The 107,785-nt window shown below is 44.2% G+C and overlaps 4 protein-coding genes and 2 non-coding genes across 15 annotated transcripts; 2 read left to right on the top strand and 4 right to left on the bottom strand.

Annotated features, from left to right (window-relative positions):
• Nucleotides 1-4,580: 4,580 nt before the first annotated feature.
• Nucleotides 4,581-9,158, bottom strand: snx15 (sorting nexin 15). 2 transcript variants are annotated; one of them, XM_076724337.1, is made up of 7 exons: nucleotides 8,946-9,158; nucleotides 8,025-8,181; nucleotides 7,714-7,829; nucleotides 7,272-7,548; nucleotides 6,999-7,151; nucleotides 6,115-6,312; nucleotides 4,581-5,260 (listed from the first exon to the last, which is right to left on the bottom strand). In XM_076724337.1, the coding sequence occupies exons 1-7, from the start codon at nucleotides 9,042-9,044 to the stop codon at nucleotides 5,121-5,123; spliced, it is 1,140 nt and encodes a 379-aa protein (XP_076580452.1). In that variant the 5' UTR covers nucleotides 9,045-9,158; the 3' UTR covers nucleotides 4,581-5,120. The 2 variants fall into 2 exon arrangements, with proteins under 2 accessions (XP_076580452.1, XP_076580453.1); XM_076724338.1 differs by having other exon boundaries at nucleotides 6,999-7,148; nucleotides 8,946-9,142.
• On the bottom strand, nucleotides 5,507-5,588 carry trnal-aag (transfer RNA leucine (anticodon AAG)). Its single transcript has one exon. It is a non-coding gene; the product is annotated as a tRNA-Leu (tRNA).
• On the bottom strand, nucleotides 6,722-6,803 carry trnal-aag (transfer RNA leucine (anticodon AAG)). Its single transcript has one exon. It is a non-coding gene; the product is annotated as a tRNA-Leu (tRNA).
• A 1,004-nt stretch (nucleotides 9,159-10,162) lies between the features above and the next one.
• On the bottom strand, nucleotides 10,163-15,147 carry plaa (phospholipase A2-activating protein). The gene is made up of 14 exons (XM_076725668.1): nucleotides 14,903-15,147; nucleotides 14,284-14,477; nucleotides 14,064-14,164; nucleotides 13,806-13,926; nucleotides 13,432-13,599; nucleotides 13,112-13,247; nucleotides 12,732-12,901; nucleotides 12,490-12,641; nucleotides 12,188-12,407; nucleotides 11,960-12,025; nucleotides 11,806-11,877; nucleotides 11,547-11,654; nucleotides 10,951-11,121; nucleotides 10,163-10,843 (listed from the first exon to the last, which is right to left on the bottom strand). Exons 1-14 carry the CDS (start codon nucleotides 15,049-15,051, stop codon nucleotides 10,275-10,277), a joined length of 2,397 nt encoding a protein of 798 aa, XP_076581783.1. The 5' UTR covers nucleotides 15,052-15,147; the 3' UTR covers nucleotides 10,163-10,274.
• A 1,411-nt stretch (nucleotides 15,148-16,558) lies between these two features.
• On the top strand, nucleotides 16,559-23,553 carry zdhhc21 (zDHHC palmitoyltransferase 21). 3 transcript variants are annotated; one of them, XM_076725596.1, is made up of 9 exons: nucleotides 16,660-17,215; nucleotides 17,344-17,521; nucleotides 17,679-17,777; nucleotides 18,133-18,244; nucleotides 18,694-18,832; nucleotides 19,155-19,271; nucleotides 19,900-19,943; nucleotides 20,544-20,713; nucleotides 20,883-23,553. In XM_076725596.1, exons 1-8 carry the CDS (start codon nucleotides 17,168-17,170, stop codon nucleotides 20,674-20,676), a joined length of 870 nt encoding a protein of 289 aa, XP_076581711.1. In that variant the 5' UTR covers nucleotides 16,660-17,167; the 3' UTR covers nucleotides 20,677-20,713; nucleotides 20,883-23,553. The 3 variants fall into 3 exon arrangements, with proteins under 3 accessions (XP_076581712.1, XP_076581710.1, XP_076581711.1); XM_076725597.1 differs by lacking the exon at nucleotides 16,660-17,215 and adding an exon at nucleotides 16,559-16,621 and having other exon boundaries at nucleotides 20,544-23,553; XM_076725595.1 differs by having other exon boundaries at nucleotides 16,659-17,215; nucleotides 20,544-23,553.
• An 8,748-nt stretch (nucleotides 23,554-32,301) lies between these two features.
• LOC143317008 (nuclear factor 1 B-type-like) lies at nucleotides 32,302-95,937 on the top strand. 7 transcript variants are annotated; one of them, XM_076724913.1, is made up of 12 exons: nucleotides 32,302-32,668; nucleotides 36,850-37,381; nucleotides 71,150-71,206; nucleotides 73,244-73,312; nucleotides 76,338-76,458; nucleotides 77,146-77,267; nucleotides 80,457-80,588; nucleotides 80,760-80,944; nucleotides 83,325-83,463; nucleotides 84,541-84,623; nucleotides 88,922-89,010; nucleotides 92,612-94,392. In XM_076724913.1, exons 1-12 carry the CDS (start codon nucleotides 32,651-32,653, stop codon nucleotides 92,742-92,744), a joined length of 1,680 nt encoding a protein of 559 aa, XP_076581028.1. In that variant the 5' UTR covers nucleotides 32,302-32,650; the 3' UTR covers nucleotides 92,745-94,392. The 7 variants fall into 7 exon arrangements, with proteins under 7 accessions (XP_076581028.1, XP_076581032.1, XP_076581027.1 ...); XM_076724912.1 differs by having other exon boundaries at nucleotides 32,306-32,668; nucleotides 80,454-80,588; XM_076724911.1 differs by lacking the exon at nucleotides 32,302-32,668 and adding an exon at nucleotides 33,618-34,246.
• Nucleotides 95,938-107,785: the final 11,848 nt, after the last annotated feature.

The following is a 107,785-nucleotide window of genomic DNA, read 5'->3' as shown; positions in this document are numbered from 1 at the left end:
GCAGTTGTTATGGAAACGAGGCTGGTAACAAAAGCTGGACACGCGGGTGCAGAGGGAGAGGCACGGGGGGAGAGACAGGGAGAAAAAGAGGGAGATGCGTCTGAATAAACATACACATGCAGAGAGGAGGAGAGGGCAGGAAAGAGAGAAAGTGAGAGAGATCTGAATAAATAAAAACATATGCAGAGAGGGAGGATGGTGAGAGACAGCGAGGTCATGAAATGATGGCTCCATCTGCAATAATAAATAACAAAAGATAATGCCGGGTTTTTGTCATTCTAGGAAGGCGGTTGAAAGGTGTGTATGTGTGTGTGTGTCCATGAGTGTGTGTGTATTTGGACAGATTGGCAGAGTGGGAGAATGCAATTGATAGATAATACATGGATCTGCTGCACAAGCTCGAGAATACTAAAAAGCACAAATTGTTCACAGAAAAGCCTACCAAAAAGCCTAAAATTGTGCGTGAGTGCGTGTGTGTGAGTGCGGGAACGTCATCTCTCTGAGGACTCATATTATGTTAACCACTTAGACCAACATCAAACACTCACTCATACACACACACACACACATACACACACTTCAGTACAACCACGAAGGTGCCAGCCATATAAATAGGGTGTCCCAGAGCGAGAGATATAAAGAGAAAGGGACTGACAGAGAGAGAGAGAAATGGAGAGAAAGAGGGAAAAAGAGATTATATATTCAAAGGGGTGAGGAAAAAAAGGATGGGGGAAAGAGTAGAGAGGGAGACAGAGAAATGGAGAGGGCAAAAACAGGAGGGTGTGAGGACAGATAGATATGAAAGGATCAATAGATGGCATAAAGTGTATGTTCATTGATTTACTTACAGGGAGAGAGTGATGGGGAGAGAAAGGGAGGGGGAGGGGGGGAGACAGGATAGAAAAAGCAGAGAGTGGCAGAAATAGGGAGAGGAAGGGAGCGACAGCCATAATAAAGAGGAGACAACAAACAAGTCAGAGCAATCGTGTAAAGGGAGGGAGTGTGTGAGGTGTAAACACCTAATTAAATAAATACCTAATTAACACTGTAGTCATCAATATTTTAACAGTAACAATGGGTAAAGTGAAAGGGATCGCTCATACTGATAATCAAGTGGTAGTGATAGTTTCCCTCAACCCTACGCAGAGTGTTTTAGCCTCATTTAGCTCATTGTTTTCATCTTCCAGCCAAGCTAGCCGTCAAACATCTGGCAGAGAAAGTTAGCGGCTTCAACACACTGGAGCATTCAGCAGCTAAAGAGGCCGATCGTGCACTCAAAAGTCCATGCAGACCAAAACAGGAGAGTGAGTATTGGACCTAGAGTTGGTAGAAACACGACCCCAAATGCGTGCTAATGTGCAGCTTTGTCTGCTGCATGTCTAAACACACTTTCATACTTCATTTTATACTTTTTTAAAAAATGTACAACTCATTGCTGTAATGTTTTGTGCTTTCTAGTTCCTATTTCTTTCTTTGTGGTCCACCTTGGATGACCATAAATTTCTGGTAATCCCCTTTACCATCTTTGAGATCCATCCTGAGATATATTATTATTGGATCAAGTTCTTAGGCTAAGTTTCTGTATGTGTCTGACTTTAAGAGTGGGTCAAGCTCCATGAGCAACATATCCTACATTTCCCATAATGCAACTCAGTAGCATCTATCCTCACACCCTTCTGACCCCCTAAATGCCTTTTATGTTCCAAACCCATCTATTAAAATAGCAATCAATAGCTGCTGATTTGCTCCAGTTGTATTGGGATGCTTTTGGTGTTACTGTTCACCTAGGAGCCAGACACGGAGACAGATAACATATGTCAAGTCCGACAGTAACGGAGAGAGAGAGAGAGAGACAGGCTGGAACAGAGCGCGAGACAGACAGGAAGAGAATGAGTGTGTTTGTATGTGTGTGTGAGAGCGAGAGAGAGGGAGATGGGAGTGCTGGAGAGAGACAGAAGTGTACTCAAATAGCTCAGGGCAAGGTGACAGAGAGAAACGAACGGACAGAGAGGGATAACAAGCTCATAGAGGGGGGATTGTGTCTGTTAGGGAATGAGAGAAAAAGGAAGAGACAGAGGGCGGAAGGGGAGAGGGATAGAGGAAGTTGAGGGAACAAAAACAAAAACAGTGAGAGTGTATATGTGTGTGTGTGTGTGTGTGTGTGTGTGTGTGTGTGTGTGTGTGTGGACAGCCGAAGGTGTCAGAGTGTGCTGTTTGGCTTAATGATGACCCACTGGGCATGTAGGTCATAACGGTTTGTGTCTCAAAGCCGTGACTGTATGCCTGTGTGCATCCATTAGCGTGAGCGCGTGTGTGTAAATAGGAACTCACTAGTCACACACATGTAAAGTGGGTCTCTCAGCGTGCGCTCAAGAGTGAGTTTGGTCAGAGGTTGGAGAAGCAGTTTTTCTAGCCGGTAGGACTCCAAAGATACTTACACACACACACACACTCATGTGCACCTACACATGCTGCAAATCCAGTTTTTGGCACACACACTCACACACCAACAGCTGCCCTTCATGTCATACATGCACATGTAATGCACCATGTATGGCACTAAATTATGCACAAACACACTCGCACACATCTCTTTCTTTTGATCTCTCATGATAATACACACATGCACACAAACACACGCGCACACACACACACACACACACACAGGGGGAAGCTATTATGCTCTCAGGCTGGAGTGTTTTGATGGTATAATTGCAATGACCAGTGAGGAGAAAGAGACAGAGGGGGGGATGGAAAGAGGGATGGGGATGGAGGGAGAGGAAAAAGAGGAGAGTGCTGACACTCTCAGCATGCTAATGTTGCGAGCCTCTACCCCCCCTCCCCATTTCATCCCTCCCTCCCTCCCTCCATCCACCTCTTTGTCTCTCCATCTTCCTCTCTATCTCACGTCCTCTGCATTTCACAGGTGCAGCACTAGAAAGAGGGAGAGACGAGCAGAAAGGTAGAGAGGTGGAGAGATGAGAGGAGAAGAGGGATATGTAACAGGATGGAGCAATGTTATCTCTTGCTTTCTCTGCCATCCCTCCATCCTCTTCAAGCGCCCCACAATGCTCAAAACAAAGGATGCAAAAAAAGATACAGGGGGATGAAAATAGAGGAAGAGGGAGGGTCAGTTTTTCCATCCCTCTAACAATGGAGGGATGATCTCTGCTTATCCTCTAATCACATCCCTCCTTTTTCCTCTCCTCCGTCCTCTCCGTTATCTCTCGCTCCCCGTAACCCCTCTTTTTCTCATCTGGAGAGAGGAAGGCTAGCCTTTTTCTCTCGCTGGCCTCCTCTTTTTTTGTCGGCTCTCCATCTGTTTGTCCTTCCAGTCCTCCCTCCATCCCTCTCTCCTCTCCAGAGAAGGGATTCTGCTGTATGGCACTGATCTCTTTCCTCTTTTCCCTCTCTTTTGCATCCCACTTCCTCCTGTATTCTCTCTCAATCCACCCTTTTCGTCTTTTGTTTCGATCAAACCCAGACCAGAACTTAACCTTTAAAAGGGGGTTGGTTGGATTCCTTAGATATGATTCAAAACATGCACATTGAAACTCCTGCAGAGGAAATATCCTGTTTTCTCTGCAGATGACTAGTTAATAAGATGCATGAAATATGTGTTTATTAGCATAATGTGGTCTATTATCTGGAATAATGTGTTAATGTAAATATACTGAATACGTTATCAATCAAAAAATGCATTGTATTACCCTTCTAATGCATCTTTTGGGGCACGGGGGAGCGAAGCATACCTTGATATAGGGAATTGTGGGAAGTAAATATTCAGATATAGAGACTGATAGACAATAAATAACGCACACAACAAGCATCACAATTACAAGAAAGCAGAACCTCTGACAGTGATGTCACTTTGCCAGCAAATCAAGTTATGCCTACTATGTACATCACCTCATTCACTGCACTTTCAGTACTTGCTACAGGACATTTACTCTTTTACCATTTTTACAGTACATTTACCACGAGAAAAAAAATTAGCTGCAGTTGTTTTTCATTTGATTACTGCAGCTGATGACAGAAGAGTTTATCCACAGCGCACATTCTAGTAGTTTAGTAGGTATGATGCTATCCTGCTGCTCTGCTGTTGGAATTGCTCAGTTGAGAGTAACAGATATGAGAAATAGCTGATGAGCAGGTGGGTAACACAGGGAATGAGAAGGTTCTGCAGTGGAACATGTGGAATTGATATTATGATAGTTAACAGCGCCTCTCAGAGGTACTGGCTTGCTACTGCAAACCTTCAATCCTAAAAAAATTCCAGAAGCAGCCAAGTGCTACTGACAACATTAGTGATCATTAGTAATAATAACAATTGGCTGAATATATACAATTTTGCATGTACTTGTAACTCCTGCACTATATGCACGTGACCATAAACCCTGTGAATTTATTGCACACGTTCAGTGAGTGATTCTGACTATGATTAATGATGGCAGATCTACAAAAATAACACAAAAGTTCCAGGGAGACTAGCGACCTTTGTGGAAGTTAAACAGGATCCAAACAAAGAATAAAGAATAACTTGCTCCTAAACTTTGAACCAAGGAAACAGATATCTTCTTGACATAAATTAAAATCATATTTATTGACAAAAACATTGTGCAAAATGCAAATTACTGTAATACATATTCATTATCGCAATTAACAAGAAAACATTGTAAAAGGAAGGTAAGAATTAAACAAAGAGGAGATAGAGAGAGATGAAGGATTATTTATCCATTAAGTTTGTGTTTTACCTTCAATTTCCAGACATTATGATCGTATCAATCACTTTTCACACAACAAAGGCAGCTAAAGGAACAGTCTGCAGAGTAGTGTGTTCCACAGGAGTGTGTGTCTATGTGTGTGTGCTGGGGTAGTAGTTTTGCACCTGAACAAGCTTGTATTTCTGAACACTGTGGTCCAAAGGAGCACGTATTCTCATGGTATGTATGTGTGCCACCATACTGTATCCTAACTGTGCATTTGTGCGAGCATGCCCATGAGTATCTTTATCCAGAGAGAGAGTGTACATGTCACAACCCTGAGCTTCTGTGTCTTTGATCTGTCATCATGTGTGAACAATGTATAGAAATACGTACATGTACAACGAGTGTTTGCGTCTAAGGGTCCTGTGTATGTGTGTGTGTAGGCGTGTGAGTGTGTGTGGGCGAAGAGTGCTGGTCAACCAGTATCTCCGCGTGCTTCAGATACTGGGCCGTCCTTCTCATCACGGACTCCCTGCGTACCGGATCTGGATCTCCTGGAGAGACAGACAGGTTTAATGATGAGATCAGATCAGATGCTGCTGTAATAGAAGTGTGGATGAAATCTTTTCAAGAATCTAAAGAAAGCTCTTGTGCTTTAACTGATGGTACCGTGACCTGCATGACTTCTCACAACAATCAACAGCTGCAAATGAGCATGCCTTACCATACTTCAGATCCAGAATGAAAGCACTCTCTACAGTCACAGCTTCCCAGAAGCCACACTAAACATGAAAACTTCCTGGCAGCGGTGGGATTCGAACCCACGCCCCCAAAGAGACTGGAGCCTTAATCCAGCGCCTTAGACCGCTCGGCCACGCTACCCATGTAAATCATTCCCTGAGACGACTAGAGCACGCTGACCTGACAAGTTATCCATTGCTGACACAACCCATGCCCAACATGCTCTGCAGTGCGGTGTCCATTTGCCCGCGTGTGTGTATCAGCTGTGCATAATGCATTTATCAGTGTGGCAGCATGTGAACAGCACAGCAGAATATGTAATGCAGAGTAAATAAGTTAAACACGATATGACAGTCAAAATACACAGTGTCATTTGTGCTGATACACTGGCTTATTTGCATATCAAGCACGGCTGCACAATTAGCAATTTTTGCAACCGAGCGCTCGTTCCCTCACGATAGCCACAAAGCTCATGTTTCATGCAGAAATGAACATGACAAAGTGCATTCAGGTAAGCTGGGATATAGAATTTACTGGGTGCAGCAGACTCAGTCAACTCAGACATGCGAAACTGTGCATAACCAACTGGATACTCTCTCCTCAATCCTTCTTTCTCCCCCTTTTCTACCAACCCATCTTCCTTCAGTCATTTCATGCATCCTCTCACCCTGAACTCCAGTGATCAATATATCCACCGCCGTCCTGTATCCACGAATGGCACAACTAAATTCTCCCTCCTTCTCCCTCTCCATCGCAGCTGTTAGCTCAGTGGCAGCCCGATTCAAGTAATCCGTGTCCCCTCCATCCAGACTGGTTGGCAGCAATGAAAGCAATTCTGAGTGGTCACTGGAGGAGTTGGATCCATCTGAAATAGAGAGACAGTTGATAGAGATGCTAAGGTCCAACAAAACAAGCAATCTGAAGAAATCATTGTGGCTTTAAGAAATTATAATCCACTCTTACCACAATTTCTACCATTTTATAACTACATTAATAATAAGTTAATTTGCATAGGTTCTACAGGTCCTGCTCTTCAGTGAGCACATTTGAAAATCAATAATATATCTAATAATTTGGAGCTTTAGACCATCCACTATACTCCATGAGAGCATATCATCTAGTTCTTCCAAATATACCTGATTTCTTCATTTAGGAGGGGTGTACCAAACGTAAACTTGGAAACAACTTCGAACACAATGACCACCAACAAAGTGCTGTTCAGATGTTAGTATCATTTTTCAGCAGTTCAGCAGACTAGAACTGAAAAACAACCTTGGCAGCGGTGGGATTCGAACCCACGCCCCCGAAGAGACTGGAGCCTTAATCCAGCGCCTTAGACCGCTCGGCCACGCTACCTCCTAAATGTGTACCACTAGACACCAAGACCAGCAGAAGGAGCACCAACCAGAACACACATCACTTTACCCATTCTTGCAGATATGTGCAAGACACAAACTTTTGGACGAAATCCCGAATGATTGGAAGACCAGGCTGTAATAATACTAAGACGGTGGTAATGTTTCACATCTATCCATTCACATTTATTTTCACCTTGTTTATAGCAGGGATCAAACACAGCCATGTCATTATCAGTCAGGGGAGGGGGAACTTCCTCCTTTGGGGATGGGACTTGCTCTTCTGCCACAGAGTCGAACAGGGAGTCAAACTCTTCCTGGGACTCTTGTGATTGGTGGTTTCTGGCTGCTGGTGGGTCAGGGGGCAGGACAGAAAGTGGAAACACGGACCAAAGGAAAAAAAACAAGATTAAATATGAAACAAGAAAAGTACAGGATGCAAATTTTGGCGCATTTTTCTCCACTGTACCTCTGTCATCCAGCTCTGTATCGCTTAACTCCTCTTGTTCTTCTCTTGGAGAGCCTCCCATCTCGCTGTAAGCCTCAGTCGCCACCTCCGGCTCTCCCACCTCTAAGCCCACATTGTTGCCCAGGTCTTGGGGTAAGGTGGGAGCCTCCCTCCCCTCCTCCTCCTCTGCAGGTTCACAGTCTGAGGCCCTCCGTTTGGGGAGAGGGATGAGTGGAGGAGGCAGAGGCCCAGCGGAGGACAGAGGGGTGGGATCCAGAGGCCTTGTGACCTCACCACCCTGAGAGCAGGGAGGAAGAAGTACAGGGATGGAGAAAGGTTGGGCGGAAAGAGGTGTTGTGGATGGAAGGAAAATAAAAACAGAGTCCTGTAACAATGACTCGTGGTCTGGCACATTTTTCTATGTCACTTTCTGTATGTATGTGTGTGTGTGAGTGTCTCTTACTCTGAAGAAGTCCTTGAGCTGTGGGCTATTGTAGAGTGCAGGTATGCTGGTAGTAAATAGAAGCATGGCCTCTGTAGCCTTCCTCCTCTCTTCAATCACAGCTTCCTCAAACCTTCCTGAAACAGAGACAGAACAACCCGTATAAATGACAATTTATATAAATTCATTTTTGGGGAGACTTTTACATGTATTATTATTCAACCAGCCCCTGTAGCACACCAAACAACTCAGTTAGTCAGTAATCTTAACACTTGGTGATCATGCTGGAATTGGCTGTAACTTCAGTGCGTCATAATCTTTGCACATTATACCAAAGACTTGTGCACGTGGAAATGGTGGAAACTCCTCCTGTCGTCTGAACAGGTTCTTGTGTGTGTAGGCCAGCTCCCCATGGAGCTTCTTCAGTTCCGAGAACCTCCTCCACACGACCACCTCCTTCACATCTTCTGGATGACGCTTAGAGACGAACTACAAACCACAGAGAAGAAAGGACAGATTATTTTATTAACTACATGTTGACACTGTGTGTCAGACCAGCTTTTTGGCACTGTGGCACATGAATGTGGTGCAGCAACATGTTTCACACATGTTGGGACAGGAGCAACTAAAGACTGGAAGAGTTGTGGAATGCTCCAAAAACACCTGTTTGGATCATTCCACAGGTAAACAGGTTCATTGGTAACAGGTGAGAGTATCATGATTGGGTAAAAAGAAAATCTAAGCTGTCTAAGACATAATAAATGTTCATATAAGAAGGCCACGCAGCTGTAAGTCTATGAAGCTTAAGACCCACTTTGATTTTGCATGCATGCCTGTCCACACCACGGGGTATTAGTGTGGTCATGGGGGTGCTGGAGCTCCTGAAATGAATCACAAGTTCAGTCTGCTTCACTTGCATGCTCACTGTGCACCACTGTCTCACATAAAGGCCTATTGTGTATGTATCTAGCTAGCTACAGGGGCTTTGTTTTCTACCACCAGCACTGACTTCACTGTGTTAGAGACGAGCAGCCATACAACGTCACTTGGTAACTTATGACTGATGTAACTCACCGAACAGTAACTCACAATGGTGCAACACAGAGTACGAAACAATTGACGTTACGTAAAAAAAATACGTGAACAAAAAAAGTCAAACCAGACGTTAATTAGCTTAACAAAGTTATTAATCATGATGACAGCAGAGGTTTCTATTGCTGCTCTAGAGAGATAACAACATAACATAAACCAACCCTTGCCGTCACTTTGTACTCGGTGTGCCCCTTCTCGTGTGTGCGTGTGTCGGAAACGGTAAAGAAACGGTAATATTCATCTTTGGGTTTTCGTGACATGTCCGGTCTCGGCAACAACAGAAGAACAGCGTGTTTCAGCGGCACAAAACAGCGCTGTCAAAAATTCTCGCGCTCTGTTGTGATCCTTCTGTTACTCCCGTCCGCTCATTTCCTGGATGCTGACGTATACAAATGCGTCATTACGTAATGTCGATGCGCCAAATGGGACTTCTAATTATTTCGTTTTGTCCAATTTTGAAATGTCTGTTTCATTCTTAATCTCATTCTTACAAGTAGTATTAGTTATATATTTGTACATATTCATATGTTTTATGTGTTGTCGTATGTCGTAAAAATATACGGGAACAGTATTTTGAACCTAATTATCCTGCTAAATGTAATAATAATGTAGTGAAGTCCAAAGTCAATCAGTAAGAGCCAAAAAGGCTTTCCTTAGAGGGTCCAAGGCCATATTTAAGTATATATTAAAGTCCAAAATAACTAAGATCTTATGAGAGTGAGGGAAAAAATTGAAAATAAAATAAAATCCTCAAATTCTTCTAAAAATTTGCGGAAGGTGGTCTATAGAGGACCACAAGGTAGAGTTGATGGAGATGGTTTTAACACCAGGGCGTCAAATGAATTCAATGTAAAATTTGGATATTAGGTTGAAAATACACATAAAGATGAAGGCTGTGTTACCACAGGGAGGCGCTGCAGGAGTCTTGGCTCCGCTCCCCCGCTCGCCTCGGCAAAGTGTTTGGGCTATACAGTATGTATGCTTCATATCACTAGCATGGTTTTATGGGAGGACACACAACCTCATGTAGACACAAAACTAATTTTACAGAGTCCCACAAAGACATGGAGAATATTACAGGCACCAGGTTCGTTTTAACATTCAGTAAACTGCTGGAGGATGACTGTTATCAAGCTTACTGAACTGTTACAATGTGCATTTCACTTGATATCATAATAAACTACAGGTGTTCTTTCCCCCAGATTAAGTGTGGCATGGCAGTAGAAAATAATATAAAACATGCTGAAGGCTTTATACAGTGTACTGTTAATATTTCATACTCATTCATAAACCATTATTACAGGCATTTACCCAACAAATCACAGAACTTTGGAAAGGTTTTGCAGTAATAAAAACACAGGCTGAGCACAGGCAGGGATTTCATTTATCCTTTTTTATTGCAGAACATACAATTATTTAAGTCTCCACCACAACCAATTCAGCAGAACAGTTAATAATAAGAAGTGCTCCTTTTTTCCTAATCATTCACATCACTGTAGTTCTTTTAAAACCAGCTGGCAACACTCGCCCACCTTAGGGGGATCAGACACTGATGAGTACTTAGAAATCTGCGAGTTGACCCCCAGGGAGCGAGCCAGGTCCTGGGCAGTCTGGTCTGAGGCCACAGTGGTTCCCAAGGCCACCAGCAGCCTAAACACAGCCTCCCTGTCTTGCACCGTCTCCAGGGCTCTGCTGGCCACAGACAGGCACTGGGCCTTGGCCTCGAGATCGGGTTGGCTATGCAGGCAGCCAGCATAGTTAAGCACCACAGTCGCCAGGGCAATGTGGAGGTTCTTATTGCAGATGGAGGCCAGGTCTGCAGCACGTGACAGCACCGTTTCACGCTGGGCCATAAGGAGGGCTCGGCCGTGCCTGCCACTAAAGCAGTTACACAGAGTCCGCAGCGCGAGCATCTGGTTGGCAGGACGCCCCTCGGGCCTCATCAGGCTCAGCAGGTGGTTGCACAGCTGGACTCCCTCTGCCTCTCCACAGAGGCTCTCGTTAACCAGTGGGTGGCGCACCGCCAGCCTCATAATGTCCAGGACAGGAAATACAATGTCTGGAGTCCAAGGGGATGGAAAGGGGAGTTTGGTTAGTGAACAGTCATAAACTGATGTTCATTTTTCTGTTATGGTAAGGGAAAAAAGGTCGTAAATTGGACCGCACCTTCAGGCCAGTGAGAGGCTTTCCACAGCAGATTGATCTCTTGGATGGTTGGGGGAGGCTTGGAGGAGTTAGGTTCACAGACAGACACCAGCAGCCTCTCGAGGCTTTCCAGGATTTCTTCAGAGAGCTTGTGCTCCTGTGGGGCACCTCCGTTCAGCTCCTTCAGCTTGGCTGGTGAGGAAAGAACAAACCCCGACACAGCAAGGAAACTTTAATGAACCAGGGAAAACAATATCTTCAGGGCAAGAAATAAATGGAAAAAAATAAATAACATCAAAGACAAAAACATATTTCACATATTTGATAAACATGATAACCTGATAGGCACGGCTGTGGGTTTTCTTGAACATTTTTTAAGTCAAAATCAGTGCCTTTTAAGACCTTTGTTTTGCAAAACATCCGTATATGTGTGGTCAGGCCTGACAGACCTGGAGAGAGCTACAGGCAGGGCCGGCAGCCCATTCTTCTTGGGGACGTGATGCCTTCATTTGCTTGCCTTTATTTTCAGACCGTTCCAGACTTTTTAAGGATCTGCAGGTACCCTGTTTATTTAGACTGTTAAGGCACATCATCAAACCGAGGCTTGAAATGCTCACCAATGATCTGCTGGGCATTGGCTTGCTCAAAGCTCACACCATCAGTCTTGGGGAAGTAGATGTTGGTTGACGTCTGTCTGAGGGCTGCTGAGGAGTAAGCACCTCCTCCTGCAGAGAAGGCAAGAGTATAACCCCGTCAGTGTTACAGTCAGTATTGAAGGAATAAAAACAAGAAGACAAAGGCCTTGTATCCTTTTACATACAGGAGAAATGGGTGTGCCACTGAACAGCTGTCACGAATGAATCCTCAGTAACTCACCTGTGAAGGGATCTGCCACACCTACAGGAGCACTTGGGTTTGGACCTGACCCTGGGATATAACGACCGGAGCCTGTAGGAAGGAAAACTGCTGTGAAAAGAACATCTGTGGTGATGCTGAGACTGTTGAAAACCTCGAGGTAAACACACTGTACCTGTGAAAGGATCAGCTCCAAAGCCTGGCCTAACATCGGAAGCCCCGGGGATATACCGAGCTCCTCCTGTCAGATGAAGATACAAAACACTTTCAGGAAAGTGTGGATTCAGTCTATTAACCTTTTAATATTGTAACCAATATATATAAAACATGTGCAGTACACAAGCACACGACATTGGCTGTTTGAGGAGAGAAACGAGCTCAAGTGCCAATCTTTTGGCCTCACCGGTGAATGGGTCGCCACCAGCGGGCTGGGCTGGTCCCACCACATGTCCTTTAGTGTTCTCTATTATAAAATTGGCGACCTGGTCGAGGAACATGGGGCTGAGGTCATTCTTCTGCAAAAAGTTGTGTGCTGTCAGCCAGGGGTCCTCTGACACATTGTAAGGCAGCTTCATGGACGGCCCTCCCTCATTCACATCAATGGTGAAGACGTAGTCGTATTCCTGAGGGGAGATTAGGAATCATCAATCAGTGTTCTCGTGTGTACGTGCATAGCTTGTCCTGTCACTGAGCTTATGGTCCTACCTTTCCTTCGTACATCACACTCTTGGAGGTCTGCTGGTTTGAGCCTCCTACCACATCTCCGATTTTCATCCAGCGGCCATCACTGACACTCCACTGATATGCCTCCACCTTCTGTCCATCTTTAATCAGCCGCGTCTGTCCGTCACGATTCCCTGACGGAAATAAGCAAACAAAACCGTCTTTGAGTGAGCTGCGCAATCTTGGATGTGGAAGAAAAAATAAATGTCAATCTGTCTTCTTACCAGGTTCATTAAGGTGTTCCCTTCCAGGAAGGTCCTCTAGTTTGATGTCTCCAAGATCGCCTGTCTTGGGGTCTATAGTGGCTTTGGAGAGTTCATCCTCAAAGGCCTGCAGGTCCTCCGCACTCGCCATGCGGTCTTCAGCCTCCGTAAAAATGCGGATAATGCCATCACTGTGGGCAGAGGAGCAGTGTCTGGGTTAGTCACAAAACTACTTCCTGTGTCTGTTCATGTGAGAATCTCCATCATGCGTTGCGTGAATGCAAGAGTGATGTCAGAAACGAAAGCCGTGAACAATAGCTTGAATATATATGGTGAGACATTATCAGGGGAATCATTTATGCACTGACCACACATCAGCACGACAAATGCAGCTCTCTCACCTGGCTCCAACTGCTATATCACCATTAGGTAGAATACAGCAGCACCACACGGACTGGGCAGGCAGGCGAATGGTCTGAGAGCACTCTCCCTGCCTCCATATCCTCAAAGACCTGTCCTCTCCTGTGCTTATGAAATCTGAGGGGAAAAGCATCCGTCTGAGGTCAGGGTGAGCCAGTTATCAGCTTACAGCAGGAAAACAAATGGATGCTGCTGAAATTCATGACCAAGCATCAGCGCTTGATTATACACACATAATAAGCTGCCCACTGAACTCATACTCCATAATCCTTTAAATATTAATAGAAATGAAAAAAAAAACCTTGGCAATTGGGGAAGACAGCCATGCTGTAGATGTAGTTGGTGTGGCTGTAATAGACTTGTACACATTCGCCTGTCACCAGCCACCGTCTGATACTTGTGTCATTGCTGCAAGAGAAGAACTCAGTGTTGCTGATCACTGCTAGTCCCCTTACACAGTCCTCGTGACCTAAAATGGAGGAAAATCAAAAAAAAAAAAGGTTGTGTTTCCATCAGGGATTTTAAATACCATTCAGTATCAAAAATGAAAAAGTTAAAAAGGACTGAGGGTGAACTTCTGTCAATAAGCAGATATGCACACAGAGGTGAAGTTTAAACAGTTCAGTTAAAAGACATAGATAGAACGTATTCACTTATGTCTCTGTAACCACTCACCAGTAAATGTTTTCTCACATCGGCCGGCTTTCCAAAGCTTGATGGTCTTATCCGCTGATCCAGACAGCATCAGACCTTGTTCAGGTAAGATGATCACTGCCCACACTGCTGCAGTGTGGCCCTGTAGTAAAATTGTCAAGCAGGGATCTTGCTTTTTACAGTTGGAGAGATGACATCAATGTCCAGGCATATTGTACATGGGCAGTCAGAGAAGGGAAGATCAGAGTAACATGTACCATCACAGAAGCTTTAATTTACCTGCAAAGTCATCATGCACTTCTCATTGAGCCATACTTTGGCTGTGGTGTCCCAGGAGCCGCTCAAAAGTGTCCCAAACTTCCCAGAAGACAGAGTGCAAACTGTGGAGATTAAATGTGAGAACCAGAGATGCTTGATACAATGGCAAATAACAGCAGAGCAAATTGGATGCTTATTAGAAGGTGATTATCCTGGGAGTGCAGAGTAAAACACACCTCACCTGAATTTTTGTGACCCTGGAGAGTGTACAGGGGCTGAGGCTGGTCCATTGTGAAAACACAAATGTTGTTATCATTTCCACCTGTGGCAATAAGTCCTCGGGGATATGCTTCACTGGGCGCAATGATGCATACACAGGATACAAAATTTGAATGGCCAGACATACAATGCATCTCTGTGAAGCCTTTGTCTGGGCTGTCAAGAGGAGGGGAAAGAGAGCAAAGACATCCGAAGTGAACAGACTCGTGTGGGAATAAGTGGTTGACAATTGTGAGAGCAGGGTCGGTAAATTTAACTGAAAGACAAAATATATTAAACCACTCAAAAGCTGGAGAACTTTAGCAAGTACTCGAACATCCACGTTGTGTACACTAAGAGTTGCAGCTGAATGAATGACAAAGCTAATTTGAGTAAACGTTAGCAATGCGCTTGCTAGCTAAGTTAGCTACCAATGTTAACACGACTTTATTACTTGTAAATGGCTTCAGTGGGGGTTGTTAGCTGGCTTGCTACTCTTCTTGGCCTGGGCAACCTTCCTGACCACAGAGTTACTTATAAATTCAAATAAATCGTAGCTAACATCACAATTATTTAGTCAGTAGCAGGCTAATGCTAGCTACCTTGAGTTTGGCACCCAGATCCTTCCGGTTCGGTCTCTGGACACAGACACGAAAGATCCTTCAGGAAAAACAGCAGATGCGAGTCCCCTAACGTCCATTTCGTGGCCCGGGATGGAGCACCTGAGTTTGTATGAGTTCGATGATGCCATTTTGCCCCTAAAACACGACGAAACTACCACAGTAGTGTGATGCTAAGCGGTGTTGCTGTCAACAAACACCGGTAGCTAACGCTATCGGAAGTTGGATTACGTCACTGACCTCGCCATTCAAATGAATATCGTTTAATTAAAATACAGTTAATTTTGTGTGGTGCTAAGTTTAACGCATTGACATTGAAAAAGTATATTCACAAACACTTTTTTTTTAATGACAAGAGTGGATGAAACAGAGTGCCTGCTAATGTATTATTCATGTTTCACCAGAAGGGGGCAGCAGGCAGCTTTCCGACGCGCTCCAACCGCGTCCCTGAAGTCAGCAGCTGAAGCTGCCGCATACAACCAAGAGATATGACATGAAACTGGAATATTGTCGTTCACATAAATGCTAAATTTTGCCAATGGAAAAGGTAAGGGGCGTACACTCAAATCAGCATTCATCAGCTCCCACCCGAAGAGTTAAATTTCTTCTCAAGAATGTGGACATCTAGCGATCACCACCTTGCTGATATGTGAACCTTAAAAAAAAATGATTACCCAATATGTTTACATTTATTAAAATGGAGCAACTTGTATGCTTTTAAGAGTTTCTGCAGGTTGTTCCACTTGAGGGTGCTTAATATACTAGAACAAGTTTCCCAGTCTTAGTACTAATATGGTGATCTTTGAGGATCAGTCTTCAGACCTAGTGCAATGTGAACTTGATTTATAATTGAAATACTTGAGAGATGCTCAGGCAGTTTGCCAAGAAGTGCTGTATAGATAAACAGACTGCTGTGCAGTACTCTTCCGAATACCACCGACCACCAACCTCATATCTCATACAGTAAACATTGATTCATTTCAAAGCCATCCCCATTTATGAACCTAAGGGCAGAATGATAAACGGCATCAAGAGCTGTAAGAGTGGAGCCGGAAGAATGCATATAAATATATGATGTACGCTGGTAGGGCAGATCTTGTGTAAAGTGTATATTGATGTCTCACAGTGATGTGACAGAGTGCTTCACTGGTACTGCATCAGTAAAAACAATAACTATTCAATTCTCATACAGTATAGGTTATCAGAATATTACCATCATGCAGCAAAACAAAACAACAAAAAACAGCAAATCTTCACATTTGGGAAGCTGAAAGCAGTGACTTGTAATCGCAGTTTCTTGAGACGCGGTTACTTGAAAGATGAATCGATTACCATGCTTGTTGCTTATTAATTTTATGTCAGCTGACATCCATTCTCTATTTCAATGTTTGTTTTCATTTTTTTCATATTTTTTATGCAAAATAAGTAAAACACCTTCAAATCACTTAACGCAATAACTAAAATAGTTGCACCAAACAGGCGCTTTCAGGTCGCTTCTTCTCGTGATTGAATACGTGTTTTTGAGTGGCTCGAACAGCCAGAGAGAGTTTTATTTTTTAAACATTAATAAACCGGAAGTGTGTTTTTGTTTTTTCACGCGCAGGTGACAGCGCACAGCTCCTGTCCAGCCCACAGAGGCTCGGATGAGGAAGTGGCTCTCGCCGATACGTGCGCTGAATAGGACAGCAAAAAAAATAAAAAGTATGTATCTTTTCGTTGTTGGGTAGAAAACGAGACCGACGCTAAACACGTTGAATTACTCATTTTATATATGAACGCGTGTGAATGAAATAGCGTTAGCCCGCTGCTGTTAGCTAACCCAGTAAGGCTAGAGAGCCAAGCCCATCGCGGCTGCTGGCAGTGTTAACCGTACTATGAATGATGGAGCAAGCCAGGTTGTGCAATGACAAGGTTTTTGAGTGTAGACAAGCAGCATTATGAAGGCTGTTTAGGATGATTTGGCTTGTGTTAGATTAGCAGATAATGCTAACGTTAAACGTGTGTAAGGCGGGTCTTGGCTTGTTTACAGACACCTGCTTTATAGCATAGTAGTTAGGCCAGGTTTCATCTCATTACCAGTTTGAGAAGACATGGCTCAGTTTGCCTCCTCAGTACATGTCAGATAAGGAATCATACTGTCTCTGTCACTCGCTTATGTATATGTAATAACATTTACGGCAACATGTCATTTTTGTGACAGATAATCTATTTAAAACAGGTAATTTTGAACAGCTGCAAACCAATGTGATGCTGATGATGATGGTATCAACAACCAAAGTACAACATGTACATCAGGTATTTTAAGCTTGTAAGAGAGGAGAGCAGATTAGTCAGATAGTTCCTGTCTGTAATCTTGAAATCGGTTTCCTCACATCTGCTGGAGATTTGTATCTGTGTGTGTGTGTGTGCTTGCGACACTGTAGGTTTCCCCTGGAGTCCCTGCAGCCATGAAGCTTCGACTGCACTTTGTGGTGGACCCCATGGGCTGGCTGTGCATCAGCATGGTGTTTGGGATCTGGCTCTACAACACTTTATTTATTCCCAAGCTGGTTCTGCTTCCACACTACAACGAAGGACACATCCCATGGGCCATAGTTGTTTGTGAGTATCCTAGTTTCCAGTGTAAGAATGTCTTTACTGATGCATGAGAGAATTGTTCGGGAAGCTAACACTGAAAATAATCATTGGAATTTCTGGCATGGCCTCAGTGTATGGCTCACACACTTTAAGCAGAATTAAACATTGTCTGTCCCTTCAGGTTATTACATAGCATCAGCACTATGCCTCGCGGCCCTATTCAGAGCTTCCACAGCGGATCCTGGCCGTCTTCCTGTTGACCCCCACATACCTCACTCAGGTATGGACACAGAACAGCCCATCTCACTTCTTCTAAAGCTGAAATCTGTCATCTATCATTGTTCCAATGTGTCACATCGTGTATGTTTAGCTGTTTATTCATCGAGAAAAAACTGAACACAGTCAATTAATGCAAATTCATTTTCTACCAGTTTTGTTCCTCATGTTGCATAATTGCATCACATTTATTGCAGTAAGGAGTAGCGGTCATGTGAAACTGACAACAGCTTGTACTTCTCATTCTGCCTTTAGAACAAAGTAAATAGGTTTATGCTCCTGTGTCACTATGACATCTACCAACAGCAGCATTACCAGTAATAACCAATGATAAACTGCTGTTTGTGTTTATGTCACAGAGCGAGAGCACTGGGAGTTGTGCAATAAGTGCAACTTAATGAGACCTAAAAGGTCGCACCACTGCAGTCGTTGTGGTCATTGTGTACGCAGAATGGACCACCACTGTCCTTGGTAAGGATACGCATGCGCACACACGCTCATGAGAGTCTTACCATACATAGCAAAATACTTTATACAGCTTTGAAGTGTTGAAAAATTGAAAATAAACTGAAAAATAACAAAATGCAGCATTCAAATCTACCCACACAGAATCTGAGTTTACACAGATGTGATGCTTGTATGAAATAGCGGAGGTACAGTACAGCACAGTACGCAGTATCGCTTATTATGTAATATTACTGCAAAGTCAAGAGACATTTTCCAGAGCCACACACAGACAGATGTTGACTTGCATTCTATTAATTTATTTATTTGCTTCCTATAATGGTATAAATGAAAGATGTTTACTTTGCACATGCCATTATCTCTCTGCAACTTCAGTCCAGATCATGTCAGTCCAGTACTTATAAAAAGAAAAATGATGTAAGATAGCATCCTAAATCCTGCTTGTTTCCTTCCAGGATCAATAACTGTGTGGGAGAAGACAACCACTGGCTCTTCCTGCAGCTCTGTTTCTACACTCAGGTCCTCAGCTTGTTCACCCTGGTGCTGGACTTCTGCCAATACTATTACTTCCAGCCACTGACAGGACTTGACCAGGTACATCCTACAGGAATATATAGGAAGTAAAAGGAAGGAAGTAAACAATATCTTCAATTGACAAAGAAATGCTTTTAGAGCTCACAGACTACATTTCAGACATGCGTGTGTTTGGAGTACAAGTAGTTGCTGTATTCTTTTAGGTATCTTAAAAATGCTGTATGACAACTTGGCACGGTATCTGTACTTAAAGCATCAGCTGCAACACTGTTAATATAAAAAGATACTATTTGTCTGTGTAAAAGTCATCATGTAGAGCTTTAAGATTACAAAATAAGAGTATTTTACACTGAATGGTTGCTGTTGTGTTTGCCTCTGCCAGGAGAAGTTTACAACACGCCATGAACTGGCTCTGCTGCGCGTCTCGGCACTCATGGGCTTGGTCATGTTTGGCGGCATGAGTAGCTTATTTTACACTCAGATGGCAGGCATCCTCTCTGTGAGTACTGAATAATGACTGTAAGACTTGTTTCAAATGACATTTACTGCTGCAATTATGATAATGTGATTATTGTTCTCTTCACAGGGTGCAGGAGATATTTCCAAGCTAATGTAACTATTAAATGTCACTTTGCAGGATCTGTAAAATAAGCGTGATGCTGCTTGTTCTCATCAGTTAGCTTGTTTGTCCTATTGAAAGCAAGCAAGCGCACAAAGCCTCAGATGGAACAACATGACATAGTGCACAAAAATAAAACAGTCAATGCCAGCAAAGCAGTGATCAATAGAAAAGAAACGAGAGAAAGTCTGAGGTCAGGCTTTGTGTGTGTGCAGAGCTGCTCTCTTAATATCTGTGATGACATAACAGAAGCATTTTTATTACAAGCCAAAGTAATTTACGAGCTTTCATCAAGAATTTTGGCAGAGCTGTAACGTTCGAAATGTCTAAACTTAGAGGTGGGAAACAGCAAGCTGGTGTTTGGAGAAAAGTTTTCTATGGATGGAGCCAACGGATACAACATACCTACAACACAGAGAAACAGATTAATGATGCTAATGTTTTTGGCTCAGCATTTGGTACTTAAATCTTGGTCCCAAATCATCTTTTTCCCTCTCCCCCCTTACAGGATACTACCACTATCGAGAAAATGGCTCAGTTCTCAAATGAAATGTGAGTGTGTTCAACTCTGTCTGTCCTCATGCCAGAAATAGTTTGTAGGTTTGTGCTTGCTTTCTACTGCAAGTTAAGATCATTTTAATGGAATAGCTCAATGTTTTTGAAAGTGAACGTCTTGTCTTTTTTGCTGAGAGTTAACTCCTAAGATCGATACCACTGTCATGTCTGTCCATTCACTGTGAAGCTGCAGCCTCAACCACTTAGCTTAGCTTAGCATCAGGGCTGCAAACCAGGGGAAACAGTTAGCCTGGCTCTTTTCAAATGAACTCATCGCAGTGACTTCCTGGAGTTTTGTCGTCAGTGTGTGGACAATCCACACAAGAATATAATGTGCCAGCGGTGTGCTTTTGAGGGGCTTGTAGGCAGATTTTGTTACCTCTGGACAAGGCAGTTTCCAGTCTTTATGCTAATCTAAGCTAACTAGCTGCTGGCTCCAGCTTCACATTGAGCAGAGATACGAAAGTCGTATAAGTTTTTCTGCTCAGCAAGTAAGCGAATAAGGGTGTTTCCCAATATGTTGAGCTATTTCTTGTTAGTGGTCTCATAATACACATTTTCAAATGAATAAAATGTTTTATTTTTTCTTCTTTTCAGATTTGGCTCCAAGAAATCCTGGCAGTGGGCGCTAGCTGAGGTTTGCGGCACTCGCTGGAAACTCCTGTGGTTCATCCCGTTCCGAAACAGGCAGCCACTCCAAGCCAGCTACCACTTCCGCACCCACGTGTAGGCTGGTAGCACTGCCATACCTCAGACCTGCACAGATGGTATGGCTACCACGATGAAACACTGTATACACACTTAAGAATCCATCTGCTCGCCTTCACCATCCTCTTTTGTGCTATGAGAGCTGGGCAGCAGTCTTGGTTTGTCAGTGGATACTTTAATCTTTTTTATTCCTTTTTTTCTTTTTTTGCCTTTCTCTACATGACCCAGACTGGCTGCTAACAGGGTCAAGAAACACCTAAGGGAGTGACGGGAAAATGTTGCTTTTTTTACTCACTGTGACTGCTACTTTCAGCATTTGGAAACCACTTTTAATGGCTAATTGCATCAGAAGGACGGAAGTCTTCGCTTGAAAGCAGCTGGCGAAAGGGACCCCTCTCAGGTTACTTTAATAAAGAGCCTTCACTACTGACCTTTAATCAACTACAGACAGAACTAGGGTAACTCCAGTGTGTCTATTAGAAAGGCAACTTTTTGTATAAAGTTTGTGCCTTGTTTCTTTTAACTGTGTCCTTTTTATTTATCATGCATGAGCAGCGTTTCTGTTCATTTTTTTTCTGGTTGATGATCTTCCAGTTTGGAAATTGCTTGTGAATAGTGAAGGGATCTGGCATCTGTCAACTACATTTCTTCAACTGGTAATCATTTGATGATTCATGAATGTTTTCTTGTATTGTTCTATGAACATTCTATGTATGAAGTTATGTTTTATGAAGCATGGCCACAGAACAAAGGTCATAAATTGACTACTGATAAGGTTTACTTTTATACCACGTGATCAGTCGGACATGAAGATGTGTAATAACAAGCAGACAGTTAACACTTAACCGTGCCATGGCAATCTCCAAAATTAGAAACAACTTTATATGATCAATGTTAGGCTGTAGATGTCGTAGTCAAACCTGCTGTATAATCAGGTAGCTTCTTATTGAAGGGGTCACATGCTATCATCCAAAATCTTGCTGTATATCTTAAAAGATTATTTAGACATTTTTGGAAAATACACTTTTACACTTCAGTTAGACTAGAAGATAGATTCCACTTTCATGTCTGTACGCTAAATATGAGGCTAATGCTAGCAGGGGGGATAGCTTTGCCTAGCATAACCACAGCCTGTCTTTTTTATGCGTCAATCCAGATTGAATTGTCCAGATTATACAGTCAAGGTGTAACATGTTACCTAATGAGCTGTTGGTAGTTGGATTGCTAAACTAAGCCAACCAGCTGCAATGTTACATTTACCATACAGCAATGAGAATGGTATCAATCTTCTCGGCTCACTCTGGGCAAGAGGCCAAACAAGGATATTTCCCAAAACATTGAACTATTGTTTTCATTTTCTGTCTATCTTAAGTCTGCTCTGTCAACCACAGCACTTACAGTGCACTGGCCTTTCAGTTTAGTGCCCCAATATAATTTCATCATTGTAGTGCTGAGCTGTTATACATTATAGTTAGTTAGGTCTGAACAAATGGCTTTATAAATGTGCATCTTTATACAAAAACTAGCAGACTGGTCTGCATGTGGTGACATACAGCTAGTTAACAGTTGACACAACATCGACTATTTATGGTGGTTTTGCTGTAACACTATGGTTCTGTATAGAGATTTTATTTAAGTCCTTAACAGGATACTAAAGGATAAGATGATTCAGTGCATAATAATACTAGCATAGCGTGGTTGTCATTGTCTGTAATACTTGGCAATCCCATAGCTAAACATGTAAGTTAACGAAGCTTGCTGTGTGTAGGAATACAGTATAATATCCAAGTAGTTTTAAGTGCCTTTCAAGGTCTTCTTTTACACTCACAGTACATCACCGTCATGTTGGTCTCCATAAAAGCCAAAGACCTGGGGAAATGTTGCAATAGTCAGCAGGCATTCAGTAAATGCATGTTTCACCAAATTTCTGAAGGTAGCGGTTCAATTTTATGCACTGATTCTCACATTAGCACACACTGTTTTACTGCGTCAGTGGTACTCTTGAAAGAAAGTCTGAACTTGAAGTTGTTGTCTTTGATGTGCATCCTTTTTGTTGTTTTATTCATATCTTAAATCCAATTGTTGGCGTTTGCATGAGTGTGTGTTGATAAATTTGCTTGGTGGTTTTTATAACTCAGATTCAGGTTCTTGGATGTTTGTGTGAATAAGTATTATATATTATATATAATAATATATATATATATATTTGTTGGTGGTGGGATAATGGGTTTGGGAAATGTGTGTGATTAGTATTGAAGAAGGGGGAACTGAAAGATTATGTTCACTTTTTTTTTTTTCCCGAATCATTTTTGAAAGCAATAAGCATTGTATATCCATAAAGCCATTGAAAAAACAGTCATGAAAATCTGATATGTGTTGTGATGCATGTAAACCGGGTGGATGACTTTCGCTAGTTGCTCACAAACCTTTAAACACTGTTTAAATACTTCAGTCATCTCAGCCAGGATTAACACTGCTGTAGCTGCTGTGTATAGTTTTACAGTATATCTTTCATTAACAACATGTCGTCTTCAACAGCTCACTTTGTTTGGAGCAGGATAAGAGAAAGGCTGGAGTTCATTCAATTTGAGTCAAGAGCTGCCAGAGACTAGCGGTGGAAGCCGTTATCTGGCGTCCCCCAGGGCTCTCACTTTGGATCCGTGCAGTTTAGTTCATATTGTTCATTTGCTGTTTTGGACTGTGTTTTCAGGCTTTACTTTGTTCATTCATACCTCAAACAGTGGAACAGTTTTGTGAATAATAGGAATACACCATAAATATCTTCTCCATTTCTTTATGCCTAGGAAGCCTCTGAACAATTGTTAGTTGATCTGTATTAATTGTGATTATAGAAAATATCATAAAGGTATTCATATTCTAATAAATTTGATTCTGGGTACGTTTGAGTTTCTTTTCTCCTTTCTCAACTTGTTGTTTAGCAAGCTAAATTTTGACTGCAGCTATAATGGACATCGCGGAAATTTCAAAGACAGCATTTATCAAATGCAACAGCAGTCTGACTTAAACAAACTTTTGTTATAAAAGTACACCAGTGCAGGTAATGTTAGTCATCCATTTACTGCCCTGGATGCTGCTGTAGCATCTCTGTATACTCTAGTCACAGTAGCTACAGCATTTTAGCCAAAGAGCTAACTCCAATACAGTTAGCTTGCTAAGCTACCACCACCAGCAAGTCTACAGAAAACATACTTCTTTCTTAACATTGTGCTCATTTTCTATGCTTTTTTTCTTTATCAGGGATATCAGTGTTTTGACATGGTTACCTCGTGTCGTCAGCTCATATCCATCACTTATCCAAATGAACAGAACGGCTCTGTTATGCCTTGGAAGCTACATATGGTAACTCGGGGTGAGAAGGACAGTGAAGAGTAATGTCCGAATAGAACTAGATGGAGCGTATTTAAGACTGAACAGAAATTTCTTCCCTTTGTCTATTAATTGACATGATCAGCCTTAAGATGTTGACGCGGGCACCCACCATCAAACATGGCGCGACTGATCCTTACGACCTGTTCAACGCCCCCCCGATCATTTTTACTTTGAGAATACCTTCAGTATCACACAGCTGTTTAAAGTCCACCTTAAACTTATCTAATTTTCAGCCAGTTTTGCAGGAAAAACCTGCCTCTGCAGGATCAGACCGTCTGACTGGTTCAGATGCTGCTTGTTTCTCTCATTCAGTCACTACCTATGTGTCACAACAGTTGTCTCCAGCCAAATGGTCATTGTCCTGAACAGTTAAGTCTCAATGAGGCGTGTGTAATGTGTGCATCATCCGTGAACACAAGCTGTGTGTGTGTTGTCCAAAATGGTTACCTGTTTTAAACATAAATTCAACACGCACTCGTTGTATTACCCTCAGCAGCCCCAACCCACTTCGTCTTGACCGATCAAAACCTTGATTTGTTCACAGTCCCAACAAGGTCGGGAACATCAGTTTTCTCAGATTTACACTATTGGTGAAATTAAAATAACCCGCCTTTTTCAGGGACCTCATTAATTCCCCAGACCATCTGAAAAATACACCATCATGGCTGAATATTTACAAAACATGTCTGTCCTCAGTTAACTAATGTTTTTATGGCGTCTCTCTTATTTGGGCTGATATTTGATCTTGATGGATGGGATTTACAGTATCTTTGAAGAAAAATCTTTGAAGAGAAAGTAAATTAGTACAGATAAATCAAAAAAATCATGCAACAATATAGTCATGGATTAAATTCCGCTTGTCTTTCGAACTGATTTTGAACCAGTTTTTGTAATGAACTATATCAAACGAAATGCAGCAGTGTGTTGTAATGAGCCTGGGGTGAAATTTAATTCAAACGCTTTGGGATAGTAAAAATTGAAGGAGTCCAGCCTAGATAATAGCGGCCTGCAGTGGCCTGGGTTAAATGTACTGTTAATCTCTGGTAATGGTTGGTCAACTGGAGTAATTAAATAAGTGACCACCTGCTGATTTTACAGTCTGTGACATCTGGCTGAACAAAAGAAATAATTAGCCACATGCTTGATAAACATAAACTATGCTTGGAACAGTCATCTCTCCGATTCGAGGCTGTTTACCTGTCTAGGATTGGAGTTAGTGGCTTGGCGTGTTCTGCTGCCATTTTGCCAAGCCGAGACGAGGATTAAGTCTAAGAGATGGAAGATAAATTTTTTTATCCGATCGCTAATTATGGGAAGCATGATCATTTTTAGGTTTCTATCCATATGGGCCGTGCATCCTATAGGACTTTGTAATTAGGATCAACCCCGATATCAGGGTTTGTTTTTTTTTTTTTTAATTAGCTTTTTTTTTTTTTGATGGTTCAGCAAGAATCTGACAGATTTAACAAGCCACCATTTGTATAGTTGTGATTGATGTTTCTTATCATTCAGGAAATGTTTTCTGTATTCATGAAATGACACATAAAACCATCCAATCAGCTTTTTTTTTTAATACAAGTGTTTTTCACAGACTCTCTGATTCCACTTTGACTAAGAAAGAAATAATCATTACTGTGTTTTCTTCACTATGACTGAAGGCATAATTACCTTTTTTAGACCTCAGCGAGTCTTGTGGGCGGGTCGCCAGTGGCAGGTGCCCGCCATGTTCCTCCATTTACTTCCTGAACGTGGAGGTATTGATTGGCCTATTGATTTTCAAATAAGCTCTCATTGTAGAAAGTAGAAATCCAATTAAAAGTTGAACTTGAAACAGTTAATCCAATCAAGGCGATGAAAAAAGTTATCGATTTTACCCTCAAAATCAATAAGGTGCACACGGCTCTCTCGCGTGGGCTCGGCCCTGAACATTTCCCTTTCTCCAGAAGAATGAAGAGCACATCGTAGGTCAGCTGAATAACCTGTCAGAAATGTTGTTTTTCCCTGCTCAACTATTTTTCTATTGATGCGATCAAATTCTTCAAACTATGTTGACCTTTCTGTGCTGTTGACATTGGCTTTACTTCCTCATTGTTTGGACCCCACTGTGAAATAATAGTAATAATTACAAGAACCAACCAATCAAAACAGCCTTGTTATCTCACCATGTAAGAAAAAATTAAATGTTTTAATGCATGTACAATACATATGTATGGGCAAATATTCCACTTGTGCTTCACTGACAAAGACATGTACAGTGTGTTACTTAAGTTTCAATTAGACTCCAGAGGACAAACTCCCTGTTAAACCTTTCATAAAAGTAATTAATTGGCAATAAAAGCAAAGTCAAAATGATTTATTTGGGATTTGGGAGGGAGAATGTGTAAAATGCACTGTCAACGCCGAGTGCAGACATAGAGAGAATATAAAAATCCATCATAATTAACCATGTTTTACAGCTGGCGTCTCCAAACACAAGTAAAACATCATGTTCTGTAGTTCAGAATCATGTTTATAAAGTAAAATTAGAGCAAATCATTGAGTATGAATGTGGTAAAACAATGTTAAGTATGTTTTCAGAGCTGTTAAAATGAACATGGGGATGTAAAACCACCTGTACATATAAAACCAGTGACTTCTTAAATTGATAAAAATGTTAAATTAAAGAATAAACTGTCCAAAACTCTCATAAGATGCTGAAAGTAACATGACAGACTAACAGTGATATTTCCTTGAAGTTTGCTAGTAGAAGCCAAAGTGCTCGATGAGTCCTTCTATTTGTAGCCTTTGATTCCTCGTAGTAATATTCATTTGGCTGACATTTGCCTTTCATGATGGCTGCTGAGTGTCTCATTGTTCTTCATGTTTAAGAACCAATTAAAATGGCCAGCTCCTAATGAGGCTGCTAATTAGCGCTTCATTAAAGTCAGGTGTGCTGAAAAGGTCAGCTGCGAGCAGGTACTTATTAGAGCAGCTATACAGTGCAATCAGCTGGAAGGCGACCAGCAGCGTGTTGTGTACACTGTAGTTGCCTAATTAGAGTGGTTAAATCCTGCTTCTGTTCCTTCACATGGCTCATTTCTAGGGTTTTTACACTGGATTTTAAACTGTGTTTTGGGAGATTGACCCCAAAGTGCTAAAACATAGTGTTCAATAGCTTCTGACTTGAGTGTACAAACAGCATGTAAGACAGTCAAGTGAAATTCTCGACTTCACTCCCAAGCATTAGCCCTGTTGTTCTGTCATCTATTTGTTGAAACTAATGCAAAGTTACTGTTGCTAAGTCCACCCACCATCCCTGTGGGGAAGTCCAGCTGCCACCGAGCGGCCTCAGTGAGGAGGATTGGAATGCGGCAGGAGAGAAAAGGTCTTTTCAACTGACATTCAGATAACATTTACATGGACACGCCAAACGTCTTAATTTGTGGAAAAAACACAGTTGTGTTCCAGTCAAGCCTCTGGTGCTGAGGGGAAATTCAACGCAACAGGTCTCTTGATGACTACTTGAGCTTCATCTCCACAGGTAATACTGAAGATTGGACCTGTCAAGATCCTCAGTATTCTGAATGACCTTTAGCTCACTGCCACACAGTCATATCAAGCTTCCCAGCGCGAGCAGGTTTTCACTCACAAAAACAGGTTTGATGAGGCTGAAACTGAGAGACGACTGCGGGCCAAATGTCAGCACTGACTCACAATCAGCTTCTGCCGATAAACTTTATTCCTGCCGTTTTTTTTTTCATCCTAAAGTCCATCAAATCCATCTAAGTTCGCATTATTGCTTTTATCCGTGTTCATCACTACATCATGTGTAACTTCCAGCACTTTGTAGAACAAGTGTAAGAGAGGGAAGGAGGGGGGAGAAGGGGGAGGAGGTTAGTGTAGGAGGGGGATGGTCGGGGTTGCAGGGTCATGGCTCTTGTAATTACCACAGTCAGGTTCAAGTCACTGGTCAAGTTGTTGCTGATTCTTATTTTTCCCCCACAATGCAACGTTGTCAGGTCTGGCCTCCATGTGGCACAGCATGCCTCCACCGCTGCCCCTCTGATTAGGTGTCTTATCTTCCGCCGGGAGCACAGTGATGGCTGGGAAACTCGCAGAGAGGTCCATTAAATGGCAGCTTTGTTATGACATGTCAGCCAGGACGTGGTGGATGGTAAGTGGAGCTCTTTTTGTCTTGCTCTTAAGTCGGCTTTGTTAAAAACCATCCCTGTCAAGCTGAATCGCTTTAAAAAAGACGATTATTTGATGTAATACTCACAATGCCACAGCTGCAGGCTTCTGTAAGGCGTCTAAAAATCCATGTCTTGCCTCCAACTGCAACACTGTCTGACCCACACAAATATCATATTACCCTCCTTCAGTTCGATTTACCTACAGTACCATCATTTTGCATAGCTTTTGGAAATTGTGGGTTGTGTCTTTGTGTGTCTGTGCACAGGTGAAGACTGGCCACATTTAGAGAAGTGAGGGATATGATGGAAAAGGCAATTTAAGTGCAGCTCTTGCATTGCCACATTTTCTTAACTAGTTGTCCTAACATGTGCCTTCAACAAAGATATCTTTCAGCTCTTATTTAAGACATATTTTTCAGAGCATCCCTTGCATTAACATTTACATGTGAGTGAGTCCTCAAGGCTTGCAGTTGTGAAATTGATCATTGGTCTTCTTTCAGCCAAGCTTTACTCCAATTTGAATGCAAAGAAGAATTTTAAAGGCAATGAGTGAGCTTTGTAAATAACATGACTTCTTTTTGCTGAGATGAATAACTTAAAGAAACTGTTTACCCTCCCTTTGGTGTAAGAGCATTCCTCGAGTGCACCTCTCTGTGCACCCTCTGCAGTGTTAATTTGACAGTGTCGGACAAAGAGCCCTTGTCCAGCCCGCGCCTTTCCCATGCTGAAGAGGCAACGCAGGCTGACATTTCTTTCTGAATATTTATTTACTTGACTGACTACAGGCGATTATTGTGCTCCATCAGCAGAGTTTAAGTTGAGGTTTGTTTGTGTGTCCCAGTGCGTTTCAGAGACCTGACCCTCTCTGCACACGCCACGGTGTGGCTCGCTCTTCTATTTTGTCCTGTTTTCAGTCACGTTCTGTGTTTGTATGTACAGTCAACAATGTGTGAATTGTTTCATAGTGATATTCATTCATTTACAGTCCATAAATCTTAAACATGTTTCCTACAAATGACATTTTTTGCACATCCAAATACAGCATGTTTTCCACTTAAATGACCCTGTTTTAGAGAAATCCTCAGAATGAAAGACAATCAGCTTTATCTCTTATGTCTTCAAGTTCATAGAAAGAATGAGACTTAGTGCATTTAAGAGCCCAGGAGGTATTTAAAGAGCACTTTCAGCAAGTGGGGACAGAACATTATGTGAATTACTGTGGGCAGAAATAGCATTTAATTAAAAGTTCATATTAAAGGTTAACATATTGAAGGATTCAGCAGGGACCGACTGACCTGCTGTCTTATTATGAAAAATTACTTACAGCTGTTATGAAAGGCTCATAGAAAATGGTGCAATTTGTAGGAAATTGGTTTGGTAAAGTGTGATCGTACAGGAAGCACCAGCAGCGCTGCTCTTGAATTAACAACCTAACCTCAGTGGACAAAGGCATCTATATTCACATCACCTTCTGCTGTGGTAGCCTCACAGTGCAACCACATATATGATTATCTTTACATTGCAGCTTATTTGGATGCCACATCATAATGAATTTTGAGAATCAAAATCATATTTTGTGTTCTCTGGTCGGTCTGTACTTCGGTTCATTAAGTTAAATGTCAAGCGTACTGATACAATGAACATTACTGGGTTACATCCAGATGACACAGGTGGTCTCTGTAGTCACAGCTCTGGTATATCGCCACCTAATGGTATAAAGAGGACACTGGCATTGTGCATGAGGGATCACTGTCATGTCTCACTGGGGCACCTGGATACAAAACAGCCATTGTTAATGTTATTAGTGACTCCTGTTCTTTTTGTATGGGTGTTCATGTTTTCATTTTAGGTTTGGAAACACGTGATCAGAGAACTCTTTATTACAAGGACTGATTTGCCATTATTATTACATTAAAAATAAAGACCTTCAAAGGATGAACCTGTCTTTTTCATGCCTAATGGTGACTGTCAGCACTGTAGCTGAGCCAGAGTTCGACATAAATAGGGAAATGTCCTGCAAGCTTGTGTGTAATTAACAAGCAACTAGCAGTCGTGTCTGTGGCCACATGGGGGCGGTAGGTCCACATTAGCAGGGCTGAATCTGAGGAGGCTCTTGCCATGTGCACCAGCAGATTGGCATGACATAATGCTGGATAAATGGACGCAGAGAGAGTATGGAGTCAGGGTATGTGATAATGATCTAGCATTTCATAGTGTCCATTAATCCACCCATTAACAGAAATTAAGAAGCAAAAATAAAATGTTCTGGGGGAAAAATACTTGATAATGAGAGTGTGTTCCAAAATGTATTGAATGTGCTTGTAATTTCCATTTAAAATGTCTCTAAAAGAGTGTTTTTAAAGGCATAATAGAAAGAGGGATAAGATCTATTCAGTCTCAACTGAGCAAGTGGCTTTGCTTCAGGGCTGCCACAGTTTGAACTCAGACACACAGCACCCAAGTGAACTTCGCCTTGAACTGCTCATTGATCAGCAATTTATAGCCGTTTCCACTACAACTGAATGCTCTTAGCTTAATTGCTTTAAGAATCACAACTGATCACTGGATGTGGGTAATGCAAATACTGGACCCACATGACAACACTGAGCACTGTGTTAATGTCATGATAACAGTGATGAGTGAGCAGTAAAATCTCTTGTCAGACTACCCATTCAAGTCCTACAATCACATCACTCGCCGTGATTAGGCTGGTGTACAGTAATGTGCATCCAGTGAATGATTAATCAGTACAAGGTTACCCTTTTTAAACAGCCTGCACTGGCAACATTGCACCATTACTACTTTTCTATGACTGTTCCAACACTGCTTACTTACTGTTATTACTCTACTGCTGTTCTTCTTACCTAATGAGCTCCACAACAGCACTCATGCACTAGAATACTATTCAACTATGATTATACTACTGTACTACTATTACTATATGATAGCGTTCATATCAGTGCTTTCAATGCTTTTTTCTGCTGTTCATATTTTATTGATTGAGGAAATTGTTACTTTATGATAGCCTGAGACTTTAATGGCAAAATTATCAGTATGATATATGGATACTATGGGGATCATGGTATTTAAAAATCACAGTAATTGCCTAATAAATGTCTTTATCACCATACTTAATTGGGTACAATCTTGCAGCTACGTGAACATGAAGGAAATCAGATATTGTAGTGGCTTAGGCTCCCACTCCTCCACTTGCAACTACAAAAAACAAAACAATTATTATTATTGTTGTTGTTATTATTATTATCATCTCATTTCCATTACTGCATGTGGTAAAGAAGTAATTACAGCCGTGCAGTGGTTCCCACCATCAGTCACTGACTGCATCGCTGTACAGGCTGACCGTCCGGCAGCGGCTCTGTCAAGACCCACAGAGCACGTCAGAGGAGCGGAAGTGAGGGGCCCAGGGTAGAGAGTCCCGGGGCCAAAGCTTCTGGCCAATGAGAAGCGAGGATGCATGCACTATTACAACAATAAGCTGCGTCAAGCTACGGAGAAACAGCTGGCTGATCACCGGGCAATTATTTCAAAATAAAATATGTAATTTGTCCCGTTTTGAGGTTAGAAAAATGTGTTTTTTTTGGATATAACGGAGGGTTAACCGGAGTTATTACACGTACAATTTACAGTATTAACATCATTAACATGTCATACATGTAACATTAGAGTTTATAGTAGCCATGCTAAGACAGGACAATTGGGAAAGCCAGGATAACTGGTGAAAATCGCTGGCTAGCTGTATTTTTGTGAATTTCAGGCTTACATAAAAAAAACTGTAAAATGATATCCAGTAAATACAGTGTCACAAAGTTAAAGCAACTGCTGCTGTTATACTGAGTCAGGAAAAAAAAGTAGTAAAAAATGCATCCATCTTCCATCGATTACACATAATTTCCACGTTAACTGGCACTGTATGAACGTTTCATATGAACGGGCCAATATGCCAGAGGAGAAATTGCTCGAGCGCTTTCAGTAAATGAGGCCTTTATTTAGAAAAGTCGTACCGGAAATCGCCCTCTTTACAGTATATCCGACTTGGCAGCTACAGCCGAGAGCCGGAGGGCGGCAGTCAGTCAGACAGTGAAAGTGAAGGCGGAGACCAACCCAGTGCCGAAAACTCAGCCTCTTCTGGATCGCGTTCAACTCCACTGAACAACCCCAAAAAACGATCCAAAAAAGTAAGACTTGAAGAGGAAGGAAGACAGGGAAAAAAACGAAAAAAAAAAAAAACAAAAACCGCGAGGTGCTCCAAACTTCAGTTCACCGCTATCTGCAAAGACTTGTCTTCCGGTGTTGACTTTTTTTTTTTTTCGATCACTGCAAGAGAAAACCCTCCAAAGCACAAAGTTGAACGTGAGAAATGTGAAGCTACCGGCTTGTGTGTTTCAACCAGGCTCCAGGATTCCCCATTAATCCATGCAGTACAGTGCGATGGTACGTGAACGTGGATTATTATTGCTTTCAAATGTTGATGATTCCGTTTGTGATACAGTTTTTTTTCCTAATAGCCAACTGTCCTGTCCTCAGGACGGCTGAGAAATGTGGAGAAGCGGGTTAACTTAACAGGGACCGCAACACTGGCACGGTCGGGCCAAAATTGTTCTAAACTTGGCACAAATTCTCCGGCAGCCTATGCTACCATCCCATTCCCCTTAATTTGGCAAATGAACTCTAAGTGGACTGTTGACAGCTCTGTCGGACACACACACACACACACACACACACACACACACACACACACACTGCAGCAACAAAGTAATGTTTAACTCCTTTCAGCATCTGTGTCACAATGTTATGAAATACTGCTTCTTGGATGTGGAAAAACAATTCAGGCGTTTGGGCACTGATGGCATTTAAAGGGTAAAATATCAAGTAAAATTCTCTAGAAAGTAACAACAACGTGTCAAAGTTTCAAGCTCGGTGTCATTTTTACCTGGCAGGCTAATTGTACAGCAAACAATAAAATTAATCAATTATTCTCTTCAGTCGGGGGTCTCTAAAGGACCCTTTATTTAAAAAAGCGGATATTTTCATAATTTGTGCCTTATCTTCCACCTTATACACATTTCTGCTCTTATGATTTATTTCAGGAACTTTTCAAGATAATTTTAAGGCGACATTGAAATAAGGGATAGAGAGGAGCCAAAGTTTGGTTTAAGTGTGAGGCGCAGATGAGTGATGGGAGCTGGAGAACGAGCGCCGGAGCGCACGTTGTTGACGCGGAGCTCCGGCGGTAAAGAGTGCCAGAGCCGCGGAGGGAAATCTCCCTTCCCCGTGTCTGTGCGACCGAGGCTGTGGTCCAAAGTCCCCGAAGCTGATTAAAGAAAAAAAAAAGAGAAAAAAAAGTTAGGGGCTAAAAGAATTGTACGCTGTGTTTTCAGACAGCCGAGGTGGAGAAGAAGGTGCCGGACGGTGGATAGGGGCTGTGTGTTTGGAGGAGAAGGAGGAGGAGGAGGAGGAGGAGGAGTGTGACTGTGTAATTACGTGGGTGAAAAAAAAAGAAAGAAAAAAAAAAAGTTGTGTCTGATTTGCTGGAATCGCGCAGGACCGAAGGTGCACCGGTCGATTTCATATCAGGTTTGCTTGAAGCAGGGCTGAACATCACGCGCACGGCGCCCTCTGAAGCTCCCCGCGATGCTTTTGTGAACGAGGTGACCGCAGCACCGAGACGCGCACACAGCCCGTGTAGTGGAGGAGGACGCTGCAGCACCGCTCGGCACCGGCTCTCCCGAGTCCCGATCTGCAAGTGCTCACCGTGCATGTCAACTTGAAATTTCACTGCGTTAAATACCTCCTTTTCTCTGCGGAGGCGACAATCTTTGGAGCGCAGATATTCATGGATGTTGTTGGATAATCTCTCGTTTGTTTTTTACGCGGATAGCTGCTCCACGGTCTCGCACGGTGCACATCGGTCCAGGAATGGCGCGATAAAGTGATCAGAGGAATCAGTCCAAGTACAGTCACTTTTTGTGTTGCCGTCTCGTCATGTATTCTCCAATTTGTCTCACTCAGGTATTTGTGTCTTTTTTAAAAATATCCATACATTTAATTGACATGGTTTGCATATTTGTGACAAAAAATGTTCCGGCCAGCGGCCAGGGGATTGAAAGTTGTGTGCATGCGTCAGGACTGTGCAGTCTCTGCTTGAGAAACGCTTCATAATTCATAGCAGCAATGAAGTTTTGCCTTGTAAGTGAAAATAGCGCTTTAGAAAAAAAATCAGCTGACGGTTTAATCCAAAATGCATGTGTTTGGCTCACGTTTTGCTGATTTTCACTTTTCTGAGATTCCAACCGAAGTCCTGACGAAAAAAATAATTTAACAGTCCTGCGAGCACTTCCAAAGTCACCAAAGTGCCAATCTTTACGCGTGCGTAAAGTTATGCGTAAAGATGATTTTTTTTTTTAGATAGCAATCCAAGATTGTCATCTCGTGTAATTAGTGCAGGTATGCCCATTTTCTCTCAGGTTTAATTAGGTTATTTGCGTCCTGCAGTGACCTCACACACACTTCCAAGCCTCGCCTGTGCCGTGTTTGTATTTTTTTCTCCACGTGTATATTTTTATTTACAGTAAAACCCCTATACTTTAGGGAAGTGAAGTTGGACGAAGATAAAGCCACTTTGAATGTAGGAAGATCAAACGCACGATAAGGTTGATTCAGCGGTTGGACAGAGTAGCTGACTGTTTTGGCTGACTCAGTTTTACTGTTTATATTTTACTTGGCATAAGTAAGTGATTGACTGAGATGTGGTTTAGTTTGTACTTAAGAGGATTGTGCTTTTATGGCCCCGGCTGAAGTGCGCTGCACAGGCCCTGGCCAAGTCATTTATCTTTACAGCGTTTGGCTTTAGCCTGGTTGAAAAAAATTAACAGAATATTTCAAGTGTTTTGGAACAGGAAGCCAGAAAGTGAAAAAGGATTTCAGAAACAGTTCGCTGCTGAACACATTTACAACATTTACTGCTTATGTCTTGTCAGTTTAATTGGCAGCGTTATGTAGTGAGGAGGTGACATTTAAGGGAATTCTGAATTTATTGCATTTATTTTTTTACCTCTCTGAAAGACTATGAATAGAAAATCCATAGTGCCCACGTTAAATATAACACATTTCAAAACTAGAATCATCAGAGAGTTAAATGTTTATTCACACTGTATAATAAATGATGATAATTTGACATTGCCGGAGCAGAGTTTTATTGGTCCGAGCGAGATGTGTGGCTTCTCAGAGGAGCACCAGCGGCAGGCACAGATAGGGAGTTGCATTTCTGTGGTTTCCTATTGCCTGCCTGCCTGGCTGCCTACAAAAAGAACAATGTGTGGTTTAACTCTTCAAACGCACACTCAAAAGGGGCTGCTCATACTTATTAAATCTGACATTTTAATGACCTAAAACAAAGATAAGTTGGTGTTTCCACTTGTCACTCGCAGCTCCTGTAATTTCTGATGACTTCTAACTCATCCACACCGTCGTTTACATTCCGTCACCTACAGGGAACAAGCGTGAAGAGATTATTCTTATTTGCCTGTAGGTCACTGAAGTGCTGGCTTGCTGTCGAAATGTTGGTATTTAGCTTTGTTTGCTCGTGAGGATCGAGTAAAGTTTTCTTTTTTTACTTGTAATTGCAGTAATTGTTCGTTGACAGTGTGGTATGGAGTGCAGTACAGCACAAAGCAGAGATAACCCTTATTAAAAAGTAAAATTAGTGTTGCTATTTTCACTAATATTAATCCGAGTCTGTGATAATTTCTCATAAAATTGTGCTTCAGTTTAACATTTTATTTTTAATTAAAAGAGAGATGGGGAATTGTAAAAGCGCAGCACGGCTTTAACATCACAGACTAACCTCAGCTTTTTGGAATGAAGCAGGGCAAGTGTCGCCGTGTGTGTTAACCTCAGCACCTGAAATGATTTGGCACGAACTTCGAATCGAGTCCTAACTCGACCTTTGCAAATACCTTTCGCCCTACTGCTTCGTTTGATACGCCACCTTTCGCCTCTGCTGGCGTTTTTAATGCGTTTTGAACACGCAGCCTGCACACGAGGCTGTCTCTATGTGCCAGGACAACGGGAATCTCCTCAACTTCCTATTTTGTGACTGCGCCCCACATGGCCCTCCAGCCCGTCCTCCATCCTTTGTGAACATGGGATAAGTTCATGTTGGAATGTGGATAGTTTGATAAGAGAAATGCATCTGTGAGGGGCGCATGCTCCTTGCAGCAGCGGCGGCACAGGAGTCCCGCTCAGAGCATGCTTGGGAAGTGAGAGCAGAGGCATTCAGTCACCGGGCTTGGTGCTAATGTAGTGCTGGCAGTTGATATAAACAGTGGAATGTCCTTGTCATACCTGCGCTACGCCCAGACACATCTAGGATGGTAAAACCAGTGCTGCTATGTGATGAGAAACTTCTCGACTGAGAGCTGTTGAAACTGCCAATGAGATATTATGTGACTGCTTATGAGGAATTGTTTATTTGTGGTCAGACTCCCCTTCTGCCTCAGATTAGTAGCTGAGTAAACCCATATTTCTTCTCCACATTTGATGACATGAGTTTCTGATTATATTTCTCTCCCTTTCTCTTCCCTCTCCTCGCCGCGTCCCCTCGGATGCTCCAGGATGAATTTCATCCCTTCATCGAGGCACTTCTTCCTCACGTCCGCGCCATCGCCTACACGTGGTTCAACCTCCAGGCCAGAAAGCGCAAGTACTTCAAGAAGCACGAGAAGCGGATGTCCAAGGACGAGGAGCGCGCGGTGAAGGACGAGCTTCTCAGCGAGAAGCCCGAGGTTAAGCAGAAATGGGCCTCCAGGCTGCTGGCCAAGCTGCGTAAGGACATTCGGCAGGAGTACCGGGAGGACTTTGTCCTCAGCGTGACGGGCAAGAAGCACCCGTGCTGCGTGCTCTCCAACCCGGACCAGAAGGGCAAGATCCGCCGGATCGACTGTTTGCGGCAGGCCGACAAAGTTTGGCGTCTGGACCTGGTGATGGTCATCCTCTTCAAAGGCATCCCTCTGGAAAGTACAGATGGCGAGCGCCTTGTCAAGTCTCCACATTGCACCAACCCAGCACTTTGTGTCCAGCCACACCACATAACAGTATCGGTCAAGGAGCTGGACTTGTTTCTAGCGTACTATGTCCAGGACCAAGGTAGGTTCAAACTCATACTGTGTGTGTTTGTGTCACTGTGCCTGTGTGTGTGTGTGTGTGAGCTAACATGCATGTGTGAGTGATGGCGTTGCAAGGTCAGGGGTCACATGTGTTACTTTTTGGCAGTCTCGGTGAGACCGGCTGAAGTCACGCTACGTTCTCCAGGAAAATAAACAGAGGGAACTCGATCGTCAGGGCTGTGTATGTGCAGCATATATTTTTATGTGGTGCAACACCAAACAGAAAGCTGTGATCAATATTAAATGCAGAACGTGTTTTAAACGTGTCTCTGCTCTGCTGTACTCCAGCAGCAGCTCCGACTCATGTTCAGTCATTTTTCAATTACTGTAATTTGGACGGGGTGTGTAGTATCTCATACACACACAGACTCACAGGCTTATATAATGGCACACACACACACACACACACACACACACACACACTACACCTATTCTGTTTAAGTTGTGACATTTGTGGAAAGTTGTACTATGGGCTGGTTAAATTATGATGAACCCTCAGCTGTAGTGTAATTGTAATACTGAGTCTATGTACCAGGAAAGCCCTTGTTTTCCCTGTTTTATTAACAACCTTTTTTTAAAAACTGAAAAAGAAAAAAAAAAAAGGGCCCTTCAGCTCCACAGTCCTCTTTGTGTAATGTAGAATATAATTTTTAAACGCTTCTGTTGTCAGTCAAAAATCACATTCGAACAATTTTCTTTTAAAATGGGATTTTCCACCATTAAAAAGGACAAAAAAAATGTATTAATAAACATATTACTGAGAATAAGTCACATTACAGCTTAGCATTGAAGATTTTGGAGAACTTTGTAAATGTTTGAGATACGTTTCAGCTGCTGGTTGTAAAGTGTGTGTAAAATATTGTGTTCTTAATGTTAGAGATGGTGTTTGTGCTGAAATGGAAACCTCCGTCTGAAGTCCTGAAAAGCTGGTTTCTCTCAGCCTTTTGCGGATCTGCTCCATGTAAAGACTGAATCCTGCTTTTTTTTTTTTGTCCAGCACTGTATGAAATACAAGGAAAAAAATTTGTTTTTTTAGAATTATTCTAATACATTTTTCCCGTTCATATGCACCCAAGAGAAAGCTGCACACGAGCGAAATACACGCATTTACTGACACATCTCAGAGTGGATCAGTGGAAATTCTTTCTGAAAAGCAGCGTTGAGGCACACATTGTGGACTTTTCACCCACTGCTCGAGGACAGGAACATCACGATCCAATCAGATATTCCAAACTGAATTTAAGGTGAAAGGGAACATTAATTTAGGATGGAATAATATTTAATATATTTAGATCCTTTTATTATTATTATTATTTTTTTTAAGAATTTAACCTTAACCGCTCTTTCAAACTAAAATTCCCTGTCTCCTGCAAAATAGGGTTGTGACACTATATAATTAAAATCCAGGCATTCAGGTTTCTCACAGTGGTGAACTTCCTCCCTTTATCTGTTGACACCATAGGAATGCCTCCTATAGTATTCCCTGTTGAAATTCCCCTGTATTAAATCTACTGCAGCGACACCGAATAACCACCAATACTTTGCTATTGGGGGAGAAATGGTGGTATAGCTAGCTCATTATCATCAAACCCTGAGCGCCATTTTGTGTTTGATAAGTGCCAGGGAAAGCAGAAGGCACAGCACACAGACAATAATGGTTGCCACTGGCACCGGGGTTGGCATCAGACCCTCTTTTGTGTCTTTTGTAGAATGCCACCGCTTCTCTAGTTTGCATCTGCTGCATGTTTAACTGTTCAGTACCAACTTGAGGATGACATAGTGCTGTATTTTTTTTTCAGAATATGCACCATTTAGATGATAAGTTAGTGCTTGTGCAGACAGTATTTCACCAGCTGTTATTTTAGGGAAATGTATCCGCTTCGGAGGAAGAGTGAAACACTGGCAAGAAGATTCATTTTCATGTTTGAAGTAAATGATGAACATAACGTTCTCTTTCGCCGGGGAAATAAATGCACTCGGATTCGACGTCGCATTGCGGATCGGAGCGATTATTTACCGTTGTTCTCAAATTTTCTGAGTTGAAACTTTGGCAAATACAAAATAGAATTCTTTCGCCGGGATCACAGAGACGGGCATGCTTTTTCTCCCCCCCCCCCTCACCGTTTTTCGTTTTTGCAAGCTAAAGCGTCTTTTCCTTTTCTTCAAGTTACCAAGCAGTGCCCATCTCCAGACAATGCAGCCATATTGTGGTAGCGTGTGGTGCGGCGCCATTTTGTTTTTGCACTGTGCCAGGGAGGCAGGCAAATCACCAGTAATGGTTGTTAGAGGTTTGGAGGTTGGCATCAAACCCTCTTTGTCTGCTTGCAGCATGCCTTTGATTCGTTGGTTGGCATCCGCAATGCAGTGGGCACGTTGGAAAGTTTTTTGACAGTGGCAGAATGGAAGCCGCTGCCTTTGTTCTGCTGCAACTGCACGAAACAAACAAACATACAATCAAACACAAAGGAACTAGCAAACGGCTCAGTCTGAAACAGAATCTGGTATTTGTGCGAAGTGCAGGAAGAGAAAACGGGTCTGGACTGTGCTTTTGATGTTGTTCTCTCTGTCCTGCTACCTGGCCGTGGCTCACTTCGACTGTGCGATTGGATAACATGAAATATGTTGCTGGCGTTATTTACCCAACAGTATTTTTTCTTCTTTTTTTATTTGTGTGGCAAAAATCAATAAGTTCACAGCGCATTTGTTTTTGATTCTGGTGGGTGCTGCCTGAGAAAGGTCGGCGGGTTGGCAGTGAGCGCGCTGGGTGAATTTAGAGAGGGCACTCAGCCCCCTTGTTCTGGGGCACAGACGCGTTTAGCCAGGCAGGGCTGTAGCACCCATGTGCATGCCCAGATGAATGCCCGCTGGGAAGTAGGCTGGGGGCTGGGAGTGGGGGTTGTGGCATCCATTGTGCCAACTGGCAGGCCGTGTTCAATGCAGGGCCCTGGCTTCTCACACACACACACACACACACACACGCACACACACACGCACTGCTGTTGTATTCCAATACACTGTTTTATCTTTATCTGATAAAGCAAGAAGTGTGATTCTTTTTGTTTTTTCTTTGACGCATCGTCTCTCCCCACCTGGATCCATATTTTGCATATCCTGCCTGACAGCTTGATGGAATAGTTGTAACAAGGCATGTAGATAATCGTCACGTCGGGACATGTTTGAATACTGCAGCCCTCGTTTTGTATTTAGTTTTGTTACGCTGCTCATCACTGGTTCCTCAACAAATGTAGGACTGAAGTTACTTTCCTCGCCCAAACTGCGTATTTAAATGCTCTGAATACACGCATGCAGTTCATAGAGTAATGTTAAAAAGGTGCATGATTCAGATATACAAGCAATTCATTTGAGTGATTTGTAGGAATCTCGGAAAACGTGACAGAAATTACCTGCCGTACATTTTCCTTAACTGCCTCAATTATAAATGAATTTGACAGGCGGCAGCTTAAGTGCAATAAAGTACGAATGTTAGTACAAATTAGAAATCACTTCAAAGGATTCTGAGCATTTTCAAAGTTGTCAGTGGATTTCCTCACAGCCGGTGACAGAAAAGGATTGCTGAGGTAGGCCAACGGCAGACTAAAGAAGTCAAGGTCAAGCAGCTTCCCCATTACTCTGGCGCTGGAAGTTAACACAGCCATAAAACATCATTACCTTGACTCCCCCCCCACCCCCACCCCTTCAGTAGGTAACTTTTTTTTTCACACTGTCATGATAGTTTGTGGAAGTGGATGGATTACCTCTGGATACAAGCTGCCATGTTAATGGAGACCTTGTTTTACGAGCGACAGACTTAACCTCTGCCCCCGGGGTCGTGACCTTTGTAGAGAGATGTGGCAGGGTGTCCTCTGAAGTTTAATTGAGCAAAACAGATCAGTGAAAACACGCCGTTGCAGGCCCAGGGCACGTGGAGGAGGAAGACTTTTTGTGTGGGGGGTTGCGGGGGTGTTGGTCAGGGGAGGAGGCGGGGGAGCTGCTCATAAGCCCCCCTTGTTGACCTTCTCAATCGGGGTCAAACTGCGGCGGTTGCGGGATCACTGGTGGTCTCTTGGCAAGTGTTTGTCTCCACTCCCCCACCACTGCTTCTGGTCTGGCTGGTGGTCCCTTGGTTCACTGGCCTAAGTGAGGGGGAGTAGGTACCACTGACTCCCCACACCTCCTCACCCCCCCTCACCAGTCCCTCAGGCTGGGTAGTCTGGCTGGTCCCTATCTTCAAGATTGGCCACTGCCTGCTCTCTACACTGTGTGGGGTAGCTGTTTGCATCTTGTTTTCCGCCCGGCTGCCTCGGAGGCTTTGGTCAGGCGGCCAGTGTGGAGGCCTGACCTTCTGGGTCACAGTGGAGGTCTGTGACTAAGCACAACATCTATCCCTCCCTCCCTTCATCCCCTTATCCTCCTCTGCCATCAGGAATCACCCCTGCGGCACGCTGCCCGGCCAAATGACTCTCGCTCCTTCTCTCTCCCAGTCCCTTTTCTTTTCTCGCTCCCTGGCTTTCCCTCAAGACTCCAACCATGACAGCTGTCCCAGGCCCAGGCGCTTGGCCAGAGAAAGGGTGGCTGGGTTCATGCCAGAAGTGTGAAACAAAAGTTGTTGTAAGCAGACAGCGTTAAGGACACTACTGTTTGTCTTCCTTTTTTGGGTTCAGGCGAGTGATTCGGCCCCCTTTAATGTGAAGTTTTCCCGGTGAGATGATATTGGAAAAAAGCGGTTCTTCTGGAAGTTGAGCGGAATTTTATTCTTGGACATGAATTTTAACCGGGAATGTTCAGAGCAAAATCAGCAAGGCCGTGAAATACAAATGCTGGGAAAAATCTTAACCGATGACTCCGGAGCCGTATAGAAAAACTCTTCAGATTGAACTGCACAACCCCGTGCTTAGCTTCCATTCTGGCTTCCTTATTAGTATGCAATAGAGCCTGCGGTGTCTGGCTACCTCTCTCTCAGAGCCATAACCTATCGAACACATTCTCTCAATCTAATCCACTTAGAACTCCCTCCCAGCTTCACCGCTTGCCTTATTGATTTCCGCTTCCCTCTAAATGTCTTCCCGATCCTTTTTCTCTTAACCCGGGAGCTATTTATGTTTTGCAGTGCTCTTGCTTTTCTTCTTTTCTTTCTTACTTTCTTTCTCCCTTAATGTCTTCACTGCCTCTCCAGGATCATTGGTTGTTTGTGATCTCCATCAGACTCTCCTCTGCCTTCTTCCCCCTCCTGCTCTCTCTCAAACACTAACCTGTGTGCAGTGCAGCCAGGTTGCCTGGCTCAGTATGAAGCTTGTGTTATTAGCAGCAGGGTTTTGCTCGAGCAAATACCTCAAGGCTTAAACAGGCCATGTTACCTCCTTAGCCCTCTTTTGTGTGCCATGTGTACATAAATCTCCATGGAAACAAGGCAACTCGGAGCAGAGGCCACCGAGAAATGTGGATGCCTTCTTTCTCAACAAAATTTACAGCTCCCTCTGTTGCTCTGCTACAGTGTGTTTAATTTGCTTGTGTCACAGTTTGCACTGTTGCATCTGTCAAAAAATGGGACCGGGCCTTTCTTCAGCACTCTGAAGCTCAGGCATTGTGGTGAAAAGGCTTTTCTTGTGTGTTTCAGCAGGAGACACAGTTTTGCGTTTGTGGCTACACTTGGTTAAGGACTGCTGTATGTGTCATTAGTCTATGGTTAAGATCTCAGCTTCACCACACTTTCCCAGGCTTTTGGGGAGGACCCCAAATGCATTTCAAATCCCCCCGAGGCCACTTGACTGGAGGACCGGCACCTCCCACTCCTCCCGGATAGATTCCCCACCCCCACCCTGTCTGCCGGTCCTCCCAAATGAAGACAAATGGGTACATTCACCCCCTATCCCAGGCACTACACTGTACCTCACTGTCCTGCCTTACAAAACAGGCCCTCCCTGCCGCCTGAGCTTCTTCATCCAATGGCTGCCCTCTCTTCTTTGCCATCATAGTGGTGTAAACGCTAGAACAACTTCCTGTTGTCCCGTCAGCCTTCTAAACTGGTCATGTTAGACAGCAGAGTGGAGAGGGGTATAAGGAGGTTCAGAGAAGAGAAACAGGGGTCTCGCGTAGAGAATTCATGTGAAGATGCTGTTTGACCTTGCATCTTTTCAAATCAACCAGGAGAAAAGCACCCTCAAGTACCAGACTGAGACTTTCATGCAACAGCCAGTCCCCTTTACCCAGGAAGGAGCCTTGTGAACAACCAATGAAGGGAAGAAAAAAAGGGAAGGGGTAGAAGGTGGGGTGTGATGGGGAACTTTGGGCAGGGACAGACAATCAGAGTGGTTGCCCAGGAGACACTAACTTCTCTGGGCAGCACCCCCCACCCTGCTTTACCCCATCAAAGTCTTTTCAGTCCAGACAGGGCCGATCAGTGGCCCAGAGTGATGGTTGTCTCTTCTTTTGTCTGGCGATACAGTACAGCCCATCACTGTGACGGCTCGACAAGACCTGAGCGGGACAGAAAAAGAAAGGCCCGCCATCGCAGCGCTGTGCAAAATGTACTTTTGGGTGGGCATGTTGCTGTTTGGGGTGGGGGTGGGGGGAATCCCCAGAGGATTTCTTTCTAATGTCAGTGCACCAGGTCAAAGAGGGGATATAGTGTCTGGGGCTTGGGAATGGCCTGCTTGGGACGGATTCATCAGCGCCCCATTGAGTTGTCAAAACTAGCCAAAAGGCTTCCACTCCTCCCTCACATATGTCAGGTTCACTTCTCAAAAAGCTCCCAAATTTAGGAATTAACTCTGGGTCAGCACAAGGTGCGATATATTCAACGTCATAAACAATACAGCCCCCAATACGGTTGTTTATTTTTATTGACCCATATACTAAGAGAAGTTATAGGACAGCAGAGAAGGGAGGAAAATAACTCATTTACATTTTGAGCATGCAAAACAGTCAGTCTTTTATGCTGTATGTGATTAAAGTGAGCCATGTAGATGGAATGGCAGGTGGAGAGGAAATATGGACACCTTGGAACAACATGAAACTCTCATATCTCAGGATCACCAACCCAGCAGATGTTGCAGATTTTCTGCAGAGGTACCTCCACCGTTGTGACAGATAGATCTGTTTTTCACGCTGCCTTTTTGCATCAAGTCATGAAAACAACAGACTGATACAGCAAATTAAAGGAAAAATAGAAAAATGCACTTTTCCCACATATTTTCCACATAAATATTGTACGTGAGAATTAAATTCAGGCATAGCATAAGCACAACAAGCACATACTTAAATCAGGAACTCCAAAACAAGACTCGACAGGGTTTCTGAAAAGGAAAATTTTAGACTGAGCGACAAAGCAAAATTTTAATCAAATTTAAAACAACCATCAAGTACCATAAGTTTTCGCTTCTGCCACAACTTTCATTAGATGTAATTTTAGATATTTGGATAATTTCTTAACCAGTAGGAAACACTGAGTCAGTGGGTTTAGTCATGATAAGAGTGATCAGCCATCATGCAACTCCTCATGGAAGGAGCAAGCTCACCCAGTGCTGTCTGGACCCTGTGGTTAGAGGCCGCTGCAGCGCGAACAGGATGGTTAATGAAGCCCATTATTTTTACTGGGGTAGAACGGGGCTTGTTACCATGGTGTCTTTTGAAAGCCTATATGATCTGACTCCAGATAGCTTGAATTCTTCTCAAATTGGCCTGCTGTCTCCGCTGACACAAGTCTCCAGCTTGTCATTGAGCTGCACCTACTTTGAGAAAACTCTCCCAGAATTTGTCAAATATGCACACATGGGGACACATGTTCACACTTACATGCCCATATATACACGTGCTTGCAGAAAACCATGAACTCATTTACTGCACACACACGCACACGTCAGATTACTGCTCACCTGCACTTCAGCTCCAAAGACTGCATTTAGATTCAATGAGCCGCAACCTCTCAACAGCAACAGTCTGCTAGATCTGTCGGGCAAAAATTGAAAGTGAGAGTGCTTTAAAAGCTTGTTCCGGATTTACCAAGTCAAGATTGTAATTAGGCCTCCAACATGTGTGCAGACCTAGAACCCACAATTACACTGTGGATTCTTACCAAAAAAATAACTCTACTCCACCATCCCTCCCCTAAACCTCATGGCCTACATTACAAGAAAATCTGGCTAACAAGAGGTCATCAGACTATAACAGTCATTAGCCCACATGTTATCTCTGTCGCCTCCCGCTGTTGCCTGTCTAATAAAACACAGACCTTATCTAATTTGAGATTTGCCCAATAGAGCCCTTCCCTTATTATTTTCACAGAATTGTTTGCAACCTGTGGTCTGGGATTTCCACAGACTTAACATACCTTTTTTGAGCAGTTATGATAATGACCCCAGTTGACCTGCGGATGGCTAAATGAGTAATGCTCAAACTCATCATCGCTTATGGGACCCCAGCTGAGTCTGCTCGGTGTTTCCCAGGAACATCTTCATTTGCTTATGCAGGTCTCTTTCACAAACTATTAGACACTCACCAGACATTTTTCTCCCTTTTTCTGTAAAACCTCTGGCTGTAACTTGGGTTGCCATGTGTGTCTTGTTAAGGGCAGTTATGACAAATGGCAGCAGCTGTACAAACTAATCTCTCTGTAGCTTTCACACATGGCGCCCAATTAACAATGGACCACTGTGGGGCCCTAATCCACGGTGCAGCCATCCTCTGGTCCCGCTTGCAGAGCCAACTGCCCCAGGAGACTCTTCTCCTCTGTGCTCCTGTTAGCCAGCCTCTAACTCCATTCAGATGGGAGCCGGCGAAGGCCTGCTTGTGTCGGAGACACGGTAGCCATCTTGTTTGTTTCCATGTTGGGAACAACGCTAAAAGAGCCCTCAGTTTTATTTGACACTGTGGAGTTCTCGGGATTCGGTTGCAGCCCTGAGAGAACATACTGCATCTGCAGGCTATGTGTATAGTACATTACAGTGTTTGGACTCACATGCTGCTCCCAGGCACATATGAACTCACGTGTATTCAGCTTGTGTGCATACATTAAAACACATGCACGCAGCTGCAGTTGATAGATTCAGCAAAGTGGTTTCTGAGCGGGTGGGTGGGAGCACTGCGTTTGAATGTGTGTGTGTGTGTGTGTGTGTATGTGTGATATAGCTTTCCTGTCAGTGGGCATAGTTCCAACAGTTGTATGATGATAAACTGCTGTTTCTTGGGGCCTCAGATAGCTGAATGCACTTTGTAATGCACTTGAAGTGTGGGGTGAGTGCTTTACACAGTGCATTCACTACCTCTGCAATCTTATAGGATAATATACTGTATGAAGGCAGGGGATGTTAGCCCTCACTCTTTACTTAATGGTTCTTTTTAACTTTGGATTCATCCCAACACTGCTACTCACATACACGAGCAATATGCATCCACTTTCCCAGGAAAAGTTTCAGTGTGTGAAGTCTGTGTCTCCATCCAAGAGCATGTCAGCGGTGCTTTACATGGCCTTGCTCAAGTATCTTCGGTTCAGTTTTAGATTACAATTAATAACTTCAAGACTGAAATACTCTAATTTTCAAAAGAAAGTCACTTGGAGGCAAACCAGTGTGAATTGTTGTTTCCACATTTTCTTCACTCTGATGCAAAACAAAGCCACAAACGGGAGTTTGAGGCTCAAAAGAAGGGTGTTGAAGGGTCGACGGCCATCAGGAAAACGACGCAGGGCCCTGCCAAATCTATGACATGAATGAAACAAATGGATGAAGGAAAATGAAAATGGTTGGGGTGTGATCTCTGGCAGGCAGTGCGAAACCAGTGCCAACTATTATGAATGGGAAACTGCTGCTGAGCTAATGAAAAAAAAAAAAAAAAAGAAGAAAGAGCTCACTTTTTTCATCCGCCATCCAAGAATAATTAACCGAGCGCAGGCCTTCTGGTGAGGGTGGAGAAAGCCACAAGACACTTGACTAACGTCTTACCGCAGAGGAGGACGGTGAAACACACAGAGGGGGAAAATAGAAGCAAAAAAGGAAGAAGGAGTTTTGTTGAGGAGGACAAAGTTGAATTTGTAGTTACTGTTAGCTGTGAAAAGAGAGCAGATGAAGCCAACAATGGAGTAAAAACTGAGAACTATGAAGAGGTAGAACTATGATTACGGATCATATATTATACTGTATTTCACTCTCTCCATTGTACAGAAATGCCCGTAATGATGGCTGGCATGCCCCACACATCTCTCTTAAACTAACTTACAGTATGTACTTACGCATGCGCTCACTCACATTGGCATGAACGCAATTTAAACTTAATCCCTGCAAGGGTGTTTGGTGACGGGGCTTAAGGAATCTGCTGGGATCAAGTACTGTACTGTACTATAGTGCTGATGTGTTTAGCTGATAAGTCAATCAGTCAATCGTCAATTTTATATATATATTTATATATTGTTGTTTGTGAAGGAAAAATGTCAAACATTTTCTGTTTCCTGCTTTTCAAACATTCTTTTTTTCCGTTTTTGTATCTTTATAAATGGAGTATATTTGGTTATAAGCCTGTTGGTCAAACAAAATAAGTGATTTGGAGATGTCTCCTCCGGCTCTGGCAAAGTAAGATGGGCATTTTAAGAAAAGACTCTACCAAAACTAATGAACCCATAATGAAAATAAAAAGTTCTTCCAGGCCGTAATGTGCTGCAATGCAGGTATCTCTTACAGCCTTCTCTGTAAGACGGAGAGAGCAGAACGGGGGCCATATGTACGTTTATATATAGGACCTGACAAGGGTACAGGGCATGACACCAGGCAGAGGCGTTGCATATCACATTCACCCTATCACGTACACCACCTCCCATAGTGATAAGAGCTGAATGTACTGTATGCAAAGTAAAGAAATGCACAACTGTTAATGATGGCATGATGGCCTGCTTCGTTATATCAGAGGCTTCAATGCTGAAAGATGGTGCAGAGGCTAATTTCCAGGGCTTAGAAGTTCTAATTAAATAAGTGAATAATAATACCTGCTTCTAATAATAAGTGAAGGCAGGGTTAAACATGCAGTGTGCCAGTCTCTGGGTGAGCTGCATTGCTTGTTGTCACTGAGGGGCCCGCAGACTTTATTTTAATCCACTATCAGCTCGCCCTGTAGCCAAGAACAACAACATTGTTTTTGTTTTACCGTTAAACCTTTTTTTAATCGACATCTTGTATGCCATGAACATCACCCAGGGCTGACAAAGCGTGTACTGTTTAGAGGCAAACGCTCACAACAAAAAGTGGTTTCCCCATTATGGCAATCAAAGCAGCGTTATCAGCGATCAACATATTCTCACCCAGAGACAGCGAGGAGAAGAATGCCCCATTGACTGATACTGCCTGCTACGCCGGTCGCGCTGATCTCCTGAAGAAAAGACCAGTGTCGCTGGTGGACCCCCCTCCCCCCATTCCCCCCCCATCTGCCTCCCCACTCTTTGCCTTCTTCCCTCTATATATGTCTCAATACTTGGAGGATCTTAGAAGGGGGGAGCTGCGTGTGTGCGTGTATTGTTGAGGTGCTGCCGGGCGACTCTATCCCATGCTGGTGGTGTGTGTGGTGTGGGGTGGGGGGGCTGAAAAGACGGAGCCGTCACCTGCCAGACTGCTGGAATGTTAATGCCGTGGCTCTGATAATTGGATTTTGTACACACCGTCTGTGAGGAACGTCCAGCAACTTTCCCCCTCTTATTGTTCGACCCAGCCCTGGACCCTCAATAGGGCTTGGCTGTGTTTATACAAGCACTCACGTCTCAATAAAGACTGTTTACAATGTGTGTGTGCGTGTGCGAGTGTGTGTGGTGTTGGACTTTTGAATCACGGCACAATTGTGTGTGACAGGGAGACTGAAAATGAAAGCAAGAGAGTGTCAGATTATCAAGATTTGGCAAATATTTAAGATATTAAGAGATTTGTCAGGTCTTAAAGTGGGATTTTTCCAGATTTTAGGAGTGTTGCAGTAAGATTTTGTACATACTTGGATTAAAGCTTTATCACAATAGCACATTCAAACCTCATAGATGGATTTTTTTTTTGCCAGCTATTCATCCCACCACACCATCCCTACCTGTTCACGCAGAGTCAAAGGCATTCACGCCCACTCTGAGGTCAGAGGTGAAGAGGAAGCGCTCCCGGTTGGTGGAACACGTCCGAGGCGTACATGATCTGGGATCATTAGGGAAGTTATGGCTCTTGTTTGCGTCGGGGGGAGCCTGGAATCGGGCCGGGAGCTGTGACGCACTGGTTTCCCTCTCTCTGGCCTCCCGTGCTATTTCCACCCAGGCTGCAGCGGCTTGAGCTGGTTAAATGTCTCAGCTGCACTGACCTAAATTCTTCATATTCACCTCAGAAGACCCTTCGCCTCAGCCAGCCAACTGTTTTTTTCCATCCCTATGGTCTTCCTATGCAATGAGCATATGCTTTGTTTGTGTATAAAAGTTCCTTCCTGTACATAAGGAAGCTACATCTGAAAAAAGTCACCCCATTCCCAGCTCTAATGCCTCTGAGCATATCTGCTAGAAACAATGACAGAGATTTTTCTTCTGGCAGAGACTTGCTGTGGTTAGATAAACAGCCTCTAATTGCATTTAATCTGTGTTAAAGTAAGGCATTTGGAACAATTACTTTGGTATGTTTACCAAACAGCTGTTGTGTGGAGCTTTTTTTTTCCACATCTCTCTAAAATGTAATAGATTTGGCTCACCTTGCTAGTTAGTGGGAAAACAAGATAGTCGCTACATTAACTTATGCATGAGTTTGTATTCAGGCTTCAACTGTTGCAGAAACAGCAGTGTAAAAATCTATTATCAAGTTAAATGGCTTTGGTGCCAGATTTCCATTTTGTATCACTGCGACATTGTGCCACTTCTTCTCGAAAGCAAACACAATCTAAAAGCAAAGATCAGTATCTCCAATATGATATTCATTAATAGCATTACTTAATTAAACTGCAGTCATTAGCACTTTACAAAATAATACTTCACATGTGCAAAAAAGCAGGGAGAATAGGTCAATTCCCGATTTTTTTTCGTATCTTGATAAAAATCTCATATACGAGAATGAAAAAAATCTTTGTTTAATAATAAAATGTTCTATTAAGCCGTATTTGTCTGAGGAAGATTACCAGAAAGCACAACTCTGTTACAGGCATATTTATCCACTGTCTTGCTCTTTTCCCTTTAACCTGGCAGTAGTGTGCTGTTGCATAAACAATGGTCTGGGCAGCCACCTTTGGGCTATTGTAGCCTTCCACGTGGGTTGAACTCTGGCCAAGTGGATGTTGTTGCAGGAGACGGCCCCGCAGCCAAACACACGAGCCAACCAGAGGCCTCCGTTCCAGGAGGCGAGCACTCACTGGACAGGCGAGCACTCACTGGACGATACCCGAGGATAGTAGTGTTTGACAGCTCTTGGATCGCGTCAAAGGAGCTTGACTTTGAATTTCAAACAGAGAGGGATAAATTGGCCGCAGCCTGCAAAATGACGCATTCCCTGCAAATGTCACAACTAAGACGAAACTTAAGCCACACTTTGGACCAGGGATAAAGCGCTTGTGTATGTGTGATTTGACATGCTGCATATGTTTAGTATTCATAACGAGGTGTTGCAAAATGCATGCTCTCTGCATATCTTGCCCGACTCACCCACCACCTGTATAAACAGCAGCGCTATTGCGAAACGGTTCCAGGGAAAGGCTCTTCCCGGGCTTGTTGTCAGAATGAGGTCAGCGAACACTACTCTTTTCTCTCTCGTTCTCCCTCCTTCTCTCTGCGTCTCGCTCGCTCTCTCAGTTGTACTTTGTCCTTGTGGAGCACAGGAGGAATAAGGCCACCAGATCAACCTCAAGGCTTCTGCAGCCACACACTTTCTGTGCATGCGCGTCATACCCGTCAGCACCACTGACAGGCAAAAACTTGATAATAAAAATAGTCTCCAAGTCTAACAATCATTTATTTCATGTTTGGATTCAGGAATATTTTGTAACATGTGCTGAAATCCATCTTGAAATTGACATGGAAATTACCTGTGTGTCTCAAGCACTAACAGGCAGAAGGTGCTTGAGCAATAATGCAATTATTATAGCAATCAGAGCACAGACTTTGGGGAATCCTGTAGCACCGTTGGATCCACTTGTATATTTTCTTTGGTTGGTAACAGGGATGGGGGGTGTTGCTATATCTGAATTCTCGCAGCATGACATCATTTGACCCCCCTCGCCGATCATTTTACACCATCACGGCACAAAAGCGGGCTCAGAGACGTAAGAGGAGTGCACATGTATCATATGCTTGAAGTTGAGGAAGCACCTAATCGCGCCGCCCCGCCGAACGCCGCGCTCCCAGAGGCACTGCTGGTGGACCGCGTCGTGTCTGGAACACTGTAACAGGATCTCCAGAGAGGAGCACAAAATGGGCGCTTTGTGTCCAAGATTTGTCCAGACAAACACAGATAAAGAAACTCAACAAGGGCGAGCCAAAGGAGCTGCCTCTGTGACTTGAGCAAATAACCTTTAATCTAGGTCATGCAGCCAGATAGGGCCAGCAGCAGCCTGACTGCCATTAATGGCATTAGTGGTGACGCAAGTGATAAAGACAGGCTTAATATGGTCATTATGACTCGTTAAACAAGTTTTGTTTTTGCTATAAACACTTAAACTGTTTTCTGGTTTGAACTCTGGACATTGTCCGGAGTTGCCCTTTCACACATGCAGCATACAACAGGAGATAGGCCATATCAGATGTGTGTGATATTCTCACCTACTGGAAGTACTGCGTTTGATTTAGGTGAAGGGTGGTGTCTGGGTGGAGCATGCAAGAGGCAGGACATGACTCAAAAAATATGCTACACAAATCGCAGTCTTTTCTTTACAGCATGCGTCCACTTGCTCGGCTTGCAGGACTTGTGTCAAAGGGGGCATTTTTGAAGATAACAGGACTTTGGGTGCTCCATCTCCTGTGCATTTTATTGCTAAAAAGCCAGCACCAAAGAACAAGTACTACTCGGTTGATTCCACATTCTGCGCCAGCACACTGATTGCAGCGGCAGCTCGACGGAGCCCAATTCTTGCGGTAGTCATAATAAAAAGAGCCATACATGCCCCCCCCCCCAATAACTGTGGCTGACCCCTGGGGCTTTGTCTGTCTCCCTCCTCTCCGTGCATGTCCCAGAATGGTCGATGGGGGGCACAGGACCAGATCACTACACGTACCATATGTCGGCAGACCACAAAACACTGAAGCCATTACTTGGCCCACTCTAGTGAAATTGAAAGCAGGAGCCAGTAACAGCAGCAGCAATAGCTAGTTTTGGCTGAGTGTATGGGGGCAGTGTTAGGAAAGCCCAGTCAGATGGTAGTGCTCATGCTGACTTGTTGACGGCGGCAGGCTGCAGACGGCTGATGTCTTGTTGTCATAGCGCCAGCTCCTCCCTCTCATGACCTCCCAGCGATGACGTCTGTCTGCTTCTCTCTGTTTCAAGTTTGCAAATGTGTCTGCATGTGTGTGTGGTTATCGAACCCCTCGTGTGGGCTGCCAGATCCCTGCTCATCCTGCCTCTTTTTTTTTTTAATGCTGTAATATATTTGATTATTTGGAAGCAAAATGTGTAAAATTATATCTTAAATCTCGCATAGAATAAACATCAATCAAACTTAATTTGGATTTTCTGCCAAACCGAGACATGAGCGTACCCAGCCAGTACTTTTCTCCAGTCAGTCCAACCACAAATGGAAGCTTACCAGGTGTAAGATTGCATTACATGTGCTGAAAACGTGCATTTAGGCAACACAGTCTCATGTTCATATTATATTAATGATGAAACATTTGTCCAACCACCGTGTCATTGTAAGCTGCAACACTACTCTTGCTCTTGGCATTTTTAAAAGGCCCGGTAAGAACAGTATCCTCTTGGTGATAGTTAGCTGCCACCAGTATCCAGCCCTCCTTAAATCTTCATGCTGCCGTATGTCTTGAAGGAACCGCATGCATCAAATGCATTAGTTCAGGATATTGTGTTACGCACGGCATCCATCATGCTTTGTGATTGTTGGTAATGACAGGATGGTTTGCGGGACATTTTTGCCAAGTTTGCGTTTTTTAAAATAACTCTCTCACATGTGAAAGATACTGCACTTCAGGCAGCCGCTTGATTTTGTTGGTGATTTATTGTTGGGAGTTGTGTTCGTGCTTGTACGTCAACAGGTTTTTTTGTCCTCCGCGCTGTCTTTGCCTGCTTGTATGTGTTTGACTTGTGCTTGTCTTCTAGTCTCGGCTTAATTCCTTTCAGCTGAGTTATGCATGGTGGCTCACTCACTCAACTTGTCTGGTCGCCGCCGGTTTTGGGTATCACCTCAAGGCGCGTTGCTGTAAAAGGCAACATTTACTGGCAAAGTACACCCTTCACTTCCCCATTGATGCCTTCAAGGTGGTGTTCCATTCTGTTATATTTGGCATTTTGTAATCTATTTATTTATTTCTTTATTTGGTCAGGCGGCGGGTGCTCGTAGGATAAGGGCTCATGGAGGAGACTTATCTTCAAGCGCACGTCTGTCATCTGCTGCTGCAGACAGAGTGCTCTTTCATTCGCTCCAGTGAAAGAGGGTTCACAGAGATTTAAGGGCCAGCATTGTTTGTGCTCTGCGATGCTTAATCACTTTTGATTGGACACCATATTAAAACTTGGGCTCTAGACGGGAGAGATGCTTCTCGTCTAAAACGAGTGCCGGTCCTCCACAAAAAGGAGCGGCGCTGCCTCGTGGGGTGGATGACGGAGACAAAGGCGCGCTGACAGAGTTAAGCCAAGAGACGGAGGAGAAGAGGACAGATGAGCGAGAGGGTCCTCAAGCAGAGTGAAAGTTAACACCTAAGTTATGAATAATGCTGCCTGCGTAAGAGTTGCTGATTTTGTTTGTTTCAAAAAGCCGTCTGTTGATGTTGATTGTCATTCATTCTAACTGCTAAAAAAAAACAACCCTGTTTGCTATAAAAACCCAACATATAGACTCAGAGGTTCTGCCGCTTTGCCTCCAATGTCTTATCTTCCCTTGAGCTCAAGGAGTAAGATGGCGGCTTATTCCTAAAGCACTTCACTTTCCCACACACCCCCTGCACTCCATTTCACTGCAGCACTGATTACACATAGTGTTTACATATTCCATAGAGCACTGTGACAGAGATAAAGCTCTCCTGATGCTTATCCCCCTGGCCACAATGTGGAAACCACTAAGATATAATGTAAACCAAACGACGCAGCTGCCCTTTCATGTCTCAAGTGCCAGTCCTGCGTGCTGAGCGAGAATTTTGAGAGCTCGGCTTTAAGTGGCATCGGTTAAATTGAAGTTAAAACCATCATACTTTTTTTTGCTCTTTTAATGATGCTGGCAGGCTCCTTTCAGAAGTGTGTTTTCAGACTTTTCACACGGTGGCACAGAAACACCACTGTGGTGGCACCTCAGCTAAAAAGTATTAAAACCACCAGATTTGGATGATTTTTCAGGGATACACATTTTATGCACTTTCACCAGCTCCTCTTTCGAGATAATTGATTGTGGAAAGTTTGAATGGGCTGCTCTGGTGAGGAGTATTTGACATAGATAGCTTTGAGTTTGGGGAATGAATACTTGTGACAAGGGATATGCCTTTGATTTGAGATGTGATTAATGATCCTCGCATCAGGGAAAGAGGGGAGCGTTCCCCGTAAAGTAGGTTGTGGGATTATACAGGGGGCTGCACTCGGAGGACGTCTCGGCATTACGGCTCTCCTGTGGCTCCGAGTATCGCTGTCATTCTCCTCGGCACGCTGCGGTTTGTGCACGTTATCGCTCTTGAGGTCCTTCGCAGTAAATGTGTCACCGGGAAATTGCACTGTCCTAAAAATACCCTCGCATGTGCATTTCCCATCAACTCACATTTGGGTTGCTCAGTGTCTCGGGCTGCGCGGGAGGACCCGGTGCTGGATTCGTCCCTGCAGCCTGGAATGAAATTCAACTGCTGAAATCATCAAGGCGTTGAAATGTTTTGAGGATTGTTCCCATCCTCTCCCCGGAGGAGGATGAATTTGCACCCTCCTCCTTTCAGTTTGAACATTTGTAAATCGTCCCTTGTTGACATAAACTCAATGGCATTTACAGTTGGAGCCCGTTCTCCTCTCATAGCACCTGCACCACACCCTTGTTTAATGAAGTGCTGATGAGAGCGAGCGCTTGCTGCAGGGGCTGCTGCTCAGCATAGCTTGCTATCAGGCCGCACAATTGACAGAACAAACTGTACTACGGTTGCCAAGGTTAACTGAGGGAAATGAGGTTACAATCTTCATTAATGAGAAGTGCTGCGATAAGTCGAGCCGGTTTGTAATGTGCCTCAGAGCCTCTTCGCTGGAGCAGCTCCACCGTCAAATAACTTCACAAGTCCTACACGGTGATACATCCTTTAACTTCAGTGGTTTATGAATAAATATGAAAATGTGCTTTCGTGACTGTAACTACGTGGGCGTCTTCACAGCTTTGACAGACTTGTTTTCTCTCTGCTCCGCGCTGCCTCCGAGTTGCCTCCATAAATCTAAAACTAATCCAGCAAGTGCGAGCTCATCCCTCTTAATTTGTTTGCCCGCTTCACGTCCATGAAGATGTTCTCCAGTGACATCTAAGCCATCACGTCGACAACCCCTAGTGGCTTCTAATACTCCGGCTGATGCTCTTCTATAGCTGCTTTGATGCTCTCTTCGTTTTGTTCGACGTGGGGCTATTTCTTGCCCCCCCCCCCCCCCCCCCCCCCTTTATGAAAAAGGGGTCCGATAAGGCCTTCAGTGTGCAAAGCTGAACTTGCAGTCTGCTGCTTGGCCACTTGGGCAAAGCTGAGGCCTACTTTAATCAAGACATGAGAATGACCCACTTCATCTGAGGCTAATTTGTTTTTTTTTTTTGTTTTTGGTGTGTGTGTGTGAGGGGGAATTAGTTAGGATTGACTGTGAAGAAATGTTTTTGGCCCTTTTAATAAGCTTACAGTATATCAAAGTAGTATCTGTGCATTGAAGTAAGCTATGTTGACATAATTCCTCTGTGGCTTTTCACTCTTACATACGCTGGAGCCCTGTTTTCCATACTCTGTGTGATAGCACTGAATCACTTTGCTCTGCAGTTTGTATGAAAGCAGGCCTAATCTGTTGTAAAGCACAGAAGTGGCCCTTTTACGAGGTGCTAATGGCCTGCTAATTCTTGGGGAAAGGCAAAGTGACCAATTCCTTCAGCTGAGTGTTTACTACCTGTTGCCCTTTGACCCCTTTCTGTCAGGGTGAAAGTCAAGTTGTTGTTCTGGCACAAGCTCTGTGTTTACATTCCTCTCTGACATGTTGAATGCTGTGTACCATCACGTATGCAGCTACTGTGCATTGCAGTGATTTATGGTGGTAAAATGATCTTTTTATTTCATGCAGAGGCTGGACACTTTATAATAAGACCTGTGTGATCTTACTGTTACTGTTCAGTCAGACTGAGAGGTTTTACTTTTTGAGGCTATTGTGTGTAGTGTGTATTTGTTTCAGGTGTATAAAATGACCTGAAAGTTGTATGGATGAGTAGTGTTTTAACAGTATTAAACTGGATTCCTTGCAGTGCCCTTGTTGCTTTTACATTCGATTGTACTGTGCAGGTGTTGTGAATGTGTGATTTTCTTTAACTTTTGCTTCGCATCATATCAAAAGCTTGCGTATCCTCAATATTCATATGATTCAGCTAGCTTATAGCCTGTCCTCCCTTCTTTGCAGCGAGCCCCTTCAGATGTATTTACTAGACCTTGTTGTCTTTATGGTTTCCTCTGGCGAAACGTGCGTAAATAGCGGTGAATAAAACGAGAGGTGATTTAGTGGCCTCGTCACAATGCGCCCTGCTCCGGCGGCCGCTTCCTACCTTTGTGTGGTCGAGGGCTCAGGGGTGCGGCAACGGATACATGGCCCGGGTCCCGGCAGGCTCCAAGGAGGGAAGGAAGCCTGGTGTCAAAGGCGATCGCTTGCTGCTTCTGTTATCTGAGCAACAGCCACTCACTGTAAGCCTCAGTGACAGTCAGAGATTAAACGTGTGGTGGGGCACTATTAACTAGATGTTTAAAACGTTATGTTGCAAGTTTTTAATTATTGCATGCTTCAGCATTCATGGGGAGTGGAGGATAAAGCGTTTCTCGCAGTGGAAGCAGTGCGGCGGAGAGCATGTTGCGTGTGGACTGCTGCTGCATGGTTTCTTTCTCCTGCTCCTCTCCGCACAGGCCTCTCCTGTAACCTTGAGAGAAGCCCGCGCAGGCCCCCAAGTTCAACGAGTGCATGAGGCATATTTTCGCTGAGCGTGCTTGCACCGCCCCACTAAACCCCTCGACCCCCCACCCCCCTCCCTCTTCACCATACATACTGCTTTTTTTTCCCCTTCCCCTCCTCCTAAAGAGGACTCCCTGTAGGCCTCGCCTTTCACAGCGCCTGCAAAGGAAATACATTATGTGTAAAAAGAATTCCATATGGTGTCATACGATCTGTGTAATTCTCTCTCAATTGATAAAAAAAAGTCACCTTGTAGGCACAATTCTGTCCTTTGTGAAAGGAAGAGTAGCCTCTGTACTGTACGTACCACCATGAAACATTTGGTCAACTTTTTTCCAACTAGTTACACGCAGCCTTTTTTACAATTCTGACACAGTATACTGTGGATAATATTTGAGGGTTGCAGTTGCACAGTTATATTTGACATTTATGTCTCAGTTAATTAAAAATACTTTCTGAAAACAAGCCATTCAACCAGCTCAACAGGGAGAAGCAGATAAAAGTCAGTTGCAGCCAGTTTTCTGGAGGTGTGTCTGACATCAGCTGTTGCAGCTTACAGTGAGGCCTCCTGCCTTGGCTGAGGGGGGAGAGTCTGTGGCAGTCCTACGGGTAGGCTGTTCCAGGTAAGCCCTGCCAAGTTCAAGTGGCTTGGACCAAGCCCCGCACCGCAAATGGGAAGTGTTTCCACAGGGCTGCCAGCCGTGTGAGAGCTGTGATTGCGGCAAGCCCGTTGTGCCGTCAGTGTCAGCGACGAGTGTGTTCTACATGCACATTCAAGCAGACTCAAGAAAAAAAAAAAGGCAATTGGAGATGTATATATGTTTATGTTGCCAGGAGGGGGGATTATTGAGTCAGCTCCAGTAGCGGCCTTTTGATATTCCTTCCAGTTCCCATGATGCAACACTGTGGCGAGTATCAGGAGATTGTGTTTTAATGGCCTTTGGACAGACTCCACCAAATTCAGTGCAACTATTGTGTGAAATTACATTACAGTTTTCAGGTTGAATAATGTGTATAGGTTTAGGGCATGTTTTTACTTGTTCCTGACGGTGTGAGATGTTCACGGTGCAATACCCATTTCAGGAAATATCACGCTTTGACAGTGCCACGATATGTAGCGATCCAGTTATTATTCTTATTATCAGTTACAGGGACTCTTAAAAGAGTAAAAACAGAAGGTTGAACAATTAGAAATTCACAAAATATTATTTTTTGTAACACTAGCATACTGTAGAATTCAGTTTTTTTTTAATAACACTAGTATGGTGTAAATCAATAAGCAAATGTACATGTTAATATTTGTAGCATTGTGAATATTCCGCGTGGTTGGTCGTCCAACAAAGTCTGAATTTTTTTAGGAGGAAAGAAAGGAAGTCATCACAGTCAAGGATCATTTTAAAGGACAGTTGAGGAGGTTTTTTTTAGGACTTCAGACAATGAAAAACCACCTGGAAGCAAACAGAATCAATGCAAACTAACAGCAGCGTTATGTATCTGCTGACTTTTGACTGCACCACTGAGACTTTGCGAGAGGTAAAATGGGAAAGATGGGCGTGATGAGTGTGTGAGGGTATTGTCTGTGAGTATGTCTGCTGGTATATTTTCGCAGCTTGAACCAGTGCCTGCGGGCGTGCGCGTGAGCAGTCGTGATGAACGAGGGAATCGAGTCGCAGTCAGGCAAACGGGGGCCACTCTGTCTGAAGTCTGTTGCTCGCAGCGCAAAGACGACCCTGCCAGAAACATTAAACATAAACAGAACTTGCCGTGCTCGTCTTCTTGAGCCGAACCAGGGCAGAACAGGAACTGCCTCCCTCCTCATCCTCCTGCGGCTTTTACCCCAACCCTATTCGCCCTCCCGCCCACCCCTGATCTCAGTGAATGAACTTTTGGCATCCCAGATAAAGTGAAAACAACATGCTTGGGTGAGTGGAAAGCAAGGGCTGCGGGAGCCGGCTGTGTGGCGGGTGTAAAGGCCCCTGTAGTGTGGCCCTGAGTGGACAAATCCTAACAGGCTGAGGAAGTGGAGGAAGGAGTGCTGGGAGGGTTATATGGGTTGGTGGGAGGCGTGCGGGCGGGTGGGTAACAGGGAAAAGCGGGAAAAGGGGAATTCCTGTTCCTGAACTGAAAAGTGATGGAAAAAGTGATCTCGCTCATGCCGCTCCATGTCAAAACAGCCGAGCGCTGCCGTCATCTGTGCAAATATTTCAAGAGATTATGGTTTGAGAGCCTCGTGGGAAAGGCTGAAGCAGCGCCGAAAGGAAAGGACAGCAAGACTTCAACTCGCTTTAACAGAAAGCCTTCCCTTCTTGACTTTATCACTGCAAGAATGTGATCGCAAAACCGCAAAATTTAACCTGCAAACAAACAGAAACCTGCTAGGTGAGGCCTGATGACATATGTCTTTGTTCTGCGTATCGTTACGCATTTTGGCAACAACCCAGAAATAATCTGAAAACAAAGGCCCTTTACATTCTCGTCCTAAATAGCGAGGGAGGACCAGTCTTGCCATGCCTGAGGACACAGCATGTGTGCGTGCTCCACACACACCTTCGTTTCATACAGCGTGCTCAATATGAACACAGTTCGCTTGTTAGATTTCTTTTGCGATATCTCAATACTTGCAGTGCATAATGACATATTGCCACAACCCGAGAAGCAACTGATATAATGTGTTGGAACCATGTGACCAAACACTGTGGCCACCTCTCTGGATGTCATGCTTTGCTGGAACGATGTTTAAACAACAGAATATGAAATTCATTTAGCGCCTCTCCTCTTCCCACTGTAAACTGGCGCTGTGCAGCCAAACCACATGTTGTTATTGTTGCAGTGGCAGAGGGGGCTGCCCCAGCAGGCCTTAGTAGCACAGAACAGATTTGTTCTGTGTTTTTTTGCCAGGAATGTGGAATAGAGCTCTCTCTCACTCTCTGGCTATGAATACTTGCTTAGCGTGCACTTAAGTATGATTTATCAATCATACGCTTGTGGTATGACAAGCTCTGTTGAACCTGAGACATTAGATATGCATTTTGATCTCCTGTAAGACCGAGATGTTTTGTCATGATTTTATGGTGCTTTGTTGTGGTAAGTGACGGGCTGTTGACTGTATTGACTCTCTGGATGTTTGTGTTTAAATGGTGCATCTGGGACCGACAACCACAAAGAGCAAAGATGGTTTGCACCTTAACTGCTGTTAGCTGGATTTCTCCAGACAGTTGGAGGGTCCATGAGGAGCAGAGGAGCTCCACTGTCTCTGGATGGCTGCCAACGCTCTGACCTTGTGGCGGGCACAGCCGCTGTCACTCCCTCTTGAGTTATGTGAGAACCTGTTTTATGATGCTGTTTTTTTTAAACCGCTGCTCTGCATCCGACTGCAGCTCACCAAATGAGCCTTTACCTGGTGCTGTGATTCCGCGAGAACCGCCAACACTGTTCTTAATAAAAGCAGCGTTTTTTGTTTTTTTTTTGTGAAATTACTCCCATAATTTCCCTCGCTGCCCTAAAACCTTCACTCCATGATCTTGTGCCAGTAGAGACACCCGAGCCCCGCTCCCTCGACCAACCCTCTTGCCCCCACGGATGCTTTGATTCAGGCCAGCTCTGACCGGGGGCCTCCGAAAGCTCCGTCTCCAGGCTCATTAATGGGAAAGGAGGGGTTTTACTGGCCATGCAGCAGGCAGCCGGCATTTAAACCACCAACCAGTTCCTCAATCAGCCTGCTGCATCTGAACAGCATTCTCCCTGAAGAGTTAAAACATCTTTCCATCATTACTGCGCTATTGGGAGTAGGAAGTTTGGAAAGGTGTGGGCATTATTAGAACTTGCTGATTGGTCTACACTTTGCCAGAAGGTACCCTCCTTACACATGGGGCACACAAGTAATATCTAATCCACATGTAGGATTAGCGATGTACAGCTTTTAATAGCAGGCCTGATACAATATAGATACGAAAATTAAAACCATGATTACAAACCTGAGCAGACATTCACCGCCAGTTTTTGACCCTTTACAGGTTGCAGTCCTGGTTAGTACCACAGCAGGTTTGAGGTTTGATAAGCGGTCCTATCTCCATGATGCCTGTCTGAATAACAGATCAGGAGAAATGATGATGCAGCAGCAGCACAGTAGCCTGGATAGTAAAGAAGAAAGCTGCAAGACTGTGTTCATTTGCACCTGCAGCTTCATTCCCTACTGGAGTTGTAATGGCAAAAATAAACTGGCTCGACATCTGTTGGCAATGTCAGTAGTCTGTTTTTATGCTTGTAATGACACATTAAACTCTGTGGTTGATTCTCCCCCCTTCTCCACCCTATGTCCCGTTCCAGGGGAGCAGTGCCAGCAAAATCGTCTGAATGAGTGCACGCTTTGTTTTCTTTGTCTGTTTTGGGCCAAGATCTGGTCTTAGATGTGGTGGCATTCTATGATCGGATAATTCCTTCCACGTCCCCAGTTTAAGGTGTGTGTGTGTGCGCTCGTGTGTGTTTGTGTGCGTTTTACCGCTGCTCGCTTGGCAGAGCTCAGGGAGTGCAAACAGTGGCAATGGGTGGCAGGGATCCTCAGTGGCCTCTCGCCCAGCTGGAGGGGAGCCATTTGCCCTGTGAGGGAGCACCCAGTCGCCCTGGCTCGGCCTGCTGCTCTCGCCAGTGGGAACTCCTCTTGGCTGAGGCCTGACGCCGTCGTAAGCGCTGACAATCACTGACACATCACTGGCAGAGGCCTCGCAGACGCACATTACACAGGCCTGAGTCAAAATGACATGACTTTGCCTCTGAACTTGTAATGAAAAGAAAAAGCTTTTCATCCACCAAAACTGTAAATTTTTGGCATTAGAAAATAAGAGCTTGTTTTTTTTTTTTTTTTTTGGCTTGTACTTCTGCTTGTTCTTTTTCTTTTTTTGTATTTGCACAGAATTCTGAATTGTTTTCCCATAAATCACTTTAACTTTCGCGTGTTTGTCAGAAAGGTGCGTTTGAGAACCAAACAGTGGATTAGTCCTCCACTCGATCTGTGTGTCTGTGTGGAAAGTTGAAAGAAAGTCGGCGGCTAAAACCAGTTAAGCCTCGCTAGTATCACAACCAGGCTGTCCCTGAACTATGATCTGTGGGCCAACTTGTCTCTCTTGGGAGAGTGGGGAATTTCCCAGACCCCTAAACACCCCCACCATCTCTCATTCCCTGTGTCCCCCCCTCCCTCCAGACCAGTCGAGACGTGCAGGTTTGAACCCTCTCTCTGTGTTTCTGGCCTCCCATGCCCATTGCCACTCAAGCAGCAGGGGTCCAGTGCATTTGTCTCATAATTATCCGACTGGATAGGGGGGTTCTGAAGATGAAAGAGGCGAATCACAGAGCTCCTCTGTCAAAGGTCTGTCTGCCTGACTGGGGGGTTTTGGATCTATCTCCCTTGTCCTCTCTCTCTCTCTCTCGCGGCATCCACCACCCACCCCACCACCACTGCTCCATCACACACACACAGTCTTACTTTTCCTCAAGAGCTGCGTCCACAGAGCATAATCGCCGACAGTGAACGCTCGTGCACAGCCCCCCCCCACCAGCCGCCCCGCTGATTCATTCACAACTACAAAACTGCAGAAATACCCCCCACCCTCACATCCTGAAAGACTTCAGACTCTCTTCTCTTTTTTTTCTCCCCCCTCGCATGCTCCGCCCACCAACCCATCGGCTAGCCCCCCCCCACACCGTCCGCCTCCTCTTTTCTCCTCTCCACCCCCCCCCACCACCACCTTTCTCCTTCTTCTCCTCTTAACTACTGGCTAGGAGTTAATGGACTGTTTTGGCTAGTCTCCAGACGGTGAGTGTCACCTCATTAGCCTATAGCGGCTCGCTCCCAGACTGCTCCTTGTGTGTGTGCGTGCGTGTGTGTATGTGTGTGTGTAGGAGGAGGACTACAACGACGGAATGTCATTGGTCTGTCTCCCCCCAACCCTCCCACCACAAACCCCTTACCCTCTCCCCTTCCCACCACTACATTGAATGAGAAAACACGCATGCATAATTAAATCTATAGTCTCGTCCTCACTCCACCCTCCCTTCCCTCTTTCCTCCACAGCCGTGCATTTAAAAAAAAAAACAAAAAAAAACGCTCCTGCTTGGAAGTTTGCCACCGTGGAAAAAAAAAAAAGCGGTGTCTTCGAACCAGAGAGATGTGGCCAACCTTCCACCCTCATATGGACCTATTCTCTTTCACCCCAGCCAGCCGAATGGCAGGGTGGCAACAGCGGGCGAATGTAAATGCCACCCGGTCCTGCCAGTCAATTACGCTGCAACAAAGCTAATTGTTTGTTTGGTGCATACCAAAAAGATGCCGAGGTTGGCCATTGATGGGCCCATTGTTTCAACGCAGATGCAAAGTTCTTTTTTCTCACAGGCTAGACTTGACGCTGATTAAACGTGTGAACGATGAGACCACACTTTCAGAAAATCAGATAATCCGGGTGGTGGTTATAGGTGTGAACTATTTTAGGCACATCTAAGAATTACTTTCAGTATCAGCGAATTCTGCTAAGCATTTTTTCAGTTAGTTGTATCGGTTGGCTTATAAAATGTCCAAAAAGCCTTTAGTTTGCAAGATATTTAATTTTCAGTGATACAAATTAAAAAAAAGTTGCAAATCCTCACACTTGCACGATTGCTCAGATGATCGAAATTGTTAGGCATCGATTCCCTTTCGAGCTACTCGCTGATTAACCGTTGAGTTGTTTCAGCTCAGATACATTGTGCTCATTGCTTATGGACATATCCGCGGCACTAAACGCAATGGATGGTGCCAGGTGCTGCGAAGGAGATAAAAAAGCTTGGGCAGCGGGCTGAGAGGAAAGTGACAGGAACAGAAAGAATAAAAAGGGATACAGAAAGAGGGAAAGGAGAAAAAAAAAAGGAATGTAATAAAAAAGGCGAAAGGAAAGGCCACATTGTGAGAAAAGGACAAACAGAGAGAGAGTGGGAGGAGGTGGAAACATTAAGTGGGGCACAGAGTGCTGACTGGAGGCCAGCCTGCTCATTTTTCATGGGACAGATGAGCCACTGTGTCGCGTTGTGTTGTGCAGTTTGTCTGCAGCTCGGCCGCTGACTGCATCACACATGTACAGCACGGATCAGCTCGCCGCGGGATGCTGGGTGTGTGTGCATGCATGTATGTCAGCATGTGTGAGTCAGATGTGTGTGTGCGCACATGTCATACTGCAGCACAGAGTCAGAACGTGGAGCTGACTCTTTCTTTTGCTTCTGTGTTTGTGTGCACAGTATACGTTGGCTAGACTTTATTCCGTGAATTAAAAGGTGGGGAAGTTGAATTTAGATGGGTTAACCCTCATCTGCATCCTTGGTTTTGTGGTTGTTTATCCCTTTGTGCTTGCCAGGTTCTTCCTTCTCCTCTCCCGGGCCGGTGTGGCTAATGATCCGTCAGGCCATTCACTCCCTTGTTCAAGGCCCACTCGCCACTGAATGCGCTCCCTCCCCGTCCACACTGTTTGGTGACCTCAATGAGGAGCCTGTTGTCCTCCCGGCTCGGTTAAAATGCTCTCCTCTTTTCACTGCCGTGAGAGTTTACTGAGGAGAAGGCGCAGAGGCTCGGCGGACAGAAAGAGGGCCCGCTCTTCGCCGGCATTAGTATGCACCGATTAGAAACAAACACACACTGATGATCCACGCGCACGCACGCACACACACACCGAGGTGGCAGCACGTCCAGAGAAGTACTCGCGCGCAGAGAGGTACAAGTCAACCGCACATACACACACACACTGTATGGCTTCTCATTGTTCTTGTCTGGGCTGGGATCCCACTTGATTCCATAAGTCTCAAAACCCTGACAGTCCTACTGTGTGTGTGTGCGTGTGTGTGTGCCTGTGTGTGTGCGTGTGTGTGTCCCCTCCTGCTCTATTGAACAAGTCTGTGGTGTCTGGCTTGGAGAAAAGAAGGCAAAATGTCATTGTTCTCACAGACGTTTCAACTTTGCCCCTCTCACTTTCTCCCTGCCTTTCTCTCTCTTTCGCCTCAGAGTGTGTGTGTGTGTGTGTGTGTGTGTGTGTGTCCGTGTGTGTGTCCATGTGTGTGTAACTCATCCTACTGTACCTGCATTCCCCGTCAGTCGCAGTCATTTGATAGGGTAGCTATCCGGATTACCAGGTGCTCCTCTAAGCCAATAAGAAATACTTGCCTTGTTCCAATTATGAGATAATCATTACAGTGTCACACACAGTGTATGGGCACCGTTGGGAGAACGTAGTCATAGTTTGTCAAAGGGAATACAATAGTATCCATTCCTGCCTGTGCAGAGGTATCACTGATAAAGAAACCCAACAATAATGCATGGAGGAGGTCGTCGGAGAGGCGCTTTTCAATGCTTGCTGCTCCAAAAGTGTTGAAGTTCAAACCTCCCAAATTCAGGTAAAGCAGTTCAATCAGGACGTTGAAGCTCACCCTCCCTGTGAGACAACACCACCCCAAGATGGCGTCCCATTTGGCTCGTCTCCCCTTCACCCTCCGCTTCAATATCACTTTCCTTTCGGCCAGGTCATGTGCCAGCCCTTTGCAGAACGCCATGCAGGAGTCCGGGTGGGGGGGGGGTGCTGAGATGCCAGAATTTGGTGTGTGAGTGTGTGTGTGTGTGTGTGTGTGTGTGTGTGCAGGGAGGGGTCGGCGGCGGGGGGCATCGCCAGTTGGCAGGCTGGCACACAATGGCTGGCACGATAAGATCCTCCCTCTTCTGCGGGCAGATTTCCTCGCCCATATCTTTTGTTTAGCTTGTTTGGGTTGCGGCTCATCCTGATAAAGGCCACTTTGTTTATACAACAAAGCGTGAGGGAGGGAGAGAAGAGAGAGAGATAGAGAGACAAAGAGGTAGAAACGGAGAGAGAGAGGGGGCATTAAAAGAAGGCGGCAAAGGGGGGAGAGCGCCAACACAGATGGAGACATTAAAAGAAAGAAAGAGATAAGTGTGAAGGAAAAAAATGCCGAAATTTGAAAAAAGATACTGCGCGCTTATCGTCGGATAAGGCGATATCGTCACAGATACACGCTGAATGGTAGATATACACAGAGAGGGTATGAAAAGATACAATGGAGGACGGATTGTGTTGCAGGCACAGGGACGGCGATGGACAGATAGCGAGGAGAAGAAAGAAAGAGATTTGGAGAAGAGAGCAGGTTCTGCCGGCTGTTGGAAGCCAGCCCGAGCAGTGTGAGGTCATCGACAAAGCCGCGGATGATAGAAACCAGGAGCGCAGGAGGACACGTTACAGAGCGCGCACGCATGCACGCACGCATTCCATACTGGCACATGTACAGTCATTTATGCACACTGTCAAGACTTGCATGACCCCGCGCTGCATACACACACACACACACACACATACTCCGCCTGTGCATTTCCAAGGAAGGGCAAGCTGGAGTCTCCTGCAGCGGAACAGGAAAGAGAAGCAGGAGGACACTGAGCAGAAAGTCTGCTCGGCCACATCAAATATTTACTCAGGAGCAGCTGTATTGTCGAAACATTACGCATCGGAGCCGCTCCGTAATTAGGTCGATATTTTCTGCCCCTCTCCCTCTCTCTGTTTCCCTACTTCTCCGGGAGTCCACCCCTCTCCACCTCTCCTCCACACTCCCCTCCCCTCGCCTCCCCAGGCTGCTGAAATGCGTCTTGGCTCGGGACCCATGCCTCTGGCAGCCAGAGTGCTATACATGTGCACAGAACCCCGCTCGGCATAAAATGGCTGCCAGACAGGCTTCTCCTCCTGAAATGTCGACAGCGGTATGCATCTGCAGGGTGTGCGTGGCGCGCGTGCGCACTGTTTTTTTGTGGAGGATATCTGTACGTGTCTGCAAGTGTTTGCGGGCGAGCAACGTGCGCCGCCACTGTCCCAAAAAAAAAAAAAAAAGAAAAGAAAAGTTTCCCAAACTATGTGGCTAATTTAATCCACGCTGTGTGTGGATGTGCATGTGTGTTCTGCGTTTTAGTGGGAACAGAATGGGTATCATGCCAAAAAAAGAGAGGGTGGGTTAGGGAGAGTGTGTGTGAGTGTTTTAGTGATTATAAAATCCAGGCGAGCAACACACTTTGGGCGTGGAGAAAGCTCCCAAGCACTGAGAAACTTTCTTGCCGAGCCAGATTTCTGTTGCCATTACCCCTAATTGCCCTAATCATTACAGCGGTATGATAAGTATCCCACCGGACAAGAAGGTGTAAGAGCTCATGGACACATCCAAAATACCCACAAGCCCCCTCTGCTGCTTTTTTTTTTATGCTGAGTAACAGCAGATAATCTGATTCATACGTGGGACTGTTTTTTCACTGCCTTCATGAACCGGTTTGTTTATTTAAACAAGTGGCCGGGACGCAGGGTGCCAAGAAATGTTGTTTTTGGAAAAGGGCCTTGTGTGTACGTGCGTGTTTGTGTGTGTGTGTGTGTGTGTGTGTGTTAGAGGGAGTGTGTGTGTGGTGTCTGGCCCTGTGATCGAGCCCTGCCAAGCTCCCAGGGCAAAGCCCAGCCTCCTCGACCGCAACTGTTTATTTACAGGTTACACTACTGTTTATTTGAAGACTATCGGATTGGCTGGGCTTCTGCACAGGACGTCTTTTAGACACAGATACCAGACTTCAGGCTCCTAATATCCCTCTGCTTTACTATATTTCAGCCAGTTTCTGAAGTGCCTTTTTTATTGAAATTCACAGGCAGTTTATCTGCACTTGAATGCAACATCTTGTATTCCAGAATCTTTTTTTTTTGACCCATCTAAGAGTTTAAACTGAGGCTTTATTTAAATACCTGTTGAACGACAAAGATGATTAAATTCAAACTAAAGCGTTCAGCAGGTATAATCACACGTGCGGCCCGACAAATGTGCAAGCGCTGTTCTAGACAATATAATCGCCTTGAAAGAAGATGAAGGAGCATGAAGCTGCCCTTCTTGGGTCAAAGGTAAAATGTAATGCAACAGGGGAGGTGTTTCCAGCTCCAGTGCAGGCCTGGCAGATGCGCCATATGCTTGCATCCCACCTTGAGTCATCCAGGTGGTCTCTCCTGGTGCTACAGTGGGGCCTCATGCTGGAAGATGCTGCCTGGGATCTCTAATTGCCGCCGCCATCTGCTCTTTTTGTCATGGTTGCCTGTTCAGCCCTGGAAGAAGGGAAAGAAAAAACAAAAACACGAAACTCTGATCCGATCTAAACGAACCGGCGGCGTACCTCCTCCGCCTCCGTGCTCCTTTTTCCTCCCCTCACCACCTCTTCAGCCTCCTCTCCGCTCTCTCTCTCTGGCGCTCGTTTCTCCCCGCTCGCCTGTTTCTTTCCCTCTCAGCAGTTCTCAGGGCGCGAGCGCGGAGTTGGCAGTCGTAACTAGACTGATGGATGACTCTGAAAGTGGCGTGGGGGGTGGGAGAAGACAGGGAGACAAGGCCACTGAGCTCCCTGCAATCACTTTATGGACATGTGCAGTGCCAAATCCACACAAACCTCCGCTCGCCCACAAAAGCTGCTTTGCGCTCAGTGTGTGTGTGTGTGTGTGTGTGTGTGTGTGTGTGTGCATGCAGGGGGCAACTTCAGGGACTCACTGCTTATGGAAGCAAAGCAAATGAAACTTGCAATTTGCTGAGGCCAACAACTTGTGTACAACTTCCAATGTAATATGGGATATAGTATTGAAATGATTAACGGAGGCCTAATCTACAACGATTTGAATAATTGGTTAGTCGCTGAAGTGATTTATCAGAGACAAATGCTAATCATTCGGTTGTTCCAGCTTCTCAGATGGAAAGTTTTGCAGCTGTTTCCTGCTTTATATCATCGTGATTTCAATATATTTTGAGGTTTTTTTGAATTGCTGATCAGGCAAAATAAGCAGCTTGACGGCATCACCTTGGGCTCTGGGACGTTTGATGGGCACGTTTCATTCATTTCCACCAGATTTCAGACAGAAGCAATCAACAATGAAAGTAATCAGGAGCTGCCACCCTAACTGCTTTAAAGATTAACATCTCCAAAACGTTCTGCGTGCTCGTGAGAGACTTCACAGCGAGCCCTAAAAACCTGTAGGACACGATGAGAAAACACAAGTCAGCTCATGTTTTTAAGCTTTTGGGAAACAGCGCACAGGCAGTATATTGTAAGACCATAACTTGAGCGTTATTCGCACGTTTTTAGGGCAAAGCGTACTGGAAAGAGGGGATTTTTTTTTCCTCTTAACGTATGGTCCTGTTCCCTCCCTACTTTGTCATTGTTGAGCTTCAGCCAAGAACATTCTGTTTTTGCAGTGCTGTTTAATAGTCAAATTTAGGAGAGGGGGAACAAGAGAGAGAGAGGGAGAGAGAGAGAGACGCAGAGAGAGAACAAGAAAGGGATAAATCTTTCAACTTTTTTTCTTCCTTCTCGTCCACCCGCCTCTCTTTCCTTCTCTCCGTGCTGCCTCTGTTGCACAGCTCAGGAGAGCTGCGGCAGGAAAAGGGCTGTTGTTGCAGGGCGAGGGTATCTGAGTTCACTGTCTTTAGCTTCTCGTCTCGGCTCTCTCGCGTCGAAGGCGTAGATGTTAATCTCCCTGCTGCTTCTCATCGGGCTCTCTGTCCCGGGGCATGTGTAGGCTTGGACCACTTTGACTCATTATGGGGGTCCACTCAGACGCTGCTGCTCGCCGTTCGGCACGGCGGCGGCTCCGTGTGTGATCACGAGGCTCTGCTGCTTTGAGTCACTTGTTTTCCTTTCCAGCACGCAGCGTCCTGTGATTTATACACTTCATTTTGTTGTTTCACAACTTTTGTTATATGATCAACCAGAGCAGGAACTGCTAAGGAATGATGAAGTGTGTTTCCCCTCCCAGCCGAGCTCGGAGGTAAAAGACGTCAGTGCGGGACATCTCATACCAAAGCTTGAGCACCGTAGCCGGTGGAAAAATTCCACACGTGTTTCCTTGTATTTCCTCAGCCCCTCCTGTCTTCTCTCCACGTTTTGTTCTGTGCTCGTACCTCGCACAGCAGGACCGAACACATTCTGTACAACCCCCCCAAAGCCCCTTTGAAAAATTACCCAGAGGTCTGCTGGTAAAAATTTTTAGGCTGACCCTCCCATTAATGATAACGCTGTTTAAACAGAACTGTCTTGTTTCAGTGTGCCGTGGGTACGCTCTCCGTGACGGGTAGATAAGGAAAACATTTAGGCACCCAGGAAGTCGAGAAATGCACTTTGTCTTTTCAAGTGTCTGAACAGTTTGACTTCAGCGAGCTTGTAGTCGGCCAAAGGCGTGAGATATACTGTAAATAAGACTTCTTTTGAGCTCATTTTGTTTTTATCTTCTGACTTATTCACTCATTATTACACACAGGATTTAATGTTTTCACCCAGCCACCAGATTCTCTTTGCTTGTAATAATCAATGCTGACATGAAAACCACGTCACGGTAAGACATTGTTGTCCTTCTGTTATACTAAGCCCCCCCCCCTCCCATCTCTCTGTGTGTTTGCAGACTCGCAGCAGTCAGGAAGTCCCAGTAACAATGAGCCAGGCAAGAACCCTCTTCCAGGTATGTACGTTAGCAGTCTGTCCTCCCTCCTCCCTCCTGTCATCGCTCCATTGTTCCTCAGCAGCTCGCACTTAGCCAGTTTAAATAGCGCTCATCTGCTGTGAACTCAGTGACTTGACAAATTAGCATTACCTTTACTGTAACGCTAAAAAATAAAAATGTGCTGCAGCAGCCTGAGATGCATACCGTGGTGTCTTTTGTCCCTCGTGATGTAATGACAGCTACATAAAAATGGCAACTTGTGAAACAGCAACATGAAATGCCCAGTTAAATATGATTATTTGTGAATTGACCAAAAGGGACCATTGGTACAGACTAGATAAACCAAATTTACACACTTCCTGTTATTATTATTATTATTATTATTTTTTTTTTTTGAGGCCATAGGTTTTAACTTTGCACGGGCTGAGGAGGAATAAAATTTGATTAGATCATTAAATTTGAATTGTCATCATCCCAGTGGCGGCATCAAATACACTGTAAACAAAAAGAAAAGACACACACTAAAGTCCTGGAGTGGAAACGTTACGGTGGATTGCACCTTTGGCTGCTTGCTGAGTCTGTCAAGGTGAGCCAGCAAAGGCGAGCTGTGGAGAATATTCTCTGACTGCGGCGTTGTTCCCCTGGACTGACCTGCGCTGTGTCGTCACAATGTTGGAATGAAAATACTTTGAGACGCGTAATTAGTTTTCTACCTCAAGAGCAGGTCCTGCCGATATAGGTGCCAAGGAAAACAAGCTCGCGAGCCAATGACTCAGGCCTTGGAGGCCCTCTGCAGTGGCACAGTTCCCCGCAAAAGCCGTTGGCTCACTGGAGACATTAGGCTTTGTAGGTGCCAATCGAGCGGCCCGCCTATCTGTCTGGCACGGCCCGAGCGCCCTTGGCATTGCATCAAAGCCGAGCCGGAGTCATTTGGGTGTCAATAACTTGTCTGGCTGTTTTACTTGACTGACAGCTTTGCCGGGCAGCTCACAAGGAATGCAACAAATGCATCAAAAAAAAAAGAAAACCAAAAAATGACACTAACTGTCATTTGCTAAAAATAGTTTTCTGAAAACAGGAGAAAAAAATATCCGTCTGTGTTGCAACAACCAGTTTCAAGATTCCAAGCTTTAAAACGGTTTGTTTAGGTTGGACAGAGAGCGAAGCGGGCTCGCATTTCCAAGTGATCTTTAATATCAGTCTTGCAGTAAATGGCTCTTTAAGGTGGGTAGTTCTCGCTGCGATACTGTATCTTAGCATAACAGTGTCAATATTGACAGTTATTAAATTTTACTCGCGTGTTTGATCGAATGGGCAGCGCCCGCGGTTCAGCACGGCCTCGCTGCTTGTACTCACAGCAGCAGGAGTCTGCGTGTCACCCCCTCCTCCTCCTCCTCCTCCTCCTCCTCCTCACACACCTGTCCTGTCACTCTTCACTGTACTGTAGTTTAAACACTTCAGCTGAAAAAAAAAAAAACAATCCCCACAGTGAGTGTTTTTGCAGAATCATTTTCGAGTCAACGTTCCACAGCTAAAATCGAAATATGGTGAAATAAAGATGACTTAGATCCTTCAATTGTAGAAAGAAGAGTGTGAGAAATGCTGGATGAAAAAGGGAACAGACACCGATTACAGCTTCTTCTTCTTCTTCTTCTTTTTTTTTTTTTTTTTTACCATTTTTGAAGTATGTGATGGGGTAACAGTACCTAAATCCCTGTGTGATGATTGCGCCTGTATATTTACTGATGGCTTCCATCTTGTGTTCTCATCAGGAAAAATGTCTGAAAATAAGACATTAGGATTTTGTCTATAGGTTCAGACTGAAAGAAGATGTTGTCCACTTCCGTTTTTAACCTCCTGAATATGACTCTTTGTTTGGAAAATGAACAAAAATGATCAATAGTTCATCCAGAATGGTTGAGAATAGCTGGTAGACATACTGAACCCCATGCTGATTTCACATCAACTTTAACTCTTTGTCCATTTCATTTGACATAAAAGTATTAAATAACACGATGATGAGTGAATCATTTCTGTATGTCCCTGTTTCCACAGTCTACTTGGAAGACAGCTTCATCAAATCAGGAGTCTTCAGTGTTGCAGAACTGGTGCGAGTGTCCAGAAGTAAGTGCACTGTTCTTTTTGCACATGTAAACAACCTGCACACCCACACAGGTGTTTTGAGCTTTTCTTTCACTTATCGCTGATTAGACCTGTGCTCGGGCTCGAGCTGGGAGGAGCTCTGCTGGGAATCACATGAGGACACCAAAGTCCCTGTGCGTACAAGACAGTTGAAGGTGCAAGTTTCCCTGCCCGAACAGGTGCAGCCGAGTTAGTGTGAGAGTCAGGGACTCAATCAATCACAGTCTGCACACGCCCACGCGGCCATGACAAGAGATCTAATCAGGTAATATAACTGAAAACACCTGTGCGGCTGTGCAGAGACTCTAAATCTGTCCTCGTGTTTGGCTCTGACTGATGTGTTGAGGTGTTTTCATATAAGCCGAAACAACTGATCCTTTGATTTGTAAGGTGTGCGTTCGCTCTCACGGCTTTCTTACAAATGCCAGCGTCTTTATATTTGCTTCAATCCACCATGCAACTGCAGCGTGGCAAATCCAGTTTGGCCAGTCTGCTTGGCAGTAAGAGAACGGTCGACTGCGCAGATGTCTTTAAGAGCCTGTGTGCATTTGTATAGACATGCCTGCCGTCTGCAAAAGCCGTTGACGGTTGTTCTTCCCGGAGGCCTCTCGCTGCCAATAGCTGAGGGCACCCCGAGGCGGCGTTTACCTGTACTGCCTCTGAGCTGAGGCTGCAGCTCTGGAACATGCCGGAGGCGCACAAAGACTCCAGTCAGCCCCCTGACAGTGTGTGTTGAAGTGAAACATGTCTGTCTGTGTGTTGCTGTTAGACTCAGTGTGATGTGTAACTTGCGTTGGGTGCTGCAGTCAAGAACACTTCAGTGCTGTTCGAGTCAGTGTCAGTCTCAACTAAGTGAAGACCAATAAATCAGGGCCACTAAAACAATGAAAACAACACCCTGTCTAATTATTAAAGAGGTGCAGAGTCGTGATGATTTAAAAAGAAATTATTTGCAGCTATTTTCAGTTGCAAAGTTGCAAAAATGTGAGAATTTCAGCTTTTTTCTTCTTATCTTGTACAATGGTAAACTTTAGTTTTAGAATTCAGATGAAGTCTCTCCACTTAGATTAGTCAAATTAAGTTAATCGGTAATGAAGGTAATTAGTTAATAAGTTAGTTGCAGGCCTAAAGTGATGATCTCTTGAAGCTTCTCAGAGATGAGAAGAAATTCATCATTTTCAACTTCAAATACTTAAAAAAAAAGTCACAAAATTGTCAAACTCTCAGCTTGTTTGGCTATGAACATATGAAGAACACACGGTTTCTAAAGCTGACCACGGACTGTGTTACCTGTCGTATCAAAGGGTTTCTGATGCAGGTTAACTGTCTTGCACATCGCTCTTTGAAAGGCAGAAGCTGCTCATTTCGATGCTCAGACACCGAATATCCTTTGAAAGGCTGTGTTTTTGTTTAGTGTTTAATTTGCCCCCTGACCAGATGGCCGCTGCGCCGCCGTGTCTGCTCTCATGTGACCGAGCCGGGTTTCACTAAAGCCGACTGAAGTCGAGCTGGAATTTTAAAAAGGTCGACGGACACACAGGAATTGTCACTCACTCAGCCGGTCACTCCCCGGGAAGATATCTAAGCAGCCGCTCGTCCGTCATCGCGCCTCTCTCCCAACTCTCCAGGCTGTTGAGACATTCTTTGAAGTCCATCAAAGGGGGCTGCGCAGTTCAAGGCTGACTCGCAATGCAGCATTTCGACGAGGACACTCATTAATGCAACAGGAGCCTCGGCTGCAAGTGTAAAAATATTTTGCCGGCAGAAAATGTGGACATGCACGGGCAAGTGAAGCTGCTGAACTAAATTTGCAAAGACACTGCACTTCCTCTCACAGTAAGAGGAGGTAATCTCCTGGAAGAATCAAATCATTGGCGTGATTGTTTCATTTACTGTTTACTGTATTTTTTTTTTTTTTTTTGAGCTTAAAAGTCAAAGCCCAGATTATTAAATGAGATGACTGGCAGGGCAGCCAAGTGGCACCGCAAATATTGTGCCGAGCCAAGAGGAGAGAAAGAGCGAATGAGAGAAACCAGCACAGAGAGAGATGGTTGGGGGGGGCGGAGGGGGGTATCCTCAGCCACAAATGGAAAAAAAAAACCCCCAAAACAATGGTGTTGCATTCAGTGTCCTCTGGCCGGATGCATTCCTCCACAGACAGCTCGGTATGGGTAGCAGCGGGTAGGGGCCTTTGCCAGGGCTGCAGTGGGCTGCCAGGGTGGAGGCTGGCGGAGGGATCGTGCCAGTGGTGAACCTCAGACCACAACAGACGGCGCCACACACTCCATCCTCTCATCGACTCCAAACCGAGCGACCGCTCGAGCTGCAGGCTGCCTCGCGGGCCACACATTGTAGACAGACAGAGGAGAGAGAGAGTGAGGATGGGTGGTGAACTCCTTTTGTTCTGTAAACACCGGCCCGGCCTCCCCTTGAAACAGTATCCCTCACCTTGACCGCAGTGAGCAAAACAACACCTTTTCCACTGTAAATCACCACGCGGGGAGACTGCTGAGTGTTCCACTGCAGCGGAGAGGAGTGAAGTGATGCAGGCCTCATCCAGCTTTGGATGCATCACAAATTGTTTTAACTAGATAACACACAGTTCTGTTCAGTGTGTCTCCTTAGTGCCACATACACAGTAAATAAAACTGGACTAATAATAATTGACAGAGCTTCGTCCGTGCGTATAAAATGCAGCTACGGTAAACTCGCTCGTTCTCGCCTGCAGCCACAGCAGCAGCGACTTGTTAATCAGAGTGCTCAGCAGAAACGCTGGCGATGGTCAGACAGTTAACCTGTGAACAGGGAGCGCTTAATTTGATACACAGGGCCTCTAAACACAAAGCGTCAATAACAGTCAGTCAGACCTTTGTGCAATTAATTGTCCGTCTCTAGATGCAAAGATAGGGGAAATCCACAGCGCTCAATCTGACAGCACTGCTGACATTGAAGTCTGTCTTTACAGCGATTGCAGCCTGACTCTCTCGTTTGTGTTCGTCCTCTACAGTGCCCATCACCCACGGCGCAGCGGTGAACTTCTCCATGGCCGACATGCCCAGCCAACCCTACTACCACGACCTGAACTCCAGCGTGGGGCTGCATCGCTCCCTGTCCTCCCCTCCCGGCAGGTGAGTGGAAGCAACGGCAACAGGACAAGCTTTCTGGACAAAGTCCATCTATTATAGCATCATGGCAGTGACTTTCTATTCTTTTATGATATTATTATTCACGATGATATGAAATGTCTCAGTGAGGTTCAGTCAAGGGCAGTGCACGACCTGTGTGCTCTTTATGTTTATATGGAGCTGAAATTAGCCATGACATGGGATGTTTTCTTAAATTAGTAAAGGAACAACTTGACATTTGGGGAAATCTTGATCTTGCCAAGTGTTATATGAGAAGATAGATAACACTCACATGTCTTATGTCTTAATATGTAGCTGCAGCCAGGAGATAGTTTAGCTCAGCATAAAACTGGCCTTGCTCTGTCCAAAGGTAAAAAAATGTGTTTATGTCTTGTTTGTATATTTTGTTTGTATGTTTTACCTTGGCACAGAGTTCCAGGTTTTATGCTAAGCCAAGCTAACCATCTCCTGGTATTAGCTTCATTTTTAGCAACCAGCTATGAGATTTTTATTTTATTTTTATTTCCAACAATGCAAACTGAACCAAACCTTCACACAATGCAAGTTGTTGGTGTCAAACATCCACTCCAAAGGCTCCAGATCAGTACAGACGCCATCTTGCAATCTTGAAAGTCATGATACCTGAAACAAGTGGCTGTGCTAAACCATAAACTCCTCCGTGTCCCACAGCAAAAGGCCCAAAACCGTCAGCATGGACGAGAACATGGACACCAGCCCGACAGGACCTGACTTCTACTCGTCACCCAGCTCACCGGCCAGCAGTCGGGCAAACTGGCACGACAGAGACGGAGGTGATTTCCCTGCCTTTTATTTGACCACCTTTATTTACCCATGAGTGGCCTGTCAGGCATGGCTGCGCCTCCATCTCATTCCTACAGTCACACAAACAAGAGTCAGGGGCAGTCGCACGCAGCTCAGACGTTGAACAGAAGCATGTCGACAGAATTTAACAAACGACCCGAGCGCGTTCCTCATTTCGTCCTCATCGCATGCAAATAGATTTGATCTAAGTGAACCCCTTGTATTGTTCCCTAACAGCAGCTGAACTTTGTCTCACTCTCAGCCTTAGTCAGAAGCTACTGGACGCGAATGCCCCCACCCGTTTCGTTGCGGATGAGCTGCATCTGGTTTCTCTGCACATGAACCTGTTCAACCCTCTTAAAATACATACCATGACAGAGATAGCCCCAGGCATCGGCAGTCATATAAATGTTTAAACCCATTTGAACTGCTTTCTGAATGTAAATCTGTATTCTCTCACACCTGTCGCTTACACAAAGGAAACGTTGGATTCCGCAATGCAGACAATCTGTTATGAGAACACGCTGTTACAGCTGAAATTCACGACTTGGAAAAACAACAGCGCCGTGGTTCCTTTCACGAGTTTTGTAGGTCGTGAGTTGTCAAATCTTGGGTGTATCTGTACACAGATAGCTGGAACACCTTGTGAGTGACTGTTATGGAGAAATTCCTGTTTATAAGCCCACAGGGCAAATGTGTCAGATGATCTCTCCTCAGGAAATCAGGCTATACGTCTTGGCTGAACTTGAGAGAAATTCCCCATTTGTAGAGTTCTGATGATCATGAGCCCACTTTAAAGGTACAGGACTAGTTAGAGGGGAATTAAGGAATAAAGCCCACCTAATGAGCTCTTACATAGGGCTTACAGGAAGAAAAAAACGGAAAGGTGGAGGTATCAGAGGAACAAGCATGCTGTCTTGCTTGTTTCTGCGCGTGAGAGAAAGCGAGATCCTCACGGGACAGCTTGCATGTCTCATTACGTTGTCTCCCGGTGCAGAGCAGAGCCCCTCACCCTTTTAATTAAGGCCTCACTGTCCCGTGTTTCCGGATCATTCTCACTCTCTGCTGACTTCTCTCCGCACTCTGCTGCCCGCACCGCCTCTGGATTTTACCCACAGAGGGGGCAGGAAAGGTTTTGTTCGACTGTGACAGGCAGAATGATTGAAATAAAATGCCCTCAGCGAGCCGCGCTGCAGTTTCACCTTTTGTTTTAACTTTGTACGCCTCCTCTCTCTTTTTTTTTTTTTTTGTTTTTCTATCCCATCCTCTCTTTTTTTCAACATAATAAGCAGGAAGGCTGAGAGAGGAAAACACCAGATTATACGCAACAGACACAGCACTGGTGGGATTCAACCACAGCCCAATGTGGGTACATGAAATTTTAGCCTGTCCCATTGCACATGGCCCGGGAGTGTTGCTCAGCGTAAACGTAGACACTCTGGGCGAGGAGAAAGGGAAAGCAGTGGGTAGGAAACTCTCCAAAGACAGCCATTATTCTGTCAGGAGAGAATAAATGAGAAGTGGGGCGATATTAAACCCATATGAGGCCTCCCAAGTGCCAAGCGGTCATTTCTCGCACATGGTTGTCGTTCAACTAAACCTCACCCTGTAGAGGAAGGAATAGTTTCTCTGTTATATATTCTTTACATGGGAAGAAATGGGGGTTGTTTTGTGGGATTTTTTTATGTGAAAGTACACGTTCGCTCATTAAATACAAGCTATATCAGATGGTGACAACTAGTTTGGTCTAAATGCAAAAAAAAAAAACACTTTGCAGTTTTTATTTAAACTATTTGAAGTGTTTAATTTCTGGTAATTAATTGTCCAGTTTAATTTCCCGAGGCAGTCCGGTGGATTCTCTGATGGATTTAATTAGCAGAGGAGGGGAAAAAACCGAATACCTCCGCCGCAGAAATTTCCTATTTTTACATGGAAACATTAAGCAGTGATATCAATCTTCTGCGAGGTATTTCTGCCTCTGACACAAAAATGAAAGCACTTAAGCCTGTATCCTCTTGCAACCTCAGACTGGGAAATCCCCCCGAATTCCAGCCACCTTTGTCGCTCTCTTTCTCTGGAGCTGAGTGATTCTTCCCGTGACTCGGGTGGATCCTTCCCTGTGGTGGGAGGGTTAATGCTATGGAAATGCCTCAACAACAGGGTTTGTGTCACTTACTTTGAGGGAAAGAGATGGATGATTTGAAAGTTATACACCCCGAGAGCCTGTGACAGAGCAGAAAAGCACGTGATAAGTGTTCGTGGAAGAAGCACTGGCAGACATAGGCCATTGCCTCTCGTGTAGTTCTTATCACGTTGCCTTCAGACACTCTGTCTCACCATGGAAAATTGAAAACCGCACGGCTGTGACGGCACGGCGTTGCTCACGAAAGTGTACAGCAGCAATAATGAGCGACTCGTACGAGTTTGTACTTTTAGTTCATAGAGAGCTGCACAAAATTTCTCAACAAATTTCATGTCTTCTGCTGAGCCTCCAGGATTATTCATGGGGAATTGCAGTAGCTTGTCAGACAGCGTGTAAGGCCGCGGCGAGCAGATGTTACAGTGTAATGTTCTATTTAAGATTACGTGAGGGTCTTGAAATTCTTAAATCCTATTTGAGCGGCCGGCTGCTTTGCAACTGCGCATCAGTTGACTGGATTTAATTGTCTGCTCAGACACGACAAAAGCCGAATTTTCACAGGACTCCTCTTTGTCGGGGATGTCCTCTGATTTGTAATGATTCCAGAGATTAGAAGTGATTTTGACCTTTTGCAGCCTGTAATTTGCAAAATGCATTTCCCGTTGTCTGCTGCATTTGCTGAAGACGGGGAGGGGAGTGGGGGGGGGCCCTTGGTAATACTAATCCCACGCAGATCAAGTTCTGCTTTAATTTCAACCGTAACTCATTTTTGGCACTTAATTCCTTTCATTCATGAGAAATGGAAGCATGAGCAGAAGCTGTAGGGAAATGTTTTGATTGTTTTTCAGGAACTTGCATAAAGTTTTGCTGAAAAAAAAAAAAAAAAAAAAAATCCCCATGAATAATCCTGCACCAGTGAAGTCATTCACGTCCCTGTAAGAATGTTTTATTTTACAGCTTTTGAATGATCAATAAGGCGTGTGCAGATTTCCTGACCTTTTCGTGCTTCTGTGTGCTTGTGTGTTTTTCCCGCCAGCAGACATGTCCTCTCCTACCATGAAGAAGCCAGAGAAGCCGCTGTTCAGCCCCACCTCCCCGCAGGACTCCTCACCACGACTCAGCACTTTCCCTCAGCCTCATCACCCGGGCCTAACAGGTGTAGGACACAGTGGTGAGTTACCGGTGCCGCTCTCCTGCCAAATCTGGAGCTCTAATCCACTTTTTCCTCGTGAACACAGTCGAAAAATCCATGTTAATTTACCCTCTCGGATCAATGATGATCGCTTTATCTTAACGCTCGATCTTTATCTTCCTCTCGCCTCTTTGCCTGTCTTTCCTGCAGTTATATCGACGAGGAGCCCCCCTCCGCACTCGCCCCTGCAGTTCTCAGCCTCGGCGATCTTGCCCCCGGCGCCGTCACCCTACTTCTCGCACACCACCATCCGCTACCCGCCCCACCTCAACCCTGCTGATCCCCTCAAGAGCTACGTGCCGTCATACGACCCGTCCAGCCCACAGAGCAGCCAGGTCAGCCTTTTTCCTCTCTCTGTTTTTTTCTTTTTTTTTGGCTTTGAAGAAGCCAGACTTTCATGGCCTGGAGTAGTTCTTTGTTATCTTGTTCAGCTCTACTCCCATCTGACCTCAAGAGATTCAAGATTAGATAAATTCCAGCATGCATTTGTCATTATTTCATTACTGCCTCGTGAAGTAAAGTAAAGAAACGTCATCCTGTTTTGCTTGTTTTTGCTTTCATCTGAAAGCTGCTCCTGGTTGTGCTCTTTATTTATGGCGAGGGTTAGGATGACATGTTTATAAAACTGCCTTTTCTTAGTGCTGCTCTCAAGTCCAGAGAATCTAAAAAAGGAATCGCTTTACAAACCCCAAATTAGACATTTTAAGCCCTTAAGATGACCACAGTTTGATAGGATTTTGTCCTGGGAACCCTTAAACGTCTCTTCTTTTAGCACTGAGCTTCCTGCGCTGCATGTGGGGACAAACCTATAATTAGAATAGCCGGTGTAAAAAGTGCTAATTAATCCGAATAATTTACAATGAATTAAATCATAGTTAAACTAAACCGCTTCTCATTTTGCAGGCAGTCCCAGACTGAACTTTGCAGACCACTTCATGTGGCAGGGACTCGTATATTTTCTGTTTGATGCAATGCTCATGGAGAGGGTTATAGTACATTTCCAGCCTTATATTTGTGGTCTTGCTCAAAAAAAAAAAACAATGTCTCCATAAAAAAGTCAACCAAACTATTGCAGTGGCAGTTACACGTGACACACAAAACTGCATCAAGACATTGTAGTAAATCAGATAGCTGAGGGCTTTTATACATTCTGGGTACACAGTGCAGCCAGTGTGCTGGAGAGAGAGAGAGAGAGAGAGAGCAGGCGTCTCTATAGATGAGAGAGCAGTGTGATATTTATGTGAGTTTTATATCCCCGCTGTTCTCACTGTAAACAAAGGCCTCGTAGACGGCTCCATCTCCAGAGCAGGGAGCGAGTTGGGGTGGGGTGGGGGGGGGGACTGTTACTCTAGAGAAAAACCGCGGGGAATGATAAAGGTTGTAAATATTTGCCGTTGCCGGGGCCCGGCTCTTGTGCAGAATTAACTGGCCCTCTGCTGGGGTGCTGGAGATAGAGGGGGTTGGTGGCGGGATAGTGAGGTGGGGTCCGGTAGGGAAGAGAGGGAGCGCTAGAAGACCAGTTGGGAGAGGAGGGAGGATGGAGGAGCGAGTGGAGGGGGGGGGGGGGGGGGGGGCTCAACAAATAACACAGCGCCTATAATCCCATGGACGAGTGCCAGAATGTTTTTATGCTTGCTTTAACGCAGATTATATTACACTCTAATTAAACATTCTATTCACATGGGAGGGAACCCTGTGGACACAATTCTTTTCCAAAAAGGCCTGTTTGAGTTTTGAACTTGGGGCGGCCCTGAAATGAACGCCCCAGACAGTCTCCAGCCGTCTGAAAGAGTAGCTCCCACTAGCTTCCTTTATTTCTTTCTCCATATATATAGTCTCTCTGCCTCGCTCTCCATACTCGCGCATTCACACCATTGTAACAGGTCACTCTGCAGCCCTCTCTGTCTTTTCACGCCCGAGTCCTCCTAAATTCCATTTATGAGCGCCATTAAAATCATTGTTTAAAATCATGTAGGAAATCCATCGTCAGGGACTGAGGATCTATTGTTGCTTGTGCCCCCCAGAGTTTTAGTAATAACTGTGACAGCACAGCGGCTGAAAGTGCTAAAATCTTTTCTTCGCGGCGAACATGAAGTGTAAGAGTGAGAGCGGTCCAGTCACCTTTTGTTGTTGATGTTAGGTCTGTAAGGGCCAAACACAGCCGTAAAGATGAGTTAACTCCCCCTCAAACGGGGACGGGGCATGTTTAGTGCGAGCCATTTTGGGAAAGTGTAGTTTGTTACATGCTTGTATTGGTTTATTGAGATCTGCTCAACTGCACATTTACAAGCGAACAAGAGCTTGTAAACATAAGTCAGTGGACACAGTTTGTCGTCACACAGGGTCAGAGGAGTTTCAGAGGTGGGCAAAACAAATACAGTTCGTGGGGAACCTTTAACAAAGCGTGATTGTTTGTGCTTTCAGCCTCAAATCAGCTTTCCTGTTTATTGGCTGATATTAATACCGTCAATCTGTGGCCATTGAACTGCACATTTGAAGGCCGCTGTGCACAAAATGTTGTCGCTGAGATATTTTAGGCGGTGTTCTCATCTTACCAAACAAACCAAAACAGAAGCTGATAAACTCCAGAGATGCAGTAAACCACTCTACTCATGTTTGGCATGAACATGCCTTAAATCTGGATAAAATAAGTCATTCCTCAAAGGAAAACACCTGCTGACTTGTGTATTCTTGTTGTCTGTTACCTGCCTGCAGCCTAACAGCAGTGGTCAGGTGGTAGGAAAGGTCCCGGGCCACTTCACCCCAGTTCTGGCTCCCTCTCCACACCACGGTGCTGTGCGACCCGTCTCGCTCTCCATGCCCGACACCAAGCCCATCACCACATCCACAGAAGGTGAGACCTTACTGACAACCACGACCCATCACCTACTGCCCAACATGCAGCAAACACCAAGCTGCCTGCAGTTCTACATCCATACATACATACAATTGCTACTGAAGACCCAGCATTTAGTTTTATTACATTGTTTGTTTGACTTATGATTTTACATTCAGCTCAGCGTTTGCAGGAAAACTCTAAGAGCACAAATGTTTTAAACTTGAAATGGTAATAAGAAGAATAATGTTTAAAGAGTAGCTTCATAACACCCTAAAACTCACTCTCCGAGTACAAAGTGTCCCTGAGCCCATGAAGTAATCTCCTTTTATACAATCATGTGTTCACAAAGTGTTGAACCTCCCTCCGTCCTTGCTTGTGAACTTCTGAGCCTTTCCAGGATGCCCCTTTCATACCCAATCGTGATACTTTCACCTGTTACCAATGAACCTGTTTACCTGTGGAATGTTCCAAACAGGTGTTTTTGGAGCATTCCACAACTTTCCCAGTCTTTAGTTGCTCCTGTCCCAACTTGTTTGAAAAGTGTCGTTGCATCAAATTCAAAACAATCATATATTTTCAAAAATCAATGAAGTTGATGAAATAAACCATTAAATATATTGTCTTTGGACTGTTTTCAATTGAGTAAATGTCTAAACAGATTAGCAAATTGTCACATTTAGTTTTATGTATAACACAACATTGCAACTTGTTGGAATCAGGGTTGTATATCACTGCAGCAAGGTGACTGGAAATCAAGATTTTCAGCTGGTGCTAAGTATAAAATACATCTGTAAAACATCTACGAAAACATTTTCAAACTATAGGAAACATTACAGCATTAGTAAAATAGTATTTGTGGAAAAATATCCCATGCTTGTTGACAAAATGTCCAAATTACTGAAGAATGGAAGTGGGCCCAAAATTGAACTGTGTGGGACTCCACATGCACTTTTCCCTGTTGGTTGTTTGTATTGTTGACAAATGCCTGACTTTAAGCCACTGTGGATAAGAGCAACTGCTACATGTAAATTCCTGAAATGCTATTTGTAATGCAAGCATGCATTTGTGTTTTTGTGATGGCATGTTACCCAGGCTACTCAGCCCCTGGCACCCCGACGGCTAACCGTTTTGTCGGCCTAAGCCCGAGAGATCCCGCCTTCCTCCACCAGCAACAGGTGAGCTCTCCCCCCTCCAGCACTCAGCTCACCTGCTCCTCTTATCCTTTCATTTTCTGTCTCCCATCTCCTTGCACATCAGATGTGAAACCCCTGCTCTTTGCAAAAGCCTGTCGCACTCTGAATTTGATTCGTAGGAAGCATTAAACTGTCTCATTAGATCAGATAGGCTGAGGTCAGGCATAGCAGTCGCTATTGGCATAAAAAACGATCAGCATATAAGATTGAAGACTTGCACGGCTAAAGATAGCAGGTCATAGTGATAATCAAAGCATTTTTGCTTTAAATGCTATGATGCTTTTTACTGCTGTGTTAATTTTAGCTTAGGTTTTACTGTCATTAACACATTAACAGTTTATTTTTAGCCACCCTTGAAAGAGCCTCAAATGACCCACACTTGAATATCCTCAGGGTGTCCAGAAGCTGAATTTGAAGGGACTACATTCATTTTGTATCGTAAGAAATGTCTTGGAAAAATACACTTTGTAAGCAGAGTAGAATTAATCTCATATCAGTCATCCATGCAGATAAAAAATGACGTACCTCAAAACACTACTTCATTTTCTCTTGATTTTTTTAGTATTGATGCATATATATCATTGTGTGAGTGCGTGTGTGAGTGTGTTTGACTTGAAATCTCACAGCCTGGCGTAGAAAAAGGCTTCTTTTCGCTATGGTTGCCTTAAAGAAAAAAAAAAAAACGAGTGTCAGGAAATTCACTGTCATTGTGTGGCCACTACTCAGAAGATGGATGGGACATGTGGGTGACTTTGAGAGTGTAATGTGCTCGGCTCCACTTCCTTCACACTCTACTTTAGACACACACACACACACACACACACACACACACACACACACACACACACACACACCACATGTAATCAGCACACTCCCTCATTTACAGCACACAGGCTGAATATTTAGCGTTGGCGTCACGCGGTTGCCCCAGCAGCGGTCCTCGGACAGATGTGGTGACCCCGTGTGTGTCTGTGTGTGGGTGTGTTTGTGTGTGTTTGCGAGGTTAGGAGTGTTGCGGTGTTGTCGGATGGGAGAGAGTGCTCTCCCCCACCCCGTCTTATTGAAAGCGCTGGTCTCAGGCCAAGGCTTTTCCAACCACAACTAATTGAATGCATCTGCACGCGGCTACATAATGATCGCTGGGTTTCTCCTCAGCTCGCCTCTTTTTTTTTTTTTTTTATGTTTAGTAAAAATGACAAAGCTAGCCTCTGTTTCCTCGCTCCTCTTTCAGTCTGTTTCTCTCTCTCTGCCTTTCTTGCGCTCCTTTTTTTTCCCTAAAATCAGAGAAGGCAAAAAAAGAAAAAAAAGAAAAAAGAATCAATCTGAATGTTTGTCAGCAGTCGCGGGATGCTTTTATTCCACGCAGGAGGAGAAGGAGGAGGAGAGGGAGGATTCACTTGGCTGATGTCGCACAGTTTGTCACATTTTCTTGCAGCCCTGCTACTTCTTTCAGTGGGGCATTAAGTGACGACACAAGACAGCAGCAGTCTGAGCGTAGCTGCATGAGCCATGAATTTTGTCCAAAGCTTTGCCCCCAGAGGCTGCAACGCCTTTTTGTTTTAGAGTGTAAATCAGCCAGATTCATAAATATACTTCAAAGTATGAAAATACAAAAAAAAGAGCGCTGCTATTTTTATGGCACAATTTGTAATTACCCCAAAATTAAATGACATTTTTGTGATCCTGTTACAAGACAGAAACGTGAATTATTTTAGGCAGCTCAGATGTGTTTGGACTGACTCAGTTTGGAAAAGAGGAATACCGAAAAGACAGCGGCTCAGAATGTGAAAGAAGAATGAGGGATTTGTAAGCACAGCGGTGACACCTTTCTAGAAGGCCATTCCATGCTATATCCAGATGAATGAACGTTCTTGTCGGCTTAGCGAGCTCTAAACAGTCTTCACATTGATTCATCGCGCTTCTGCTTGTCACAGTTGTTTTTGTTTTCTGTGCTGTGATTTAGCGGCCTGGGATCTGGCCCGGCGGAGCGGGCCCACGCCGGGCCAAGTCCGTCGTGGCTCAACACTTTCACCGAATACTCTGTCATTGTCCTCATCTGGCCACGGGGTGTTTATTGTGCGGGATCCGTGAGGTTTGCTGACACTTTTGGTCGGTTAGCTGCACCTGTTTTTTCGCCAGGCTTGACAGGAAAGGGAAACACGTCAGACACGCATGCCTAGAAGGTTTTTAGAGGCGGTCAGCGCTGGGGCTGGATCATGGGGGTGCACTGTTCTTTGTCTGTCTGTCTGTATGATGGATAGAGGCCACGATTTGCACTGCAGGTTTTTTTTTTTTTTTTAGGAAAACCAGAAGAGTCAGACGGCTGTTTAATTCCTGGAATCATTGTTTTAATTATACTGCGCACACATAGATCTCCTGTTCCTCGTTTAAACCGCCGGCACAGTGTTAATTCCAAACCATGAATGATAATTATATTATTACATTACTATGAAATGACTCAATAATCATCCGATAACTTGGTAGTACAGCTGAAAACAACCTGCTTTTTCGAGCAGGAGCTATTTTAAAATGTGGCACCACTAAAATAGAAGTCCCTGGATGCACACACACACACACACACACACACACACACACGCACACACACACACACACACACTAGGCTTCAAAAATGGAAAAAAAACAAAACACCACCACACGCTCCCACACCTGCTCTACGATTCCCAGGCAGCGAATGTGTGAAAACCCTCCATTCATCTCTCGCCTTGGTTAACCCCTCGAGGGAATGCCACCATCTAGCATTCCGCAGGGAAAGATCCGTGATCAGATGTCATTTGGTATTATCTAAGGAAGGATCCTAATCCACAATCTGCCCGCATCTGTTTGCTAACGTTCCCCGGCTCCGTCCCCCTTCCTTTCCCCCGCTGCCCGTGCCACTCTGATGTGCCGGTGCCAGCGGACAGATGGCGAGCCCCTCGAGGAGCGGTGGCACCGAGCGTCTGGCCCAGCCTGCGCATTCTCTCCAAGCTTTTGTCAGGCTGGAGAGCGCGGGGGTTTAGTCTCCCAACCTTGGATAAATACAGAGAACGCACACTGGATGGAACAAGATGCATTGTTTCCTATTCAGTTTTATTAAGCAGCTTTTGATCGAGGAAAACTCATACATTAAACTGTAATATAATGGAGGGTCATTACGTCATTGAAAGGCTTTTGAGATTAACTCCTAAAATTCCCTGTTTCTTGCAACTACTTTGCATTTAAAAGTCAAGGGACATAACAAAGACACATCGCCGTATTTAAGTATGGCTTAAACAGGAAACCATCATCGTCTCCTGATGTGTTCGTCCAGGTGCTCGGAGGAGAAAAGAACACATTTCTCGACCGCCGCAAATGGCTTTGAATATTCAGCGTATGCGTATATCTGATTAAATCCCTCTTAAGAGCCCCTGCAAAAACGTCTGCCACTGCACGCAGAGTGCTAACAGTGCAGTTTTATCCCGGTGCATTACTAAATGAATGTGTTGACCACAGGGCAAGGTTAGGTTGGTATTGGCAGAGATAGCTCTCAGCTGGATTGCCGACACGTGCGCTCGCATAATGCATGCAAAGGAGGCACAGTTTGTGTGTGGCTTTTCTGTTGCAGTAATTTGTAATCTGTATGTAAGGTTGGCATGTCTTAAGAGGGGCGGAAAAGGGGTTGGTGCGCGCGTGCATGTGTGTGTATGTGTGCGTGTGCGTGCTGTTTAACTTCATTGTACAATTTTTGACCCCTAATCAATAAAAACAGTTAGCTAATGAAAAAAAGGCTGCATGCTTGAGGGCATGCGTACTCCTCCCTGAATCTTAAAGTGCACTCACAGTGAAGCGGTGATTATCGACAGGGTGCATGCATCCAGTGGATTGCATGGCTTCATTGGCTAACCGGCTTGGAAAGCAGCAACCGCTCACAGATGAACTACCAATATGATGCCACTCACATTTGCAACTAACTAACTCCGTGTTTTTTTTTTACTTCCAGGTTAGCTGTTACCACTAACTGTGATTGCATGCTTTTTTTCTTTGTGTCTGTTTTATCATAGCTTTGATGCCACTGTTATTTTCCCCAACAAATAATCAATATCCTGATTCCATTCGCTGTTTTTACTTTGTTTGCACCAGCTAGGACTCATTTTGGAGTCTTTTTTTTTTTTTTTTTTACATTTCTGCTGCTCCTGCTTTAGGCTCTTCTGCATGCATTTGTGTATACAGTGTTGAGTTGTAGTGTTATCTGAAGTGGAAGTTGTCTTGGCCCAGTGATCTGACTGCTAGGTTTCAATTGACAGCTGAGGAAGTGTGACTGGAGCGTGACTCAAAACGGCAGGCATTATGGCCCCAGTGCCACTGACGACACTTTGGGGATTACTTGGCAAAGGTAACCTTTTCATTCTTTCATGCCGTCTCTCTGCCTACACCACACGAACACACACACCCTTGAATTAATAGCAGCATATAATAAATGATTTTCCTGATTTTCTTACACCTTACATTTAAAAAAAAAATCACATATACCACATACAAGTTCACATATGAATCTAATTCCTCTGAACTGTGGCTCTGAGTGTGAAGGTGAGGTCATGCATTGCTTTGATAAAACACACATTTACTTGTGTCTCTCTCGTTCTTTTCCCGCCTTTCTGTTCCTGGTCTTGCATTATTTTTCGCCTCTCCCAGTAATTTATAGTGTTTTTGCTTTGTAAAAGCTTTATTCTAGGTTTGGTGTCTTTGCCCCAGAATAGATCTTCATATTTATGTTTAGGAGATTTTTTTAATGCACCATAAAATACACTAAATCCTAGCCTTTGGAAAGTCGAAGCTTAATATTTCTTGGCATATCTGGTAAAAGCAGCAAAATATTAGAACTTTATTTCTGTCATATTTGTCCTGATTATATTTCACCACTGTGAATGTGATTCTTCACGGAAAGATGGCACAGCGATACAGCGTTTCAAGCGTTGCGCCTAACAAAAACAAGGTATTCTCAATTTCATAACACAGACCTTGATGAAGCTAATTAGAACAAATGAAGTCAAACCACGTGGAACAAAAAGAGTCATTTCAGGTCAGCTTTTCAGCCACGTGAGGATGTTTTACTTTTCCCGTTTTAACAGGCGCAGCTTTGTTTGGCTTTATGCTGAAGTCATGCCTTACTCTCTTTTACTTAAAGCTATAGAAACCCCCCTTGCCCTCCCCCTCACGTCCCCCTCCCTCCATACTGTATGTCTCTCTCTCAGGGGAGAAGAACCTGAACCATTTCACCATGGCAGAGCGAGCAAGCTGAGCTAAGCCTTTTCCTGTTACGTCTCCCTTTTCCCCTCTTCCCTGGAAGTGTAGAGCATCTGCGTGTGTGAGATTGTGTGTGTGTGTGTGTGTGTGTGTGTGTGTGTGTGTGTGTGTATGTGTGTGTGTGTGTGTGTGTGTACAGCTCATTTTGCGCCCGCTGAAGTTACAAACTTTTTTTTTTTTTTGCACAAACACGCATGCACTCTGCAGAACCCCCCTTGAATAGGCCTCCTAATAGGCCAGTGGAGGTAGCAGAGAAAAATGTCCCCTGCAGCAGCTCGAGGTCTCTTATTTTACTCACACACCAGCCAAACTCCTCCTCTTCTCTCCACGAGTGTACAGTAATGAGCGCAGATAAAATAGATCCCAACTGAATCTGGTTAATTTTGTTACAAAGATGGGACGGTAATCTATTTGATTTTATCCCTCTTTGATGGATTATTCAAGACAAATCATTCAACGTATGGATGGAATCAGCCGCTTTCCTCTTTTATCTTGCTTGTCCTTTAAACGGAACGCTCAGCAATGCCTCTTCAGTGCTCGCCCCCAAATTAAAATGCTGCCAGACTCGCATGTTGCCATTGTGCAGGAAATGGGTCAGCAATCCATTAAGATGCCATTAGATAATCTAATTTAGGGAGCTAATCCTTAAACGAAGCACGCTGTATGCCCGGGCTGTGCTTGCAGGGAGTAGAATTAGTGAGGTTTGGGAGCTTGGACAGGGCAAGTGGAGGCCATCTTGAAGGTTACCTCAGGAAATATGGCGATGGAGGTCAGATTTTTTTAGTTTTATTGTTTTGTAGCTGCTTGGAGTGTAGAAACATAGAGCAACAAGTCATGTGGAGGCAAAATATAAAGAAACTGAGCAATTTAACCGCCATCTTGGCAGCGAAATGGAACTGCTTGACAAATTAGAACAACAATACCCAGAATTCCTCTCTCCAACGTGGCCTGTATGTGGTTGCCTCGTAGCAAATAGTTTGAAAAGTCAAGAAGTCTGATTTTCTTCAGATGGAGCCCTCACTTGAGGCTTTTTAGGACCATTTCTATTCAAACTTCAGTCATACTAATAAGGCAAATCTGCAAGTCTCAATTAGCAGTGATGGGAGGATTTCAGCCCCCCCCCTCGCTTTGTGAGTTAGCCTGATAGTAGAGGAGTTCTTTACATAGAATAATCCTGCCCAGTGCAGCCTCAGGTTATGGGATGCAGATATGGACTGACAGCCATCGATTTTAACAAGATTAAAACCGATCTGCCGGTTTAGTGCGCACAAAGGCCGGCGAGTCCGCTTTTGTAGCTGTGTGGTCCCCGTTAATGTAAGCCATTACCTGAGAGGAGTTTCATAAGGAAAAGAGAAAACACAGAGAGATGGAAGGAGGGAGGGAGGGAGAAAGAAAGGGAACGGGGAAAAAGAGAAAGCTGCAGCCCTTGGCCACTCTGTGCGCTCTTTGTTCAGCAAGGTAGGAAAAACTTAATCCCCCCTTTCCTGTCCGATGATTTTTGGCAGGGTGAAAGAGAGAAGGAGGGAGGGAAGAAAGCAGGAGAGAGAGGATAGCATGAGGACGGGTTGGACAGGGGGAAAAAAAGCCTGCTAGAGAGGATTAGCCTTGAGGTTGTTTTTAACTCTTTGCGCACTCAAACCCCATCGAAAACTGGAGGGATGTTTGCTTTGATTCTCAACCCATCTTCTCCTCTCTCCTGTCACTCTTCATGAACGAGGCTGACTCTTTCAGGCCACCAGGTGAATTCAATTTGCACTCCCATTGTTTTAAGTGAAAGAGCGGCGATTTGACTGGGTGATCGCAGACGGTGTCGTCTGGTCTGGGAGCTCCACCTTTCCAAACGGGCATCTTCAGACTGCGAGCTGTCAGGTTTTTTTTTTTTGGGTTTTTTTTGCTTCTCTTGGAAACAGTTCTCCTCCTTGTCATCCATCTTCTCCCCAAACATTCCTTTTCCCCACTTTTATTTCTCCCCTTGATGCGTCCGGGCCGTAACTTCAGCGCTTGGTGAAAAAGTTGGTGAATCGGAGAGAAAATGTGCGACACAGGTACTCTCAGACTGTGGGAGGGTGTTAGATGAGTGCACACTGGGGGCCTGTGGGGGAGAGGAGGGGTGGTGGCGGCGGTGGTGGAGGGCTAATTATCTGACATCTACGTAGCGCAGCACCCCACGGGAACAACATGCTGTTTGTTCCCGCTCTCGTTTTCAGTTAACGCCGTTGCTCCCCAGGAACAATCACTGTGTTGTTTTGCCATTAGCGTGAGATGAATAGGGATGGGACAGCTTTGTGTAGGAAGCCCCCCCCACCCCCCCCACCCCGCCTTCACTTTTTACCCACAACCCCCCACCTCCACCACCAATCACACTCTCCCCCTCATGCTTTTCTATACTGCCATCAATGCAGAGAAGAGGGCCCGCGTCACGGCCCCCTCACGTGATGTCCTTCACTGGGAATCAAGTGGAATCGCCTCAGCTTAGATTAATGAGCTAGTGCGGCCATTTTGCTTTTTGTTTACGCCTCTCTGCCTGAGCAAAACAAAAATAAGACCTTGATCCTTGATGGCTGTCCGCGGAGCCGTGCAAGGCAGTTTTGGGCATAATTGAAAGAAAGAATGTGATTTTGATTCTTCGGATGGCGCGTGACTAACGTCCCCGTCTCTCTCTCTCTGTGTCTTCTTGTCTCTCTCCACAGTCCTGGTACCTGGGCGAGCTTAGTTCCATTCCAAGTGTCGAACGGGACTCCGATTCTGCCAACAAATGTCCACCAGAACTACAGCATAAACATCATTGGTGAGCCCCTGGTCCCCGCTGAGACAGGGAACTGAACACACAGAGGCCGGATGACCTCCAGGGTGGATGGGTGTTGGTGGTGCAGAGCTAGCACTACAGGTGTCCGCAGCCATGGATGAAACCAGCAAAGCAGCACGAGCTGCACAATCGTCCCCACCCCCCCACCCCCACCCCCGTCCCGACCCTCCCGATCTCACCCCTCCCACGTCCCTCCCGCTCCCGTCCCTCCCCATGAAGGACACTGGCCGTGAAGTGAAGACGAGGGTTGGTTGAGAGGAAAGGAAAAAGAGAAAGCTTCAGGTCTGCTGTCTCCTCGCCCGAGCCCAGCCCACGCATCCACCACCCACCAGTCAGTTGTTGTGTTTGCAGAACTTTTCGATCCATTCAGATACTGTGATGTATAGATGCCTTAATGTTTTATTGCATGACACTCTAGTCTCTTAGCGGCAATTCCTACTATTTTTCCATGTTGGGGGAAGATGTAAAATCTTGATTTACACACATAAGTGAGGAGGTCTGCGTATCGACAACCTCTGCCTGGTGGATGGCTCCGAGACTCAAAGCTCTCCAACTCGGACCTCTTGAAAAGAGGCTTTCCCCACGTCAAATGATTCACTGTGTACACACATAGGAACAAAACAAAAAAAAATTGTGAATTCAGAGTGTTTCTTCTTCCGTTTGATTTCAGTTTACTGTGAGACGACTCTTTGTTCAGAAAATGTGTTGACCTTGCTTATTCTTTACTGCTACTTACTTCGAGAATTAACGGTAAGAGTTGAAAACTCTTGATGTGGTTTTCAAAAAACACTAAATGTTAGGCTTGAGATTGGACCCCTCATTAAAGAATTTTGCAAACTCCTTTCCAAAAGGAATTAAAAAAGACGGAGAATAGGAAAATCTCGGAAGAGGCAAGTGCAATTGAATTTTTGAAGGGAAGCTATCAGTCTGTCAGCCCTAAGACTCTAAAGGAAGGGGGATTAATATTAAATAGTTTAATGGGTAAAATGTTTAAGAAAACATTTAAATTTGATCTCAGTCACATATCCGTCTCCTCACATGAGAAAAAACATCAAGCATGAAAGGCAGTTGAAGGCAAGCACTAAGCTACCTGTGCAGCGCTGAGCGAAACCAGCACTTCTTTTGAGCCCTCCCCATCACTATGGGGAGTTTTTTTTTTTTTTTTTTTTTTTTGTAATTTATTTTGGGGAAAAAAAGTAACCGAACATAAAAGAAATGACACATAATGTCTTAAAATGACATTTTTTTTTTTTTAAATAAATGTTCACGATAAGATCAAGAGCATATGCATTTGGCCATCAGCTTCTAAAGCTTATGTTTACAAAAAAAAAAAAAATATGGAATGCAAGTGTTAAATCATGAAAATGTACAATTCATGCAAATGTACAGTAGGCTTATGTGTAAAGCTAGATTGTGCAAGGTTAACTCTACAGTGGAAGAGGCTGAAAACTGAAATTATGAATCCAGGTGGTGGCAAATCCCTGAAATCTAGAATTGTGCACGGCGCGTTCACAGCCATTGCCTCTCCAGTCCAGACATATTTATACAAGAAAAATCTCTCCAATACTCTTAATTTGCACGATGACGTATAGTCCACATTACGTGCCTTGCCTTTGAATATAGAGACATCACTACACTTGTTTTTGCTGCATTTATCATTATAGGAAAAAAAAAAAAATTAACATTTTTATGATAAGAATTGTTTTGTACTCTGAATGAAATTGTTGATTTTTAACTTCATGTACTACTCTATCTCACAGTTACATTGCATATCAAGGCTGTGTATAGTTGCCGTTTTAAAGTTTGTAATCAACCAGCATTTTTTTTTCTTTTCTTTTTTTTTTTCAGTATTTTGGTGGTTTTTCTAATAACCTGTCATCTTTTTTGTTTTCCTTATTTTTCAATGCTCATTTTGTTCATCTTCCAGTTACTATTGCGGAGGGTGGAATTCAGAATTATGAAAATTATGCAATACCAAGTTTTGCCTATGTAGGTAGTGCTTATAGATGCGTCAATTATTAGAGGCTAGTTTGGAGATAGACAATATTGTAATGCATTTATTTTGTTGATATCGTTGTTTGTCGTTGTTGTTGTTGATGATGTTGTTGTTGTTGTGGGTGTTTTCCTTTTTTATTGACCAAAGTGGGGACTGCTTTCTATGCAGTGTATGACAAGGTCTTTTTTTTTTTTTTTTCTTTCTTTAGCTTATAGGCCTGCCGAATGACGGTGAGACGTGTTCCAGTGTATTTTGAATTCGGGAGTTTTAGGGGGAGGGGTGGTATTTTTCTAGAAGTACTTATAAAAAAAAAAAAAAAGAAATGCACCCTTGGTCTTTCTACGGCTGCAAAGTCACTGATTGGTCTACTGTGACTCTTACTTTCAACTTTCCACCTGGGGTGCTAGCATGTGACCTTGAAGGAGCTCATTTTTCACAGGAGAGACGGCTTGACTTGAGTATGACAATCATTTTAAGAAATCATTTTTGCGTAGAATCCCATTCTGTCGTAGATCCCTCGAAGCTGCAACCGAGCACGGATCGCGTTGCGTGCTTTTGTCGAACACTACGCCGTACTATTCTCGACGTCACCGAATGCAATTCCCAAGTAGATGCCTTAAACACATCAGTGAAGTGGCCTGTGACCTGCGCAACAATCACACACCGACTAATGCTAGTGAGACCTGTCCAAATCAGTTGCAGACAGGCTCAAGCAAGCCTTTAGAAAATATTTTATAAGTAGTAGATTTGTATAAATGTATATACGATATGCACATATGTCAATTCCTGAGACACTTCCCCAGCAGAGCCCCGTAGAGTATGTTGAAGTAAATATCGGCCCGCAGAAGCATGGTGTTTTCTAACTTCCTGTCCAGTGGCCCAGTAGAAGCTTAAATAGAATCCACTAGAAGAAAAAAATAGCACTTATATAGCACATAGGCAATCGTCTTCTCCCCGTGCAGTGTTTTGAAGCTAGTCTTAAACTAAATCTCTCAGGCGTATTACAGGGCATTATTTATATCAATCATTCTCTTACCATTTGTAAAAAAAAAAAAAGAAAGACTTCTCTCACAGAGAGAGCAGCGCCTCCATTGCTGCTATGACACCTCTTTGCACTCTTTCCCTACAATCGTGAAAGAAAGGTTTCCCTCGGAGAGAGGCGGTGCCACCGGGCGCTCCACGCAGAGGGCTAAGAAGCAGAAAAAAAAAAACAACGAATCCTCAAGTCAAGCTCCATCTCTCCGTCTTCACCCAGATTTCTTATGCAGAAAACAAAATTGAAAAAGTCACCCCGTTCTATGTGCACTGTTCTGTCTTTTTCTTTTTGGTTTTATTCTTTTTTTTTTTTTTCTTTTAAAAGAAAAACTATAAGTGCTTTGCAGCCTTTGGCCATTGGAGACCCCACTGAAGTGCATTGTCCCCAAGTGTGTTTGTGAGCGGGTGTGTGTTTGCTTGTGCGTGTGTGTGTGATAAAAATGTGTCAGGGTCACTGTGCTGTTGGTGTTTATTTGAATAGGAGACTGTACATAAAGGTAAATATCCTGATTGCGTCGATAGCAGTAGTCTGTGGGGTTGAACTCTGCTTTGGCAGCTTGGGTGTTCGTGTGCATGCGCATGTGTGTGTGTGTGTGTGTGTGTGTGTGAGCTGGACGTGCGATCGAGTGCCTCTGACACTACACAGTGAGAGAAGATGAGGGTCTTGCTATCGAAAAAAGCCTGCCGTGGGACAGGAGTTTGTACACTGTAAACTTTCTCGAGAGTTCTTCTCTTAAGCCCTTATTTGTAAATCTTCAATTCTGGGGAAAAACGAGTCAATTCCATTTTAGGAAAAAAAAAAAAAAAAAAAAATCAATTTGGGTTTTTTGTTTATTTGTTTCGGAGGCTGGATTTGAGTTAGAACTCTCCAGGTTTCTCCGATTGGTAGACTCTAAAGTGTTTCATCGGTTGTTGTGTTCCTGTATGTAAAGTCAAAAAAAAAGAGGGGGGGGAGGGATATTCTATACAGATCCATAAAAATAAAAAACAACAACAATGAAGGCTTTTTTATTCTTAATATTATTATTTCTGATCTTGGTTAGATATGCTTAGATATTTCCATTTTGGAAACACTTCATGAATATTTGAATTGTTGTTCTTTCATTAGTGTGGCCATAGCGAGTGTGATGTGATTTATCTCTCTCTTTTTTTTTTTTTTTTTTGGTAATGGGTGTGAATTCTTGTCCAACAAGATCGTGGTTTGAGTGTGTTCCTTGTAGCAGCTGGGAGGTGATGTCACTTAACCAGTAGGAAAGGCCCCAGATTGCACCTGATCTGAAGCAGGGTAAAATCTGCAGTGACAAACGTCCTTGATTAATCTATCACGTACTTTTCTTTTCTTTCTCGGTTTCTCGTCAAAGGAAATGTTGCGAGACGACTGGTGCTACATTTCGGCTTTGTTCAGATCCGGCTGGCCCACGTCGAGCCGGCTCATATGCAGACGACGCTCTAAAAATAAAAAAAGAAAAAGAAAAAAAGAAAAATTTCTTTAGAGATCACTAACAGCATCTAGGCATCACTCATTTTGCACATTCCACATGCTGTCTATGCCTGATGTGATGCAGGAAACCCTTCGTTCACACTACAAACAAACCTTACATTCACTGCAGGTGCTTCAGAATAGGGCACTGCACCTTCCGGCTGATGATAGGTAGTGGGCATGGTTACGTATTTATGTTGCTGTGCTGGGTGTGAATGTAGCCTGTCGAAAAGCTCTTGAAACTTTATGAAATTTGAATCAGTGTTCCACCCACCATCACCTTCAGGAGCCGTATTCAAGGCAGACTTTGGCACTCACAGCGACCTTATTTTAGAAAGTATTATGTCAGTGATCACTACGATCGTCGAGAAACAGGACAACTTTATGCAAGGAGGACCTGTGGCACTCATGCAATATGTGTGATTTTCCTTTGAACCGGACGTCACACATTCTGTGGGGGACTGGGAGGGAGTATACATGCAGACTTAGAGGAAACATTAAAACTTCATTTTCATCCGACATGAGCAATACACACCTTCCATACGTTGGCTAGCTGCTAGTCACTTGGCATCAGGTTGTTATAAAACATGAAAACCAGCATTTTTACAGGATGTAACATTCACCAAAAGAAGACAAAAAGATAGCAATGCAGTGCCTGTTCAAGCTGTCCAAGTGTCTGTTGTATATAATTGTAAAATGTGATAGACTTACTTTCATATGTGACGAGAACAACCATCACACAGAACAGAATGTGGCAAACTCATCTGGAAACATGCTCTTTATTACTTCTTTGATGTTTTTGGAGCTTTTTTTTTTGTGTGTGTGTGTGTGTGTGCGCGTGTGATTTATTCATTTTCAAATTATGTCAGCACACGATGCCCACATCAAGCTTGTTCAAAAATTTGAGAGGAAATGTTCACTCTTTTTTCTTTTATTTTCTTCTTGGAGGGGGAGTGGGGCGGGGGGGTCAGTGCTACACGAAGCGCAGTGAAAGGATGAAATAAAGTCTTTTCTTAAGATTAGTCACCAGTTTTCTCTGCAGGGCTGATTTCATTTTGGGTCTTGTGGCACTTTTACTTCCCTCTGCGCACACATACTTCTACTTCATGAATCATGGTGGAATTATATATAACGAACAACAACAACAACACCAACAAAACAATATGTAAACAGTCTCCAGTAGTGATCGTAGTTACACTGCAAGTGTGTGCAAAGGTCTATGTATGTATCTGAATGTACGTTTTAGAGGACTTTTTGGAAACCTTCTTTTGTTTTTTATCTTTTCATTGACAGTTTAGGAGCCACAGGTGTCCATTGTGAACTGTATAGCGAAGGCCTTGATATCCCTTCTTTTATTGATTTTAGAAACGCCGAGCATTAGGCGATGCCTTCAAGCTGGTTACATTTGGTGCAGGGGCTAAAATTGCCACAAGATTAAAATCAGTGTAAATAAAGGCTCAACTTTTTGTGATTGTTACTGTTATATCCAGCCTATACTGCTAGCAGCTGTTTTTACTGCAGTCAATTACTGGAAGTGGATATATTTCCTATGCAAAACTGTTTAAACAATAAAATGAGCTATGCTACAAAAACGACTCTTATGTTTTGGCTCTTTCTTGTGTTTATTTCATTATATTTGAATTGGAATGATTGCAATTGGAGACCTAAATATGAAGGTTCCTGTCTGAGGTCTGACATCAGATTCAGCTGGATGAACAGGTAAACTGCCACATTTCTGTAGTCAAGCCAGTCAGAAACGCACAAAGCATTGAATTGGTCTTTGTAAGTTAGGGACTGTATGAAAATTATTAGGGTGAGGAGGGGAATGCTTATTTTTCCCTTTTTGCCGAAGGGAAGCTTGTTTGAACATTTTGGAGAGCAGGAGGGGGTCTTTCAACTTTTCCGCATCCCAGATTAATTCTTCTCTTGTGAGATTTGTCAAACAATAAATAAACAGGACATAAAAGACCAAATTCTTCACAAAGGTGGCTTTGGTTTTCATATTTAATGCTGCACTGTCAGGAAGCTGTCTGGAAGAAATGTGTCCAATATGCCACACCATGCAAATCGGTCATTGTATAATTGATTTGACTGTGTCAGACTTGAGCATCATCTGATCTAGTTCATATATATATAAGTAGAATCTGTGGGTGGGGGAATGCTGTGGTGCCCTAGTCCATCAGAAGACAGAGTGCTCATTTAATTCATTCTGTTACTAATATTAATTATGCTGTTGTTTTTACCACCCCAATTCCAAAAAAGTTGGGACGCTGTGTAACACATAAATAAAAACAGGATGCAATCATTTGAAAGCCCCTTTTTGACTTAAATTCAGCTGAAAACAACACAAGATATTTAATGTTCGTACTGATAAATGTTCAGTGTTCAAATGTTCAAACCACAGGTAAAGAGGTTCATTGGTCACAGGTGATTGTGTCATGATTGGGTATGAAAGCGGCATCCGCAGTCGTTCACAAGCAAGGATGGAGTGAAGTTCACCCCTTTGTGAAAAACTGCAAACATTTCTCAACATGAACTGAAACAAGAATTTCAGGAACTTCACCATCTACAATTCATGATGTCAGTTAAAGGTTCAGAGAATCTGTAAGAAACACTGAATGCCTGTGACCTTCAATCCCTCAGGCAGCACTGCATTGAAAACCAACATGATTGTATAGAGGATGTAACTACAGAGACGCAGGAACACTTTGGAAAATCATTGTTGGTTGTTACAAATTGAAAACCACATATCAACAACATCGAGAAACGCTGCTGACTTCTCTGGGCCCGAGACACGGACGTTCCTGTTTATTTCAGCAAGACAACACCAAAGTAGATTCTGCACATGTTACATCAGGGTGGTTTCACAGTAAAAGAGTGCAGATACTGGACTGGCCTGCCTGCATCCAGACCTGTGGACCTGTAGATTCAACCCAGCAGTTTTTGTACAGTGTCTTAAACGGGTAAGGGGAACTGTCTTACTGGATTATAGTTCAAAATAACTATACATTCACGATCATCGCACCCAGGAAAGACTTTGAAAGCGGGCACAGAGAGCAAAACAAGATTAGTTGCTGTAGGGGTGGAATGAGGACAGTGCCCAATCAGAGGAAAGACAACTATCTGACTTTAAGTATTAAACTAATTGGATTTTGTTGATTCTCAGAAGTGTGTCTGTGACAGTTTTCCCTGAAAGCAAACATTAGTTTTCATGTCCTGGAGCGATCCCATGACCCCACATACCCATGCTCCATCGTGGTATTACTCCAGCTAATCTACTGTAATACCCCAATCCCTGAGGAATGGGAGACAGGCTAGTGTTTGGACCACAGCAGAATCAGTCTGTTGGGACCTCGGAGGGTCATATGAGGTAACATCCATCTGGGTCACTGTGTCAAGTACGTGAAGCTCTGATCTAGTAAGCCTTTTTAATGGGATTGAGGACACTGAAGGAGGCAAAAGTCAGGCTAAAGCGCCAATTAAGTCCCATTATGGGTCCTTGCGATGGGCTCAGGGCTCAGCTGGACACTTGATGAAAACAACGGGCACCATCAGCGGTGCCCACAAGACCAGCACCCTGTCTGCAGCAGGGGCGCCATCCCAATGGCCGGTTGAGGCACTGCATGCTGTACATCAATCATAGGAAAGCCCACCTGGCCTCGGGCACAAACCAGAGTTCATTTGGCTATCATTAAAGAGGACCAACAATGTGGCACGCTGATATAAAATTACTCGATCTATAATGGTAATCATCATGCCATTTATCAAAATTGGCCGGTTGAGTCAACATCTGGCTTCAATAGGGTGCTCTAGTCGGTGAGGCTCTTGGCAGCGTCTTGTACCCTACATATTTTCCACTCTCTTTTATCAAAGCCTTCTGTCAGTGATTTGACGAAGCTAAATAGATGATGATTTGGCCCTATTATGTTTCGCAGGGCTCAAGCAAAGGGGATTTGTTGATTGCCTTTGTGCTTGTCCATTTTTTTCTCCTCTTCTACCCTCATGGGTCCAGGAGAGGTAACGGCGCCTCGTGGTTCTCCGACATGCGTCTGACTGTGTACCAAAGAGAGGATGGAGAGGGGGAAGGCACAGCGAGTACTCTCACACAACCCTGTGAGCGCAGAGGCTGGACCGGGCTGTTGGACACGTGCCAATGCCAGCACAAAGAACTCTGTCACATCCCTAAGTTTTATTGGAGGGATATAATATTCGTCTTGTGTGCTGTTGGAATCAGGTAATGAATTAATCTGATCCTTTCTTCCTTTGGCATCAAAGTACGAGTGCGATGCACTTTATCTAGCAGGAAGTCATTAAGGCAGGGTTTGAGCAGATTTTTCATTGGATTATGACTGAGGGGGGGATTTATATTGTTGCAGACAATGTCGAGCTCATGATTTCATTAGAAAAAAGGAAACAAAACATTAAGTTTGTTGAAATAGATAAGATCTGTCTCTTTGGAAATAAATCAGCAAGGGAAGAGGTTTCAGTTAGCAGGACTCCACATGAAAGACTGGTTCAACTCGGGAAATACAATTATTCACTTACTTGTCGAGAGTTAGAAAAGAAGATCCATATCACTCTCATGTCTGTGTGCTAAATATGAAGCTACAGCCAGCAGATGGTTAGCTTAGCTTAGCCTAAAGACTGGAAACAACTAGCCTGGCCCTGCCCAAGGTAAAATAAAATAGCACCTCTGAAGCTCATTAATTAACATTTTAGATCTTGTTTCTTTAATCTGTATGACACGTAGAATGTTCTCTGTCTATGTACAGAGGGAGCGGGGAGGCATCATGTTGCACCACCATGTTTCTACGGTAGTCCAGAATGGACAAACCAAACATTTGCTTTAGAGGGAACCTTTCACATTTTTAGCAGCCACGTAGGAGAGGGTGAAGAAGGGGTGTTCAGCGTTCTACACTGGACCTTAAACTAATTAATAACAGTTATGGCAGCAGAACTTGTTCTAGTGAAATATGTTTGGAGAATTCTCACAAAAGCCCCTCTTTAGCTGAATAACTTTGGCCTTCCAGAACGAATGAACGCTCAAGATCTCAGACAACGACCTGCGTCAGTTTGCAAAAATGTCGTTGAGGAGAGCTCTGGGAATAAAAGAAGACTGTCTGAAAGTGCACTAGTCCTAAACAGTACTTTCAGCTCTGTGTATTCCCACACAAATTTGCATAAATTTCATAGTCTAAGTCATGGACTGTGGCTGGAGCATGTTATTAGTCTATCTTTAGGTGGTGGTACAGGCCTATCACACTGAGGCCTGTTGTTATCTCATTGAAAGCACCCTGGTATTACACCCAGTGGATTGAGAGTGGGTCTTAAGATCGTGGGATTTGTTCACATATTAAAGCATGTCTGTTTGGATGCGCAGAAAAGAAACAGGTGTTCAGTGTTTGTGTGTGTGTGTGAGAGAGAGAGGAAGCAAACTCATGTGTGCGTCTTTGTGTCGTCCCTGCGTTGTTTGTTCGAAGGCACACACGCACACGGGATGAGAACACGCCGTCCGTGTGTGTGTATGTGCGTACATATGTGTGTTTGTGTGTGTATGACTTGACAGAGGGGTGGGGGTGCTTTATTGAAAAGTACTCCTCTCCTCCCCTGTTCAACATGCTGGATTAGCACCAGCAGTTTCCCATGGAGCCGTCCCTCCCAGCCCCCTGCCCATTTGCATAAGGCGCAGACAGGCGGAGATGTGACAAACAAACCTGGCACACACAGCGCCGGCTGCCTCCTTTCCATGAACTCTTCCCCTGTTTCTCACCGTGACAAGGAAGAGACACAAGATAGAGCTGAAGCAAACCCACCTGCACAGTGACCCGTTTCCTGAGTCCAAACCGTGCAGTATAAATAAAGCTAAAGGCAGCGCCAGACTGGGGTTTGAGGCCTGTATTCCTGCTGGTGATCATAGTGATTCACAAGTAAAGGAAAGCAAAGGCCTGAAGGAGGTGAGAAGGGTTTTCATTGCTCTGTCATTTGGACAAAACTCCCCTGAATCAAAGTATCCTCCCCCTCATTTTTCTCTTCCTCCAAGATGGTAATGTTCACCTTAAAACATCTTTACTGTACTGTGGCTACATAACACAGCTCTCTGCACTGCTGTCCGGCCGCCAAGTTCCTATCAAGCCCCTGATTTATGGCGCTTGATGCATTCCTTGGCCCTGGCGAGGAGGCAGTTTAGCTGAAATATGAGAAGAGATGCGGAGAACACACTCAAAGTGAGTTTTGGTTTAGGCTGCGTGTGCACTGTGAAGCTGGTGCAGCCTTAACATTTTGTCCGTGCAAAACCTGAGAAACAACATGGGAGATTTTTTTTAAAAAAAATCTTTAGATGGTAAAATATTTCAGCAATGTGGTACGGTCTGTCTGCCTCATCAACATGTCGTGCTGGTTGATAACAAGAAGAAGAACTGTAACCCAGCTGTCACGAAACCCACAAAAACCCTTTTGTTGGTTGTGACATGCAGCTTTCACCTTCCTGAATTACATTGGGATTAAAAACGTTAACTACAACTCCTTGCTGTTTCCTGTCCACTTACATGTGGAAAATTGCATGCAGGTGTATGCAGGAGAAAAGACTTTACAGTAGTGTTTTGCTGTAAATGGCTTTCTTGCTTGTGCAGTGAAGACCTGTAATCAATCACAGAGGCTTTAAGTAGCTGTTTGTCTTCATTTGGGTCTTAATGCAAAATTGCTGATAAACTGAAATCAGATAAACAGAAACAGACATTTCTGAAAAAGGCAAAAGCCAGTGTAAGAAGCGTTAACTGTGCGCCTGCATCGCTTTGTCTGCTCCCAAGTTACAACAGTGCGATTACATGCTTTATTAAGTGCTGAAGTGCTCTTCCTGAGTAAAAGCAGATGTCACCACAAGGTCTGTCACTGAGTCTGGATCGGGGTGCCTGTGGTCAGTGTCTCAGCCCGCCTGTAGCTCCCTGTGGTTTCCCATCAGTTCAGCACACGAAATCATCGCCAAACAAAGTGGGTAAAGACACACACCAACAAAGTTTATTTTTTTATTCACTGCATGTTTCTATTTCACTGAACATATACAACATCAGGATACAGTATGCTGGAAATTAAAACACAGACAGATGTTCTCCCGCTGTACAATAATGAGGCCTGGCATGAAAGTTCTGCGGTAAAGTGAGTTTATCTGCTGGATGAGGGACCTTGTTGCTACCATAAGGTGCGTATGTTGAGGGCTGCACCAGACCTAGTTCAGAGAGAAGATTGTTTTTGTTGGTTTTTAAGCTAAATGCCCAGACACAGTGTTGATGTATCCTTGAGCAACACACTACATCCCCACCAACTGAAGGGCTGCCTGTTTGAACACAAGTCTGACCTTTGACCTCTTTGTTAAGGAGAGAAAATGAATGGTTTCCGTGTTCTGCCACATTTCATTTCATCAGTCGTGCACTCACAACTCCGGTGCATTTATTTCACCATCAAAATGGATTTTTCTGCCAAAAAACTTGTATCACCTGACTGGCATTTATACTAACTATTACATTGATGTCAGCATTCAATGAATGAATGCCGGATGTGATCTGCCTTGACTTTTGTCCTGTTTCTTCCTGGTTTGTGCTTGCTGTTTCCTAGATAATGTGCACATGTGCTTTGACCTCAAGTTGATTGCCTTGATTTGTGACACCTGTCTTAGTATAAATGCCAGTGAGGTGACTGCTGTTCTTATCCTGAAGAATGCTGCTGTCTTGGCAACATGTGAGTCAAAACAGGCTTGATTTGCTGTTTGAAAAACAACAGTTGCAACACCGCTGCTTTGTGCATCATCACATGACATATTGTGACATCAGACATTTAGCACAGGTATATACTAAAGGTGGAGTTGCAATAGTCTGTCAAAACAATACATTTCCTGGAGGAATCAATACATTTCATTGCACAGATTAGTCAGTTGTAACAGTGACATCCACAGTAAAAACAAATAATGAGAAGTGACAAGTCCAGTATCAACCTGTGCCAAAACCATCACTCCACACACTACATTTTATTGAGAGCCATAAAAACTCTTTCCGTCCTTTATTTGGTACACTGCAACATCATATCTGAGAAATAAATCTCTGAAATCTGGCATCACAACATTTTGAAATAACTAAGGTAACAACATGAATTCCTCAAATAAGTGGCATTCCTCTTTCATCTGACTCTTCCCATGTGTGCTCCCTGTGTTTCCCAACACTGGGAGGCAACAATGTTTAGGATTTCCCTACCATAGTATTAATTAATCATTGCACATCTGTAAGTGTGTATGCCCATTTTGGTGCATTGTTGACGTGTGTATGTGTGTGCGCGTGTGTTACAATGGTGCTTTGGCACTTTGGCACCTGTGCTACATTATAAACCTAAAGGCTTGGATAATAAGCTGCAGGTGCACTCCTGGCAAAGAGAGAGGAGATGCAGGGGGGTGGCAGTGTTGGAGTGTTTGTGTGTTGGGGGGTTGTCACCTGCTGTTGCCGGTTGGCACTCTACATTAGCAAGTATATGACATGAACCTGGCTCCTATACCTCGCCGCATACAGCACGTTCGCTGGACTTTTAACAAACAAAACAACGCACTCTTCCAGGAAATTGGCTTCAAAGCGCAAAGCCCAGCTCCTTTGTCTATCATTCCCTCCAGTCTGTGGCACTGTCAATAATTATTGATGTTAATTACTGCGATGATTAGGGTAATTTCTTTATAGCTGTGCTGGCAGGTATGCAAAGTAAAGATGGGAACGGACCACAGAAGGGGCTTTTCTCATTGACAGCATAGACTTGAAGTGACAGCCAATAAGGAGGCAATCTACGTCATGAAAATGTAATTATGTGATGAATGGTGTAATGTATAGACTCTGGCATAATAATATTGCAATCCCACCTGTGAAAATACTAGCTGGAATAATTGTTTACGTTGGGGGAGGCTACTTTATTTATGAAATGCAGACAGGGCTGTGTTGGTATCTTAAGTATGGTATCCATAAACATCTGCCTCATGTAACCCCCTAAAACAAACCTGCTAGACTATACTGCTACACATAATGGATTTATTCTGCAAAGAAATGGCTCCTGCAACATATTTTAAGAGTGACAAAAGATGTTTTCCAGTGTGAGAGATTAAAAAAAAAATAGTGCCAGGTTTGAAAATAACTTCACAAAATCTTTTTCCAGCTTTTTCCTGCAGAAGATTGATGAGTAGAATTCACATCATTATAGCTTTCGAATCCCTCACCTGCTTAACATTTACTGTACTTTCTGCTGAAGCACTGCTATACTGTCTGTTAATGGCTTCCAGACTTCATGTTGGCTGAAGCACATAGACGTGATTGAGCCAGAATTTTCCTCTGAAGCTGGAAACTGTGAGCGACTTCTCCTAAGAAGTGTTTGTATGTTTAATGTAACTGATATAACATGAGTGCGCTTGGTTTAAACCTTTCTTAAGGCTTTTACCTTCAAGATGAAGGCAGTATCTCTTCCCCCCCGGCAATTCCCTGCATTACATTTTGGTTTTAAGATGTATTCGCCCTGCAACTGTCGTAGCTTGCTGCTTAACATTAACAAAGACCATCAGCCCACCTGAATCAAGCTGTGTGGTTGTGAAGCATATCAAAATGACAAATTTGAAATCCTTGGTTTAGAAGTAAGGTAGTGAGGCAGAATACAACATATGGCACTGTGTGTTCAAACCTGGCAACAGGCAGCGGATTAACAATGAAGATTTCCTCTAAATGAAACAGAACCCCACAAAAAAGGGCCTTCATTAAAAGGGCTGCAAGTGTAACCTTCACTTTCATGTGCCCATGGGAATGAGCATGACAAGAGAGGGAGACTTTTTGTTTCTTTCAGCTGCATTTGGAGAGAGACTGAACATGCACTGAGCTCTCGGATCTTCTCATCCACACTTTCCCATATGGCATATGGATCTGGGTGTAGATCGAAGGAAGAGACGCACAAAAAAAAAAAAAAAAAAAAAAAAAAAGAAGAAGCAAAAGAAAAAAAGAAGTCCCATATGTGTGTCTGTTTCTCTTCATTAGCTCCCAGCTGAACAGAAGTAGCTCCTCAGCAGCTTGATTGAAATTAATGTTGTTAAAAATGTCAAGACGCGCACAGTTCATTTACACAAGGACTTGACATCACAAACATGACTGTTCTCAGAGATTTTGACATTGCCTAGAAAGGGCTCTTAAATTTAGAAATACATGTGATGTTTAAATTGCATCTGAAAAATTTGTCTTCATGTTCCTTCCAACATTGCCCATGGTAAAACAATAAATGAAGGAAGGCAGAAAGAGTGTTAATATCAGTCAAACAACATGGTTTCCTGTCCTACTGGAGGTGAGCACTATGCAGAGCTAACCAGACTTTTTTTTGCCCACATGGGGCAGCGCACCAAGCTGCAAACAGGACAGTGACCTATAATCACCTTATGAAGTCGATGTGGCTAACATGTCAGCAAAAAAAGAAGAAGAAGAAGAAGAAGAAACATTGGCATTTGCGTTTGTGTCCACCTGACGACTGTAAGTCCAATAGTGACTCCGGTT

This window comes from Chaetodon auriga, chromosome 24 (assembly GCF_051107435.1).
Source record: "Chaetodon auriga isolate fChaAug3 chromosome 24, fChaAug3.hap1, whole genome shotgun sequence".
In the NCBI taxonomy this organism is placed as follows: domain Eukaryota; kingdom Metazoa; phylum Chordata; class Actinopteri; order Chaetodontiformes; family Chaetodontidae; genus Chaetodon; species Chaetodon auriga.
The sequence above is the reverse complement of the archived record's forward strand: the minus strand, read 5'-3'. Positions and strand labels throughout refer to the sequence as shown.

Coding starts and splice junctions, on each gene's coding strand:
- snx15 (XM_076724337.1), bottom strand. CDS start 9,044: ATGTCACGAAAACCCAAAGATGAATATTACCGTTTCTTTACCGTTTCC. Junction 7,549..7,713: donor AGCTCAAGGACTTCTTCAGA/GTAAGAGACACT, acceptor CCCTGCTCTCAG/GGTGGTGAGGTCACAAGGCC. Junction 5,261..6,114: donor ATTGATCACTGGAGTTCAGG/GTGAGAGGATGC, acceptor CTGTCTCTCCAG/GAGATCCAGATCCGGTACGC.
- plaa (XM_076725668.1), bottom strand. CDS start 15,051: ATGGCATCATCGAACTCATACAAACTCAGGTGCTCCATCCCGGGCCAC. Junction 13,927..14,063: donor AGTGCATGATGACTTTGCAG/GTAAATTAAAGC, acceptor ATTTTACTACAG/GGCCACACTGCAGCAGTGTG. Junction 13,248..13,431: donor TGTCTTCCCCAATTGCCAAG/GTTTTTTTTTTC, acceptor TTTTCCCCTCAG/ATTTCATAAGCACAGGAGAG.
- zdhhc21 (XM_076725595.1), top strand. CDS start 17,168: ATGCTGATGATGATGGTATCAACAACCAAAGTACAACATGTACATCAG. Junction 17,778..18,132: donor CCCCCACATACCTCACTCAG/GTATGGACACAG, acceptor TTTATGTCACAG/AGCGAGAGCACTGGGAGTTG. Junction 18,833..19,154: donor CACTGACAGGACTTGACCAG/GTACATCCTACA, acceptor TGCCTCTGCCAG/GAGAAGTTTACAACACGCCA.
- LOC143317008 (XM_076724910.1), top strand. CDS start 34,220: ATGTATTCTCCAATTTGTCTCACTCAG. Junction 73,313..76,337: donor ACTGGTGCGAGTGTCCAGAA/GTAAGTGCACTG, acceptor CGTCCTCTACAG/TGCCCATCACCCACGGCGCA. Junction 89,011..92,611: donor TTGGGGATTACTTGGCAAAG/GTAACCTTTTCA, acceptor CTCTCTCCACAG/TCCTGGTACCTGGGCGAGCT.